Source organism: Amphiprion ocellaris, chromosome 22 (genome assembly GCF_022539595.1).
Source record: "Amphiprion ocellaris isolate individual 3 ecotype Okinawa chromosome 22, ASM2253959v1, whole genome shotgun sequence".
Lineage (NCBI taxonomy): Eukaryota > Metazoa > Chordata > Actinopteri > Pomacentridae > Amphiprion > Amphiprion ocellaris.
Window position 1 is genome coordinate 26610750 of NC_072787.1, and position 144179 is coordinate 26754928.

A 144179-nucleotide genomic window follows, 5' to 3' on the forward strand; every position below is an offset into this window, starting at 1 on the left:
TTATGATGTGTTTTTTATGTTATTTGATTTTTTAAACATATATTTACTGTTACTTTCACAGATTTTTACAGTTTTACAACGTTACAGTATTTTACTGCTTTATGAGGAATTTGTGAAAATCTGAGAAAAAATTCTGGCACCTTTTCAATCACATTTTCACAGTTTTTATTTATTTATTTTTTAAACAAATGATTTAATTCAATTCAGTTTAATTCAATTCAATTTGTTTTTTTAATTGTATGTGTTTTAGTATTTTGTTGTTTATTAAATTAATTTAATGTATTTGTTTATTTATCCATACTTATTCATCTTATTTCTGTTATGCTATTTATTGCTTCATTTATCTATACTTATTTATTTTATGTATTTATTTAGTCCTTCATTTATCTATGCTTACTTATTTATTCACTTTATTTATTTATTTATTCCTTCATTTATCTATACTTATTCAAGTTAATTATTTTATGTTATGTTATGTTATTCATTCATTCATTCATTCATTCATTCATTCATTCATTCATTCATTCCTTTATTTATTTATAAGAAATTTGTCGTCTTCACCAGTCTTGACATTTTTCGTTATTTTCTGGAACTTTTTAAAACAAACAACTAATCGATTAATCCAAAAATCAGGGAACAGAACAATCGTAACATGTTTTTATTATTAATTTTCCAGTTGTTTCTGTGTTTATCAGGAACTTTAATTCTGAAGTTTCTGGTTTCTTTGTGAACTTTGGGATTTTCACCAGAACTTTAACACAGTTTACGTTCACAGTGCTGGTTTATGATGTGGGTTTATGTGGAAGCATGACTTATTTTACATTTAATCATGTCTTTATTATATGTTGTGAGATCTTAGACATAATTTAGAATCAGATTTAAAGGTTTGGTGCCTCTGAAGCTCCAGAGTTGTTGTTTGTGGTCAGTTAAAAGTGAGAGTCTCTGAGCCGAGGATTGGTCCTGAGCTGACCTTCTTCTGGACCATCTGCTGCAGCAGGTTAATCCTCAGTTTTACCTCCAGCTGACATGAAGATCTGAGAAGCTGCACGTCAGAGCTGTGGGCTGTTTCCATGCATCACATCTGTTTAGTGCAGAATGAGCTTTAGTTTTGTAAAAAGAAATGTGCTTGAATCATATTTGTAGTTTCTTTAAATCGGGCTGAAGGTAATGTTGCACAAAATTTCATGTATCTGGTTAAATTTTGGTTCAAAAAGGCCTCTGTAGCTTCAAAAAGATAAGTTTTTTAGACATAATCATGTAGTTAGTGAACTTTACAGTCCTTTTTGTTGTTGCTTTAGTGAATTTTCCAGCACTTATCGATTGTATTTTTGGCTTCCAGTCATAATTTAGGTTTATTTTAACCTGATTTTAAAATTTTGCACAGATTTTCACTTGAATTGGTTAAATTTTGGTCAAAAAAGGTCTGCATGGTTTTAAAAAACACATTTATTAGACACAATTGTGTAGCTAGTGAGATTTACAGTCCTTTTAGTTGTTTTTTTCCCAGCTCTTATCAGTTGTATTTTTGGTTTCCAGACAACAAAAATGTACTTAGAGGATCATTTTGTCTTATTGTAACCTGATTTTAAGAAAAATTCACACAGATTTTCACTTAACCTGGTTGGATTTTGGTCAAAAAAAGGCCCCTGTAGCTTCAAAAACACATTTTTTAGACATAATTGTGTAGCTAGTGAACTTTACTGTAATTTTAAGTGTTGCTTCAGAGCTTTAGTGGCATTCATCATTTTTATTTTTGGATTCCATACAACAAAAATACATCATTTAGGTTTATTTTAACCTGATTTGAAGTAACATTTGCACAGATTGTAACCTGAACTGGTTAGATTTGGTCAAAAAAGGCTGCTTAATGAACTTTACTGTACTTTTAGTCATTGCTTCAGAGCTTTAGTGGATTTTTCAGCATTCATCAGTTGTATATTTGGTTTCAAGCCATAGTTTTGGTTTATTTTAACCTAATTTTAAGAAGATTTTGTGCAGATTTTCTCTTGAATTGGTTCGATTTGGTTAGAAAAAAACATGTTTATGGACATAATTAATTGGTTATTTATGACTAAATATCATACAACAGGATAAAATTATGACTAATGATGTTTTATATCCAAAAAGTTGAAGATAAACGTCACTACAACATCATAATGTTCAGCAAAAACACTTTTCTGTCTATTTTTCACTTTATCCGGTTAGATTTAAGTCAAAAATGTCTCTGTGGCTTCAAAAGACATGTTTGGACACAATTATTTTGTTATTTATGACTAAATTTCAAACAACGGGATAAAATGATGAAGGGGCGATGTTTTATATCCAGAAAAATTGAAGTTAAACTTCACTGTAATGTCATTTTCTCAAAAAATTTGACCCAGATTGTTAGAAATAACAAAAAATTCAAGAATGTGAGCATGGTGGTGGCATCATCATTGTCACCCGAAGAGCCTGAAACTCATTAGGAAATGCTTTTTTCATGTGTTTTGGACGTGTGATCACATCTAGAAATGTCATTTTTAAAAGAAATACTAAATCTGGATTGAAAAAATAACAATTTTCCTACATGTAGACGTGTAAAAATGACAGATATAAGATATAAAACTTCTTCTGTTTGTCTGATTTATTTATCATTATGTTTCTTAGTAAAAATGTATGTATAGGTTTTTTATTTAGAGGTTGGATTTATAGGGCAGTTGTTTGTTGTTCTTGTTTATGGCTGTGTATGTGTGTTTAAAACCCATATAAATAAATAAAACTAACAGAATAACATGAAGAGAATAAAGCTGAATGTAATATTTTGCCTTTCAGCCACAAAGCTTTCACCGTCATCCCACCAAACCCGAAGAGAAGAAGAGAGATCCAGAGAAGTGAGTCTCAGTGTTTGTGTTTCATTATTTCTGTTTTCCTTGTTGTTGTTGTTGTTGACTGTTTTGTGGCGTCTGATTGGCTGAGCAGAGGCGGAGGCGGAGCTGGCAGCTCTAGAGGAGCTCCGGCTGAGCAGAGCGATGTCTTACGTGTCCATCAACCCCAGCAGCGTCGGTGAGACACTCAGGAAAACACACTTAATTACTCATAATGTGTAGTATTTGTTGTGTTTACTGTCTGATGTTTGTGTGTCTGCAGGCGGCTGCATGAGTCTGGAGGAAGTACGACTGAAGCAGCAGCAGGAAATGATGCAGGCAAAGAGGAAACTGAAACCAGTCGGACAAATAGAGGTGTGAAAAATCACACAGTTACTGAAATAGATTTAATCTGAGGTCAGTGAATGTGTCTCAGTGATTATAGAATAAAGACTCCTGGATCTGGAAGGTCCATCCTCTGGTGGATCAGTTCTCCTGGATAGAACTACACCATGAAGACTAAAGAACACTGCAAGAAACTCTGAGAAAAGCATCAGTCAGGACGATACAAGAACATTTCCAAGTTCCCGAAGATCTCCTGGAGTCCAGTTAAATCCATCATTAAGAAATGGAAGAAAGATGGAACATGAATAAATCTGACTAGAGCAGGACGTCCTCAAGACCTGAGAGACTAGAGAGGGAGGCCACCAAGACTCCTATGACTCCTCTGAAGGGGAGAGAGAGACTAGTGAGGTAGGACACCAAGACTCCTATGACTCCTCTGAAGGAGAAAGAGACTAGAGAGGGAGGCCACCAAGACGTGAAGCACGGTGGTGGCAGCATCATGATTGAAGCACAGTGGTGGCAGCATCATGATGTGAAGCATGGTGGTGGAGGCATCATGATATGAAACATGGTGGTGGAGGCATCATGATGTGAAGCATGGTGGTGGAGGCATCATGATATGAAACATGGTGGTGGCGGCATCATGATGAGAAGCATGGTGGTGGCAGCATCATGATTGAAGCACGGTGGTGGCGGCATCATGATGTAAAGCATGGTGGTGGCATCAACATGATGAGGAAAAATAATCTTAAACATTTTCCTCATGAATATTTCTGTTGTGATTCTATCAAATATCAGTTCTTATCTTTGTTTGTGGTCAAAGTAGCACTAAAGAAAGGTTCTTCTCTGCTTCATTTCTTATTTCCTTCAGAATAAAAGCCCCTGGTCCCTCAGTTCCCATCTTTAATTCCCCTCCGTTGTTCTGTTCTGGTTTCAGGTGAAGCAGCAGGTGATGGAGGAAACATCCATCCTGACCAGCTGATCTCAAACACCCAAAACCAGATTTAAACATCAGCTTTAGTCAGACGTGTCCAGAGAAATATCTTCCACGTCCATTTATATTCTGTGTTTTTTTATGGTCGTTTAGCTCGTTGTGTTTTGTTTGTAAATTTGTGGTAACAGACAGAAATCAGAAACCCTTTGCTGTGTCAGGCCTTATCTAAAGAGGTAACCACATTTCACACGGAGCTTTAAATAATAACAAACTTCTTTTTAAATATATAATTCAACTTTCATTGAAACACTTCTGGCTTGGATTTGAGGAGTTTTTCTCTGAGATTTCTGCCTCTACTTCAGCAAAAATGGAGCTAAATGGAGTTCTAGACGTGCAAATCAAAATACAGCAAGCAGGAGAATGAATATTAACAACAATAATGGTGTAAAACTTCTGCTAAATGCTAAATGTTAGAATGGAAACTTGGTGCAGCTTCTGAAAACAGCCAAAGTTTCTGGTCTAAAATGTTTCAGTGCTAAAATTCAAGATGTAATTCTCATCTTTAATCAAGTGTTTTGGGAAAATGAAGCCATAATTAACTTGTAAATGTGATTTATTTTAATTGTAGTGAGTTCGTAAAGGTTCAGTCATCTTTCCAAGTACTTTCCAAGTACATTCCAGTATTAATACTTTACACTGAATATTTATTTAGAGTCTCATGTTTTACTGCGTCCTCTTGTCTTCTGTGTCCCATCTTGTTTTGGGAAGAAAAAATAAACAGCAGTCGGACTTAAAAATCAGTAAATGAAAGAAATACAACAAATAAATTAAAATATATGTATTTTTAATATAAATTTAAATATCATTTGTATTTCTGCATCTTTGGCCTTTAAAATGCTGCAAAACTTTAATCACGGGTTTGAATGTTGATGTAATAATTACTGATGTGGACATTTTGGACCTGTTTTTTAGGGTTAATGTGTAAATTAATACTTTTATTGTGACTTTACTACATATACATACATAACAGTGAACTTTCCCCACTGTGGGATCAATAAAGTTTATCCTTATCCTTATCCTTATATTATCCATATATGTATGTGTGTGTGTGTGTGTATATATATATATATATATATATATATATATATATATATATATATATATATATATATATATATATATATATATATATATATATATATATATATATATATATATATATATATATATATATATATATATATATATATATATATATATATATATATGTATGAATTATGAGGCTTTTGTTCTTAATCATAAATGTACATTTGATAGATTTTTTGCTGTAGATATTGTGAGAAAATGAGGTTTATGTATATAATAGTGTGTGTTTGTGTAGTTGTGTTGATCCACCAGCAGAGGTCGTGTTTGTCTGGGAGGAGAATGTTGAGTTTAAATACAATCAGACGGGATTTTATCAGTCACAGCGGGACAAAACTCCTGAAAACACCTCAGCAGGAACCAGGAACCAGAAACCAGGACCTGGACCAGGACCCAAGAACACATCCAGACACTGAGGGCCTTCAGCCTCTCTGGTGCTGCGTTCAAGGTGTCGGGAATTAAAGGACGCGTCGTGCTTCTGCAGAATTAAAATGTCACATTAGGCGACCGGGGCAGCCCACTGCGCATGCGCCGGAGCTTTTGCACTATCTGTAGTCGAAGCAGCTGTAATTGTTGTTTTGTTTTTTTTTCTCGCGCGGCCATGTTCGTAGTCCATTGCGGGGACGCCATTCTGTGACGCCAGTGCTGCGTCCAGGAGATGCTGGGAAGCTGCGACGTTTCAGCGTTGACAATGTAACAGGCATTACTGTTTATTAATTTATCATATATATGTCGTTATTTTATTATTATTATTATTATTATTATTATTATTATTATTATTATTATTATTATTATTATTATTATTATTATTATTATTATTATTCATAATAATAATAATATTAATGAGAAGTAATTATATTTTTTAATTAAAAATTCAGATAAAATAATGGTGCCTAATGTAATTTTAAAGACCATAAGATCATTTAATATAAAAGAATAATGAAGAGAATACCAGTATTTACAAAATTGTAGCAGACATTAAGTCATTAACCCCTATGTATAAGGGTTTTTATATATAAAAATAGAAGACTAATAATCCAGAAACATGACTCCAGGTCTCCAGGGAGCTTTTTCAGCAGAGTACAGTTATAAACCCAAAAAATTAGGAAATTAGGAAAAAATTAGAAAACAATAAAATAACAAAAAATAATAACAATGATGATGATGATGATAGTATATATATATATATATATATATATATATATATATATATATATATATATATATATATATATACACACACACACATACATACATAATTATTATTTTTATTATTATTATTATCAGGAATTTTTGTTGTATTTATTTATTTTTTGCTATTTTTCCCTATATTTTTAGTTTATACACACACACACACACACACATATATATATGATAGAAAATTATAACAAAAAAATTAACTGATGTATTTTTGCAACAGTGGGTTTTGCACGGTTAAGTCAGAAAAAAATGTATTTTATAATCAGCCTTTGAATAAATGTGAAGTGCCTTTAGTAAATCTTTCAAAACACACACAAAACAATTAATTTGTTTGACTGAGACCCAATATTAAAAATTATATAAATGTAACAGACTAATTTATTACTATTTTCTTATTATTATTACGGTTACTATTACAGTATTACAATATTATTGTACAAATCAATTTATCTGACTAATTTAAATATTAATGTCTGATATTTATATGTTCAGCTTCAGAAAAGTCTTCTGAAATAATTTTTAATTTTAAAAAATATTCTTACTTTATTTAACTTGGATGTGCTAGATTTAGGTGATGCTCCCGAGTCATGAAAGTAACTTTAATAAAACATACACTTAGAAAATAAAATATATATTTTAAAATCTGTTGTTAACTGTAATGAAAGGTTTCCTGTTATTTTACAGATTTCACTGATAGTTTTGTTAAATTACTGATAATAACGCGCTCAGCTTCTGTTCTTCGCCGTAACGTCCGTATTACCCAGCGCGCCTGAACGCGTCGTGATTCTAAGCTGATCTTTGTGCGAACGAAGCAGCAGCAGCAGCAGCAGTGGTCGCAGTTAGCAGCGGACAGCAAACGCACACGGAGCCGCCAAACACGGCACAGGAGACCGGTCCCGGGCCCGAAAATACACCCAGACGGCGACTACACGGTGACAGCGACGGCCTTACGATGGTAAGAAGCCGTTTCGGAGCGGCGGCCGTTGGCTTCTGGCGCTCTTTTTTTATTTTTTTTTTTACCCCCCCCTCCTCCGACAATCAATCCGGCTAAAGGAGCTAGCGGGCTAATGCTAACGGCTAGCGGAGTGTTTTCCTGACTCATTATTGAGCAGCCGGAGAAGCTAAAGGCTGCCATTTTACACCAGGCTGGGGGGCTGCTCCTACCGCCGCGGTCGCCTTGGAGAGCACGGCGTTCGTGTGGAATATACCCGACGAGCTTCTCCCGCACCCGAGCGATTGTTAAATGCGAGCGGATTTAACGGCCGTCCGGACAGCGGGACCGGGCAGCCGAGCTAGCGTCACTGGGGAGCTAAGAGTGGCTAACCGAGCCCCGGGAGCTAACGGCAGCTAGCAGTGTTGCGTAGCAGTGTCTGAGTCCGTTCGTGGCTCCGTGGAGGGCAATCGCAGCAAATATTCCCAAACGAGCTTGACATACAATTAGAGTGTAATTGTTAGATGTTATAATCGAGCTGACTTTAACTGCAAGTCGGCTTTAAAGTGTACAGATCGACCATCTGCCTGCTGATTTGGACCTCACAACACTCCCGGAATACCTGGAAGAACCAGGCAGGCTCGAGATCACTCCTATCCTGGCCTTCCCTTGGTAAAATAGTCCCCAAAACCGACATGTTTTAGGAAGGGGTGTTGTTTATAATTCATGTTTTTAGTCTGATTAATCAGAGCTCGACTTTTTCCACATTAAAATGACTACTTAAAATTAAAAAATCAACACCCTGAACACACATGGTTGTTATTGTTAAAGTCAGAACATCTCGTTGGGAAAGTTTGGAAGTAGACAACACTGATGGGAATCAGCTGCAGCAATTAATGATTACTTGTCAGCTATTTTGATAATCAATCGATGGGTTTGAGCCATTTTTAGAGAAGAGAAATCTCAAATTCCAGCTTCTTAAATAGGAATATTTGCTGGTTTGAGCTGAGAGACACAAGACATTTGACATCTTGCCCACAAGAGCAACAGTTTCTTTCCATTTTATACCAAACATCTAACTGATTAATTAGGAAAACTGGAGTTGACATGAAATGTTAATTTTTGAGCTCAATTGGTTTCAGAAATGTCTCCAAGCTAAACTATTTACAATACATCTTTCTTTTTAAAAAAAAAAAAAAAAAAATCTAGCCAATATTTATGCACTGATATTAACAGATTTCAGTTGGTTTTAATGAAATATTTATGTTTAGAGCTGAATAATATACAAAAAACCTCGACACTGGGGTGTTTTGTTTTTCTTTGATTCCAAAAATACTGGAATTTCCATCAGTTGACTTATTTAAATCCATTTGGAAGCAGTTACACACTGTACAATGACTTTACAGTTGATGGAATCTGCCTTAAAAAAAAAAAAACAGTTTGAAAACAAATAGTTTGGAGTGTTTTGCATGTGATGTAACTGGTAAATAGTTTTTTAGCTTTGGATGACATTCAGCTCTGAGTTAAACGGTCAAACAAATTAAAATAGCTGTTTTTGCTCAGTATTTTTATTTCTGTAGCTGAAATATTTCCAGCATGTAGCTGATGTTTTTTCTTTTTGCAACCAAAAAGTCCCTTTTCTCTCCTGTTCTTTGCTCATGTTGTTAATAAAGTATGACAACAACAATAAATCAGAGTTAATTATGTTCAATCAGGCAGAATTCTCCAGAAGTTTAGACACGGAAAATTAGAGCAGTGAGAATTTTGGAGAATTAATTAGTTATTCAGTAAATAGAATTTACTGAATTTGTTGTCTTGCGTTTCTTCTTTATTTTAAAATGATAAACACTGTTGTGATGCCTGATTGTGAGGATTTGTTGACAATTATTGCTATTTTAAAATCACTAATATGTTAAAGAAAGACCAGGAGAAACGACGAGTTTAATTTGAATTTAACCGTTTTAGTCTGTTTATCGAGGTAAAGCTAAACAGCATCCAAATCAAGTGTAGAATGATGATCAATTTGGCATTTTTTGTTCAAAATATTCAGTTTTTTTTAGTTTTGCATCTTGTTCAGGCCTCGTTGAAGCCAAGTCAGTATTAAATGTCTTTGTACCAATATTAGCTGATGCAAATGGGACTTTTTGGAAGATTATACTGATTTTAAACCTGTTTCACAATCATTACTTTCCAGCCCAGAAGATATTAGGAAATGAGAATGTTTGGAAAAGGCATGTCTCATTCTGGGCGCACAGTTTGGTTGTTTTTTTTTTTTTTTTTTAAATTTTACATCCAGTGTTTATTAATTGATTTATTTAAAAATGATGAGGATGTTGTTTAGCAGAATAAAAATGTTGGCATTTTAGTAAAATATTTTTGTCAGTTGTTTAAAAATGGCAAACTTAGTAGTTTTAAAGTCACTTTTATTATATTTTGTTCTTGAGGTTTTAAATGCTTGGTGTTGTAGGAGCAGAAAGAAAAGAACTGTGGAGCTTTTTCAGCCAGCCAGTTGTAGTTGCTGCTGCAGTGACAAACGCTTTAATGTCGGAGTTATCTTGAGTGTTTTAAAACCTGACGTCCAGGCAGAAATACACAGGAATGTGATTTATAAGTTAACTTGTGTTTTCTTGTGATATTAGTCAACACAGATGCACATTTACGGAGCAGGATTAGTGGACGTGTGAAGCTTTTTTGTATCAGTTTAGAGATTTTAAAGAAAGATAATAATATGGGGAATTATTATAGAGAAATGGTGAATTTTTGGTTCTTCTCGTGATCTTTATTGGGACTAAATGTGAGCTTAGCCCCAACTCAGCGGAGTTTTTCCTCTTTGCAGTGTTACTTTCAGTGTTTATACTGAGCAACCAGCCTTTATTGTACATGTGTAAACACGTCTACAGCCTCAGAATCAACCTGTTGGAGTGGAGGAGACCGTACGGTGGGAGAATGACAGTGTTTACAGCCGTATAGATAGAACGTGTGCTGTAGGATGACGACTCTGTATGTTTACCACCGCGAAACAGTTGCAGACTGATCCGTCCTGGTGGCGGTTCGGAGGAATATGCCCAAAAAGTAAACGTATCCTCCGCTGCATCTGGTCCGTCGTGTCTGGTGGAATTTGTCAGTCTGAGGAGAAGCATGTTTGCTCGGTCAACCCCTGTAGCTTGAAATAACCCAGAAACACGGCCGTGCTGCTCCTCCCTGACAGTTTTACGTCCGTCCGTGTGTCACAAACGCTCATTGTTCTGTCGCCGTGAGAGGAATGTTGTAGATTGCAGTGAGAAATGTGTATTCGAGGCGACTCTGTGTGATGTTTTTGTTGCATGGACCTGATATGCCCTCTTCCTAGCAGCTCCCTCATGCGCTGAGTTCAGTTGACTGGTCCGTCCTCTGCTCAGCATCACGCCAGTGTGTGGAATAGAATATAACAGGGCTGCAGCTATCGATTATTTTAGTAATCGAATATTCTATCGATTATTCTGGCGATTACTTTTGCATTTTGTATTAATACTTGTCTGATGTCCACATTTTCAACATTTTTGGGAAATCTTTGAACATTTTTTTGGTGGAAAAAAAGAAATGTTAAAAATGTTTTTCGAGAACATTCACAAAAAATCGCTGGATTTTGGTTGATTTTTTTGTGAATGTTCTTAAAGAAAATAGAAGTTCTACTGATATATGTAATCACTTCAGATATTTTTAGGATTTTTTTGGAAGATTTTTTTGAAAATATTTACAAGAATTTTCTTGCCAATTTTTTTTTTTTTTTTTTAAATAATATGTTTAAGGGCAACTTTTAAGGAATTATTGGATTTTTCTTCCTGAAGGTTTTGCAAATTTTCAGAAATTTGGGGAATTTTTTTTTGCAGAATTTTTGGATTTTTTACAGACAAGGAAACAATATTTTTTGGTGTCCGTAAATGAAGACAGCAGGAGTGTTAAACAAAGCTTCAAATCAGAGAATTTTGCCTCAAGGAATTTTAGTAATTGAATTACTCGAATAACTCGAGGAATCATTTCAGCCCTAGAATATAATAGAGTTTATTGTCATCACAATACAGGTACGCTGGAATTCTTGTATGTGACTCTGAGTCAAAAAATAATTTAGCAACAATTTTTAAAAAAAACAAACAAGAACCCTGAAATAAATCACACTAAAGCACATTATCAGTGCAAATATTAGCATAAATAGATAAACAACAAACACAACAATCAGTAAAATACTTGTTTGCAAAGCTGCTTATTGCTTATTGCACATTTGTCCATTATAATTAGTGTGATGTTGTGATATTTTGATGTTATGCCGTGTTATAGTACCTCCCCTCCCTGATGTCCAATGCCACTTCTCTGATGGCGGATTGGAAAAAGCTGTTACGAAAACCCAGTCAGCCCAGAATGAACGGAGCGGTGTGTGAGCGGGCTGCTGTTAGTAGAAAGTGGTGTGGAGATGCAGGACGTGACGCCTCCTCTTCACCCCGCGTGACCAGTCCAGGGCCGTGTGCTTAGCGTGTACGAGGTGCGACGAAGTGACGGTGTAAAGTCAAAATCAAAAGCTGCTTACGCTAATGAAATGTCCTCCATCGGCGGCCGATACGCCTCGCAAACGCGTCAGGAAGCAGTTGCTGGGTTCGAGTCGGACGTTTTTGACTTGAGGACGGAGGCCGGAACCTGAAAGTAAAGTTGTTTGTGCGGTGTGGTTGTGATCGCAGGTGTTTGAGTTGTGTTTTTTTTTTAAATGCGGGGTATTAGTCTGACCCAGACTCACAGCGACCGGGCTAATCTCATTTAGCCAGCTGAGCTTTTTTCCCACAAGTCGTCGTAGTTTCTGCTGCGCTGCGAGACTTGGAGTAGAAAACCAGTGAAATGCAGGAGAGATTTGGATGTCAGTTTTTCCGACAGACGCTTTGACAGACACATGATGTCAGAAAAACCCGTTGAGATGATGATATTTACTGCAGTGTTAGAAAAATTCTAGATTTCTCAACAGATTACTTGAATTTGAACTTTTTCTGCCTCGTTGCTTTCAGTAATAGGTCCTCATTTGCCCTTTCAGAATACAGCGTTATGTAGCCAAACCCTTTAGTTTTGAACTGTGTTTTTTAGTTCTTTTTATCAAGGCAATGTCTTAAGACTAGTATTAAAACATGATTATATTTAGAGCTGCACAATATTGAGAGAATGTGTTTTCTTTATTCTATAATTCCAAAAATAGTGTCATTTGTCATTATGATCTTTGGGAAACACAGATCAAAGTTTTTTTGGTTTTTTTTTACTTTTTAATGACATTTTATATCAAACAACTAATTAAATAATTAGGAAAATAATTTGCAGATTAGTCAACAATGAAAATAAAGTGTAAGAGTCCATTTTCTGAATTTTTTTTTTTTTAGCCCCATTAGCTTCAATAACGTCTCCTTATTTATCCAGACAGAGATCCAACACTATTTATTCATATTTTTTCAAGTCTTTGTACTAATATTAACGGGTGCCAATTGGACTTCATGAAAGATTGTATGTACGGCGTCACTATATTAGTAAAACTTATATTGTGTTTTTCTGTGATTTAAAAAAAATACAGGGATACTAAGAAAAGATGAGCAACAAAAATAGTCGTAGCATGATGTTCGATGCTGAAATTCTCTATTGTGCATCCGTGGAAGGTAACGAGGCTTCATCCAGAGCGCCTAATAGGAAAATTAGCTTATTATTAGTTTATTTTTCATCAGCAGTTGTATTTAAAAGTAAAGAAATACACTTGAAACTGATAAATATGTTAGAGGATGTAGAGCTGCAGTGATTAATCGATTAGTTGTTAACTGTTAGATTAATCGTCAACTATTCTGATAACTGATGAATCCATTTGTGTAAGTTTTTGATGAAGAAAAGTCAGAATTCTCTGATTACAGCTTCTTAAATGTGAATTTTTTGTTTTCTTTCCTCTGTGACTGTAAACTGAATATATTTGGGTTGTTGACGAAATAAGACACTTGTGAAACACACTGACATTTTGATCATTTTCTGACGTCTTAGAGCTCAAATAGCAAATCAGTTAATCTAGAAAACAGTCTAGAACTGACAAGATTATTGTGGAGCTAAAACTGGTTGGTGTAATTGACATTAATAGCAAAACTTTTTTCATTTTGGGCTGCTTGGATCGCTGCATAGCTGCCTGGACAGATGTTTTCATCAATGATAAATCTGCTGATTATTGTCTAAATTAGTCTGTTTATCATATTGCTTGTGAAATATCAGAATTGTTAATAATTATATTTTCCCGGAGCCCCAAGTGATAGATTCACATCAATAACTTTGTCAGACTAACAGTTATGAAAACAAAAACACTCTTATTTTGTATTTTATAAGGCAAGAAAAAGTTCTAATCTCAGTATCTGTATGTTCACTGTTTGCCTCAGGAAGTTGTCTAATTAGCTTCAGCTCTAATCCTTAATTGTACTCGTGATTTCCAGATCTTTTAGTTCAGGGGCCACAGACAAGTCAATTTGATCTCAAATGGGCCGATCCAGTAGTATCATCCCATAATATCCTATAAATAACCACAACTCCAAGTATTTCCCTTTGTTTTAGTGCAAAAAGTACATTCTGAAAAATGCTCACACTGAATGAACTTCAAAACATCATGAACAACCTGCAAATTCTTAAGAAAATAAGTTAAATTCCAACAACGTTATGCTTCAGTTTATCATTTAAACAATACAACTTACAGATCAGAGTGTTGACAAAGAAACAAAACATTTAGTCACAGGTATCTGGAACTGAACAATATAGTATTTTACTTTATGATCAAAATGACAAAAATCAGATAGAAAAAGACAAAAAACAGCAAAAAGATAACAAAATATTCCAAAAATGAGACAAAAAAATGGAAGAAAAGAGAAACAAAATGACAAGACAAACGACACAAGTGAGACAAAAACACAAAGCAATACACAAAACAATAAAACAAAACACAAAATGACAAAAGTAAGACAAAAAACCCAAATGAGACAAAAAGGAAACACGAAACGACAAAAGTGAGAAACAAAATGACAAAAAAATTTGACAGATGATAAAAGCAAGACAAAAACAAGACAAAATATTCCAAAAATGAGACACAAAATGGCAAAAGTGACAAACAAAACAACAAAAAAAATGGACAAATGATAAAAGTGAAACAAAAAAATTGAAAACGACAAAAACGATGCTCAAAGCAAGGAATAAAACAAAACACAAAATGACAAAAGTAAGACAAAAACACAAGTGAGACAAAAAGGAAACACGAAATGAGCAAAACGACCAAAAAATTAGACAATAAAAGCAAGACAAAAAAACCCCAACAAAAACAGACAAAATATTACAAAAATGAGACACAAAACAAAAAAAGAACAGTGAACAATCTAGTATTTTACTTTATGATCAAAACAACTTGTCATGGTCCAGAAATGATTTTAAAGTTATAGTTTTAATAATTTACAATTTGCAGTTAATGTCTTCTTTGGAATTTTTACACTTTGTAAAGTGGGCCGGATTGGACCCTCTGGCAGCCCGGTTTCGGCCCGCAGGCCACATGTTTGACACCCCTGGTTTGGATGAAGACGTGTTAATTTGCGACTTCAGGAGCTCCACTGTGTCTCGGCTCAGAGCTTGTTGACACACATAAATTTGTTTGTTGTTCCTCTGAACTTTGCGTCCTGTGAAGGAGGACGGTGGGGAGTTGGATTCCTGTTTCACAACAAGCTTTCAAGAAACCGCCGCCACTCGCCACGCCGCCCGTAAACCTGCCACTCCCGGTCGCACGGCGGTGGAGCTGATTATAGGTCAGATACTGGAGCGTCGTGTATCTAATACCTGCTGCTGGGAATCTGAAATCTGATCCCAGAGCTGCTGTGAAGGCCACCTTTCTTACCGCCGCTGAACACCCAACACTCTACCTGCCGCGGTCCATTGGCAACCCGGAGGTATTGTCTGCCCCAGTTGCCATGGTAACAGCCAGAGCAGCTCAGGTAGGGCTGCCTTCATCTGAGCGTAGCGAGCAGACCGGCCCGCTAACCCGCCGCTAACACACTGAACGGCATCCTGAGCTCCTCAGACATGTGAGAGTTCTTCAGTCGTTCTTTGATTTAACACGTTTACGCTCCAATATTTAGTAAAAATGAAAGAAAACATGACTAGTTTTGTCCGTCACATCAGCGGAAACACACCTTAGGGCTGAACTATGAAACAAGTTCAACATAGTCAGACTTTCTCTGTGTGAAACCTCAGTCACAGTTAACGGGTACGAAGGAGGTTTTCAACTTCTTTGTTAACTCAGACTTTCTGCTTCAAGGAGACTTTTAACGCTCTACTTCTGCACAAAATAAAACAATGATGTTCAGCTGCTTCAGTCAACCGGGTGTTTTAATGGACAACAATGGGGAATATAAAAATGTATGACGGTAAAAAGCTGCTAGTGGAAATAATGCAGGACAGGAATGCTGGTAGAAAACTGGTAAAAGTGTGTTCATGTATTTATTTTACTGATCAATGCAGCTGCACTATAAAATTATTAAACTTTAGACTTCATATATTTAAACATGTTGTATTGAAGTGCATTTACGTCCAACACTGTCCCAGGAAGTCATTTTAATCTGTGACCAAATCAAAGACAAATTAATGTTACTGATTGAATATTCTCTGTAATAAAACCAGTAGAATAATCAGTTTTCTAATGTTCTGCCAGCTACAATACCAGCATGTAAACGGACCAAACATAGAAACATATTTATACAATTTCTCCATCACAAACTAAATACGTGTCGGGTTCCCTTGGCAACGCAGTGCATACAGTGTGTGATAGGAACCAATTTGGTGAAAGGGAGATGCTTCTTACAGCTGATTTAAATCTGAAACTCTGAACAGAACCTGCTCCACAGCATCAGTTACCGTGGAGATCTAGCTCCATAGCGCATGTTAACATGGCGATCTAGCTCCATAGCGTATGTTACGATGGAGATCTAGCTCCACAGCGTACGTTACCATGAAGATGTAGCTCCATAGCGTATGTTAACATGGAGATCTAGCTCCGTAGCGTACGTTACCATGGAGATCTAGCTCCACAGCATACGTTACCATGGAGATCTAGCTCCACAGTGTACGTTACCATGGAGATCTAGCTCCACAGCGTACGTTACCATGGAGATCTAGCTCCACAGCGTACGTTACCATGGAGATCTAGCTCCACAGCGTACGTTACCATGGAGATGTAGTTTATGATGATGCCTCCTCCTAACTTCTCTTCAGTCAGCAAACCCAGCACGTCACAATATTTCCTTTTGTTTACATGAAAAGATTTTGTGCTAACAGGACTTTTTAGATATTTACGTATAAATTATATGAAGATTAACTCCACTTTACTACCAGTCTACGTGTTATGATTTCTTGTTGGTAACCTACTGGAACCATTAATAGCATTTTTTCAAGCTACTGATTCCTGCTCGCTTCTTTGGCATGCTTTTTCTATTTCTTCAGTTGTGATTTTCGTGTGGTAAATATGCAGATTTTGTTGTCAAATTAATAAAAACCATGGTTTAAGGATACAAATACACATGTAGCTTGAGCCTTAGTTTTCCATTAAAAATAATTCTGTGTAGATTAAGTGAAAACGTATTTTCATTATTTATTAATTTGCTGGTAATTTTTCTTTCCCCTTTATCATTTCATCCATCAATAAAAAGATGGTCTTAAATGTCTAAAACACCTACGTGTTCAATTTCTTGGGATTATTTTGCTGTTTTTGGCTCAAAAATACGTTGATTTATTGACTGACCATTCATTTCTGCTCCAGTGTGCTCGTTTCATTTCATTTCATTCCCGGCACAAAAAACCGCTGGTTTTTATCACATCTGCGGGTCTGAGTTAGTCCAAACAGTGGCGGGGTTGTGTTTAGCTGGTAGTTTACAGCAGCAGATTGCAGCTGCAGTGGTCGGTCAGTTTGTGGGAGGAGGGATGCTGGGCGTGGAGAGGACGACGGCGTTTTAGTGACTGATGAAGGCCTTGTCAAGGCCTGGATGTTGCCCGGCACTTGCTGCTGTGTCGAGGCTTTTCCTCCGCCTCGCTGGCCTCGCTGCTGCTCTTTATCATGTTTGCTCAGAGTGTTGCTGGGAGAGCCATGAGTAGAACATGCACTGCAGTGTCTGAACTAAGAGGGCTGCTGGAGAAAATGAACATTACATGCTCCCTTCTTTGATTTTTTTTTTCCTCTGAATGGGGAAAGTTTACCCACGTATATCTGGGTTTAAGGCTGTTTATCAGGAAAAACAATCATGTTTAAGAGGTCACCTTGGGCTGAGGGAAGTGGCGACAGTCATTTGTCACAATTTTCTGACATCTTGTGGACTGCAGAATGAGTTTTCAGGGTAAATCTTTTCATGCATTAGGGTTTCTCCTGACTAAAAATGGGATTTCCCTTTTTTTTTGCTGTCATGCAGCATTTTCACAGCTGCTTTAAGTTAAAAACATTAAATTTATTGTCAACTTCAGTGCAAAATGAGAATTTTGCATGTCAGTTTTTTTATTTTTTTTTACTGGTTTCAGAGGACAGTAGTTTGGTTTTAGAAGACAGTAGTTTGGTTTTATTGGACAGTAGTTTGAATTTTGAGGAACAGAAAATATTCAGTTTTCTGTTCTAACCCTGTCGCCTGCTTGAAGAATTTTCTTTCTTTGTCTGCTTATTTTTGTGAACATGTCGTAGGAACATCTGGATGTAATTAGATGCTGATTGCATTAAAGCGGGTCATGAGTGGCTCGAACAAACACATTTTGTCCTCCAACGCACCGGATCTGCAGCTGTCGCGTCCCCAAATTCGCTCCGACGTCGAGCGTTGGTTCATTGTCGTCGTCGACGCCTTGGACAGGATGTAAACAGAGCGGGTTACTCAGCTTCCTCCCGTCTAAGAGTGACCACGGCGCTGGTGTCACGTCCTGAGTCCATGGCCCTAATAGCAGCGAATGTCCAGAGATGGCTGCACGCCGGCTAAATATAGCAGCGCTGCCTACATGTCCACGGCAGTTCCTACCATCCTCCTCTCGCTTCAGCTGCATTCACACAACAACAGCTTCAGTTTCCTGCTTTGTCCTCCTTCATTTGACTGTCCTCAGACATTCTGGCGTGTTAAACATGAACTCTCAGTAATGGTAAATGCTGCGCAATAACAGCAAAGTTTAATTTTGCGACCGGACAGTGTGTCGTTATCAGCAGCTTTGATTTCATGCAACATTTTCACAAGTCTCAAGCGGGAAAATAAGTAATTTGTTGTTAACTTGAAGTCAAAATGATTCACATGAATTATATCCACATATATTTATAAGTTTTAGAATCTTATTTTTGCAAAACAGTCGAGTTAAACAGATCACCTTGGACTTCTGATGATCGTTTTTCCCAATTTTCTGACTGCAAAATGAGTTTAAAGAGAATTTCCATGTTTCTTTCTTTAATACAGTAAAATGTTATATATCAGGGTTTATTCAGAGATAAGCATCAAACTTTCGTTCATTTTTGTTATCATGAGCATTTCCACAGCTGCTTTAAATGGCATATATTGATTTGATAGCCAACTTAAAGGCTAAATGAGAGATTTTTTTTTCATTCACTTAAAATATATCCACATATATCTGCTTTTTGACCTCTGTAAGAGGCAAAACAATCGAGTTAAACAGGTCACCTTAGACTTGCGATGGTCATTTGTCCCAGTCTTCTGACATGTTATGGACTGCAAAATGAGAATTTTTATGTAAATACTTTTTCTTTCACATAGTTAAATGTTTTTCTGTTATGTATATCGGGGTTTTTCCTGACCTTTTTGTTGTCATGCAGCATGTTCACACTCACTTTAAGTGAAAGAAATGGAATTTATCGTCGATGCGAAGGCAAAATAATGTCAGTTTTTTTCACTCAAACTAAGCGGTCTTTGAAATTGAGCCACAACTACGTTCACAATACTTTTAACAAGTTTGCGTAGTTATTGAAGGGAAAAAAAAGTCTGAATTGCCTAATTCCATTTCCAGCTGTTAAATGTGAATATTTTTTGTGTTGTCTTTACTCCTCTGTGACATGGTTATTCTGTGTATTTTTGTGTCTTTTCTGTGTGTTTTTGTGGTTATTTTAAGTGTTTTTGTGGTCATTCTGTGTGTTTTTGTGATTATTTTGTGTTTTTGTGGTTATTTTGTGTGTGTTTGTAGTTATTTTATGTGAGTTTTTGGTCATTCTGTGTGTTTTTGCGGTCAGTTTGTGTGTTTTTGTGGTTATTTTATATGTTTTTGTAGTCATTCTGTGTATTTTTGTCTCTTCTGTGTATTTTCATGGTTATTTCATGCGTTTTTGTGGTTATTTTATGTGTGTTTGTGGTTATTCTGTATTTTTGTGTTTATTCTGTGTGTTTTTGTGGGTTTTTTGTGTGGTAAACTGAATATCTTCGGGTTGGGAGCAAAACGAGACATTTCTGGACATCATCTTGGAGTTTTGGAAACACTGATCCCATTTTTCACCATCTTATAAACCAAACAACTGATCAGTTGATTAATAATTTATTTGACAGAACGATCTACAATGAAAATAATCACTAGCTGCAGAGGATGTAATCATAATTCCAGGTTAAATGTTGGCCCTGTTAGCTGTGACTAAGTTGTTTCTGAATTATTTATTTAGTTAAAGTTTATTGTTTTAACACTAAACATGAGAAGACAAGTGTTGCACTGTTTGATCAGAGTGTAAAATGACTTGTATTTGTCCAGAAGAAGCTTGGTAAGTGAGGAACTGCTATGGTGAAGGAATTCAAGGAGACGTGGAAGTGGACTAATCTGTCATTAGCCGAGTGACGTCAGGGTCAGGTCAGCGTTGTGTGTTCATGGCTCAGAGCCAGGTGTCTGCAGATCAATCCCTGTAACCTACCTGGATAATTACTGACACACCTCTGTGGAAACTCTCTGGTTGAGTTCTGATTCTGGGAGTTGGAATAAACCCAGAAAAAGTCACTTTTTTGAAGCTAAATCAAAGACGGTTAATCAGAATGTGTTATGTCTCCACTCCATCTCCTTCGCAGGTCATCTGGTGAAGAGCGCCGCAGCTTTTAGGCGGAGGAGTGGCAGACAGCGCCACCCAGGCGTGCAGAGTGGGACTGCATCCCGCCTCGCAACCAAACAACCAGCTTCCCGCCGCTCCGCCGCCAGATGGACCGCAAACTCTGAGAGCAGAGCGAGTCGAGACTGAGAACCAACTGAGGAGAGGAGCCGGGGGGAGCACGCTCGCCAGGGCAGGACAGGGAGGGCATTGGTCGGGAGCAGAGAGGACGAGGGGCTCTACGATGTCGTCGAACAGGACCCAGAACCCTCACGGACTGAAACAGATAGGCCTGGACCAGATATGGGACGACCTGCGGGCTGGAATCCAGCAGGTGTACACGAGGCAAAGCATGGCCAAGTCACGCTACATGGAACTCTACACGTATCCTCTGAGATCAGGGATGGTAGCCATCACTGATAAATCATCCGGTTAAAAATGTAGTACCTAGTGGTGGGACGCCATTTAAACAAAAAAAATCTGATTAACTAGAGGCTTTGTAATTAATTAATTCATCGCATTTTTGTCAAATAGCAATATTTGACACAATAAGCAAAGTTTTTTAATTCATATTAATTTTGGTTGACGACTGAATCAATGAATAGATAGACTATAGATAGATATAGACTATAGATAGATAGACGATAGATAGATGATAGATAGACTAGATAGATGATAGATACTTGATTAATCACGAGGGAAATTCAACTGCAATATGTGTGTTTATAATTCAAAATGTATAAAATTTTAAAGTGGGACATATAGAAAAAAGTGATTTTGATTATTTAAAGTCTGGATTTATTTAGGTTTTCCACTGTATGGCACGTAACAAACACAAGTAGTTCAAGGACCTTCAAAAAGTTTAAAATCCACAGATTCATTCTGTTTTCATAGTTTCTGGGTCTGATAAATGGTGTAATTTTGATGTTTCTTTTTTTAGGAATATACATTTTTATTCATAAAAATTAAATAGATATATTTTATAAACTAAAAGTTAATAATTAAGTTATTAAAAGGCAGACAAACCAATGCCGATCGTCATGTCACTTACACAACAAATATGTTTGTTTCATTTCTATTCATCTGCATTTTTCATCTGTCTGCTACATTCACAGATCACTGCAAACTTAAAGTGCAATTATAGCGACTATATTCAACAATTTAAGACTTTCTGTAAACTCAAGCACTTTCAATGCCTTCTTTAGTTTTCTATTATGGGATGGCTACACCCTTAGCTGTTAGCAGGACTGTCGTAGATAGCATTAGCTCTGGTGCTAACAGCAACATGTTTTGCACTGGGGTGATCAGAAAACTGTTAGTTGCACAATTTGCTACAACCACGCTTTTATCCAAGCTGCCATCGGGAAGATTTTTAAAAGAAAACTTTCCGCCCAACAAGCTTAATACAGTCTCGCCTTCCTTCACTCTTCACCAAACTTTCTTGTGCACTGACATCAGAGCATCCAGGTGCAATTAAACGTGTTATTTTTTCTGCAATTAATTACTCAAAATTAACGCGTTAAAGTCCCAGCTCTAGTAATAAGCAGTAAGACAGAAGATATTTTCTCCGAGTGTCCCTGGTCCCAGAGCTGGATGCTTCAGATGTGTGGTTGTTCTCCCACCTCCAGCTGCCCATTTCCACCAATCTACTCTGCATCACCCTCACTATACTTGATTTGCTCATCTACATATTTTTGTATTTACCACCAGCTATATATGTAGTATATTTAATGCCAGAGCCATACACCATAGCAGTAAACTATAAACTGTAATTAGTTTCCATGTTAGTTGAACTTTGCATGTATCATCTGTCTTATCATGCATGTATTATACTGTGTGTTTTATGGTCTTTGTGTCCCCCCCACTTCTCTACCTCTTCCCCTCTACCTCTATCCCTCTATCTCTACCTCTCTACCTCTTCTGTCCCTCTCAACCCACCCGGCCAGCAGCAGATGGGTCCCCCCACATTAGAGCCGGGTTCTTCTCGAGGTTTTTTTCCCTGTTAAAAGGGTGTTTACCTTGCCACTGTCGCCTTTTGGCTTGCTCTGGGGGTTCAGGCATATGGGTTCTGTAAAGCGTCTCGAGACAATTTGACTGTAATTGGTGCTATATAAATAAAATTGAATTGAATAGAATTAGATATGCATGTCAGAAAATGTATTGCGGGTCAGTTGTAGTACCTGGTTGTCCCACCAGATGGAGCCTCTTACTGTTTAACAGGAGGTGATCGCTGTCAGTTCAGTGATGGTCAGCAGAGAGGATTGTGGGAGTTTGGCTAGAAAAGAGGCACCATGAGGAAGTCTTCTGTGACGCATAACGACTCCATAAGGGCCGGAGGTGACAGAAAGCCCGTTCTGTGTGTTTTTGTGGTTATTTTGTGTGTTTCTGTGGTTATCTGTATGCTTTTGTGGTTATTTTGTGTGTTTTTGTCATCATTCTGAGTGTTTTTGTGGTTATTTTGTTTGTGTGGTTATTTTGTGTGTTTGTGTTTTTTGTGTGCATTTGTGGTTATTTTTCCTATTTTATTCTGTGTGTTTTTGTGGTTATTTTGTGTGTTTTTGTGGTTATATTGTGTGGTAAACGAGACAGGACTAGTGAATCTTTGGTGGACAGGCTGCATGGATGCTAGAGGAAGGGCCTCCATAATCGAGGGATATGATTGGCTGTTTGTGAGCCAGACAGGAAGTGCTGTCTGTTGATGCAACCAGAGTGTCTGTTTTCATTATGAGCTTTATTGGTGGTTCAGATCTGCTGTGTTTAAGTGAATTTTACTTATTAATTTTAGGTTTAGTTTCAACTTCGTCTTTAGAGCTGCAATGTCAATATGTGTGGACTGTTTGGCTGTCTGAATTAGCTCGGACTATTTCCTGACGTCTTATACGCCAAATCAGTTGAAAGACCAAGCCTTAGGAGCATAATATTTTCATTCTCTGACATCTGATTTCTTGCCCTAATAGCAGATTTCACCCTAAAATGATCGGATTTTCATTCAAAAGCTTAAAATTAAGTACAAAGAAGGTAACCAAACAGTGGTGTTGAGCACATATCTACCAGCAGCCGTCCTCTGCGAGTGTTTGTGTGTCAGAATGTACACAATAACACTGGCTTGTTACTTCCTTCTCTTTAAAACCTAAATCTGTTTATAGCTGTTTGCCAAGGTGAACAGGTTTCACTAAAGAGCTTTCAGGAGGCCTGACGACCACAAACGTCAGAATGTGCTTCATTTGATCACTGATCTACTGAAGGAAGTTTTCTGTGTTATTTTAGGTGTTTTCCTTTTTTTTTTTTTTTTTTTTTTTTGTTACATCTATAAAACTATAAATGTGCATGACATGAGAGGCGAGTTTCCCTGAGAGCCAGTTTTGTTGTCCGAGAGCCTCGTTTCCTTTTAACGCACCTTCATTTCCCTGAAGTATGAAACACACCCAGAGCTGTAATCCACAGGAGAACGGCGCTGATTTAAATGAAGCTGGAGAATGGTGGAGAACATTCCTCAAATAGTTTCTCATGACGTTACAGGCAGCCAGCAGCGATCGGGGCTGCTGGGAGAGGCTTCAGTCGGTATCCGCGGCGTTCATTCCTTAACGCTTCCTGCAGACATGTATATAACTACTGTACCAGCGTCCACCAGTCCAGCCAGGGCAGGGGCTCTGCGCCTCCAGCGAAGCCCTCCAAAAAGTCCACCACTCCAGGAGGCGCTCAGTTTGTGGGCCTGGAGCTCTACAAGCGACTCAAGGAGTTCCTGAAGAACTATCTGACCAGCCTGCTGAAGGTGAAACATCTGTTGAGAGTTTAGCAGCACTTTGACACACTCTGAACGTTGCCGGTCCTAATTCTCCCCCCCCCCCAACAGGATGGCGAAGACCTAATGGACGAGTGCGTGTTGAAGTTTTACACCCAGCAGTGGGAGGACTATCGTTTCTCCAGTAAGGTCCTCAACGGGATCTGCGCCTACCTCAACCGCCACTGGGTCAGACGGGAGTGCGACGAGGGACGCAAGGGCATCTACGAGATCTACTCGGTAATTCTGACGTCTTTTTTTCTTGTTTTTAGAAACTAGTTAGTGTGATATTGAGTTGATGCTAAAGGTTTTAGCCCCTGATCCAGATGCTACATGTTTGGGAACAACCGTAGAGTTGTGGTGAACCGAAGAAAATCTGAAATCGTACCGGCACTTTAACTCAGGGGTGACATTCAGCCCAATTTAACCTCAAGTGATCAGTAAAATCACAACATAATAACCTATAAATAACCACACTCCTAATGTTTCTTTGTTTTAGTGCAAAAATGTTCACAGTAAGGAATTATCTTTTTATAAAACATTATGAACTGAAATTTATGAAGAAAAATAAGTTCATTTTCAGCAACATTCAGCCTCAGTTTATCATTTCCACATCGCAACTTCCAGGTCACAGAGTGTCTACAAAGGAACACAACATTTAGTCACAGCTATCTGGAACTTAATGATTTAGTATTTTACTTTATGATCAAAATGACAACAAAAGACAAAAAACTACAAAAACAAGACAAAATATTACAAAATGAGACACAAAATGACAAAAAAATTACACAAACAGCATGAAAAAAGCAAAGAGACAAAAAAATTGACAAAGTTACAAAGTGACAAAAAAATGGACAAATGACAAAAGCGAAAAACAAAACGACAAAAAAATTGACAAAGTTACAAAGTGACAAAAAAATGGACAAATGACAAAAGCGAAAAACAAAACGACAAAAAAATAGACGAGCAACACAAGCGAGACAAAAAAACACGAAAAAGGACAATAGCATGAGACAAACGACTAAAGTCAGACAAAAAACACAAAAACATGACAAAATATTGGAAAAATAAGACACAAAATGAAAAAATTACACAAACAAAACAAAACAAAAAAGATTCAAAAAAATTTGTCCAAAAAACACAAAACGACAAAAACATGAGACAAATGACAAAAGCCAGGCAACAAACAACAAAAACAAGACAAAATGATACAAAAATGTGACAAAACGACAAAAGAACAATCTAGCATTTTACTTTATGATCAAACCAACTTGTCATGGTCTAGAAATAATTTAAAATTTATAGTTTTACTGATTTACAATCTGCAGTTAATGTCTGTAATTTTTGCTCTTTACAAAGTCGGGCCGGGTTGGACCATCTGGACGGCCACTTTTGGCCTGCGGGCCGCATGTTGGACACCCCTGCTTTAACTAATCAGCTCTACTTCAGGTCTGACGCAGCCTCCTCTCTCTGTGGTGTCAGAAATGTTTCTCAAGCACTCAAAGCTGTCGCCACAAACCAGGAAGTGATATTCTCACACAGTGGCTAAGGCTGTGCTAACGGCTAGCGGCTAAGTTAGCAGACAGCCACAGATTAACCTGAAAGAGAGTCTGGAAGACAATATTTAACAATGCTTAAAGATGTGGACCTTAGAGGGTAACAGAAGTGATAGAACAGTGAAACATTCAGAAAATAGAGAAGAACTGCAGGTGACAAACAGGAAAGAATTATAATTTAATCACTCCTGTTTCAATTTTACATGTCCAGTTATTATTAATGAAGAAGTCTAGTTATGAATGTCAGCTTCTCTGCTCTCACGTGTTGTTAAAACATTACATTTAATCTGTATTGGTTACAAATATCGCACTTAATTTGGAGCCTGACAACAGCAGACAAACAAAACATTTCACGGTTTTGGAAACACAGATTGCATTTTTCACCGTTTTTAATATCTTGAACCATTAATCTAAAAAAATATTTGACAAATTTATCGACAGCGTGTCCACTGATGACCCCATTAGATGTTATTTAGTTGTTTCTAATTGACAGAAATAATTTTATTAAAACACTAAATGTGAGTGAAGGTTTACTCAAAAATGTAACTTTAATATCTTGTGCTGAGAGAAACTTTTTATTTGTTTTTAAAAAAATGCACTTAAACATAAGAAATCGGATCCTTTATAGTGAAATAAAATATGTTGTGTTTCTTTCGTTCTCCATGACAATAAACTGAATTTCTTTGGGTTGAGGACGTTTTTTACAGTCCCATGAACCAAGTTTTTAGTTTAGTTTTATGTTTTATTTAATAACTGAGAAGAAAAACACACTAGAACATGAGAAATCTGGCAATCGATAGTAAAAGTTTGAATGTAGTCTGCTTTATTCCCTCCTCTATGACAGTAGACTGATTATATTTGGGTTGTGGACAAAACGAGATGCGTATTTTATAGATCAAACATTCGATTAATAAGTGAAATGTTTGGCAGTATCTTCATGATTCTAGCAGATTGTGCTGCATTTACACTCCCAAGTTAACTGGTGACCTTGTTAGATGTTAGTAAGTTGGTTCTAATTGACAGAAATAATTTTGTTAAGACGTAACTTTCCAGTTATTTCATGATGAAAAGATATAGTGCTTTTTATCAGATTAAAAAAAGTACATTTAAACAAGAGAAATCTGCCCCTTTATTGTGAAATTGTGAATATTTCCTGGTTTGTTTTTCCTCTCTGGCAGTAAACTGAATGTATTTGGGTTGAGGACAAAACAAGACGTGGTAGGGTGTCATTTTCTCACGTTTTATTCACCGAACAACTAATCGATCGGGAAAATATCATTATAGAAAAATGAAAATAGTGGTTAGTCGCAGCCCTGGAGTGAATTATATAGCATTTGTAGATTTCAAAGCACATGAAGGGATGTTCTGAGTCCTTAAACGTCTCATTCTGTTTTTAAATCCCCTCAAAGACAGTGAATGATGGTAGTATAGTTGAATGTTGACCTTCTGTTGACCTTCTGTTAACCTTCTGTTTCTTCCTCCTCACCGCCGTTTCCTCCCAGCTGGCACTTGTGACCTGGAGGGAGTGTTTATTCCGACCCCTCAACAAACAGGTGTGTTTAGTTTTATTTTTATAGAAGCAAGGTGTGAAAACAGCACCAAATGCAGATGTTCTGTGCTCATTGTTTACCTCCATTAGCGCTTTTTAAAAATATTTTATTGTACAATTTTTGTGTCTGTCAGGTAACAAACGCCGTCCTTAAACTGATCGAGCGAGAGAGGAACGGTGAGACCATCAACACCCGGCTGATCAGCGGCGTCGTCCAGTCTTATGGTAAGAAGACACACCACCGTCTGTTAAATCCAGACTCCGTGTGCACACACAGATATGACGCTCAGACTCATATCTTTGTGTGTTTTTGGTTCATGACGCATCTAAATTTGTATTTTTGTTGTTATTGCCGACAGAGTGAGTCACCGCACCGGTTCATCGGAGACAAACATAGGATTTGTTGTTGGTTGCTTGAAATTTTAAACCATCTGTAAACCCCAGCAGAACTATTTTCACTTTGATATCTCATCTAGAGTCCTTTTTTTAAAAAAAAAACTAAGCTGTTTATGAAGATTCAAATTCAGGGGTTTTGTTTATTGCAGAGTGTTTTCAGTCACGTAACGCTATATCCACACTGAGAAAGATTCATAGATAGAAATTCAAGATTTCCAGTAAACCGTGTCCCAAAAGTTGGTTCTACCCACTGGATCACATGTTGGGTTGTTTGTCACCAAAATGGGTTCCAGCTGGTCAGTCAGGTCCTGTTTGGTTGTTTGTCTGGTCAAACTGTTGACCAAAGTGTGTTACACTCACAACCAGATTTTGAAAGTGTTGTCACCATGACCAAGAGCAGCGTTGCCAACTCTTCAGTAAGGAAAGTTGCTATTGGCTATCCTAAAAGACTATTGACGCTTTTCCATTAGCTCCTACTCGGCTCAACTCTACTCGGTTTGTGAGGTTTTCCATCAGGATGTATTACCTGGTACCAGCAGCTAATTTAGTACCTACTCAGCCGGGGTTCCAAGCTAGCTGAGTCGAGCCGATAATGTGACGTCTACAGAGTGCAGGCCACTGATTGAACTGGGAGTGACTCCTTCACGAAACCCGAACTCGGCATTTAGAAAAAAAACTGGCAACAGCGATGGTGCACATTGCTCTTCACGGAACTTGGCAAAATAAAAAAAGCTATAGACCAAGCAGTAGGTATGCCATCGCCTCGGTGTCCCCCATCGTTGTGTTGCGTTTGTGTCGCACACAAATGTCATTAAGGGACTTCCGGGCCGCCGTGCTGTGACGACTCCACTTTCTTGTCTGCTTCTGTACACAATCTGTGCAGTAATGGAACTCTCAGCATCTCTATTCATCAAGAATCCGTGCAGCACCACTAATATGTGCAGTAATGTAATTTTTTAGGTTAGAAGTTGTTTATTTTGGTTAATCTTATTTTTTTATGCTTAATTCCTTTAATGTTTGCTGCTATAACACTGCAAATTTCCCCACTGTGGGTTCAATAAAGGCTTATCTTATAACACGTAACTTTTTGTTTCTGTTGTTCAGAACCTCTACAACGGAGACTTTTGGAAATGCTTCAGGTTTCGTTTTAGCCTCAAAACCCAGCGGTTGCTTTTTGTTGATCTAGACACTCGTGTTTTCTCGTTGGCTTCTTAACCGCCCTTACGTGTTGTTTTGTGATTCGCCACGCTCCTTTCACGTGACCTTTTCCTCCCAAAAGAAAACGACGGTGAATGACGGGTATTGCTGAGCTTGTCTTCTCTGTTAGCAGCTGCTGCACAGTTAAGCTAATCTGTGGTGTTACTTTCCTCCTTTGCTGATATTGCTCTGCAGATTAAGGCAGAAACGGTGCTAAAACACTCATCTAGATGGACATTTCTGTTGCTTTAAAACACGTTTTTGAAATGAAAACATTAGTGTGGATGTAGCCTTTAGCACTGCTCTCTGTAGCTGTGATCAGACATTAGATTCATGAGATATTGACTTGATTTGTGTCTTTCGTGTTCTAACGATAGTGAAGGAAACCGAACAGTCGGTTGGAGTAAATACATTTTGAAGGATGGTTGTTTTTACTGAAAATAGAGCAAAAAAGCAACCTGAAATAAGTGAAGATCAGTAGGGCTGCAACTACCAATTTATTTCACTCTTAATTAGTCTGTTGGTTATTTTCTTTGCGAGAAAATAGTGTGAAATATCGGCCAGTGTTTGCTAAACTGAAATTTGAAGCTAAATTTCCTGTCATAGAAGAGTAAAAGAACAGAAAATACTGAGAATCTACATGTTTTTCTTTCCAGAAATACTCAATTTGATTATCCTGTTATCAAAACAGTTGCAGAAATAAAGTCACCAGGGATTCACATGTTCTAGTGTTGTCATTAATTAATGTTTTTCTTTTAATCCATCCTGAAACAAGTGGAAAACGATCAGTAGGGCTGCAAGTAGTGATTAATTTCACTGTTCATTAGTCCTTTAGTCGATTGTTGCAGCTTTAATTGTCACAAAAACAAAAATGAAATAAAGCTAACATAGATTCTCGTGTGCTGTCATTAATTCGTGTTTTTCTTCATTGTGTCCTCCAGTCGAGTTGGGCCTGAACGAGGAGGACGCCTTCGCCAAAGGCCCAACGCTGTCTGTCTACAAAGAGTACTTTGAATGTCAGTTCCTCACTGACACAGAACGTTTCTACACTCGTGAGAGCACAGAGTTCCTGCAGCAGAACCCTGTCACAGAGTACATGAAGAAGGTAGGCGGCGTTTCCACGACCCCCAAAGATGGATAAACGAGTCTAACTGCAGTTTTTGTCCTTTAGAGCTTGAAGTTAAACTGAGAATGAAGGCTCGTGTGTTTGTTTTGTGGTGGTCTTGTGGTTAGCACAGGATTTCTGGAGAATTTAATGCAGTCAGCACGAGATATCTGGAGAATGTAGAACGTATGGTTAGTAAAGGATATCTGGACAATTTAAAACTACTTCTGGTTAGCACTGAATTTCTGGAGAATTTGGAACTTATGCATAGGATTTCTGGAGAATTTAGAACTTATGGTGGTTAGCATGTGATATCTTGATAATTTAGGCCTTCTGGTTAGCACGAGATTTCTAGAAAATTTAGAACTTATTGTGGTTAGCATGGAATATCTGGAGAATTAAGAACTTATATGATTAGCACAAGATTTCTGGAGAATTAAGAACTTCTTGTGGTTAGCACAGGATATTTGGAGAATTTGGAACTTCTAATGCTTAGAAGGGGATTTCTGCAGAATTTAGAACTTCTTATGGTTAACACAGCATATCTGGAGACTTGAGAACTTCTAATGCTTAGCACTGGATATCTGGAGAAGTTAGAGCTTCTTGTAGTTAGCGCAGACATTCTGGACAATTTAGAACTACTTATGGCTAGCATGGGATTTCTGGAGAATTAAGAATTTCAGTTGATCTCACCTAGGTTTGTTTTATTTATCCTTAGAGCTAAAGCTAAACTGAGAATGAAGACTCGTGTGTTTGTCTTTGCTCATCCTGTGTTTGCGTTTCGTCAGGCGGAGGCTCGTCTCCTGGAGGAGCAGCGGCGTGTCCAGGTTTACCTCCACGAATCCACCCAGGATGAGCTGGCCAGGAAGTGTGAGCAGGTCCTCATTGAGAAACACCTGGAGATCTTCCACACCGAGTTTCAGAACCTCCTGGATGCAGACAAGAATGAAGGTAAAGATGCCGTTTAATTCCATGTATGTCTGGGATTAGACTCCCTCCTTCTCCCATACTGTTGTGCAGAACAGTCTGACTGTAATTCTACTGCTGGTGTTTCTTAAGCCGACAGTAACTATGGTGGGTTGAGAGAAGCTAACGGTGGAACTTCGACTTTCCTCAGAATGGGGACGAAGGGAATTGTTTTGATAGAGAGTTATGTTCAAATATGTTTCAATATGCACATAAGGCTTTATCTAATTATTCCGCCAAGGAATGGCGGAGTTATGTGTTGATTGGCGTACATTTGTCCTTCTGTTTATCTGTTAGCAACATTACTCAAAAACAGATGAACGGATTTGTATGAAATTTTCAGGGAAGATCAGAAATGACACAAGAAACAGTTGATTAGATTTTGGCAGTGATGCGGCTTATAGTCTGGATCCATGGATTTGTTAAAGATTTCTGTATTATTGAGAGATAGCGACACCGCGTCACTGTAACCATGACAACAAGTGAACACTAACTCAGCTGCCTGCTGATGATCACATGATTGTGATCCTACTACAAATCCACCACTGAGGACTTATCGGGACTTATCCAGCGGAAATCACATGAGGAACAACTGATTAAATTGTGGGAGTGTTTCAGAGTCTCATCAATTCCTGTCGCCTGCTACATATTTAGGTCACGCGATTTGGTGTCTGTACATAACGTACACATGCATAACACACACCTGTGCTCAGCGCAAGGTCATTTTGTTTGTATGTACATCTATATTAAATGGCCACATTCTATAGTGCAATGATTTCTGATCATCAATAGCTAATAAACAAACGCTGCATTTCTGACCATGCCATATGGGGGAATGGACAGCCTTGGAGGAGTACTGCGCTGTCTGACTGCTTTTCTAGTTATGTGAATCAACTGGTTTAAAAATTAATTCTGCTTTACTTTTGATGGTAAATGTAATTTTGGCTTCTTTTCCAGACCTGGGCCGGATGTACAACCTGGTGTCGCGCATCACAGACGGTCTCGGCGAACTGAAGAAGCTTCTAGAGACTCACATCCACAACCAGGGCCTGGCCGCCATTGAGAAGTGTGGGGAGGCGGCGCTCAACGTATGAACCACTTTTACACCCCTGACACCAAATTCTGACTAGTTTACTGCAACGATCTCAAACTTCACAAGTGCATGAAAAATGTTTGTTTTAAAATGAAGCCGGATGAGCTCAGTCATTGTGTTTCTCCACCAGGACCCCAAAGTCTACGTCCAGACCACCCTGGACGTCCACAAGAAGTACAACGCCTTGGTCATGTCCGCCTTCAACAATGACGCCGGCTTTGTGGCAGCACTCGACAAGGTCAGTAACCCTCAGAGACGTAGGAAGCATCTGTCCGTCCACATCTGTCAGCTGGAGCACCAGGCAAGCGAGAATATCTTTCTGCTTTTTATAGGCATGCGGTCGGTTCATCAACAACAATGCCGTCACCAGGATGGCTCAGTCATCCAGCAAATCTCCCGAGCTGCTGGCCAGATACTGTGACTCTTTACTGAAGAAGAGGTAGGAGACGCCAGAACACGACGTCAGCTTTCATAGCCATTGAGAGCTCTTTGTTTTAAGCTCAGGGTTGAATTAAATGTGAAAGCAGAGGGCTGTACTTTGAAACAAGTTTGACACAACCAGACTTTCTTTGTGTGAGTCGGCTTGAAAAAATACTAAAAACTCAGTCGGAGATATTGGGTATCCGAAGATGGTTTTCAACTTTCTTTGTTTACTGATTGGTAACACAGAGATTTCTGGAGAATTTAGAAGATCTTGTGGTTAGCACAGGATTTCTGGAAAATTTAGAAGTTATTGTGGTTAGCATGGAATATCTGGAGAACTAAGAACTTCTTGTGGTTAGGATGGGATATCTGGAGAATTTAGAACTTCTTGTATTTAACACAGGATTTCTGGAGAATTTTAAACTTCCAATGGTTAGCATGGGATATCTGGAGAATTTAGAACTTCTTCGACAAAAACTAAAACCTCTGTCGGAGATATCAGGTATCCGAAGGTGGTTTTGAACTTTCTTAAACTCTGCATTCACATAAAAGGACGCATTTTAGCGTGTTTACTAAGGTACGCAGGTAATAATTTTAATGTTTTCACAGCACACAAATGATTAAAATCACGCTTGTAAATAAAGATAAATGAAGATAAACAAATCACCTCACCTTTGTACACATAAAATATTGCCTGTTTTCACGTGGATTCACATCTGATGCATTTAAGTGAAAATATTAAACGGTTTTTAGCCAAAAGCTATAGAATAATCAATGAAGTGGACCTCGAGAGGAGACTCTGATCATCCACAGCATCTCATGAAGTTCTGTTAGTAGAATTACTTACGTCCTCCGTTTGTGTTTCCTCTTCAGCTCCAAAAACCCAGAGGAGGCAGAGCTGGAGGACACACTCAACCAAGTGGTGAGTAGTTCATTCTGACCCACTTCACCTAGTACTATGTCAGGAAGTTTGCATCAAGGAATACGTGATTTGGTTTCCAATAGATATTTACAGTAATTTCAATGAAGTAAATATCAAATCATCGTACATGAAATTAAAAAATTCCACGATTAATGCGACTGTACATTGTTCTACTTGTGGTGCAGGTTTTTAGGTGTTATTTGTATTAGTTTTCCTTTGTAAAGTGCAATTAAAATTCACCAATGTTCTGAAAAATCTATAACAATAAAATAATACGATAGGATAAGCCTTTTTTAATCCCACAGTGGAGCAAATTGTCATCATTAGAGCAGCAAAAGGGATAGTGCAATCATTTTAGAAATATCAGTAGAAAGAGAAAAAATTATAATATGCAGAAGTACTTGTTCTTCCACATGTTGATATTCAGATTGTCCAAATTCCTCTAAATTAAGAAGTAACAATATTGCGCATATCAGTGGTGATAGCACTAGTCGATAGCAGAACATAGCACACGAACACTGTGTCGTCACGCTTGTTTTGTCGACTGCGCTAGCATTGCATTGTTTCCTTTTCCAGATGGTTGTGTTCAAGTACATCGAGGACAAAGACGTTTTCCAGAAGTTTTACGCAAAGATGCTAGCCAAACGTCTGGTCCACCAGAACAGCGCCAGCGACGACGCCGAGGCCAGCATGATCTCCAAACTCAAAGTCCGAATCTTTAAACACCAAATGCGCTCACAGAACTTAGAGCTTATTGTAGTTAGCATGGGATATCTGGAGAATTTAGAACTTATTGTGGTTAGCACGACATTTACAGAGAATTTCTGACTTCTTTTGGTTAGCAGGAGATTTCTGGAGAATTTAGAACTTCTGGTTAGCACAGGATTTCCGGAAAATTGAGAACTTATTGAGGTCAGCATGGAATATCTGGAGACTTAAAAACTTCCTAAGGCTAGCAAGAGGATATCTGGAGAATTTGGAACTTCTCATGGTTAGCATAAAATATCTGGAGATTTTAGAGCTTCTTGTAGTTAGCACAGGATTTCTGCAGAATTTAGAACTTATGGTGAGCATGGAAGATCTGGAGAATTAAGAACTTCTAATGCTTAGCACAGGATATCTGGAGAAGTTAGAATTTCTTGTAGTTAGCACAGACTTTCTGGAGAATTTAGAACTACTTATGGCTAGCACGGAATTTCTGGAGAATTAAGAATTTCTACTAAGTCAATCTGACTTACATTTGTTTTATTGTTCTACAGCAAGCCTGTGGGTTCGAGTACACGTCCAAACTACAGCGGATGTTCCAGGACATCGGAGTCAGTAAAGACCTGAACGAGCAGTTTAAGAAACACCTGACCAACTCTGAGCCTCTGGACTGTACGTGAAAAAACATTAAATACATTTACCACAGAATCCTAGAAAGTATCTGCTGATTTCTGATGATCTGATCAATAATTTAGATCCAGTCAAGTTTCTACGCGCACACATTCACACTTAAAAACACTCGAATTAAACACACAAAAAGAAAAAACTGCTTGTTCAAAGATAAACCTTGAATTTGTAGAATTTTCATCTATATAATTTAGTAGGTTGCAGGTTAATTTAGGTTAATCTCCATAATTAATAATGCTGTAGTGTCTTTTTGTTTTTGTTTGTTTTTTTTCCGGAAAACACTTTTTTGTTTTAAATTATATGTGTGTGTGTGTGTGTGTGTGTGTGTGTGTGTGTGTGTGTGTGTGTGTGTGTGTGTGTGTGTGTGTGTGTGTGTGTGCGCGCGCGCGCGCGTGTGTGTTGAAATACATTTTTAATGACTGTGGAATTAAAAGCAGAACCAGGTAAATATAATTCACTTGTAGAAACTTTAAAAAACACACCAGACCTTTTACTGTGAAAGTATAGAGATGGATTAAGAGGCTGGTTGTGTCTTTAAGGACGTGCAGCCAGTAAATTGAATTTTCTGTCTCTTCTTGCCTGACGAACTGCAGCTGATTAATTAGATTTCTTTTACAGTGGACTTCAGTATCCAGGTCCTGAGCTCCGGGTCTTGGCCTTTCCAGCAGTCCTGCACCTTCGCTCTGCCTTCAGAGGTAAGACAACGTCTGGACAACTCAGTTTTACAACCCTGTGAAGAGCAGATTTAATGATTGAGTGAAACAAAATGCATGACTTAAAAGCTGCAAAAGGTTTCATTCTTTTGCTGCTGTGGGGGGAAAAATGTGTTTTTGCAGAGTTTTTAGTTTTGCGGGTACACAATTGGGCCTTCTTCAACGAGGAAAACTAACATAGTCATAAACCTGCAACTTTAAAATTTCAGTCTTATTGGTTTGCTTGTTCCAGGATATCTGGAGAATTTAGAACTACTTCTGGCTAGCATGGGATTTCTGGAGAATTTAGAACTTTTTCTGATTAGCACAAAATTTCTGGGGAATTTGGGATTTCTTATGGTTAGCACGGGATATCTGGAGATTTTAGAACTTCTTATGGTTACCATGGGATTTCTGAAAGTTTCTGGAAGAAGTAAACAGGTTGATTTTCTCTAGAAATTTAACTTACAGGCATAAAAATGCAACTATTAAGGCTCACAGTCTTGTTGGATTGTTTGTTCCAGCATCTGAACTCCATTCAAAGCTAAAAAAAAAAACAGCTTTTCCCGTCTTTTAATCTCTTTTTACTCAAGGCTACAGAGATGTTTTCAGTTCTGGAGACCTTCAGAGGCTTTAGAGAGGCCACCTAGTGCCTCAGTTTGAGAACCACAGCTCTGAATCCTCCTCTTTTATCTGTTCTTATGCAGCTGGAGCGGAGCTATCAGCGCTTCACAGCGTTCTACGCCAGCAGACACAGCGGCAGGAAGCTCACCTGGCTGTACCACCTGTCCAAAGGAGAGCTGGTCACCAACTGCTTCAAGAACAGGTGGGCAGGGGGCGCCAAAACCCAGAAACATTGAAGTCTCTGTGCTTGAAAGTTGTACTGAGCCTTTTGTTATTGTTGTTGGCAGGTACACACTGCAGGCCTCCACCTTCCAGATGGCCATCCTACTGCAGTACAACACGGAGGACAGCTACACCGTGCAGCAGCTCACTGACAGCACACAGATCAAAACTGTACGAAGAAACAAACACTCGTTTTACACCTTAAACCACTTCTAACTCATCTATTTGTTTGCTTACCGACGGTTTCTTCGTTTTGTTTTCAGGACATTTTGGTTCAAGTTCTGCAGATCTTGTTAAAGTCGAAGCTGCTGGTGAGTAAAATTTACACAAATGTCTGGATCATCTCTAGAGCCGTGCGGTAGATCAGAGACCCTGCAGGAAAATAGTCCTTAAAAAGTGTATTCGGGGTAAACTTTCAAAACACAAAAATTATTGATGAAAAGGTAAAACTCAGCATGGATTCATTAAATCTACTGAATTAAAATTCCTCTGATTCTGAGGAGATTTGATCACATTTTCTTTGAATCTTTTCTCAGTGAAGCACTAGGTGGCGCCAGACAGGTTTTAAACTCAGATTTCAGTGGTTTTCATGTTTTTAATCATTATTTAACGATTTCTAGACTCAGCTCTGACCTTCAATCCAAACCCTTAGGTTCTGGAGGACGAGAACGCCAACGTGGACGAGGTGGAGTTCAAACCCGACACTGTCATCAAGCTCTTCCTCGGATACAAGAAGTGAGAAACTTTGCTTTTTTTTTTTTTTTTTTTAATCACAACGATAAAAAGACGAAGCCGTTGCTGAACATCGACTGTTTGTTTCTGCAGTAAGAAGCTGAGGGTGAACATCAACGTCCCGATGAAGACGGAGCAGAAACAGGAGCAGGAGACAACTCACAAGAACATCGAGGAGGACCGGAAGCTCCTCATCCAGGTCAGAGCGGCCCGCTCATGTTTACATTTATATATATTAGATATATATTTAATAAACAACAAAACACAGGCTTTTATTGTGATGTTCAGATCAAAAGAATAAAAAAACAAAACAACTGGACAACAACATGGCACTAAAACTTTAATTGACTTTAATATTTTCACTTAAACTCTGGTTTACTTAAAAAAAATCTGATTATACACTAAAAGTCTAGTTAATTGAAATATAATAATTTTACACTAAAGCTGTATTTAATTTTAATTGAATAATTTTGCACTAAATCTGGTTTACTTTGTTTTTGATTTTACACTAAAACTGTATTTAATTTTAATTGAATAATTTTACACTAAAACTGTAATTTTAATTGAATAATTTTACACTAAAACTGTTTAACTTTAATTGAATAATTTTGCACTAAAACGTTCAGTTTAATGTAAAATCTAACACTAAAACTGGTTTACTTTTATTTTCTTATTTTACACTAAAACTCTGGTTAATTTTAATTTAATAATTTTGCACTAAAACTTTAATTCACTTGAATATTTTGACTACAATTCTAGTTAAATTTATTAATTTTGCTTTAAAGCTGTGGTTAATTTTAATATTTTCACACTAAAACTCTAGTTCAATTTTATTTTCTTAAGATTTTTCACTAAAACGCTGGTTAATGTTAATCAAATTTTTTAAAAAATGCTCTAAAACTTTTTCACAAAAATCGTTCATTTTTGTTGAATCATTCTGCTCTGAAACTCTGCTTTAATTTATTATTTTCACACTAAAAATCTGATCAATTTTTTATTTTTTGTTTTATTTTTTACACTAAAGCTTTGGTTCACTTTTAGAAAAAAAATGCACTAAAACTGGTTTACTTGAATATTTACATACTTCAAGGCTCATTTTCCTTCTGCAGCTTGTGATTTAAATATTGTTTTTTTTTTTTTTTTTTAATTTTGTTCACAGAAAAGAGTTGAATTAAATGTTTTTGCGTTTTTGTGACTCTGAGGACGAAGATAAACGGTTGTGTTTTGGTTGTTTTTGGATTTCAGGCCGCCATCGTGAGGATCATGAAGATGAGGAAGGTCCTGAAGCACCAGCAGCTCCTGGCTGAAGTCCTGAACCAGCTGTCGTCCCGGTTCAAGCCCAGAGTCCCCGTCATCAAGGTGAGAGCTTCAGGACGCACTTTAAAATCCTCAATCTTTGTTAAATTCCTGAATTCTTAGAGTTTTTTTCTAACTTTTCTAACCAGCTTGAAATTCTAACAGCTGTCAAAATGAGAAGTTAAACAACATTCTGTTCAGGAAAAGTTTTGAGGAAATCATCTGAAAGTTCGATCAAGAAATCCTAAAATTCCAACTTTAACCTCCTGAAAAGTTACGTTTTTGAGACATTTTGGACGACGTACTAAATTGACTATGCCGTTTTTGAGACATTTCGGACGACATAGTTTAGTTTGTCGTCTCGTCTTGAACTTGGCAAACTTCAAAATTAGCATTAAAATGTGTCTAAATGAGTGTTTTTATGGATCTCTGTGGACGTATGAACCAGACTGTGCTTGTCTAGTCTGTATATACTGACGGCATTTTGTCTCCCTCTTGTGGCCAGAAATGCATCGACATCCTCATAGAGAAGGAGTATCTGGAGCGAGTGGACGGGGAGAAGGACACCTACAGCTACCTGGCCTGAGCTCCTCCCAGCTGTCCGCCGGCTCTCCTCCCTTTTATTTGTTCTCTTTTCTTTGGTTTTTTTAATTTTTAATTTTATGTCTGAGTAATAAAGTGTGGATCCCTCCGAGCAGCGGCCATGTTGTGAGCGTGTCGCTGGGCAGAACTCTGGTCCCGCCTCCCTGTCGTCACGTTGTAAATACAGACTGTGAGGAGTTAAGCCCCGCCTCCCGTCTTTACATAGCGCAAAAAAAACATAATGAATTAGCCAATCAGAGGAGAGCCGCCGCTGCATCCAAAGGTTTCTGCATGCTACTGCCTACCTGCACCATGGCGACCACCTGAAAAGAGTTAACGAGTAAAATTAAAGAGTCAGTGGGCCAATCAGAGCGGCTTCGTCATCTGCTCCGGTTGCTTTGGTTCACGCAGGATTCATCACTGAACGGTGGACATTTGTATAGTGTGGTTCATTTTCTAAATGTGTGATAAATAAAAACAAGGAAAGATTTCTCTAAACACGCCTCATTTGTTTGTCTTCAAGAGCAAACTGTCGAATATTTACACTTTACGATACGTTAAAGTCCAACATCAGGTCAACAACATCCACGTAAAGTATAAAGTTCACTCGTTCTGCAGTAAAATGAAGTTTGAGCCACTTTCAGAGTTTCAGCATCTTTTGAAAGCTTAAAGTCATTTAATCTGAAAAAAAGTCTTTAACATGAATGTAAAGAAACAGGAAGTAGAATTTTAATGATGCTTCCTGCTGCTTATATTCATGCAAGGTCAAATTTGGATCAAAATTTGTGGCCATCCATCGACTACAACCTGTAAAAGTACGTCATTAAAACTAGGTTTTTCATGGCCTCTTTACATTATTTCATCATATGGCACGTTTTTACATGCTGAAAAATCGCATTTTTTTCCCCGACAGTATAGTAAGGCGTTTTTTTTTGCGCCAAAATTCTTTTTTTTTTTTTTTCCAACGAAAACCTTTCTGGAGTGTTTTTCACGGCCTCCTTTACATTATTTCATCATATGGCACGTTTTTACAACATGTTTGAAAAATCGCATTTTTTTTCGACATAGTATAGTAAGGCGTTTTTTTTTGCGCCAAAATTCATGATGATTTTTTTTTCAAAGAAAACCTTTCTGGAGTGTTTTTCACAGCCTCCTTTACATTATTTCATCATATGGCACGTTTTTACAACATGTTGAAAAATCGCATTTTTTTTCGACATAGTATAGTAAGGCGTTTTTTTTGCGCCAAAATTCATGATGATTTTTTTTTTCAAAGAAAACCTTTCTGGAGTGTTTTTCACGGCCTCCTTTACATTATTTCATCATATGGCACGTTTTTACAACATGTTTGAAAAATCGCATTTTTTTTCGACATAGTATAGTAAGGCGTTTTTTTTGCGCCAAAATTCATGATTTTTTTTTTCAACGAAAACCTTTCTGGAGTGTTTTTCACGGCCTCCTTTACATTATTTCATCATATGGCACGTTTTTACAACATGTTTGAAAAATCGCATTTTTTTTCGACATAGTATAGTAAGGCGTTTTTTTTGCACCAAAATTCATGATGATTTTTTTTTTCAACGAAAACCTTTCTGGAGTGTTTTTCACAGCCTCCTTTACATTATTTCATCATATGGCACGTTTTGACAACATGTTTGAAAAATCGCATTTTTTTTCGACATAGTATAGTAAGGCGTATTTTTGCGCCAAAATTCTTTTTTTTTTTTTTTCCAATGAAAACCTTTCTGGAGTGTTTTTCACAGCCTCCTTTACATTATTTCATCATATGGCACGTTTTGACAACATGTTTGAAAAATCGCATTTTTTTTCGACATAGTACAGTAAGGCGTATTTTTGCGCCAAAATTCTTTTTTTTTTTTTTTCCAACGAAAACCTTTCTGGAGTGTTTTTCACGGCCTCCTTTACATTATTTCATCATATGGCACGTTTTTACAATATGTTTGAAAAATCGCATTTTTTTTCGACATAGTATAGTAAGGCGTTTTTTTTGCACCAAAATTCATGATGATTTTTTTTTTCAACGAAAACCTTTCTGGAGTGTTTTTCACAGCCTCCTTTACATTATTTCATCATATGGCACGTTTTGACAACATGTTTGAAAAATCGCATTTTTTTTCGACATAGTATAGTAAGGCGTATTTTTGCGCCAAAATTCTTTTTTTTTTTTTCCAACGAAAACCTTTCTGGAGTGTTTTTCACGGCCTCCTTTACATTATTTCATCATATGGCACGTTTTTACAATATGTTTGAAAAATCGCATTTTTTTTCGACATAGTATAGTAAGGCGTTTTTTTTGCACCAAAATTCATGATGATTTTTTTTTTCAACGAAAACCTTTCTGGAGTGTTTTTCACAGCCTCCTTTACATTATTTCATCATATGGCACGTTTTTACAACATGTTTGAAAAATCGCATTTTTTTTCGACATAGTATAGTAAGGCGTATTTTTGCGCCAAAATTTTTTTTTTTTTTTTCCAACGAAAACCTTTCTGGAGTGTTTTTCACGGCCTCCTTTACATTATTTCATCATATGGCACGTTTTTACAATATGTTTGAAAAATCGCATTTTTTTTCGACATAGTATAGTAAGGCGTTTTTTTTGCACCAAAATTCATGATGATTTTTTTTTTCAACGAAAACCTTTCTGGAGTGTTTTTCACAGCCTCCTTTACATTATTTCATCATATGGCACGTTTTTACAACATGTTGAAAAATCGCATTTTTTTTCGACATAGTATAGTAAGGCGTTTTTTTTGCGCCAAAATTCTTTTTTTTTTTCTCAACGGAAACCTTTCTGGAGTGTTTTTCATGGCCTCCTTTACATTATTTCATCATATGGCACGTTTTTACAATATGTTTGAAAAATCGCATTTTTTTTCTACATAGTATAGTAAGGCGTTTTTTTTGCACCAAAATTCATGATGATTTTTTTTTTCAACGAAAACCTTTCTGGAGTGTTTTTCACAGCCTCCTTTACATTATTTCATCATATGGCACGTTTTTACAACATGTTGAAAAATTGCATTTTTTTTTGCGCCAAAATTCATGATGAGTTTTTTTCAAATAAAACCTTTCTGGAGTGTTTTTCAAGGTAAAATGTCACAAAAATGTCATAGTTTAGTATGTCGTCCAAAATTTCACAAAACTACAAACAGGTTTGGAATCCTGTGGTAATCTGGAGACATCTGGTCAAATACTTCATCCAAAAGTCCCAGATTTACTGAAAGATCCTGTTCTGAAGATGTATCACTCATTCATGGCAAAATGATGTAGAGAGATGTAGATAACAGTGTGTGACGGTTCTACTATGGAACCAGTTTGACATGTTCAGGTGTTCTTTGTGTGAAAACTCAGAGATTTCAGGGATCAGAAGGTGGTTTTCAACTTTCTTTGTTAACTTTCTGCTTCAACTTTAAATTAAATTTCCTTGACTAAGCCAGCCCTCTGGATTTCCAGGAAGCTGTGTTCCTATTGGCTGTCCATGTGGCTGTGTTCCTATTGGCTGTCCAGGTGGCTGCTTGGTGTTGTCAGGAACACCTGAGCAGCTCAGTGTCTTCCTGCTTCATGTGGCTGCAGCCAAACATTTCCTCTGTTTCTCTTCACCACTGAACCGGGTTTGGCTCCATTGCTTCAGTTTGTTCTTTAGGCGTTGGCTTGCAGCTTCCAGCAGTAAAATCATCTTTAATGTGTTTCTTGGTGTGTTTTAGGGCTTTGTACTGGATAGTTGTCTTGGTAAATGTGGTTCTTTAGTCACAGTTAGCACATGGTGCTAATGTGTGCAGTGATTAGTGGATTTGGTGCAGCTGAGTTGTGTCTTTATCTTGGCTGTAGTGAGTCTTCAGAGGTTTTTGGTCAGACACATTCTGTATTCTTGTTTGAGAACCAGCGTTGGTTGTCCAGAAGGTAAGAGTTCCTGTCCTGATTCTCTGTTCTCAGAGGTTCTCTGGTAGGCTGCAGGAGACTTTAGCGTTTGGGTTGTACTAGTTTGGTTTTTGTATGGTTTCATTTGGACGACTATCTTGAGGCTCCTCCATGTGGTTTAGTGAGGTTTTCTGGAACAGTTCTACAAAGCAACCTGCAGCAGAAGAGACTTTGAGAGTTTTTAGGAAGTTCTGGAGACCAGACTTTAGAGCAGCAGAAACATTTGTCAGCAGTTTGAGCAGGAGAAGGTGAGCTTCAGAGTAGAAATGAGACAGAAACCTTCTTGACCCGTGTGGTGAGGTCCTGTACCAAGAGTTTGAGCAGGTTGTGAAGAGTCTGTAGTTCTTTGGTCTGAAAGCACAAGAAGAGTCGACTCATTAAAGGAGAAAACAGGAGATATTGTTGGTTCTTCTGTCACTCTGCAGTTTCCTTAGAGTGAATATCAAGTTTATATTTTAAATGATTTCCCATGTGAGCCCAAGAAGACTTCAATAAACTCCCTCCATCCCCTGAACACAACATATTTTATTACCATGTTAAATCTTTTTTTAAAAAATGTTTTTGAGTTGTAATCATAGTTTTAGTAGTTTTTTCTGTTTGCTTGTTTAGTTTTGTCATCTGTGTGAAAGGTGCTAAACAAATAAAGTTGAATTGATAAAGTGAATAATTGACTAACTCATGATTGTGACAACAGAAGTATTTTCATTGAGATTTAAGGGTTTGTTTCATTTTTAAGGTTGGGGTTAAAATCTTGACAGAAAAAAAGATTGAAGAAATAAACTACATTAAAAAAGCAATTAAATCAAAGGAAAAAAGCATTTAATACAATAAACTTTGAAAAAGAAAATTAAACATTAAATACAATTAAATAATACATGTAATTATGAAATTAAACAAAGTTTTTTGAACAAAAATATTAAACATTAAAGATGAAATATTTTAGATAATTAAAAATTTAAAAAATACAAAACATTTAATTAGATTATTAAACCTTTAAAAGGACAAAACATTTAATTAAAAAATTAAATGTTTAATTAGTAAATTAAATCTTAAAGACAATAAAACTTTAAACAGGAATTAAACAGAAAATACAATGAAGCATTTAAAAAGAAAATTAAACATTGAAAGGTGGTAAAACATTTAAAAAGAAAAACCTTAAAGATTTAATCGAAAAATTAAACATTGGAAAAAAAAAGGAAATTTTTCAAACAAGCAGATAAAACATTTGAAAAAACAATTAAACATTAAAAAGACAAAACATTTGGAAATCAAATCAGACATTAGAAAAGAATAAAAGGCGAGAAAAGAGCAAAATTAAACATTTAAGAAGAATCAAACTAAAGACAAAACATTTGAAAAGACACCAGTTAGACTTTAGAAGATCAAATTAAACAGAAGAGACAATAAAACGATGAAAAAGAGCAAAAACAGATCAAGTCTTAAAGCGTTTTCTAGTCTGAAATGAAAACATCAAGTTGTTTCTTCAAACATTTCCTCTTTCTATGTTCTTGGTTTGATTGTGGACAGATTTACTAAGAACTCATTTCAGAAAACTGCTTTCCAGATAAAGTCTACTAGTAGTTGAAGGCATTGATCAAACTAATGTTACCTTCTGATCTCCACAAACTTTACTGTTCAGTGAAGAGAATCAAAGTTTGTTCAGTATTTCTAAAAAACCCACAGGTGAAGGTCTGAGAAGAACTCAGATGGATGGTCTAAATGTGAAATCAAGACTCATGGTCACAAGTTTTAAGGCTTCTGTTAACCAGAAAGTTCAAACTAACAGAGAAGTACTGAGAAACTTTTAAAATTTCAGTCCGCAGACTGTCTAAAGGTTCAAACTAACAGAGAAGTACTGAGAAACTTTTCAAACTTCAGCCCTGAGACTGTCTGAAGGTTCAAACTAACAGAGAACTACTCAGGAACTTAGAAGATATCAGTCCTTGGACTGTCTGAAGGTTCAATCTAACAGAGAACTACTGTGAGACTTAGAAAATTTCAGCCCTCAGACTGTGTGAAAGCTCAGGTCCTGAGGACTCGGGAGGTGTGGAGGCTTTGGAAAGTCTTGGAACTGAGGGTTCCACCCTCCAGCACAAAGGCTGAAGTCCAACCTCCTGAGAAAAACGGTTGAGTCAAGACTCGAGTTAAAAAAAAAACTCGAAAACGAGAAAAAATAGATGATAAATGCGCAAAAAAAAGAAGAATTAGTATCTGAGTGAGTAGCTCAGGGGGATAAGAAGAGGACTACAGAGTGGAGGGTCGCAGGTTCGAGACCCGCCACCGGCAGTTTTCTTTCTTTGTCTTTGTCAGGATTTTGAGAAAATTTAAGAAGTGTCTGGTCTTGAACCAGCGACCTGCAGCTCCATAGGCAAATCCTTAACTCACTGAGCTACAGATCAGATACAAAGAAATAAATTCGTCGTCCCTTTGGCATCGTAGTTCCTCAAGTGACCACATGGGTGGAGCCAAGGCGGAGTCTGGGTGGAGTCAGGGCGGAGAGTAGGTGGGGAGGTGGGTGGCGGCCTCCCCCCTCTACTCCCCCACCTCCCCACACCGCCCACCACACCTTCCCCCGCCCGACGAGTTCTTCGAGTCTCCACGAGTTCTTCGAGTCTCAACAGGTTTTCCCGAGTTTCTGGAGTTTCTACCAGGTCAGAGGCAGAACAAGTTGTCATGAAGAGGTGTTGAAGTCGGCCAGGATGGACTGACTTTTTACAGCGACTAGAAGGAAGACCACTAGAAGAGCAGGTCTTTAACCACCATCCATAAAATCCATGGAGTTGCTCCAGAGAAATGAAGGAAGGTCAACTTTTATCAACCTCCATCCAGATGTTCAACTTGATATCTTTACTTTGACATTTTTAGCACCACAAACCTTTAGTATCACACTTTATTATCATTTATTAGGACTTTCATGGAATCCACCAGCAGATTTACTTTTTGTTGACAAACTTTATTCTTGTCATCGTGGGACAGCAGTATTTAAAACTGTTCCTTCTATTTGACCTCATGTTTATTAGTTTTAGTTTAGAAAGTTATTTTAATTGTCGATTAGTCTCTTAAAAACCAAATAATAAATTGGATTAGTCACGAAATTTTAATTTCTTACTTTGTCATATTTTAGATATGACAAAAAATATAAAAATAAAGCATCTTGAGACAGTTTGACCTGTAATTGGCGTTATATAAATAAAATTGAATTAAAATTGTATATATCTTGTAATGTTGGAGTAATTCAGCCATATATGTTGGAAAACACATTTTCTTTGTCCATTAATCTGTTGATTGTTTTCTCCACTAATTCATGTTTTGGTTTATAAAATGTCAAACCCAAATATATTCAGTTTACTGTCATAAAAACCAAAAAGATTTACATTCATGATGCAGGAATCAGGCATTTTTTCACTTTTTATCTTAGTTTAGTCAGAAAGATAGTTGATAATGTGTGAATTGTTGCAGCTTGTGAGCCGTAAAAGGTTTTAATCTTTGGGGCCGAGTGTCAGAAAACATTTAGAAACCAACATCAACAAAACACTCAACAAAGATTTGAACACCATTAAAGGGAAATCCAACTTTTGCATGACAATGTCAAATTAAAGGACATTTATTTCCAACGTAAATGTGTGATATTCATCCTCTGGAGCTTTCTCTTCACATCGTCTTCCACCTGGACTGGTTTGGTCGGGAGCATGTGCAACAAACATTTGAAAAACTGCACTTTAACATCAATGAATGACACTGAAGTTTAATCTCTACATAAATGAGACTGAGTCTGGATGTGCTGCTCTGTCATTAACTCCTAAGTTTAGGTAAAGTTCAAACAAAAGAGGACAGTTCAGATCAGATTTGAGAATGAGCTTATTTTGAACAAACATCTCAGACTTTCTGAGCTTCAGCACCTCCAGCAAGATATTTTAACAACAAGCAACTCAAGAGATCCACAAGTTGGAGAGAGTTAGCTTTAGCTGAGCCAAAGAACATGTGGGACGCTAACCTAGCAAACATTTCAGACTTTTCTCTGTGAATTCTGAGAAATAATTTCCTATTTAATGACAGAGCTACACATCTTAACTCAGTCTCATTAAAACAGACTCTAATTCAGTGTCATCCATCCATATTAAAGTGCAATTACCCAAAATGTTTGTTGCATGAGCTCCAACAAAACCTGTCCAGGTAGAAGGCCACTTTGACAAACAGGAAGTGGAAGATTCCAAGCAGATTTATAGAAGGGGGAACCGGACTGTACTAAGTGTGGTCCAGTATAGAGGGGTGTTTTGTGGGTTTTTAAGGCTGATAATGATTATTAGTGAGACCTTTGGAGTAGATATTCATTTGCAGTAAATGAAAGTATTTAAAATCTTGGAGTTAAACTTAGAAGAACACAAACTCTAACAGAAAACTTTGTTGATATGTTTTTGTTTTGTTTACAGATGTTAAGTTAAAGGAGTTTTAATCGTGACGTATAACCAATCAAATCACTCCAGAAGACAGAGCGACCACAGGTAGATAAAGGTTCAGAGCCAAAGTAGCACCATTTTTAAATTGATTTATTACCGTAAATCAGTAAAAAATAAAATACTGATAATCAGTAAATCAGTCAGCCCACAATTACTACAATTCTACAATGTATGTCTCTTTCCTTTGACTTGTTATTTGTACAATATACGATGTATATGATGGTGTTTTTTCATCCCAAAGGCTATACTATGATGTTTTCTAAGAGACATACCATGCTACTCTGGTTGTTCTGGCTCTGGGCTGCTGCACTCCTCCTCTGTTGTTTTCTGGATTGTACTCAGCTGCATGTCTTCATCCACCCGGCCTCCATTGACTCGTCCCGCCTGCCGTCTCTGGAGCTGAAGCTGGATTGGAACAGACCAAAGTACAGTCCAATCACGATGCCAGCTGCCTCTCAAAAGGCTCCTTCATCTGGCAGGTGGCAGCACTTCTTCTGAGGGGAAGCTGAGCTGGTCCAGCAGAACTTTGGAGATGTGTTCCAGTGGTTGGTGGATATGTGGGGAGATAGAGAGGGACCTTTGAATTGTTCACAAAGGAAAACAGGGAACCCATTGGTAGCTTTAGTTTAGGCTGCTACTGCGGTGTGTTTTTGGGTTTTAAGAGGTGAACAGGAAGAGTTTTTTTTCGTATTGATTATCTTTTACTTTGTTCCTGGTTGGAATGCCCATCAATGTCAACATGAAGTTCACTTTAGTTCTGTTTATTTATTTTTATTTTACTAACACCCATTTGCTTTTAACCCCCTCAGATGTTGATTTGTTGTAAACTTACTCTTTCAAATAAATACTCGTTTAACCCTCTGGAAACCAGCGTTTGGACTGTTTTTGTGTTGCTCCTCACCTACTGACAGCTGTGGACTAAAGGCTATACTGTGACGTTTTTAGAGCAACATGCTAAACTATAGGCATTTTTAATTGACATATTACTATGACCTTTTTTTTGTTTTAGGTTTTTTGTTTTAGTTTTTTTTTTGTTTTTTAGCAACATATAAGAATTTGAACAGTTTTAAAAATTACTATACTTTTACTTGTGCAATGAAATATTATTCTAAGGCATTTTTTAGATGACATATTATACTCTGATGTTTTCTTGAATAACATACTATTTTGACAATATCCTGCACTATGACATTTTTGAACCACATATCATACATGATAATTTTAGGCAACATCCCATCATTTTGTGCTTTTTGAACCACATAATAATCTATGGGTTTTTTTTGCCGACATGCTGTACTATGAACTACAGGCCATACTATGTTATTCTTGAGTAAAGCATACTATACTTTGACATTTTCTGAACTACATCCTATACTATGGCGTTATACACAGAGTGCTTTGGTTACATGTTGATTTATAATCTAGATTTTTTTCTGTTTTGTTTTTTGATGGGATTACCACAGACCTGACTGAACACCGTTGACACCCACCTGAGGGAGACGCTGCCTAAGATCTCAAGGCTGCTTGGTCGTGGTCTTTCTGGTCCTGCTCCAGAACGTCTTCATCAACTACGTCTTCTTTTGAAGAGGCCCTCAGATGCTGCAATCTCTGACCTTCAGGAGGAACTGCTACTTTCACTCTGTAACGAGACGGCGGTTATTTTAAAGACCCAGCTCCTGGTAGCTTTGAATGAAAGTTTAACACCCATCAAAACAGAACTACAGACAGTTAAATCTGAGCTGTCGGTCAGTATTTCAAACATCAAGTCCAACCCAGCTGTCCTAAAGCACACTGTGGGTGAAACGGAAACTTCACTCTCCACATCACTGACGACATCATCACACTCCAAAGCAGAGCACCTGTCTGCTGAACTTTTAAAAGTGGACTATAAATGTGAAGAATGTGAGCAGCAGCAGCCTGTGAGCAGCGGAACAGATGTGATCAGAAAGAAGTCATTTTCTTTTTTCTTTTCTTTCTGGTTGACTTGATGCTGTCAGATGCAGATGTTGGAGCTGATTCTGATCTTTCAGGATAAAAAGCTGCTTTTTCAAATTCATGAAACTGATGTCATTTAAAACTATCAGAGTCTGTTTTAGTGTCAAATTAAAGCTGATTACTGACAACTAGAACATTAACGTTACTGTTTTAATCACATTTAAGTTTCCTGAACGTTACATTAACATCAACCAGCCACAGTTTTATGAACTTAATGAACCACATTACAGGAACACAACACACTTCAGCTGCTGACAGGAAACAACACAAACATCGTTAGCTTGATGCTACATTTAGCTGCTAATCAGGACTGGTCAGCTAGCTCGGTCAGCATCGCTGATTCACATTAAAGCTAATATTCACTGGATGCTAACTCTCTTCTCTGGTCAACACACACAAATAAACTCCACCAACTCCTGGGGTTCACTGCTCACATTATATCTGACTCTGAAGTTGAACATAAGGTTCATTAAAACCGGCACCGATCAGTAAATTATCATTTAGTACCAACCAGCTGTCAGAGTCCTTCAGTGTCTGTTGGTCGAATCAGCCGAAGGACTGAATTACTGAACTGAAAACTCATTAAAACAAGACAACGGACAGTAAAACTGTCTGTGGAAAATGTGCTGCTGCTCCACCGATAAATACCAACAAACTAAAACAAACTTGGTGGAAGTGTTGCTTTTAGTGATTTATTTAACAAATAGCAAATATGAGGCTTTTGTTTTTCTGGAAGTAAAAGGAAACGTTGCTTAGCCGTAGTTTCCTAACTTAACTTTAGCTGCACTTTCACCATGTTCTGATAGATCAGTTTTTTTATATTAAAATAGCTGCACTTCCTTTGTATATTTGGTCGTTTCTTATGTTGCTGCTGTTTCATTGCAATTATATTTTAATAATATCACTTTAAATACAGATAATTGAAAAGAAAAAACTGGCTCTGAAATACTCAATGAACTGATACATCATCTAGTGTTAAACTAAATAAGAATTCTTAATAATATAAAATGGAACTGACTGAGCTGGATTAATTAAATCCAGATATTTCAAATTGAAAGAAACACAACAAGATTTCAGTCAATTAAACCTTAAATTAATTTACCTGAGAAAACCATCCTTTAATGTCTTACTTTAAAATGACCTACATTTTTAAAAAATAAGGTGCAAAGTAAAAGTTTCACATTACAGATTAATCACTGATGAACATTTAATTGCATTAACTAAATTATTATGAGGAAACAGAAATCAATTTCTAATATTTCTATCAAATATGTTTATGTCTATAAAATGTACTGGACGGCAATAAAAATGTCTGCATAGTGAAATATATGAAGTCCATCTGCATTTATGCATCGTATTCATGTTTAAATAACAGGAACTGCAGCCCACGTTCAGTCAAGTTAGCAGAATTACGGATAAACAAAGTTTCCAGGTATCTCTTTCAAAATAAAAGCCGTGATTTGTTTTACGGAAAAATTACGTGATTTCAAACGTGATTTTGAAAATGTAAACAAACTGTAATCAGCGTTAGCTTGCTGCTCCACTTGCTCTGAATATTTTTGTTCTCGTCTTTGTCAAGCCCAAAGGAAAAATGAATCCATATTCTGGCTACATTACCGACAACAGCGTCCCTGGAGTGACCGGAAAGGTTAGCCGACCTAGCGGAAGTGCTAATGAGGTCTGCTCTGGCGCGGATTATCACCGTCACACATGTAGCTTTGAAAATAAATCTTCTACAAGACACAGAGCTGTAGCTCCGTTTCAGTGTGAGCTCTAATGTTTCTCTGTGTCTGACTTCCTCTAATAAAATCCTCCTGTTCACTGGGAGCTGCAGCTACCAGAGATATGAATATCTGTGTATGGTCAGACTGAGAGCCGGAGAGCAGTGATTGGTCAGACTGAGAGCCGGAGAGCAGCGATTGGTCAGACTGACTGAGAGTCGAGGCCTCTCTGTCCCGCCCACATTTACAGCTTCTGCTGTTTACCTGCTGCTGCTAACAACGTTAGCGTCCAAAAATGAAGATAAACTCTACAGGTAAGTCATTTTTGTAACTAGTTGTACTCTTCTCCACATCTGGACAACATCACATATAAAGCAGTAAAGTTACTGTAAGTTAACATCAGACTATAACCTCTGATATAAACATGTTCTAACGTCATGTTTTACAATTGTTCTGTAAATCTGAGATTACGTTTCCTCATTTAGTGCTAACGCTGATGCTACATCAGGTTAGTCAGTGTCATAAACTAGTTAACTGTTAGCTGTAGCTAAGTTTCCTGCAGATCACAGCTTACCAATCATAACGAATTGATAACTGCTGTTTTAATGATCAGCAGATATAAATAAATCTACGTTGATGTTCCTCCACAGAACTGTTACTGATGAATGTTAATCTCTCAGTTCAGTTCTGAGTTAATATCTCTGTTCTTTGCTTCAGTTTTTTTTTCTCTACACCAGTGTATGGTCAGATAACTGTGGAGCTCATGCTAATGCTAGTGATTCATTAGAATAAAATAGAATAAACTTTATTGTCCATCTAAGGCAGTAAAATGGTCTTTAGCCTCAGCCAGGAAAACTAACATTTCCATAAGATTAAAAAATAGAACAAAAACAGAACACTCTGTTGTGTTCCATTCATATGCTGATGTGTTCACTCTGATATTTAACATTCCAGCAGTTGGACTGAAAGAACCTTGTAGATCTTTTCCACACTGTTAGTCTTTTCCTTCCAGTCTTGGTCTGGATCATTGGGAACATCTAGTCTGATGGACTGAGAGCTCCAGAGAACATGAACATCCAGCTGTGGTTGTCTGAAGAGTCTTTTGTCCTTCATCATTGTGAGGAAGAGCAGCACTGATGTCCTCCTCATCCTTCCAGTAATAACAATAGTGCTGCAGATTCAGCTCCTCTCTTCAGAATACAACTTGTCTTGTGACTGTTCAGTATTTACACTTCACTGTCAGCAACACGTTGTTTATTTCATCCATTTATTACATGTGTTTACACATCTTTACAGTTCACAATTGTTAAATAATGTAGTTTTTAAATGTGCAATAAAGGTAATAATGAAGCTCCTGCCCTGAATGTGTTGATGTTTTAATGCTGCATATCTGCTATAAATAACATGGACTTTTTATATTGTATTTCTGCTCCAACAGCAGAGATGCAGTTAAAGGTGATAAATAGAACCTGTGAACACTAAGAACAGAGAATAATAAGCTGCTGAGAGTTGGTCTGTCCTTCTGTAAGTGAAAGTTAAACAGGAAGTGGTTCACTGAGGATGTCGTCCATTCAGTCTCCTTCTTCACAACCAGATGAGGTTTTCCTTCTGCTGGCTTCACTCAGAAGATCCTCACAGTGAACATGAGACACCTGAGATGAAGACAGACAACACAGTATCAGCATCAACAGCAGAGGTTCGTCATTACTTTGATCATATTCTGGGAGTTTATTTTTCCAGTCTACACTGCAGGAATACGTACTACAACATGTGAATCAGTCATTAAACAATGTTAACGACTAGACAGCAGATTTACTGTTTTCTCCAGTTTAACTTCAGAGACTCAGCAGATATTCAGGACTACTGACAACACAGAATCTTAACCTTACTGTTTTAATTACATTTAGGTTTTCTAAACGTTACATTAATGTGAACCAGCGTCTCCAAGAACAGTTTTATTAACTAAATGCACCACATTACATGAATACAACACACTTCAGCTGTTTACATGAAACACAACACAAACATCGTTAGCTTAATGCTACGTTAGCTTTAACCAGGCTATGACTGAGCAGCTAGCTCGGTTAGCATCGCTAACATTAAAGCTAATATTTACTGGATGACAACTTTCTTCTCTGGTCAACACACACAGAAATAAACTCCACCAACATCTGGAGTGCATGGCACACATTATATCTGACACTAAAGCTGCATATAAAGTGCATTAAAGCGGCACCGATACGAAAATAAACATTAACTTACCGAACTATCAGAGTCCTTTCAGTGTCTGCTGGTAGAATCAGCCGAAGGTAGAAAACTGGTTAAAACAAGCCAACGGGCAGGAAAACTGTCTGTGGAAAATGTTCTGCTGCTCCACCGATAAATAAACCAACAGTTATTATATCAGAATTAATCCAAACGAGGAGAGCAGTCTCTGCTGCCTCCTCCATAGGACCTGTCAATCATTCCAGACCAGACTGTCAATCAAGTAGTCCCGCCCCCTGGCTTCGTAAAACTTTAACGCTCTATAAAAAATTCAATATTGATTTATTTTAAGATCGGCCACCTGATCTCTCATTTTGACCATGAAAACTAATGGAAAAAAATTATATCCAGTCTATGCACCGTCCTCTGTTTGGCTCCACACTTGCTGATGACCACTTCCGGTCTCAGAAAATGAAAAAACGGACCTTTTTTCGTTTCTGTCTCTTACCGATTTTACTTTTTTTGTTATTCCAAATATAAAATGAAGATCAACGCATTTTAAAAATGTATATCCCTTTTTGATCATGAAAAGGAAAAACGCCTTGTATTTCAATTTTAATTTTTGTATTTTATAACGAAAATCAAATAACCCCGTTTTTTTGTTTTTCAATACCCGTTTCAGAACGGAAAATCCAATTGCCAGATAAATACACGGACCAATAACACACAGGGCTTACTAATAATCATACAGGAGTTCAAAAGTAAATCTACAGAGGAATTGGAATTCACTAGAGAAGTAACAACACTTACACGAGCTCTAGAAAAAACGATCTACATGAAACCAGAATCCACTCACTAGTCTGGAATGCTCGTGCTGAGGTTCAGCGTGAATGGACTGAAAGGGGACCAGGTGTAGACCTAGATGAGGGGGAGTTGGACGCTGGGAAGCTCTGGGTGGCATGCAGCTGTTCTGGAGGCTGCGGCGTCCAGGAAACGGGGGAGACTGACCAGGTGAGTTGTTGCAGCCAGGGTTCTTTGATCCAAGAACAGCGGGAGCAGGTGGACACGAACGGCCGGGATCCAGACTAGGAGGAAGCAAAGACAACAGTTACCAGTTTACACAGTTTGGAGGCTGGAGTGAACGGTGCAAAGACTGACTGTAGATCCTTCACGGTCTGGCACAGAATGATGAGTAGAGTCAGGCTTTATTGTAGAGGATGGCTTCTGATTGGCCCTGCTCCACCTGCTCCACCTGCTCCACCTGCTCCACCTGCTCCACCGCAGCCTCTATGCCAAGCACACCTATAGAAAAAACAGAAGGGGAGGGGAAGTGGGAGAACCCTGTCTAGAGCCTGCTTGGAGCAGGCCTAACATAGTTTAGTATGTCGTCCAAAATGCTGTCGTTTCATCTTTAAAAAAAACGTTAAACACGAAGTAGTAATGTGACGAAACAGGGAGTAGAATTTTAGGACTCTTACTGTAGTTTTTCTGTCTACAAAGTTAAATTCAGATATTAAATATTGAGATCTCTAGAATTTGGATCAATTTGTGGCTGTCCAGTGACTACAACCTATAAAGGTACATACGTATTATCAACAAAATCTTTTGAGGTACAAAAAAACGCTCGTTTGGCCGTAAAATGAAGTTTCAGGCACTTTGAGTTTCAAAACTCATTTAAAGAAACAGTAGAATTTTATGGCTCTTTTACTGCAGTCTCCATTCCTATAAGGTGAAATCCTGATATTAAATGTTGAGATCTTTTAAATTCAGATCAAAATTTGTGCCCATCCATCAACAACAACCTGCTAAAGCACATAAATATTTATATTTATCACTTGTTCTGCAGTAAAATGATGAAGGTTTAGCCACTAAATATCTTCTTAAATATCCACATTTTATGCCACAAACGTTTCAGAGCAGAAGTTGTTCTAAAAACGTGAAGTTGTGGAGCTCCTGTTTGGACCAGAGTCGATCAGAACAAACTGAAAGACGACAAAGACGTTCCACCATTTAGAATATTTTAATCTGCATCACTTTGAAACAACAAAATCCCTGTAAACATTACAAAAACAGCACCTGTGTCGTTGGAGGAAAGAGTGGACCTGGTCTGACAGGAAGGAAGAGGAGATGATGAATGAGGAGGAGAAGCAATAATAGAAGAAGAAGCAGGTAGAAGAAGTAGAAGAAGACGTTAGAAGTAGTAGCAGAAGAAGTAGTGGACGAAAAGATGTAGTAGCAGACAGAAGGAGAAGATGTAGGAGAAGTAGAACAAGATGTTAGAAAAAGAACAAGGAAAAGTTAGAAAGAGTAGAAGTTAGAAGTTGTAGAACAAGAAGAATTAGAAGAATATGTAGGAGAAGAAGATGAAGTCGTAGAAGATGAAGTAGAAGAGAAAGTAGTAGAAGAAGAGCAGCAGGCGGACATGAAACCATAAATAAGCTGCAGTTTGAGGTGATGGAGGACCAGGTAACTCCTTAAATCTCCTCCTGAGAGTTCTTGAAGCACATTTGAAGGTTTGTTTTTATTTTTTTGTTCCTCAGTCCTCAACCTGCAGCAGCATCCAGGAATAAAAAGCTGCTTCAGGCTTCATGAGAAGGCTCCAGTGGGTTTGCTGTGTTCAACCAGAAGAACCCTAAAGGTTCCTGAAGGAACCCTGCAGAGACCGAAGCACCTGAAGTTTCATCCATCGACGGTGAGACAAACATCCAGGTGGAGGAGAAGCGAGTATTGCTTAAAGTGAGGCAGACTCTGGGCACCAGGATGGGAAGGAAGGTGATTGTTGCTCTGGAATCTGATTGGACGTCACGAGGACGAGGCAGTGCAGCGAGCCGAGCTTCAACAACGTCGTGCAGGAGGTTAGAAACGCCTCGAATCCAACAAAGACGCTGATTTGTTCTGTTCTGTTCAGGACTCAAGGCACAGCAGGAGGTTCAAACTAAATCCACCAAAGTTTCCCCATCAGATCCTCACAGAAGAGCTTCTCTGAAATTTAGACGCAAACTGGAATAACTGCACAGCTTCAGGTCCTGAATGACTAAGATTTGCTGTTTGGTCAATAAAATAGAAGAAATGGAGAAAAATGTTGATTGTTTTTAAAAACATTAGGTTTTCTGTCATAAAAGCAGAAAAAAACTGAATATATTCAACTTTAAGAAGCTGGAGTCAGAGAATTTAGACCTTTTGTCCTTAAAAAAAACATAAAATCTATGATCAGAACAGCTGCAGATGTCACCACAGTTGACAAATAATTGATTATAAAGGAAACTAACTGCAGAGCTTCAATAATTAACTGAGAAAATGATCATTTTCTTAGTTAATCGAGGTGTTATTTGACATTTTTCACCATTTCTGACTTTTTATAGACCGATTTATCATGCCTTGCTTTGCATAAAACCTCAAAATGCTCAGTGTTATGTCATAAAGACAGAAAAAAATATTCAAATTTAAGACACTGGAATGAGAGAATTTAGACATTTTTTTGATTGACAGATTTAAACTTATAGTTTGGTCTCTAAAATGGATGAAAATGGTGAAAAATCTCAATTGTTTTCAAAAAATATTCAGTTTTCTGTCATAAAAGCAGAAAAAAACCTGAAAATATTCAACTTTAGGAAGGTGGAATCAAGGAATTTAGACTTTTTCCATTTAAAAAAACAACCTAAAATCAAAGATCAGAACAGCTGCTGGATGATTCCATAGTTGACAATTAATTGATTTTAAGGACAGTGACTGTAGAGCTGCAATAATTAACTGATAAACTGATTATTTTCTCGGTTAGTCGAGGTGTTTGACATTTTTCACCATTTTCTGACTTTTTATAGACCAATTTATTGTGTCTTGCTTTGTCTTAAACCCCAAAATATTAAGTTTTATGTCATAAAGACAGAAAAAATCTTCAAATATAAGAAGCTGGAATCAGAGAGTTTAGACATTTTTCTGATTGATTATAAAGGAAACTGCAACAATTAACTGAAATTATTTTCTCAGTTATATTAATAGTTTGGTCAATAAAATAGAAGAAAATGGAGAAAAACGCTGGTTGTTTTCAAAAATATTCAGTTTTCTGTCATAAAAGCAGAAAAAAACTGAAAATATTCAACTTTAAGAAGCTGAAATCAGAGAATTTAGAATTTTTCCTTTAAAAAAAAAAAAAAAATTTAAAATTAAAGCTCAAAACAGCTGCTGGTTAATTCCATAGTTGACAACTGACTGATTAAAAAGGAAACTAACTGTGCAGCTATAATAATTAACTGATAAATGCATTATTTTTGCAGTTATAGTAATAGTTTGGTCAATAAAATGAAGAAAATGGTGAAAAATGTGGATTGTGTAGTCCACAAACCCAGAAATATCCAGTTTATGGTCATAAAAGCAGAAAAAATTGAAAATATTCAACTTATAGATGCTGGAATCAGAGAATTTCGGCAAAAAAAAAAATCAATCCAACTAACAGCAGCTCTTCCACACATGAGCTGATTTTATGGTTTTGGACATAAATTCCAACAAAACTAATCTTAATCTGAGCTCAGATTCTTCAGAAATTCGATTAAAAATACAAACTAGGGCTCTGAAAACGAAGCTGGATCCAAAATAAAACGTTAAATAGAAGCTGCTGCTGAGGGATTCTGGGAAAACTTTGGTTCTAGTTTGTACTGAAGGATCCGAGAGTTTGTGCTGGTTTTTGTGTTGGTTCACGTTTAGCACCTGAAGCAGGAGCAACGAAGCAGCGTCAACAACAACAACAACAACATGTCCGCTGGTGATTTCTTCTGGTTTTCTGAGAGAATGTTTGCAGTTTTGTTGGAGGATTGTGAAACTTGGAGGCCTGAAATTAGTTTTCTGACGACCAGAAAACGAAAAATGCATCAATTTCACATTAACGTGGAAAGTTTCAGGTTTTAACGAGATATTTTCATGTTTTTCTTTCCTGAGCCGTAAATAAACGTCTGTACAAGTCGTCGTCTCGTGTCACACTAAATTCGTATGTAAAAACAAAAATTTTGTTTCAATTTTGAGCAAAAATTAAACCAGAAATTATTTTTTTGACAATCAGAAAAGTAAAAAAACGCATCAATTTTACATCATTAATGTGGAAAGTTTCAGGTTTTAAGGAGATATTTTCACATTTCAAAAGATCAAGTTGAGCAAGAAACTTCTCCAATCAAAATAAAATCTTATTCATCTCCTTTAAATGCGACTCCTTTTCACGTTATGACACAATAATTTATACAGTTCAAGGCAGAGATCTGAAAAAGTGAGCCCTAACTAAACATCCAAACGTGTCGTTTCGTGTCGCATTAAATTCGGACGTGCAAACTAAAGTTTCACTGCAATTTTGAGCAAAAACAAAGCCTAAAATGAAGTTTTCTGACAGGCAGAAAAAGTAACACATGCATCAGTTTCACATTTTAACCTGCAAAGTTTTGGTTAAACTTCAATTAAATGCAGAAAACACATATTTACTGAGTTGAACTGAAACAGATTCTGTTGTTTTTTGAACATAACGTATGTTATTGTGATAAATCATGAAAAAAAACCTGGTTTTAACGAGAAATTTTTCACATTTTAACAGGTTTTTCTTTCCTGAGGCCTAAATAAACGTCTGTACGCGTCATCATCTTGTTTTGCATTAAATTCGGACATAAAAACTAAAATTTCGCTGCAATTTTGAGCAAAAATGAGGTTTGAAATCAGTTTTCTGGAGCCATTTTGACAAACTGAAAAAGGAAACTGAATCAGTTTCAGATTATTAAAGTGGAAAGTTTCATATTTTAACGAGATATTTTCACGTTACGACAAACAAACTGATCCGGTTGAAGCAAGAAACTCCTGTTCTGACAAAATCTTATTTATCTCATTTAAATGTGACTCGTTTCACGTTATAGTAAATTTTATTGGATTTAACAATAAACTTTTCACATTTTGATGTGAAAACAAGTTTTTCTTTTCAGTCGTAAATAAACATCAGTAAATTCAGTTTTCTGTAATAAAGACAGAAAAAAATGAAAATATTCAAATTTAAGTGGCTAAAAATCACAAAATTGAGATTTTTTTCACTAAAAAATGAGTCTATGTTTAAAATAGCTGCTGGTTAATTAAACCGTTGACAACTAACAGCCAGATGTTCTTCTTATTTTGTGTGTTTTCTGTTCATGCGGCCTTTAATCCAGAATAAATCCAGATAAATTCAACGTATCGCAGAGATAAACTCATCGGAGGAGCTGCATCTGGAGGATTTCCAGGTTGTTGTTGTTGTCATAACGCTGTTTCGTCCTCGTGTTGTACAGACTGACAGTGACGTGGCACTCTGAGGAGTTTGTGTCTAGTCAAAACAAACAAAAAACAACACAACACGACAACCACGGCGGAGGAGGAGCACAAACAGCAGCTGCTGGAGGATTTTTGGTCCCTGAAGCTTCGAACCGAGACGCCGGTTTGTTGTCTCCTGTCGCTGCAGGACACTTCATGTGGAGATATTTAAAAAAAAAAACACACACAGAAGTCAGTTTGTAGGTGATCCGCGCCTTCAGCAGAGGGAAGATTTATGAATCCCGAACTCCCGACAGAAGAGGAAGAAGAGAAATTTAAAAAACAGATATGAAAGGTATCAAAAAAAAGAGAAAAAGAAGGCGACAAAAAACTCAAATATTCCCAGTTTTCCTGAAGCTTTCTAGCGATTCGACAAGTCGTCTGGATTTCCTGAAGTGAAGGTGTGTTTTTTTTGTTTGTGTTGGTGTGTAAGGCCTTTGTGTCGTCGGTCAGCAGGAGGTAAAGTCCGGATCAGGCGATCTCCATCTCCCGCTCGATCCCAACGTACTTCAGAGCGTCCGCCTGGCTGTACCTGAAAATAAACGGGAAAAACACCAAGATTCAAGTGAGTTTGGATTCGTTCACTCGCTTCATGGATTAATCCATTACTCTCAGCAGGAGAAGGAACAAACTACCGGTGAACACCCCCACGTTTTCACAACTTTGGACCGGTCCAAAAGAACTGATTTAAATAATCGTCTACTGAACGTTTACTCTGAGACAAACGCACCAACATCATGTAAAATGAAGATAAAACAGAAGCAAAGAGACACAAAATTACCCAAAACAACTACTAGGAGCCAAAAAATAGCGACAAAAAGATACGCAACAACCACAAACAGACCCAAACTAAGAAAAAATAGATGGAAAATGAACACAAATGAACGCAAAATGACTAAACTAAGTAAAAGGAGATGGAAAATGAGATGCTAATTTAATGCAAACAGAGATAAAAACCATTATTAGATCCAAAAAGGCTGCAAACAGACAAAACAATCACAAATGGACCTGAACTAAGACAAAAACAACGCAAAATCAACACAAAATGACCAAAAACTAGAATGTAACTGATTAAAGTGATGCAAAATTAACGCAAACAGATGTTAACTTAATGTAAACAGAGATATATCCACTACTAGATGCATAAAATAGCCCATAATAGATGCAAAACAACCACAAATGGAACCAAACCAAGAAACAAAAAACCCTAAATGATCTTTCTGGTTGCTTTGTGCGTCTTTGTGGTGTTTCTCTTGTTTTCCCCTCTGACTGACCTGTAGTCGAAGAAGAGCTCCTCTCCGGTCTGGATGGCTCTCTTGGCGAAGATCCCTATCCTGTGGTCGCCGTTCACCATCATCACTGCAGAGAAAACACTCGTCAGCCGCCTGCTAAAGAACCACAAACACCCTGAAACTGTTTCTCACCTTTTGCATAGCAGTTGGGGTTGACGGAGTGGTTGGCAAAACGGATCTTGTTGCCTTTCCTCGTGGCGTCGACGACGAAGTCTGCGGAGAAACGAAAACAGCGGGCGTTTTATTAGCAGCTCGGCCTTCGTTTCACGTTAAAATTCAGGCACGGAAGACGTAAAATCGGCAGCCGAGACGGGAAACGTGTGCAGGTTTTTACCATTGTTGAGATTGAAGAGGAAGCTGCACATGTATTTGTCGTAAACCTTCCCTCTGCGGTCGGCTTCGTCCTGGGAGATAATCTGCAAACACACGTCAGATTTTACTCATTTTAATACTTTCACAGCTAAATTTGTGCACTTTTTAAAAAATTATTTCATCAAAGTGTTGCAGAGCATCAAATGGGCCTCAAAAAAATCAGATTTACAGCCAAAAATAGTGTTTCCTGCCCCTTTAGATTTGTTAATATATATAAAACAGCAGCAAAGACACTTAAAACAAACACTAAGAGCCAAAAAAACAGCAACAAACTGATAAAAAAACACTATAAGAGCAGAAAGACGCAAATTGATGACTGAGAGGCCGAATCAAGTAAAGAGACTCAAAATGAACACAAAAAGATGCTAAGCTTGCTAAACAGAGACAAACCAACCACTATTAGACACAAAACAATCACAAAAACACCCAAACCAAGAAAAAAAAAGATGTTAAATAAACACAAATAAATGCAAAATGACCACATAGACACTCAAAATGACTTAAACGAAACACCAAGACCCACAGAACGACAACGAAGACACACAAAAACAGAAGATATGAAAATTTACCACAGCAAGGCAGAACCAAGTAAAAAGGGACACAAAATGTACACAAATAGATGCTCTGATTTAATGTAAACTGAAATAAAACCACCTCCAAGATGTACAAAATGACCATTACTAGATGCAGCATGACCACAAAGACACACAAAATGATCAGAAAGTGAATAAAACAGACACAAAACCACCACAAAAAGAAGCAAAATTACTCAAAAACAACTATTAAAATCCCCAAAACAGCGACAAAGACGCACAAAAAGAGCAGAAAGATAAGAAAATTTACCAGAGATTCAAAAAGAACACAAACAGATGCAAAACGACCACAAAGACACACAAAAAAGACCAAAAGTGAGAATGTAACTGACTAAAAGTGATGCAAAATCAAACTTAATACAAACAGATACAAAACCACTGCCAGATGCAAAAATGGATGCAAACAGGCACAAAAAAACCCACAAAATGGACGCAAACCAAGTACAAAGAGACGCTAAATTAACAAATAGATCCAAAATGACTGAAACTAATCAAAAAGAGATATAAAATTAGCATAAATAGATGCTAATTGTAATGCAAACCATGATAAAGCCACTTGCAACATGGCTGCAAATAGACACAAAACCATAAACAGACCCAAACTAAGACTAAAAAGAGACACAAAATTAACACAACTAGATGCAAAATGACAGAAGTAAGTAAAAAGAGATGGAAAACAAACATAAATAAGTGTAAAAGGACCCCAGAGACACAAAAAATGACCAGAAAGAGAATGTAACTGACAAAAGGAGAGGATAAAACCACCTCTTAGATGCAAAATGGCTGCAAATAGACACAATACAACCACAAATGGATCCAAAAAAAATAAACATGAAAACCAAAATATTACACATTACATTGAAATATTGTACCAGAAAATGTAACAATCAGTAATAGTAATCCTTATTAATTCACAATTAAATGATCTTTCTGGTTGTTTTGTGTCTCCTCCTTGAGTAATTTCATCTCTTTGCTGCTGTTATATGTTTGTTTTGTTGGTTCTCACCTCTCCACAGTATTCAGAGATGAACTCGTTCTTCTGGACCGGTTCTTTGATGAAGATTCCCCAACCGGCCACGTCTGACGGAGCCAGCAGCAGGTGCTGAGAGGAAAAATACCGGATTTAAATTATCAACAATACACTTATCTGCTGTTATTCTTGGTAAAAAAAAATGGAATTACAGAAAGCCTCTAGTAAAATCACAGGAAAATTATTCATTTACATGTTGACAGACGAATAACAAACAAACCAATGCTGTAAATAAACATCAGAAATCCATATTTTTTCAAGAAATATAAATTTGTTCTTTTTAACCTTTTCAAAAAAAATTGTAATTTTTCTTTTTACTGTATTTAAATCAGGAAAAAAAGTCAAATTATTTTACAGATTTTTTTGTAAGACAAAGTGTAAATTAATACTTTTTTCCTGAGATTTTAATCAATTAAATTAGATAAAAGTACAATTATTTACAGATATTTGCCGTTATTTAAAGAAAATGTTCGTATATTTAGGAATATTAAACAAAAAATATTAAGAATTTTCCCCTAATGATAGCAATTTTAGTAAATAACTTTGTCCTGTTTTGTTAAATTATAGAAAATTGTAAAATTTTAAAAAGTATTAATTTATACACTGACTTATAACATAATTTTTAATGGCAAATAAGTAAATTACTTTTCTTAACAAATGTATTTGTTAAAGACCAAAAATTACTGTATTTTTACTGTATCTAAATTAACTAAAAATATAATTATTTTACAAATATTTGCCGTTATTTTAAAGACAATTTATCTATATCTAGACCTGAAAACCAAACAAACAAAAAAATATATACAGATATATTTTTTAAATAATATATTTTTTTTACTGTATTTAATATTTTCACCCTTTTGCTAAATTACAGACAATATCTAGTAAAATCATGGAAAAAAGTATTAATTGACACGCTTCCTTCTAACATCAAAAACATTTATTTTAAATAACAAATAAATAAATGTATTTGTTAAAAGACTAAAAATTAGTGATTTTTTTTACTGTATTTAAATGATCTAAAAGTCCTATTATTACAAGGATATTTGTCGTTATTTTAAAGAAAATATTTGTACATTTAGGCCTGAAAAATATTTTTTTAAATAATAATTTGTATTCTTATATTTAATAATTTTCCCATTTTGTTAAAATCACAGAAAAAGTATTAATTTACATGCTTACTTCTAACATTTTTTTTCAATGGCATATAAATCACCTTTGTAAATAAAGTTTTAAAATTACTTTATTTTATATTGTATTTAAATTAGCTAAAAAATAATTTTGTAGATATTTGTAGTTATTTTAAAGAAAATTTATGTATATTTATGCCTAAATAATGACTAACAATATTTTTTATAAGTTTTATTCTTATATTTAATAATTTCCCGTTTTATTAAAATCACAGAAAAAAGCATTAATTGACACATTTCCTTCTAACATCCAGAAACTATTCTTTAAAATTGCAACTAAATAAGTATTTTTCTTTGTTAAAAGCCCCAGAGGCTCCAGCTGCAGGTTCTAAAGGTCCGTCACCTTCTTGGCTCCTCTCTGGATGGAGCAGTTCTTGCAGGACACGTTCTTACTGTCCCAGTGATCTGCAGCGCCGCAGGTCAGACACAGATCCGGGTCGCATTCTCGGACCGCCAGGTAGCACGGACACTGTTTGGTGTTGCACTGGGCTTTGCACCGGCAACCCGGGAAACGGTTCTGACCTGCAGGAAGACAGTCCAGATGTTAGTGGAGCCGTGGTTCTGTCTGATGAAACATCTGGACAATGATGTCAGTCAAATCTGCAGAACTTTTCTCAGTAGCTTGACTTATCGCCAACGCAAGGTTTCATTTTCACCACTAATGATTCAATTTCATGTGCAATATTTAAATTTCAGATGGTATAATTCAGTATATTAAGCAATATTTAAATTTCTACTATTTTAATTTAGTCATATTTAAATTCTAATTAGAAATATTTCAATTTAATGTGCAATATTGTATTTCAAGGAAAATATTTTGATTAAATGTGCAATATGTTAATTTAATATTTAATTTTTGTGTGTAATGTTTTAATTTATTGTACAGTATTTCAGTAAAATTTGCAATATTTCCTTTAATGTGCATTTTTTTTTCAAATGAATTAATTCAATTTAATGTGTAATTTTTTAATTTCATGAGCAACACTTCAATTTATTGTGCAGTATTTTTCATGGGCAGTATTTTAAGTCCACGTGGAATAATTCAGTATAATATGCAATATTTAAATTTCTACCATTTTCATTTAGTTAGTAATATTTCAATTTAATGCGCAATATTTTATTTTCAGGTAAAATATTTCAATTAAATGTGCAATATCTGAATTTAATATTTAAATTTTGTGTGTAATGTTTTAATTTATTGTGCAATATTTCAATAAAATGTGCAATATTTCCTTTAATGTGCATTTTTAAAGTGTATTAATTCAATTTAATGTGCAATTTTTTCAATTTATTATTCAATTTTTATTTTTCAAGTGCAATATTTTAATTCCACATAGTATATTTCAGCATAAGTTATTTATCATTTAAATTTGTACTGTTAATTTAGTTAATAATATTTAAATTTTAATTACAAATATTTGAATTTAATGTGCAATATTTTATTTTCAGGTAAAATATTTTGATTAAATGTGTTATATTTCAATTTAATGTGCAATATTTAGTTTAATAAATATAAATATACAAATATTCATTTTGTGCAACATTTCCTTTTCATTTGTAATATTTTATTTTAATTTGAAATATTTCAATTTACTGTGTAATATTTGAATTAAATGTACAATATTTCAATTTCAAATGCAATAATTAAATCTGACTTGAAATATTTCATTTTCATGTGCGATTTTTAATTTTTAGATGCAATATTTCAGTATATTCATAAGTTGTATTTCAGCAACATGTGCAATATTTCAATGTAATGTGCAATGTTTAATTTTCAAATGCAAAATATCATCTTCAGGTACAATATTTTTGTAAATATTATAATATGTGAATTTATTCTGCAGTATTTCAACACACTGTGTAAAATATTCACTTTCAAGTGAAATATTAAAATTTTTGTTTATATGCAAAATTTAAGTTTAACGTGTAAATCTGAGTTTTAAGTGCAATATTTTAATATTGTCTTCATCGTATAAACTTCTTACACTCAGAGCTGCACTGGCAAAACTTCTCGCAGAAGTTCTGAGCGGTGACGCAGGGACACGAGGAGTCGCACGGCTGCCGCGGGTGGTCACATGGCTGGTAGTTATAGACGTGATTGGACGAGCCGTCTGCAGGAGGAAAAACATGCAGAGGAGTGATTAACGGTTCAACGTACGAGCTTCCTGCAGCTAAAAACAGGGATGGAAGTGCAAAAATTTAGTGTAATAATAGTCGGCAGGGTGTTAAAAACCAAAAACTAAATGGATCAGGATGAGAAATTGTTTGGAAAAATTAGATCAACTTTTCTTTTGCAGCTTTAAGTCATTTTTTCCCCAAACAATTTACTATTATTTTACAGATTTTGCCTGTTTTGTTAAAATTACAGGAAAAAATGTGTTAAATTAAATGTTGACCGTTAATTCTAAATAAAGTCCAGGTGACAGGACTGCAAAAATTACAGTTTTTTTTCATTTTACTGTATTTAAATTGGCAGAACATGTAGTTATTTTAAAGCTGTACCAGAAAGAAACAATTTTGGTCAATTATTGTAAACTGACAGAAAAAAGCACCTACCATTTTAGAAAAAATTGATAAATTGAGTTTGTATGTTTATTGTTTTACAACATTGGACAATACACAAAGTTTTTAGTTTTACTGTATTTTAACCAGCTAGAACTAAAGTTATTTTACAGATATTTGCTGTTATTTTCACAGTTTTTTTTAGATTTTAGTTCCAGATTTCAACGTTAAATACTTTAAGACCAGATACTGTGGATCAAACATCAGTTTCATCCTCCGATTGTCTCCGTTTTCATTAATTAGCACGTTTCTGGGTTCTTTTCTAGACTTTCTGTGGGTTTTCTGACCTTTCTTCAGCTGGATCTTCCTGCAGTGAGTGGCCCACAGTCTGTGTTTCCTCTTCTTCTTCCTGGGGGGCGTGTCCTCATCTTCGGTTGGAGCTCGAGCGATGATGCTCGACTCTTTCACCCTGAACTCGTAGACCTGCGGCGGAGACAAAACGTGGATGAAGGAAGCTCGTTTGTGAAGCTTGTTTCACACGCAGAGATGCTTTAAGGTGCTATAAAACTGAGCGTAGACGCGTTTGTACAGGAAAATATTTTGTTTGGTACGAACTTTTAAAGACAGCTTAGTGTAACTGATGTTTAAAGTCCTGCAAAAAATACGTAAATGTGTCGTTTCAGTTAATAAATACAAGGTGCATGACGCTGTACACGCAGATTTTTATAGATATTGCAAATTTAACAGGGAGTAAATTATATTAACCTGCTAGTTTAGTGTGTTCTCACTTGGAATATTTTAGGTTTTAAAGTTTAAACCTGAGATATTTGTGTGCTATTATGTTTATACTGTACTGAAATGTTTGAAAAGGCAGTTAAAAGTGCATAAATTCACTCAAACCGATTTCAATCTTAGTGAGCTTAGTTTTTAAAAAGATGCATTTTTTATGTTCTTAAGGAGCTTCTGGGTTGTTTTTGCAGCTGATTTTAAAAATATAATAAATTTGAGCGACAATATTTCACTTTTATGTATTTTAAATTCCAAAATCAACACTGTTGTTTTTCTGATCTCTAAAACCTAAAAGTCTAATTGAAACCAAATATTGCAATTTACATGATTAATTTTATTATTCTACCTTTTTAAGATATCGATTTCAATTTAAATATTTTTTTCATTTTATTTGTGTATTAGTGGGTTACAGCAGTACTGACTGATTTCTAAGACAGTCTGATTAGTAAATCAGTCTTTAATTTAAAAAAAGTTTTTTTTTAAAAATTTGTAGTTTTTATTGGTTTATATTTCTAGTTATTTACATACTGAATTGAGATTTTTGTGTTATACTCGTACTTAGATGTTTAAATATGTAGAAATAACTGCATAAAAGCACTCAAATTAGATTTAAAAATAAATTAAAAGTACAGAAAAGTTTAAACCAGAATTTACTGAACATCTAACAGTCTTGGTTCTGTCTAAAATTTTAGTGAGTTTTAAATAAGTGTTTTTTTGTTTTTTTTTTAAATTTTTGCAGCTGATTTTAACTAGTAGCTCAAGAAATTAACAAATTTGAGCGACAACATTCCTGTTAAATGTATTTTAAATTCACAAATGGATGCCTTTGTTTTCTGTTTCTGGTCTCTAACTAGAATCAGATTAAACTACGTGGGTGTAATCGCCCACCTGTCTGCAGCTCTTGGTGCCGATGAGTCTGGCGATGGCGCAGTAGTTGTCGTAGTACGTCCCGATGAGAACCCTAAAGAGAGAGGCCTCGGCGCCGCTCCAGTCCGCCGCTTCGGCTTCACCGCTGAGCTTCATCTTCACCGGGGTCTGACACCGAGAGTTCCCCTCTGCAAACATCGAATCTCCGGGTTTCTATTGGTTCGGTTCTTCAGATTAAAGGAGGAAACCGTTGGTTCTGTACCTGAGCTGCTGGTCGTCTCGTCCTTCTTGTCCTCGTCGTCCTTGTCGTTGTCCCGCTCGTCCTCCTTGCTGCCCTCACGGTCGCTGTCCGTGTCTTTGGTTTCCGAGGAGACGGTGGGGGTGCTGGGCCGGCTGTTGCTGTTGGGCAGTCGTCCGCGGCGACGGCCCACCGTGCGTTTGGAGGGCGTCTTGGCGCGTTCGGCCACCACGCCGGCCGGATATTCCCTCACCATCCCATCCTGAGGGACGCAGACGAGGGTTTATGAAAGTAATATAACATTAAAGTTTAATTAAACAGGAGAAAAAATAACAGAGAAACTCTCTGGTGCAGCATCGACACATTCAAAGACACATTATGAAGATTTAAAAACATTTAAAAACTACATTTACAAAAATCTCTGCACTGCCAGTATTTCTAACCTAAAGAAGAATCTAAATCTGAAAAATTAAGTCTGTAATATACAGACAAAATATCCAGCATCAGTGCTGTCAATTCAAGGAAAAAGATCTGAGCAATATCCGTAATATTTGAATGTAGATACAAATCTGTGAAATATCAATATTCTTTTACTGAAGTCTGAACATCCGATTTCCTTCCTATTAAAGAATCTGTAAAGTATAACAGTATTTATGAGCTTTTCTTGTTTATTTTTAGTCGTGTTTTTTCTAATCTTATCCTAAAAGGCAGACGTCTGTGTAAATATTAAACTAGAAGAAGAACCAAAGGTTACTGTGACAGTATTAGATGAATGTTTAGTGACTCACCTGCACCAGGTACATGTAGCAGTCGATGCCACAGGGTTTACTGTCCACCAGGTTCTCCAGGTTCTTACGCTTGTAGGTGTTTGGAGTCGCATGGAAAGCTGAGACGAGAGAAAAAACACGTTATTTTATCATATTTAAACCAATTTAAACTCTCTGTAACCCGGTGCGTAGATCTGATTGAGAGTTTTTCCCTCTTTGCACGTGCAGAAAACACTAAATATGTGTGTGTGGAGCGTCTCTGTAGTACCACAATGTTTAATTTCTAACGCTATGCAGTGACAAATACTGACCTTTAATAAAGAATAACTTTTTTTAAAATCATATTTCCCTTGATTGTTAATTATTAAGCAGGGATCTGGATGTCAGACACTGAACTTCTTGCATTCTGATGAATATTGACACAACAATTTGTGCATTTTTTGCATTATTTGTGGTGGAAATGTGTATTTATGTACAGAAAAACAACATTCTAGCACCAGGTGACAATTCAAAACATAATATATAATATGATGTTATTTTAGTATATTTATAAACTTTAAAAGCGCAGATGTATTTCGATTAGTCCACATTTGAGTTTACAGCCTGCAAATGTTCTAACTAAACGTCTTCAGTTGGCTCATTTGAGTGGATTTCTACGTTTTGTTGGTGTCTGCGTGGACTCACGGTGGAGGAAGCAGTCGTATTTGAAGCAGCGTCTGCAGAACAGAGTGTGGAAGGAATGAAGACTCTGCTCACGCTGCACCGAGCGAGCGTTCGGACCGTCGATGTTCGGTGTGCATTCAGGCGGCAGCGCTCCGGGCAGCTGCTGCTCCGTCAACTCCTTGTACCTGAAACACAAGAAAGGCCGAGTTTAGATGCAAAACCCGTGCAAACAGAGATATTAAACTTTTTCATTAGAAGATGCAAAAAGTGATTTCTATCAAAGATTCAAATTCATATGATGAGGAAAAGCTTTCAGAGAAGTGTGCTTGTATTTATGCAACTCTGTAATGACTTAAATAAGATAGGAGTGATGTTTAACCCTCCTGTTGTCCTCATTTACGAGCACCAAAAAATATTTTCCTTGTCTGAAAAAAAATCCAAAAATTCAGCAAAAAAAAATTTCCCCAAATGTCTGAAAATTTGCAAAACTTTCAGGAAGAAAATTCCAATAAAAATCCCCTAAATTTGGCAAGAAAATTCTTGTAAATATTTTCAAAAAAATGAGTAAAAATCTTCCAAAAAAAAATCCTAAAAAAATCTAAAGTGATTCCATATATATCAGTAAAACTTCTAATATTTTCTTTAAGAACATTCACAAAAAAAAATCAACCAAAATCCAGGGAAATTTGCTGGATTTTGGTTGATTTTTTTGTGAATGTTCTTAAAGAAACATTTTAACACTTCTTTTTTTCCACGGAAATTTTTTTTTAAATTTCCCAAAAAATGTTGAAAATGTGGACATTAGAAGTTTCACTGTGAAAATGCCCCCGCCCCCACACACATTTTCAAACTTTAAAACAGGTCAATCTGACCCACAGGACGACATGAGGGTTAAAAGTATTATTTTAAAAAAATTACCCAAATTTGGCAAGAAAAGTCTTGTAAATATTTTCAAAAAATGAGTAAAAATCTTCTAAAAAAAAATCCTAAAAATATCTAAAGTGATTACATATATATCAGTAAAACTCCTAATATTTTCTTTAAGAACATTCACAAAAAAAAATTCAACCAAAATCCAGCGAATTTTTTTTTCACACACAAACATCCTACTGACTTCTCTTTGAGCTCCTCGGTGGAGCCTTTGTCGGGGAACATGGAGGAGATGGCTTCAAAGATCTTGTCGGAGGGAAACTTCTTGCTGGCGTCGCTGTTGGTTCGGCCTGGAGATGAAACAAATGTTTTCCGTCAGCGAACAAAACTATTTTCACAATTCTACGTTCCCGTGTTACTAAAACTCATGGGGGGAAGAATTACAAGCTGGAGAAACCAACACATTTCTTTTTGGTGAGGCATCGACACATTCAAATCTGAGCATCAAGTAGAACTCGCACATTTAATGACGACATGTTTCTACATTTACAAATATACATGCAGTGGTAGCATTTTAGTTGACAGAAGAATCTGTGGAATATCAGTATCTTGTTTTACCTACAGAACAATGTAAACTATTATTATTTCTTCTAATGGAATAATCTTTGAAATGGTGCTAAATGCTGCTCACTGGGTACAACAAAACTCACCGTCGCTGTTGGCCAGCCCATCCTTGCGGGGGTCTTCTGAATGGTCCTTGCCATCACAGAGGTCCATCTTGTCCACCTTGAAGTCCTGCTCTTCCTCCTCCTCGTCATCCTCGTTGTCGCTGTACTGTGCCAGAGCGCTGACCAGCTCCACGAAGATCTCGTCGTTGATGAAGCCGCACTCTGCAGAAACACGACGACGGCGAGTTGCCTCATTATTTGAGAGCAATAAAAAGAAACAGCCATCGCTTTTTCAGCTTTCCCTCAGTCCTTGAACAAACCATGAGTAGCTCGATTTAGCTACACCAAATCTAAGCTTTAATCCAAAGCGATTTACATATGTGAAGTCAACAACTAGGAATTCATTAATATAATTAATGTATTACTACAACATTTGCCCGATATGACTGAAAAGTGATACAAAATGACTTGAAATTTGCACAAAATCTCTCAAAATTTGTCCAATATGAAACAAAAAATTGCCCAAAATTTCTTGAAACTCGTATCATAATCAAAATTTGTATTTGTTTTTTTTTTTTTATAAAAACTGCAATATTTCATCAAAATCACATTTAAACATTTGCAAAAAATGAACAGTTCACGTTAACTAGATTCTGTAAAATAATAAAAAAAAATCTGCAGCCTTCAGCTCGTTTGAGAAGCAACGACTGACTCGATACGACCAACAGTCACGGGGCAAAAATTCAGGGACTTCTCGACTGAACTGCAGACAGTGTTCACACTTGTTTCTCTGTGGGTAGTTGTAAAAATGTTGTACATGTGGACTCCACGTTTTGTCCATTTTGTAAAAGAAACTATCCAATATTTTTGTCATTTTGCTTACTATTTCAGTATAAAACAACCAGGTTCAAATGATTCACATTGTGTTTTAGGGGATTAAACAAAACCTCGATTCAGAGAATTTTAGTAATCGAATTACTTGATTAACTCCAGGAATCGTTTCAGCCTTAACTCAAAGTCTCACCTCTGTCTCCATGGACTTTGCCGTCGTAGTTCTTGATGAGCTCTTCTATAAAAGTGCCGTCCTGGTCCAGGATCTCGTCCCCCATGTAGGGAATGTTATGAAGCACCGTCTCGTCCTCCACCTGAAGCCAGACAGAGTTCAAACATCTGCAAAAAGACACAAAAACACTCCAAAGCTCCGGTTCCAGCTGTTAAAGCTCAAACACACCATGAAGTTCTGCTGCAGTGGGGACCACGAGTACATGACGGGGACCGAGGCCACGGCGTTCAGAGTCTTCAGAGGGATGACCTGCTTGGAGAACTCGGAGAAGCCGCTGTCCACGGTGCACTGCAGCGGAGAAACAGTCAAAGAGCGCGTTCAGAGCAGCGTCCACAGCTTTATCCTACACATGTCAGCGTGGCGTTAGCGCTCTCACCTCTCGGGTTCCTCTCAAGGAGCTGACGGACGTCATGATGTGAACCGGCTGGATCCGCCTGGTCTTCCACTCCTGGTTCAGGATGTCAGTTCGCTCCATGATTTTCTGGCGGTTGGTGTTGAACATGCTCTAACAGACACGAGCCAAAGTGGGAAATAAGTTGACTTTAAGCCATGTTAGGCAGCTATAATGTTACTGAACAATTAGACATTTACAAGCAGAGATTTCTGAATAAATGGATCAATTTTAGATTCCTCTCAGAAGAAAAAACAAAAAATACAATTCCCACTAAAATTGTGACTCACAGTGCAACATTTTTCAGTTTGTTTTAGTTTCTCTGCGTCTGCCACTACTTGGTTTTCAGGGTAGTAATAAATCGGCTTCAAAATCACAGTTTAAAACAACGCAATTAACAAATGCCAGCAGCTGCAGTGTAGGATATATTTTTGTTTGGCGCAGTTGCAGCAAAAATCAACATTTTTATTTTTGTTTCAGTAGAAAATAATTTTTTACATTAAAAAAAAAAAAAAAAAATCACTATTTCTATAAAATATCTGGCCTATATTTCAGTGTGGAGTTTTTTCCCCCTCATATAATTCAGTCCATAGCAGTTGGCAGCAAAATTCACATTATTGTTAGCTTTATTTCAGTAGAAAAGAATTTTTAAAAATCACTATTTCTACCAAAAATGTGACTTGTATTGCTATGTGCCTTGGGGTGAATTATATGGAGGAAAAACTAACAAAAAACCCCATATTGCAATATAAGTAACAATTTTTGTAGAAAGCGATTTTTTAATGAAAATTTCTTTTGAAAAAATTAGATTTTTTTTTTGTTGCTGTAAGTGGACCAAACAAAATATATCTGCAGTCTTCGCTAATTCTGTTGTCGTTTTATTGTCTTAAATTGTGATTTTGAACTTGTTAATTGTTCAGCTCTAATAAAACGAAGGCAATCCGAGTCAGAATTTACAAGCAAATATAAAAATTAGGTGATTTTTTTTGCTGCCGAGTGCAAAACAATAATGAAAATGTTGGAATTTCAGCTAAAAAAAAAATGTGCACATGTCAGGTTCAGATCATTGCTACAACGTCTGCACAGATTCTGAGATTGTCAAGCGACCCCCGTAGCTGAATATAATTTTTTATCTCATCTTCAATTAAAAACAAACCAACAGTTGCAATATAAACCCGACTTCCTCGGCTTTCTGAAGGTCTGACTGGACAAACCTTGACCTCGTCAGCTCGTCTGAAGCGCTTCAGCTGCCGGAGCCTCATGTACTCGGACTTCACCCTCCTCTTCCAGCAGGCCGGACCCTTCTCTGAGCGCTTCCCTGTCAGCACCATGACGAACCTGTGGGGAACGCAGAGACGACAGCGGTCAGAACTGAAGCTGCACGTGGACGTGAACAAACAAACAAACTGTGTCCTGGCAGGTATTGTGTTTGGGGTCATTTTATGCCAATTCACCCAGATTTCTGACAGTTCACGTCATGTATTTGTTTGAAAAATACCAAATAAATATGCAAAAACTTCTACCTAAACCACAGAACTGTGCAATTGTTTGTTTCCTAAAGTAATGACAAAATAGTTCAACGGGTACTTTACAGACAAAATCCACTTTTTAGGACATTTTATCAGTATTTTCTTTTATTAGAATCTTTTTGAAGGGAAAGTCTTCATATCCATTGAAAACATATAATAAAAAATAAAGATGTTATATTACTCCTTCATTATTTAAAGATTTTATGAAAATGACACATTTTTCTAGCTTTAATATCACATTTGGTGGCTTTAATTGTCAGGTAACGAACTGTAATATGTTGATTTCAAGTCAAATCCTGTGAGCTTTGTGCTGGAAAATCCACTTTTTAGGACATTTTATCAGTATTTTCTATTTTCTAAGATCTGTTTTGATTTCTTTGAATCTTTTTGAAGGGAAAGCCTTCATATTCATTGAAAACATATATAAAAAAATAAAGATGTTATATTACGCTTTCATTATTTAATTAATTTATGAAAATGACTTTTTTTTGGTAGTTTTCAGTGGCTTTAATATCACATTTGGTGGCTTTAATTGTCAGATAAATAATTGCATTATGTTGATTTCAAGCCAAATTCATGCAATCGGTGAGGTTTCAAAGTTTAAATAATGAAGGAGTAATCAAACATTTTCAACAGCTTTAAAGATGCTTCAAGTTATAAAGTCTTCTTAAAATTACCTTTGTGCTGCTAAATCCACTTTTTAAGTCATTTTAACAGAAATTTTCTTTTGTCCAAGAAGGATTGTTTTGATGTCTTTGAAACTTTTTGAAGGGAAAGTCTTCATATTCATTGAAAACATGCATATAAAAAATATATAAAAATCTAGCTTTAATGTCACATTTGGTGGCTTTAATTGTCATGTAAATTACATTATGTTGATTTTAAGGCTTCATATGTCTGTAAGGTACCTGTGGAACTATTTTGTCATTAATTATTAACATGATTACAACTTTTTCTTGATGTTTCTTGGATATTCACGCAAAACATTTAAAAAAAAAACAAAACAGCCAAATGCTGTGAAAAATAAGCAACTGAGAGTTCAGAGTTTAAATAATGAAGGAGTAATATATTATCTTTATTTTTAATATGTTTAACCTAATGAAAAGATGAAAAAATGAACACAATCAATCTATAGTCTCCTTTAACTTCGATGCACTTTGTCCCCTGATGTTCAAACTTTGTGAAGAAGGTCACATCTTCAGCCTCCAGATTCTCCCCAGCAGCATGAAGGACTTCTACCATTCAAGTGGGCTTTCAGTTTGTAATCGAGGTCAGAAGTGCAGGTTGGATGAACATGTTTATGATGCAACAGTTCAAAGCCACGTTTGGCTGCTTCTGCCGTCTGCACTGTGTGGACGGACGCATTGTTTTGGAGCAACAGCAGCCAGACTGAAGCTTTCCTGGGATTTCAACGCGTTAATTTTGATTAATCAATTACAGAAAAAAATAACGCATTTAATTTCACTTCTCTCAGTTCCCTAATTTCTGTCATATCGGTAACACTGATGAACACTCCAGCCCAGCAGGTGGCGGTAATGAACCTAAAGTCTCTTTGCAGCCATAAAGAAGATGCACAGGATACACTTGGTACAAATGTCAGACCTGTTCAGCAAGAAGCATCTTAAAGCATCATTTTGTGTTTTTTCGTCTGGCTTGTGTTATTTGTCTATTTTTTGGCTGCTTTGCTTCTCGCTTTTGTCATTTTTTGTCTCGTGTTTGTCCATTGTTTTGTCCCTTTGTAACTTTTTTGAGTAATTTTTTGTCTCGTTTTGTGTCGTTTGTCTCATTTGTGCCTCGTTTTGTCGTTCTGTGTCTCGCTTTAGTAATATTTTATATTGTTTTTTCTCTGACTAGACAAGAGTAGAAATTACAGAGAAGTCATTAACGGCAGACTGTGTGTAGTTGTGTAACACCACTGATAAGAGCCGAAGCAACCAGTTTTCAGGGTGAGCTGCCTACAAACAACAACCAGGCTAACGATAGCTGGCCAAGTTTGTATCCCCTCAAAATGTGCTAAAAAACCCGGCTCTACAAGGTCCAAAACACTGGGGAGGGTGGCTCCTTCAGCAGCATTGGTTTCTACTCTGTTACAAATGTCTACTTCTTAAACACTTATCCACAAAAAAGTTAGTTTTTATAAAGGGGAATCGATTCTGACAGGAGTACAACATTTGGCACGACAGCCCGGCGAGCTAGCTAACAAAGATTGATGTTCCCACAAAGCATTGAGAGCAAACCAGGGCGGCAAAAAGCGTCGTAAACACGGACACGGGCCGTGACAGTTTCCCTCACCTGTGCAGGAGGCTCCGTCCTCATTCAACGGGGCGATTCGGGATGGACACGGCGAACACCGGCAAAGTCGTCCTTTGTTTGTTGGGGATTAGCCGCGGCTAGCTAGGACGTTAGCTCGGCGGCTAGTTAGCGGTTAGCTCGGGAGGAGGGAGCCGCTCCACTTTCAGCCGGCTTCACGCAGCCAGAGTCGGAAAACAGTCAGGAAAAACCTCCCGTTCTCACTCTTTGGGTCCGAAACGCCTCGTTTGTGGACGGAGCGGCTCTATTTCGCGCTGTCCACAAACAAATTTCAATATTTCCGCCTCAGCTCGGTTCAAACCGCTCACCGTCTCGCTCTCACCGCCCACCGCGGCTGCAGCACATTCAAGAGGCGCCAAACCTCTTGGGCCAATCACAGGCGCCGATGTTGGGCTTTGCCAGTGTGGTGGCGCCCGATTGGTCAGATCGCGTAGCAGCGCCAGCCAATGCGAATGGGATCCTGCAGCGAGGACATGTGGACGGCTTCCCTTTGTTCTCTCACATGTCGGCGGAGTAAAAGCGAAAAATCAGCCGTTTGAGTGTTAAAATAGCAACGTTTGTGTTTTATTTGTACATTTCCACCCGTGTTTCTCGACACATTCTGCTGCCACCTTGATACTGATGAGCTGGGACGACGTGAACGTGTTTTTATCAATGTTTTATCCACCACTACGAGCGGGTTTGGTTAAATGAATGAGATTCTGTGGCCCCAGTCAGCAGGGGAAGGGGTCGGCAAGTTTATTAAACCCCGCCCCCTCCGGACAGCGATTGGTTGACTGCCCGGAATCGTCACCGTGCTGCGTTCAAGTCCACTATATTATCATGCGGTATCTTAAGTAAATTTGTGTAACAGATAACATGGTAGACTCTACAGGGGTGCCAAACATGCGGCCCGCGGGCCAAAAGCGGCCCTCTAGAGGGTCCAATCCGGCCCGACTTTGTAAAGAGTAAAAGTTACAGAGAAGACATTAACTGCAGATTGTAAATTTGTAAAATTATAAATTTCTAGACCATGACAAATTGTTTTGATCATAAAGTAGAATACTAGATTGTTCTTTTGCTTTTTGTGTCTGATTTTTGTAATGTTTTTATTTGTCCATTTTTTTGTTGCTTTGTAATTACGGAGAGACGGTGGGAGGAGAAGGAGGACTAAAACATGGAGCCGCTTTTTGGAGGAGAAACTAAGGAGGCTGAGGTGAGGAAGATGGTGTTTTATTCCAGGAAGGTTCAGTAAAGTTTGACTGAGACAACCTGGACTCATTCAGGAGGCTTCATGACGAGCTAGCTAGCTAACGGCCGGAAATAACCGTTAGCTCCGTTAGCTAGGTTAGCATCCTGTTAGCTAACGTGTTTTCAGTGAATTGGACTGTGCAGCTGTTTGTGGAGCTGAATGATGGATTTTAGGACACAGTCAACTGTTAGTTAACTGAAGTCACAGTAAACTTATTTAGACGTAGTTAGCTGTTAGCAGGTTTACAATGTGGAGGACTCAGGACAAACCTGGTGGTAGCATCTTTTTATCAACCCTGGTTAAAGTACATGTAAAGTAAATAGTTAAAACATTTTCATTTAGAAAGTTAGAAAGGTGATGTTTAATCTCCCATTATTAAATTGATAGTAATATTCTACAATCATCTGTATCAGTTGATGTTTGGATCTGCACGCAGTGGAGGTTCAGTACAGAAATCTGTTGCTTTTAATTTGAACCATATTCAAGCTGCTTTAAAGTAAAATAAGTTAAAAGTGTGCAACACTATGTTGACTGCAATCATCAACCTGCTTTGTTTCTGTGCTCAGTTCATGACCCACATTAATATGACAGAGAGCAGGACAGCTGGACCAGTGGCTCTCCAACTATGGATCAGTCTGATTTATTAAGATTTCCTGCTATAATCATGTAGAAAGTTGCCTTGAAGACACTTGTTTTCATCAGTGTTGTATACTGTCAGTTTGGGTAAGCGAGATTTTAAGAATGTTTCTATCGATCTAGAGACTGCATCAGATGAAACTCTGGACTCGGGGCAGGAAAGAGCAGTTACCCATGAAGGGGTTGACCTCCAGAGCATGTAAGTAATTGAACTGTTCACTGTTCAGTTTGATTTAACACATACTAAACTACAGATATAATAAATTTCTATCTGTAAAATTTAAAATTTGAACCCATGTTACTCTTCCAACACTCTCACAGCTTCATGACTGTCTCTAGAAACATGTTTCAGTCATTGTTGTTCAGCAGCAAACAGTGTCGTGTCCATGTCAGCCTACCGTAGTGACACGCTGCAGCAAACACGACACGTTTTTGGTCCCATTATTAGTCGTTTTCAACAAGCCAATGTTAGATGTGTGTCTCTGAAATACAAATTTCCTGCAGGTAAGTACGAGACAAACAACAGCAGCAAACAGTGTCGCGTTCACATCGATGAAGTGTCGGAACACACCGAAAGACGAATTTGCTTAGTCCCTTTTAGAGACTGTTTAAATTAGCTACCTATTACAAACCCATTTCCTTCTAAAGCATGTTGGGCAGCTCTACACTGAGGCGACATGACTGCTCATCATTAACGTGAACACAAAGATTATGTGTTAGAAAATAACAGAAAAATGTTACAGCAATGAGAAAACACTCTGAAATCACAGACTGACAGCATATTTAAACTCTCTGAATCTGATTTGATGTTACACAAAGAAAAGCGGAACAGTTTTGTGGAGTGAATATTTGTAAATCAGACCATTAAAACAGATGTGTAGTGAAGTGAAGGTTCTGAACACTGATACCAGTTAGTTTCATTCACACACATACAGACTGAGGTCCAGTTTCATAGCTCTGCTCAAACATTTTCACATCATAATACTTCACTAACACACACGTACGGTCACATTACTCTGAATATGGTCTCGTTTTATTCCCTGCTGCTGACTGACACATTCAAGCAGGTATTTCCTCCTTCCGTTTGACATCTGTCCCACTTCATGCTTCAGCTCTGATGAACATAAACACTTTTTAAAGAGGTGACAAAACTCTTTTTCTATTCATAACTTGCTCTGTATGACTTACCACATCACATCCTGTTTCCTTTTGAATCATCTCTCTCTCTCTCTCTCTTTATTAGGAAACTTTATTTACAACAGTCACATCATATTTTCTTCATAATGAAAAATAACAACATGGAACATTTGTCATTTGTAGTATTAAAACGTAACAACACATGGTGGAAATGTATAAAAAAAAGATAACACAAGGGCAGAAAGAGAAACAAATGAAACCAAAGGAGATTCTGTTGTGATGATGCAGTTTTGTGCTGTTTGCTTTATTGTTTTTAGCTGTTAGAAACATTATAATTTTGTGAGAAACCTTCAAGCCTTCATTCAAACATAAAAACAATAAACCAACAACAAAGCTGTACTATAAAAAGCTGATCATTTTTATGGTTTGTCGCCACCATATTACACAATTTAGTCCAGAGCAGTTGTATGAAACGAAGCTGTGACCTTTAGTTTCAGGGTCATTACTGCAGATTATACCAGTGTTGTCCTCTGGGTGTTCGGGGCCATGCGGTGTGTTTTTTCAGGACAAATATCAAGTATTATCAAGGAGACAGATAACTTGAATTGAACTGATAATATTTGGAGAGAAAAAGTAGACAAAGTATTTTACAGAACTTAGTTTTGGATACCAGATAACAAATAAGTAAACTGAAGAAAATCTGAGATGCTGGCTGGTATCTAAAATGACATATACTGACCAATATTATAGAGAACTGTTCACAGCAGTTTTTGGCACCTACGTCACCATTTTGTGTGAAAAAAGCCAAAAGAAAATAGAACCTTGCCTTGCCATATGCTATACTTACATTTTATTGATGTTAGAGGGCTAAAAGGTTTGTGAAATGTTGACCAAATACTGTATTTTTAGTGGATAATATCGATATATCCCTATATATACATTTCCAGGAACTTTCTGGGACTTAAACACCACCCTTGTTTGAAAATTGTGCACCTTTTTTTTCCCAATTTTTTACCCCTATTGGAGGCGTTTGTTAATAGTGATCTGCTGCAGTCCTTTTAGTCCTCACTAAATTTTGTGGCTGTAAGAGTTACATTTCTAGAGATATTGAACCCTTCGTACGTTTCATCACAATTTGTGAAAACTGCAAAAGGTGTCCCACAAGGCTCACTCCTGGGGCCTGTGCTCTTCAGTCTTTACGTAGATAACACTGTCTCATCTTTATCTAGTGGTGATATACATTTTTATGCTGAAGACGCAATTTTGTACTATAGTGGGATACTGTTCATTCTGCTGTTTAATGTTGAACCTTTAAAATGCACGTTATTGTGTTGTTCCATTTCTTCATTTTGGTTCACATCAAGTCCAGATGTTCACAGAGGAAGGGATCAAGCTCACAGAAAAACTCCATCATCTCTGAACTGGCAGCGTCGCCTTTCTTCCTCACCGTGTCGATAACAAAACGAGCTTTGTCTCTCCTGTTTTTCACCTCGTCTGCTGACTCCCTCTCAGAGTCGGTCAACACCTTTTTCTCCAGCAGCTTGTCCAGAAGACTATTGAGAACCGGTCCTGATGTGCCGTCGATGAAGCAGCTCCGTACGTCCAGCAGCTTCTGATTTGGAGGGTTTGATCCACTGGACTTTATTTGTCCAGCAGAGGAAAGACAGACTTGTCTTTCCCAGACACTTTGGGAGCTGCTGTCTCTCAGAAACAGCTTCATACGTTTCATTGTTGTTTCCAGAAACACCTGGAACATTGGGAAGTAGTTGTCGTAGGAGTCCTCCTCAAATTCAGCTTCTGTTGGCTGAACTAGAACTGAGTCATCTTCAGGTGCAGTGGACAGAGTGTAGACCTGATCTGGGAGCAGTTTACAGTGTGGGGACGTCTCGATGTACCTCTCATCTCCAACTAACTTCCTCCTGGTGCGCTGCACGTCCCGCAGGGAAACGTTTTTAGGCAGCATCAAGACATTGAGGACAGATGTGACGTCTGGATCATCTGGTGGCCTGTAGAACAGCAGAACCAATGCTCGGACTGGGTCAGGGGGAGAGTCTTCGTCCTTCACAATACCGAAACCAGAAAAGCCCATGATGTTGATAACAAGGTGAGTTTCTGTGATCTTATGAGGGGTGATGAACTCCACGCCGTCATCTTTCACATGAGCAACTGCCAGGAATCCAGCTGTGGGGAGGATCTGGCAGTGTGGGAGGTGAAGCTGATGCACAGACTGCTGCTGACACTTGATGTCAAACAGAGGTCCTGCAGGCCTCTTGTGATGTTGGACCAGGAGCCTCCTGTTCCAAGGGACCGTCCTGTAAGCCACGTCTCCTTCTCCCTCCATGTCAAACACCAGGCCGGTCACGCTGCACTGGTACAGGCCTGGACAGGAGCACTGGAACCTGTAGCCTTCATCGTCTTCACTCAGATCAGGGGTGAACTCCTCAAAGCTGCTCTGCAGTTTCATGTCAGGTAAACTTGCTGCTCGTGTTGGCTTGTTGTTTCCTGCAGAGGTGATGTGACTCAGTGAAGGCATGCTGACAGAACCAGGAACAATGCTGGAGCCTCTTGGACTCCCACCAGGACCTGAGGAGGAGAAGTGGAGCTGATGGGTTGGAAGGATGCTGGTGACTGGATAGTTCACAGCTCCAACAGATTCCTCAATTTCCACAAGATCTTCAGTCTGCAGCTCTACATGACCAGCAACAACTTGGGCTTCTGACGGAGACAACATAGAACTGGGACTGTAAATGTCAGCAACAGCATCTTCTTTTACTGATATTGCTGAAAATATAGTAGATGAATTTCTGCTGTCAGCGTTGTTTGTCTTAGAATGAGCCATACGATTTTGATCAGGCAACTTGTTGAAGCCTGACTGTATGGTGAAGAGTGGTGTCCGGGCAGGAGGACAAGTTGGTGCACAACTCATATAATCCTTACTGGCTCCTGACTCATTCATTGCCCTCCTTGGAAAGTTCAAAGATGCATATTCTGAATAATTAAAACGTCTATGATTTTGACTGTAAGGCAACTTGTTGAAGCCTGACTGCCTGGTGAAGTGTGTAATGGTACGAGGACAAGTTGGTGCAAGACTCATATAATCCTCACTGGCTCCTGACTCATTCATTCTCCCCCTTGAAAAGCTCAAAGGTGCATACTCTGCATAATTATTACATCTATGTCCTTCACGTATATCACCACGACCAGTTCTATGTCGGTCTGTCATTGCATATGTCAAGGGTTCAGAGCTGTGAGAAGTAACTGTAAGCCTGGAGCTTTCCTCTAGACAGCGAGGAGGAGAATTAGGTCTTTGAACTCTGGACAGACGTCTCCTGATCCTCCCAGCTGTCCTGCTGAACCAGAACGTCTCTCTTTCTGTTCGTTCACGTTCCGGCTTTGCTTCTCTGCGTTCGTAAGTTTCTGAGACAGAACATCTGGAGCTGAAGGAGCAACAGAAGCATCGAGATGATCCGCAGTCGCCGCTGTTCGTCATCCTGAGACTCACGTCAGACTTTCTGAATACGTCTGTGTTTTCTTAAATCTTGCTTTGACTCTTCAGCCCCAGTCCAGGATTTGTATTTGTCTCTTATATGCTTCTTCTGCTCTGACCCCCTGAAATAAAACACATGATGATGATCATGACAATTTTTTATACCCAACATTAACACCTTCTACCCCAGAGTGATCAGAGAAACTAAATTGAAATAAACATGTAATAATCAGTTATATCATAAATCACAAAACAACAGAACTCTGTCAAACACTAACTGTTCAATATTTAACATTCTCTTTTTAATACTTATTTTACAGTAATTAAAAAAAGCTTGAATCAACATGAACAACAGTTTTTGAAGTTCCCACAAATGTTACAGACAGTGAAAAATTAAATGGTGACTCTGCATGCTGCAGATATTTTACTGCTTAACCAAAATGCTAGTGGGTGTAAATAAAATGTTAGTTTATTGTAGTCGGTGGTTCTGGGAGGTTAGTTTGAAAAGACATGTTCAGATGTGTTGTCAACCAGGAAGAGCAAAGCGATTCAAATAAATCCACCTGACAGAATGAAAGTTACAAAATTTCACGTTAAAGCTACATCTGAAAAGTATTTAATGCTAAATTGTTCACACGTTCATTTTTACGTGTCATCAGAGCCACTTCATTAGAAATTCAGCACAGTGTTGTCCAGTCACTTCACTCATCTCCTGTGTGAATAACCAACGACAAATGCACTTCCTGTTCCAACAACGTCCAAAACACACATTTAATTATTACAGCTAAGGTGTTCCAGCATCAGTTTTTGTTTCTGACTTACCGCCAATCAGCACAGGATGAGTTCAGACTTCACAGATGTAAGAAAAACAACATCAAATGTCAGAGAAGGGTAAGGGTAATGGAGAATTGCCACTTCCTGTCTTTTCTATTGTAGCTTTATTTCAGATCGCTTATTTCTATTTCTTCTCTGGAAAGGTTTTTTTCCTGTAATTTCTTTTCAAGAATGAATTATGGACTTTTAATTTGGCTACTTTGAGGAGAATTTACAAAAGAAAAGATTATTTCAGATTGAAAACAGATTTCTGTAATAATGTCAGTTAATTAAAAATGTCAAACCTAAAATAAATGCTTGTGTAAGTTTTCACTGTTCTCCAGTCAATATTTCTTACATACAAATTGTTGCATTTCAAGTGTTTAGTCTGTATTGATCTAAACCAGATTGAACATCTGGACGCTGCAGTTTCACCCCATTTTCTTTGTATAAACTGTTCAAACTCTGTCAGGTTCTACAGAGATCACGAGTGAACAGAAGTTTTCTGGTCTGGACACTAGTTCTTAGTTGGATTGAGGTCTTGACTTCCAGAACTTTCACCTCGTTGTCTTCAAACCATTTCTGTAGTTTTGGTTGTTTGCTTTGACTCATTGTTTTGATGGAAAATAAATCTTCTCCCAAGTCTCAGGTGTCTTTCAGGTTGTCCTCCAGGATTTCTCTATGTTCTGCTGCATTTATTTACCCTCTACCTTTACAAGCCTTCCAGGACCTGCCGCTGAGGAACATCCCTTCATGATGATGCTGCCACCACCATGCTTCACAGTGGGCATGGTGTGTTTGTGATGGTGTGTAGTTTTCAGCATCCACCAAACAGAACCAAAGAACCTTCTTCCAGGTGACTTCAGAGTCTTCTCCTGCCTTCTGGTAAGTTCTTGGTAACTCGGGTAAGATGGGTTACTCTACAATAGTTTTTGTTGGCCATCAAACAGAAAGCCTGCTCTGTTCTTATTGGACAGTTTAGCTGTCAGTCCAAGTTAATAAGCCAGTGGTAGCACACCTTGGCCCCGCCCTACACCTGTGCAGCTGAATCAGACAGGCCAAGCCCTGGAAGAGCACACAGCCAAGATGAAACCCTCAACAAACAATCGTATTATTTTTGCCAACCTGGAAAAGACTGGAACCTGGACTGACTTCACTCAGGATGTTCTGCTCAGGACATCCTCTATGTTCAAGCTGCTGTATGGATGGTGAGAAATAAAACAGTGCGGCTGGAAGTGGGAATGACAGATTAGTAAATTAAAACCCTGTTGCAGTTACCGATTTTTCTTTACATGTTTACCTGAACAGGTCAGGTTTTTTGTTGGATTGAACTCATCAGATGACAAAAAACCCTGTCAGACCTGATTTGGTGCAGGCCTTGGTCCTGGCCTGGTGGAGACCTCAGTCCTGGTTCGGTGCAGATCTCAGTCTTGGTTCGGTGCTGGCCTTGGTCCTTGGCCCCGGTTCAGCACAGATCTCGTTCCTGGTTTGGTGCAGATCTCGGTCCCAGTTTGGTGTGGGCCTCGGTCCTGGTTCGGTTCAGGCCTCGCTCCTGGTTTGGTGCAGGCCTCGGTCTTGGTTCAGTGCAGACCTAGGTCCACGGTCCCGGTCCAGTGCAGGCCTCGGTCGTGGTTCGGTGGAAATCTCGGTCCTGGTTTGATGCAAATCTCAGTCCTGGTTCGGTGGATGCCTTGGTCCTTGTTGGGTGCAGATCTCGGTCCTGGTCCTCGGATGTTTGTGAACTTGGAACAGTTGAAACTTATTAAACTTCATCATTTAGGGTGCTTTCACACCTACGTCTTTTAGTCTGCTTAAAGCGGACTGGAGTCCGCAACACCTGCAAGTACGGTTCGTTTGGGCTGATGTGAAAGCATACCAGATTTTTTTTTGGTTCGGACTAACGAACCGCACCGAGACCACTTTCGGGAGGTGGTCTCGGTCCGCTTCTATGTGAACTCCAGTTCGGTTCGCTCCTGGTGAGAACACAAACCTGTCTCCATTCGGACCGGCTTGATGGCGCAGCAGACTTTTTGGTCTACGGGAGCTTCCGTAGCAACCTGCACAGGGAATTTTGGGAGGCGCAAAAAAACTCGCGCTAGCTAAACCACATTCTCGCCCGCTTTCTCCGATAACGTCTTGCAATGCGTCTTCTCCGTGCCAAAAACGACTGTATAATGTTCTCGTACCGAATGCGAGCTTCATGCTGAAACAACAGCAGTATTTGTGCTTGCTGCATAAAGCAATAACACGAATATATGGCAACAAGAACGAACAGGAGAGCATAGTTCATTGTTTACGAATAAACCGCGGTCCATGAAATAAACACAGCCTGTTGTTTTCTTCCAGGATTTTTCCCTCTTCACATGCTGCGCCAATCAGCGTACACCTACGTCATCGTAAACGCCTTGTTTTGTAAACAGCGCCGCCAAACGACTGGGGGGAGATATAACATTAATTGGAGTAGGTTCAACTGCGAAAACACTGGTGTGAATTTGAACCGAACCAGTTGAAAATAGCAACATTGTAACAACTTTTGGGTCCAAACGCACCACTCTAGCGGACTAACAGGTGTGAAAGCACCCTTAGATGCTTCCTGAGGCTTTGTTGTAATCTTTCCATTCAGTTTATTATATTTGCTGTTTTCCTTGATTACATCAAGTGTTTTGTTTTAATACAGGTAATATACATTTAATATCATATGTGTTACATCTAGTCAAGCTTGTTTCACTTTTCACCACTGACCATGATTCAATGGTGAAAAGTGATAACATAACTTTCAAAGGGGGGAACAGTTTTCATGGGCACAGTAAAGTTCTGTCTTGTCTTATCCCAACATTAGATCTAATAACATGAAGTGTCTGGATAGGTCCTCTCCAGATTTAAGCCGACTCGTCACAGACCACAGATGTGTGGATGACTGAGTGGTTTCCCATCCACTGGCAGTTTGAGTAGCAGACAACAAGGAATTTCAATAGAAATCATAACAAAAAGATCATTACAATCACAAGAGATGGCTCAAATCCAGGATTGTGATGGTCAGATCCTCACAATATTTTAATCCTTTAGCGCTTCAGAGGTCAAGGATCTCAGAAATGAAAAGCAGTGGAAGATTGTAGGTGACTGGGTGTTATTTAATAATTACAGCATCCCAAGTTCACTTTGTTTTTGACTCTGGTTGGAGTGAAACAACTTTTCATCCTGGTATAAAACTCATCTGTAAAGGTGTGTAATTTCCACCTTGGATTAATAAAGTTAACTTTATTGTACTGTAGATGACATCATCCTACCTTCATGTGTCCTGAACTAACTCTGTGATGTAGTGTGTACCTCCATGAGCCAGCAGGGGGAGGCATTAGCTAGTTAATGGTCAGAGCTGGTGGTTGTGGTTCATGACGTTCATGTTTAACATCACTGGGTATAAAAGTAGAGAGTCAGGATGAAGAACAACAATCATCTGTGGTTATATTTTAAAGAAACGGTTTAGGAGAAATTCAACAGAGAATATGATGTTGGTGGAGTTTATAGTGGAGATTAGTGAAAACTGGTTCTATCTGGTGTTCATAAGGAAATGCTAATCATGTTATTAGTAATATTGACAAACAACATTTTTGTGAACAAAACATGTACTTAATTATTAGGAAATAGAATTTTTAATGTTCAGTTAAACGACAATTACAACAACTACTACTACAATTACAACTACTACTAAAATTACAACAACTACTACTACAATTACAATTACTACTACTATTACAATTATTTTTACTACTGCTACTACTAGTATTATTACTGCTGCTATTACTTATAATGTTATCATTTCTACAATTATTACTACTGTTGCTACTATTTCTACTACTACTGTTATTATTACTGCTCGTACTACTGTTACTACTACTGGTATTACTACTATTGCAACTACTACTACTACTTTTACTATGACTATTACTACTATTACCAATACTACTGTTATTATTACTGCTACTACTAATACTACTATTACTGATACCACTACTATTGCTACTACTATTATTATTATTATTATTATTGCTACTATTACTACTCGTATTTTGACAACTATTACTACTAATACTATTATGATTACTATTACCACTACTATTATTATGACTATTGGTATTTCTACTACTACTATGATGATTACTACTACTACTATTATTGTTACTACTATTGCTACGAGTATTTCTGCAACTAGTACTACTATTACTATTACTACTACTACTATTACTACTACTGCTATTTTTACTACCGCTACTACTGTTATTACTACCATTACTACTACTATTTTACTACTACTACAGCTATTACAGTTATTACTACTCCTATTATTACTCCTATTTTTACTATTACTACTACTATTACTACAATTATTACTACTGGTACTACTACAACTACTACAGTTATTACTACTACTTCAACTATTACTACTACCACTTTTATTATTACTACCAATATTACTACTGCTATTTTTTACTACAACTACTACTGCTAATATTATTACTACTACTACTATTACCACTGTTCTTACTAGTACTACTATTGTTACGACTGTTAGTACTACTATTTTTACTACTACTACTATTACTAGTATTTATCAATCTATACTAATGTATTTTGTCTTGATCTATGCCTTATTATTATTATTATCGGTCTCTATATATGACCACTCTGGAGCGGTCCCTCCGGAGCTTCCTGTCCTCCGGCTCTCACTGCTGCCATCTTGCCGTCGCCGCTGGACTCTGCTCGGCTGCAGCTCCAGCCTCCAGACCGGACGGAGCTCCGCGGAGTGAAGCAGCACAACCGGCGGCTCTTTTTTCGGCTCCTTCGCGCAGTGTTTTCCTTCTTTTCTTTCCGGCGTCGCGGGCGGAAGCTTGCCCCGGTGCGTAGCTCCGGAGCTGCTCTTTCCCCGCTCACAGCGTCACGTCTCCGGCGAAGAGCTCCGAGCAGGACCGGAGGATGAACCCGCCGTGTGCCCGCTGTGGAAAGATCGTCTACCCGACGGAGAAAGTCAGCTGTCTGGACAAGGTGCGCACTTTACCGGACACAACAACACAACAACAACACATAAATAACACTGAAAAACAACAAGTCTTCTTTTACTGCATCATATTCAGTAGCTCAGGTTAAAGTGTAACCAGGTGTGAGCGACAGAAAAAAAACAGAAAACGCTAATATGTATAATATATTAAATAACACAAAATACAGTTTAATCAGTTCATACTTTTATCAGGTGTTTATCAGGAGAATTAAGCTATTTAATAAATACACTGTAAAAAGTATTTACTGTCTTTTCTTTCACAGTTTTATTTATTGTTTTCTAACTTGGCTTAAGCTTCATGTAATTAAACAAAATGCAATTAAGCACAAGAAATATAATCTTATTCAAATATAATATATTATACTTGAGAAATGCAACAATAATAAGAAAAAACTAATTAAAGGCTGTATTTACTGTATTACTGTATTTTCTTTGACGGTTCTTTTACAGTTTTTTATTAGACATGTAATTTAAAAAAATAAAAATTGCAATCTAGCACAGTGAAAATAATCTAATTCTAATATATTACACGTGAGAAATGCATTAATAAGAAAAAATAACTATAATAAATATAAAATAGCCTGGATACTGTAAAAAAGCTGCTGTTAAAGTATTTACTGTATTTCCATTAATAGTTGTATTTACTGTCACAGGTGTCTTGGTGGCCTCCCTCACTACACTGGAAAAAATGCCCCTCTCAAAAGAAGAAAAAAAAACTTATTTCAAGGAACTTTTACCTTGAAATAAGTGAAAAAATCTGCCAATAGAACAAGTGAAAAATGGCTTGGTAAGATTTCTTGAAATAAGATATGATATTTAGAATATTGAGATCTTAAAATTAGCTGGGAAAACTTATTTTAAGCTCTATTTTACCAGGATTGTCAAGCTTAGGTGTCTTAAAATAAGCCAGACATGCTAAAAAAAAAAAGCAGTTTTTCACTCAGAATAGATTTTTGCTTTCATTTAACCTCCTAATTTGAGATGTATTAACCCTCCTGCTGTCTTCATTTACAGGCACCAAAAAATATTGTTTCCTTGTCCGAAAAAAATCCAAAAAATCAGAAAATAATTCTACAAATTTCTGAAAATTTGCAAAAAACTTCAGGAAGAAAATTCCAATAACTCTTTAAAAGTTTCCCTTCAAAGTTTTTATTTTTTATTTTTTAAAAATCCCCCAAATTTGGCAAGAAAATTCTTGTAAATATTTTCAAAAAATGAGTAAAAATTGTCCAAAAAATCTTTAAAATATCTAAAGTGATTCCATATATATCAGTAAAACTTCTGATATTTTCTTTAAGAACATTCACATAAAAATCAACCAAAATCCAGCAAAATTCGCTGGATTTTGGTTGATTTTTTTGTGAATTTTCTTAAGAAATGTTTTTAACATTTCTTTTTTTTCACCAAAAAATGTTCAAAGATTTCCCAAAAATGTTCACAATGTGGACATCAGAAGTTTCACTGTGAAAATATTTTTTCCACGTTTTCAAACTTTAAAACGGGTCAATTTTGACCCGCAGGACGACACGAGGCTTATTTCAAGTTTTCTTGTAAAATTCAACTCAAAATAAGATAGTTTCAAGATCGTTTGACTTAACAAGATATATAAGATGCATTGTTTTAACCCTGTGATGCATAACCTGGGTCAAAAGTGACCCAAATCCAATGGAAAATGGGTATCTCCTGATGTGGTCTACGCATCAAAGGGTTAAAACAAGTCCCTCCATCTGCTGAAATTTCTCTTGTTTAGTGAATTTATCTTAAATCAAGTGGGATGAGAGATTTTGACTAAAAATAAGACAAATAGACTTGGTAAGATTTTGAGTTCTTGCAGTGTTGTCTTTGTCTTGTAACTCCTTCAGAGGAGTCATAGGTGTCTTGGTGGCCTCTCTCACTAATCTCTTTCCTGTAACTTCTTTTTTATGCTACTCTACTAGTGACATTTCTTTCAGTAAAACAGAATCACTGTGAAACATCAACACACCTGTCTGGTGTTAAAATTGTCTATAATAATCCCTGATGTCATAAATGTTGGGTGAAACAGGAGCATCTTTGTCTTTAAATGCTGGTTTGCAAAGAGAGGGTTGATTTCTCTGTTTGCGTGGTAACACCTCCGTAACGGTCGCTTGCATAATGCTGATAAATTATTAATTTATCTTCAGCAGTCTCATGCGTTCGCTGTCTGTCCTGTGAAGCATCAGATGACACAACAGCATGTCGGCTCTGCACACGATATTAGCTGCCATCTCCCACCATTAAAGTTTTACAGGGCGGTGGCAAATGTGATACATTGCTTTCTGTTCAAAGTGAGCTAAAAACATCCCGCTTCATGGTCTAACGTCATCACCAGTGTGGGTCAGAAACGTGTTAGCAGGACTATGAACAGTGGCAGGGATTTGGACGAGGAAGATGCCAGAAAGCAGACATGAGGAAAGTAATGAAGAGTGTGAGGATGACAGAAAGAAAGAAATCGTTTTGCCATCCAAGGACTTCCCTGCTGTCCTTTACAACAGCCCATTCAGTGAGACCTTTTGCAAAACTAGGCATCGCTTCTTTCCCATCTCAGCTACAATGGCTGAAAATAAAAGCTAGAAACAAAGAAGTTCTAAGTTTGAAGAATTTTGCTTTGAAATGTTTTATTTTTGCTTGAAAATTCCTGCAGGATCTGCTGTGAAAATGACACTGAGTCAATGAGAGGCTGGAGAGAGAATGGTGTGGGAGGAGAAACATTTTATCAGAGTTGCCGTGGTTCATTTACTGCCCTGAAAAGGTTGCGGGAACAAGTTGTGAAAACGTGTTAACATCTGAGGGCTGCATTATGAAGCTAGATTAACATGTTAGCAGGTAGATTTAGCTAAAGGTTGGTGCTAAAAGTCCCACAGTTCGTGAAATAAAGATGATCTGAGGTCAGTGAATGAGTCTCAGTGACTGTAGTCTAAAGACTCCCGGATCTAGAAGATCCAGTCTGGTGGATCAGTGCTCCTGGATAGAACTACACCATGAAGAGGAACCTTCTTTGTAAAACTGTTTAAAGATTGTACAGAGATCACGAGTGAACGTTCCTGTTTATGCTACCACCGTGCTTCACATCATGATGCTGCCACCACCATGCTTCACGTCATGATGCTGCCACCACCATGCTTCACGTCATGATGATGCCACCTCCGTGCTTCACATCATGATGCTGCCACCACCATGCTTCACGTCATGATGCTGCCACCACCATGCTTCACGTCATGATGCTGCCACCACCATACTTCACATCATGATGCTGCCACCACCATGCTTCACGTCATGATGCTGCCACCACCATGCTTCACGTCATGATGCTGCCACCACCATACTTCACATCATGATGCTGCCACCACCATACTTCACGTCATGATGCTGCCACCACCATGCTTCACGTCATGATGCTGCCACCACCATGCTTCACGTCATGATGCTGCCACCACCATACTTCACATCATGATGCTGCCACCACCATGCTTCACGTCATGATGCTGCCACCACCATGCTTCACATCATGATGCTGCCACCATCATGCTTCACGTCATGATGCTGCCACCACCATGCTTCACGTCATGATGCTGCCACCACCATGCTTCACATCATGATGCTGCCACCATCATGCTTCACATCATGATGCTGCCACCACCATGCTTCACGTCATGATGCTGCCACCACCATGCTTCACATCATGATGCTGCCGCCGTCATGCTTAACATCATGATGCTGCCACCATCATGCTTCACATCATGATGCTGCCACCACCATGCTTCATAATGGGGATATGTTTTTGTGATGATTTTCAGTGTTTGGTATCAACCAAACATAGTCTGATGGTCATAAAGCTCCATCCTGGTCTTGTCAGACCAAAGAACCTTCTTCCAGGTGTCTTCAGAGTCTCCACATGTCTTCTGGTGAACTGTAGTCCAGATTTAATTTGAATTTTTTCGAACAGAGTCTTTCTCTTTGTCTCCATGAAGCTTTGACTGGTGAAGAACAGACAACAGTTGTTGTATAAACAGTCTCTAACATCTCAGCTGCTGAAGCTGGAACTCCTTCAGAGGAGTCATAGGTGTCTTGGTGGCCTCCCTCTCTAGTCTCTTTCTTGTTATTCCTCCAGAGGAGTCAGAGGAGAACTCCTTTAAGTAGAAGCTTTCCCAAACCTTTAGTCTGTGTCATCAAGAATCCATTATCTGAATAATATTCCAACTTCACTGTGGTTCTGCATTTTCACACATTGTAGTCTTTCACTGCAATTAAGTAGAGGATTAATATAGAAGCCACATGATCATGCAGACACATAATTTAGTCACTTTCTAAGGATTTGAATAATCCTAATTCGGAACAGATGGAGGAAGATCTGAACTGGATTTTGAATCAGCAAATAGTTCTGACTTGTGTCATATTTTCATCTCAACAAATGTCAGTTTACATGCATGAATTTATATCACAGTCTATAGCAGATCCTAAAGGTCCTTTATTCATGTGGGAAAATGTGTTTTTGACCTAAAATTCACATAAATGGTTTTTCATGAAGCTTTAAATTCCATCTGATCACTTCCTGTAGCTGTAGATGGACTTTTTGGTTGTCATGGGGGTGGTTTAGTTGGTGTCATGTGATGTAGGTATGTGAGGTAATGGTCATGTGACAAAAAGTGGGACAACAAGGTAAAGCATCCAGTTGGGACTCTCGTATGTTGGAACATCTACCCTCATACCAGACATGATTCGTCAGTGATGCCAGAGAGGAACCCGTCCTAGTTCCACATAGATCCTTTTAGGGAAGGTTCTTTAAGGAACTGTTTCTGCCAACAAACCCCTAAAGTTGTCTCAAAGGACATCGTAAATATGGTGCTCTGAAGAACTTTTAAGATTGTTGTCAGGATAGTACTCTGTGGATCCAGTTTGTTCCAGTTTCAAGAACCACAAGTACTTTTTCAAAATAAAGGCTTCTTTGAGCCTTTTAAATCTAATTATTATGTGTTGGTATCATTGATGAGTCGGATATTAAGGATGTCTGCTTCAGAGATGCACCAAACACAAAAAATAAATCTCTTTGATGGAGAAGCAAACCTGAAACCTCAAATTAACTTGTTGGATAAAACACTGAAAATCAATGAAACTGAAGGCATTTGACAACTAGAGACATATTGATTGAAAAAAATAACTGTGTCTTGGAAATGAAGCTAAAAATATTGTTTTTTCAGCACCAAACTGCAGTAAACAATGTTCTACGAGACTTCTCTTGTAGTTTAGTCATGGGAACCGTGAAAGTGTTATTTTCGTATCAAGCAGCAAAGAAAAGTTGTTTGAGCCTCGGTCGAACTAGAAAATATGTTTAAAACTGAATTTATGTTCACTTCAAAATGTAAATGAGGATGCATTTTAGTTGCATAGGAATATAAGTTTCTAGGAGAGGTGGTTGCTTATAACACAACCGAATCTCAACACTTGTGTCGTTGAATAACAACCGAGCCTTCTCCATGAGGACTCAAAAGCTCAATCTGCTGAAGAAAACAATAAGATGTAGTCCACAGTTTGAGAATAGTTTTTCATAAACATGCCTCAGGCCTAATGTGGCCTAATACCTGCATATGACTGTGTGTTTGTTCAGAACTGGCACAAAGGATGCTTCCACTGCGAGGTTTGCAAGATGACCCTGAACATGAAGAACTACAAAGGCTATGACAAGAAGCCCTACTGCAACGCGTGAGTCACCAATCTTTTATTCTCTTAAAGGTCCCGTGTGGTGAAAATCCATTTTTATTGTGTTTGTGGTGCAAAACAAAAGCGAAAAGATGTAAAGACATTTACTTTCTCAATACCCCCCAACAACTAGAGAGACTAGTCGAGAATTTGAGCTCTGTGCTAACTAAGCAGTAGTCGTCTAGTTTAACGTTTGTATAGCTCCGACCCCTGAATGAGTAGCTGGATCTCAGTCCTCCAGGTTTATTTACTTTCTAGAGCTGCTTATGCTAACTTTAAAATGCCTCAAAGTTCACCAAAAGTTCTGCTGTTGGCTGCACGACTGAACACAAGAGTCTTCATGTACCGCTAGCATCTGAAGAACTGAACACCCAGTGGATTGTGTTTGTTATTGATGGAAATGTCCTCAGAACAATAGGAAAATCCTCAGTGATAAAATGTTGCGCAGCCAATGTGGCTAACATCAGTTTTGTAGTAGTAGTAGTAGTAATAATAGTAGTATTAGTCATTGAAGTAGTAGTTGTGGTAGTAGTAGGAGTTGTAATAGTTGCTGAAGCTGATGTGGTAGTGATAGTTGTAGCAGTAGTAGTAGCAATTGCAGCACCAGTAATGGGGCTAACATTAGCTTTGATTGTAGTAGCAGCAGTGGTAATAGTAACAGTTGCAGTAGTAGTAGCTGTAGTTCGAGTAGTAATAGCCATAGTAGTAGTTGAAGAAGTAGTTATAACTGTAGTAGTATTAAATGAAGTAGTCATAGTAGCAGCACCAGCAATGTGGCTAACATTAGCTTTGATGGTAGCAGTAGTATTAGTAGCAGTAATAGTTGTATTAGTAGTAGTTGTAGTAGAAGTTGTAGTAAGGACCGCAGCAGTAATGTGGCCAACATTAGTTTTGATAGTGGCAGGAGTAGTGGTAGTAGTAATAGTTGTAGTAGTAGTAGCTGTGGTGGGAGTAGTAATAGTCATCATAGTAGTTGAAGTAGTAGTAGTAGTAACTGTAGTTGTAATAGCTGTAGTAGTAATAGTGGCAGCACCAGTAATGTGGCTAACATTAGCTTTGATTGTAGTAGCAGTAACAGTAGTTGTGGTAGTAGTAATTGTAGTGGGAGTAGTAATAGTTATAATAGTAGCTGAAGTAGTAGTGGTAACTGTAGTATCAATAGATGAAGTAGTAATAGTAGTAGCTCTGGTAATGTGGCTAACATTAGTTTTGATAGTGGTAGCAACAGTGGTAGTAGTAATAGTTGCAGTAGCTGTAGTCTGAGTAGTAATAGTCATAGTAATAGTTGAAATAGTAGTAGTAACTGTTAGTAACTAGTAGTAATAGTTGAAGTAGTAATAGTAGCAGGACCAGAAATGTGGCTAACATTAGTTTTGATAGTGGTAGGAGCAGTGGTAGTAGTAATAGTTGTAGTAGTAGTTGAAGTAGTAGTGGTAATAGTAGTAGCAACAGCAATAATGTGGCTAACATGAGCTTTGATGCTAGTAGCAGTAGTAATAGTAGCAACAGTAGCAGTGGTAGTAATAGTTGTAGTAGGTAAAATAGTAGTGGTACTAGTTGTACTAGTTGTAGTAGTTGTTGAAGTAGGAGTAGCAGCAGCAGTAATGTGCAATGTTAGCTTTGATTTGTGCTAGCCATACTTAAAGTAGTAGTTGTAGTAGTATTAGTAGTTGAAGTGGCAGTGGTAGTAATAGTAGAAGCAGGAAAGTAGTACAAAGTTGGAAATGATAGAAGGTCCAGGTCTTGTGGTGTCGGCAGATGTCCAGTCAGCCATTTTTGTCCAAGCTGTCAATCAATGACGCAGAGAGAATTTTCTTCCTGAAGGACATGGGGACATCAGTTAAACAGTATGTGTGGAACAGGACTACAACCAGGAGGTCAAAGAGGTGAAATGGACCGTCTTTGTGGTGTTTTTGAGCAGAAAAATATTTTAAAAAGACCACTGACACGACACGTAATTAATTTACTGTAAACGTGCACAATGAAGGACCTTTAACGTAACTCTATAAATAACGTCTTGTACCTTGTGATGTTATACTGTGTTATGCTGTCATAATTGCAGTGTGATTATTGTTTGTTTGTTCCATCTATGGAAGTGTTTTTACATTTCTGAAGCATCTCTGAGTGTAAACACCCTCCGCCGGCTATAGCTGCTGAGTTATTTTGTGCCTCTGCTCCTATCTTTAAGGTTTTTATAGCAGCGGTGGTTTTGGTGTCGGTCGGTTTTGGTGGTTTTGGTTTCGAGCCCGGCCCTGCTGGCTCTGCTGAATCTGTCACATTGCTGCTAACACGCTCTGCTTGTTATTATCTGCACAGCTCGATGCACCACGCTGCCGTTTACTGCCTGGAGAAGATGTTTAGTTTGCATGTTCAGACCTTCACAGACACGGAATGAAAAACCCTCCAAGGAGGCAGAACTTTAAAGCGACAAGTAAATTACAGCCTGTGATGGAAACCTCAGAATGGTTCTTAAAGGGATGGCCCTGACCCCTGACCATGTTACTGATTATAATGGTGGCAGTCTGAGAGCTTGTAGTAACCTGCAAGATCCATGTTAGAGTTTACTCGTGTTCCCTAAATGCCTCACATCCATCTGTTGACGCTACACTTTGCAGATATTCGAGAAACTTTTCATGTCCATTGATAGATGCTACAGTTTACTGGTGCTCCTAAAGCGCCTCACATCCATCTGTTGATGCTAAATGTAGATGTTCTCGAAATGCTTCATTTCCAACAGGAGGCGCTGCAATTTACCGATGTTTCTTAAACACCTCACAACCACCTGGTGATGCTACACTTTACAGATGTTCTATGAACTTTTCATGTCCACTGATAGATTCTACAATTTACAGATATTCCTTATATTTTTCATTTTCACTGGTAGATACTACAATTTAATCATGTTCCATAAACGCCTCACATCCATCTGTTGACGCTACAATTTACAGATGTTCTATAAATGCCTCACATTCATCATTAGGCGCTACAATTTGCTGATGATCCGTAAAAGCCTCAGATGTTCTTTTAACTTTTCATGTTAATTGATAGATGCTACAATTTACCAATGTTCCATAAATACCTAATTTTCATTGGTAGATGCTACAATTTACTCATGTTCCGTAAACACCTCACATCCATCTAGTGATACTTCGATTTCCAGATGTTCCATAAATACCTCATTTTCATTGGTAGATGTTACAGTTTATTCATGTTCCATGAACGCCTCACATTGATCTGTTGACGCTACATTTTACAGATGTTCTAGAAACTTTTCATATCCATCCATAGACACTACAGTTCACAGAAGTTTCACAAATACCCCACACCATCGGTATATGCTACAACTTGCCATTGTTTCCTAAACGCCCCATAACTATTTGTAGATGTTTACAGAAATTTCCTAAACATCCCACACCCATCGGTAGAGTTACTGTCTACAGAAATTCCCTGAGCGCCCCTCATCCACCAGTAGATACTACTCTCTACAGAAGTTCCCTGAACGCCTCTAGATACTACTGGTCAGCTCTGCACAGAGAAACTTTTAGTCTGCATCAGTAGCTGCAACTCAGATGGCTGTGAGATTAAAAATTAGTTAGAAAGTCATGAAAAAAAGACTTTTGATGTCAGATTTAGACAAGTACTTTGGAGTTTCCTTCTAACTATGTCTGTCTGTTCCTTGAATGACAGGGGAACTGAACAGTTGATTTCTTGTAGTTTTATCACAGAAAAGGTCTTCTGAATCACAGCACTTTAGAGAACAAAGTCTCACTTTGTCCACCTCGACTTCATGCCTCTAGAAACACACAGACAGAAACACAAACTCACAACAGTGGACATAATGGCAGAGGTTGGAGCAACCTGTGACCCTGTGAGGTTGAAAAGGTGTTTCCTTCGAGCTCGTCGAACACTTTGGCTTTGTCTGCTCCTGTAAACAAACAGCACTTACAACCTGAACGCCAGCTGCAGCTGCTGGCATTTCCACTCAAAGGTCTCGCTGTGAAGGGCTCTAATAGCACAGTCCTGTAATTCACACTCGCAATCAGGGACTATTTCTGTGTCTGTGGGTTTGTGGGCCGCGAGTCCTGAAAAAACAATCCTCAGAGACGACAACAAGCACCGTTTCTTCTGTCCTCTCCATGTTCTTCAACTTTAAATTCACTATGTTGACTAACAGAGCAAACCTTAATAGTTTAATTTCCTACGAGCTCATAGATCTGCAGTTATGACCACCAGCTACAATTTACTGATGTCCCTTAAACGCCTCATATCCATCAGTAAACGCTACATTTTAGAGATATTAAGGAACCCTTCTCATCAATTGATGTTCCTTAAATACCTAATTTTCAGAGGTAGATGCTACCGTTTACGGAAGTTCCCTAAATGCCTCACATTGATTGATAGAGGCTACAGTTTGCTTAAATTCCCTTCCCTTTCCTTGTATCCCTTTCCTTCCCTTTGCAAATTTTCCTTTCTTTTTATTCTTTCCTTTCCTTTCCTTTCCTTTGTGAGTTTTCCTTTCCTTTTATGCGTTCCTTGTTTTCCTTTCCTTCCTTCCTTGAAAAGAGCAGCAGAGAGGAAGTCTGCTGAAGCTCATTTCTGTTTAATTAAGTTATCTTTTATGCAGATTAGTAATAATCAAAGCCGGTTACATAACGCTGCTCACCAGCTGCTCCCATGAAGACACATGAAGTCTGAAGGAGGTTGCTGGTTCCTGGCCTCTGTCGGTACATCAGTGTGAGTCTACATGTGTTGATTGTGCTCGTTGTCTGCATGTTAATGAGAGTTTACCGGCTCGGATCGCTGCGACGATCAAGACATGCGCTTACATAACTGCTGCCCACATAACCCAGATTACTCCGGTCGCTTTGTGCACAGATTCAGCAGCAGACGGAGAGAAAACTCTGCTGGTTTGTGCCTCCGAACAGAAGCAGATCTGCAGGATATTTTCAGCAGACTGAGTGACTGCACAGGACGAGAGTTTAAAAAGCACAGATCAGTCACAGAAGGAAAAACTTCAAGCACTAAATATCACTGGTGGCCTATTTTTACAGCAAGACTGAAACAAAATAAAAATCTAAGTGTCAAAACAGGGAGTATACTGAAATGTTCTACTGTTTTCTAGCTGATCATGTTGAGTTATATATATATTTTTTCTAATATTTTTTAAACTGGTATTTTACAGGTTTTCTTTCCTTTCATCCCTTCTCATCCTTTCATTTCCTTTGTGAGTTTTCCTTTCCTCTTCTTTCCTTTCCTTTGTTTCCTTTCTTTTTATTTCCTTTCCTTCCCATTTTCATTTTCTTTCCCTTTGCAAATTTTTCCTTTCCTTTTCTAAGTACTCGCTTTTCCTTTCCTTTCTTTCTCCGTTTCCTTTTTATGTTCTTTCCTTTCCTTTTCTCTTGTCCTTTCCTTCCCTTTGCAAGTTTTCCTTTCCTGTCCTTTGTGATTTTTCCTTTCCGTTTCATTTCCTTTCTTTGTTTCATTTCCTTTCCTTGTTTTGCTTTACCTCCCTTTGCAAATTTTCTTCTCTTTTTTATTCTGTCCTTTCTCCTTGTTTCCTTTCCTTTGCGTTGCATTTTGCTTCATCAATTTTAAACTTTCCCAAACTTTTTGCATAATTTTTTTATTCTTTCCTTCCCTTTTTGAGTTTTCCTTTCATTTTTTCTCTTTCCTTTCCTTTCCTTTGCAAGTTTTTCTTTCTTTTTTGTTCTTTCCTTTCCTTTGTTTCCTTTCCTTTATCTTTGTTTCCTTTCTTTTGCAAGTTTTCCTTTCATTTTAATCTTTCCATTCCTTTCTTTTCCTTTCCTTTCCTTCCCTTTGTAAGTTTTCCTTTCTTTTTTATTCTTTACTTTCTCCGTTTCCTTTGCGTTGCATTTTGCTTCATCAGTTTTAAACTTTCCCAAACTTTTTTGTGTAATTTTTTTCCTTTCTTATTTCCTTTCTTTCCCTTTGCTAGTTTTCCGTTCTTTTTTATTCTTTCATTTCCTTACCTGTCCTTTCTCCTTGTTTCCTTTGCGTTGCATTCTGCTTCATCAGTTTTAAACTTTTCCCAACTTTTCGTGGTTTTTCTGTATAATTTTGGTGTTTTGATGGTCAGTTTGATGCTCGGATTGAGGATAGAAACCGGTGGCCAGTCACTTCTATGACACAAACAAACATATTTATCTTCCATGGAGAGAAACCGAACGGAGAGAGGAGAGAACGGGGATAAATCCTGGAGACAAAGAGAGACGAGAAACTTACGTAACCCTCTGTCTAATCTTTCACGCTTCCAGTCGGGAATCTGCTGAACGGAGTCGAGCAGCAGAAACCGAGACAAAGACCAAGTTAAAGACGGTTTTTAAAAAATCAAACAAGTAGAGAGGAGAAGAGGATGGAGGGATGATTGAAGAGGTTACGCATGATCGAGTGAAGAGAAAGACGAGGACAGAAACAGTCGTCAGTATTCAGAAACACTCAGCAGGCCGAGCTTCATTTCTTCTGTTTCCATCCTCCTTCTCCTTTCTCTTCTCTAACTCTCCTTCCTCTACTATTAATCTTCCTCCTCCACTGTATTTGTCTTCCTTTTCATTTCATCATTTCTCCTGACTGTTCTTTCCTTTCATTTCTTTTTTATATCCTTGTCTTTCCTTTTTCCTTGGTTCCTTTCCTTTTCTTGTTTTCCTTCCCCTTCCCTTTGTTAGTTTTCCATTCTTTTTTATTCTTTCATTTCCATTCCTTGTTTTCATTTTCTTTCCCTTTGCAAGTTTTGCCGGTGGGTTTTGGTGTTCAGAGCGTTGACGTACAAAAAGCTGAGTTTGGTTTCTTGACTGGAGAAATGGAAGGAAAACGTGGAAATGGTCGGTCGAAGCCGTGTGTCCTGAATTAAAGGAGAAAACCGTCAGACTGAGAGACAAAAGGAAGAGATTGTGTTTGATAAAGAGGAAGGACTGACAGGCCTGATTACAGCCACACGTCTGTTTATCTTATTTTGGGAATATTGAGGGTGATTACATAACAGACAGATCTATTTCCTACCGAGGACTCAGTGTGACGCCACTTTAACAACCTTTTAAAGAGTCTTTTTTGAAATTATGGCATCTGTTAACTTAAACGTGTTAACTCCTGTTCGAGGAATCTAAAATCTTGCGTCACTTCTTTCTGTTCTTTATGAGTTCTCAACCTGCCGTTAAATCCTCTTCATGATAATATCTCTTCCTTAAATAATCACAGCCTGAATTAACTCCCCTCATTTGTCACAGCCTTTTATCAGCGCTGCCACCAGCAGAAAACCACGACGAAGCGTTCAGGAGCTTTAAACGTTTTACAGCCAAAGTGAAGAAATCAAACACCAGAACTTTTTCTGTTTCAGGTCTTTTCATTTTTGAGCTTTTGAGGAACATAGTTGGAAAGAATTTAATGATTTTATTTGAGCCTTATTTTATTGTACATTACATAATAATAAAAAATGCTTAAGATTCAGTTCAGTTTTATTTATTTCAAGCCAAAACATAAGTCATAAAGTCATCATTTCTGTGAAATATTAGTCCTTCTCTGTTGATTTTTCTACTCATGAAGGAATATTTTCTGTGCAGAACCTTTTTTATTTGCAATATTGATCCACATCCAGAGAATGTGGACAATCTTAATATCTAATAGCATATTGTAGCGTGTCGTATTGAGTCATATTGTATCGTAGCATAGAATATTGTAGCACGTTGTAACGTATCATAGCATATCGTAGCGTATTGTAGCGTTTCATAGTGTATTGTAGCATGTTGTAGCGTATCGTATTGGATCAAATTGTATCGTAGTGTATCTTAGCGTATTGTAGCACATTGTAACGCATCGTAGTATATCATAGTGTATCATAACGTATCATAGCATGTTGTAACGTATCGTAGTGTATCATAGCATGTTCTACCATGTCGTAGCGTATCGTATTGTAGCGTATCATAGCATGTTGTACCGTATCATATCGTACTGTAAGCGTAGCATATTGTAGCGTATTCTAGCATGTTGTAACGTATCATAGGGTATCGTAGCATGTTGTATCGTATCGTATTCTATCGTAGCGTATCTTAGCGTATTGTAGCATGTTGTCACGCATCGTAGCATATCATAGCGTATCATAACATATCGTAGCATGTTGTACCGTATCGGATTGAATCAAATTTTATCGTAGCGTATAGTAGTGTTTTGTAACAAAATGTATCATATCATAAAGTCTCGTAACGTATCATAGCGTATCGTAGCATATTGTAACGAATCGTAACGTGTGGTATTGTATGAAATTTTATCGTATCTTTTCCGAACGTATCATATCGTATCAAATCGTATCAAATGTATTGTATCAAATTGTGTCATTATGCATCGTATTGTATCATATTTGATGAAATTGTGTGGTATCGTATCGTAGCATATTGTAAAGTAGCGTAACATATGGTATTGTATCAAATCGCATTGTATTTCATTGTATTTACATTTTATTTTTGTGGTCATTGTCTGTTTTAGTGTTCATTTTCTCTATTTTGTGGGTCTATCTTTGTGTTGATTTTATCTCTCTTTGTGTTCATTTTTTCTATTTTTGTGGTTATTTTGTCTATTTTGTGGTCATTCGGTGTATCTAGTTATTTTGTGTCCATTTTTCTCTGTGACCATTTTGTCTATTGTTGGGTCATTTTGTTTTGTTTTTTTTGGCCAGTTTGTCTAGTTTTGTGTTCATTTTGTCTATTTTTATAATCATTTTGTCTACTTTTGTTGTCAATTTGTCTATTTGTTTTCATTTTGCCTATTTTTATGGTGATTTTATCTATTCTGGTGGTGATTTTGTGTTATCCTCTGGTAATTTTGTGTCTTTTTTTCTCTTCGTGGTCATGTTGTCTCTCTGAAACACCACTGCAGGTTGTCTCCAGCATTTCTCTCCTTTTATTTTTACACCTTGAGTTGTGTGTTTAACGTTGTGGTTCTTCCACCACATCGAATGTTTAATGTGGTCACAGCCTCACCTGTTAGGTTGATGTAGAAGGTGAGACGTCTCGTGGGTTTATAAAGACAGTCTGACTGAGTCCGGCCTGGAGGAGTTCCATGCTACACTGTGTCGAATGTCAAACTAGGCCACCGGTTGAAGAGCTCAGACTGCAGAGATCACAGCGTTCAGCCGTTTCCCTGTTTCTGTGGTTTCCTCACACCAGTGTTCACGCAATGACACCAAAACTGTCGAATTTCTGTGCTCATTTTTTGCTTTTTAAAAAAAATTAAGTATAGCTCGCATTGAAATGTGAAGAGTGAAGATTTGTTGCTCATCTCTGCCTTATATCACAGTGAACTGAATAGTTTTGGGTTTTCGGATGTTGGATGGACAAAACGAGGCTTCTGGGAAACTGATGGACGTTTTTTCACCATTCTAAAGTCTAAACATTTCGACTGTAGTCAGCAGTCGAGTGGTCGCGGAAAAATTAATAACTTCAGGTTGAACTGCAGGCAATGTTTCCACAGAGAGATTAAGAGGAAAATCAAAGCTACTGGATCAGTAAAATAAAAGTAACATGACTCAGAAACAGTGAACAGAGGAGCATGTTGTTGGAGATACATTCAGTATGGTGAACAGAGACTCAAAACTGGACTGAAATTCGTTCAGAATGACAAATCTTCTCAAGAATGTCTCAAATTGTCCTAGTTTAAAGTTATTTTGGAAAATTCTTAAGTCAGGTTGGACATTTTTTCGTTGCTTTGGACAAATTTTGGATCAATTTGGATGTATATAGTTAAATATCTATAGTAAAAATGTAAATCCAAACATCTGTGGTATGTGATGGCTCCATTTTTAAAATATCGATACTAAATGTTGATGTTCCTGTTGACTGCAGGCTTTTTTTCTTGTAAAATAACTAATCAGCTGATTTTTTTTTTTTTGACGATTAATGGCACCACGGTCTGGGTTTTTTAAATGAGATCAGTGAAGCTGTGATAAATAAAGCAGTGAACTGGTCCTTTCCTGGTTTATTACCAAACAGTGCAGAGGAGTAGTAAAGCTGTGATTCAGGTTTGTGGAGGTTGGTGCTGCTGAACTGGGATCTAATGAGGAGGTGTGTGTCGGTGTTTGATCTCCCTTTCTGCTGCCAAGTTTGACATTTTTTTATCAGTTTAGCCCAACTGTGGTTTGAAATCATCATTGTGGTTATCTTTTGCCTCTGTCATTTTGTCTATAATAGGGTTATTTAGCCTCTTTTAGTGGTAAATTTGTCTATTGTGGAGGTCATTTTGGGGTATTTTTTTCTATTGTAGGGGTCACTGTCAGTTTTGTGGTCATTTTGTGATTTTAGTGGTCATGATGTCTCTTTTTGTGGATATTTTGTCTATTTTGTGGTTCATTTTGTCTATTTTTGTGGTCATTTTGTCTATTGCAGAGTCATTCTATCTGTTGTGGGGGTCATTTTGTTTTTTTGGTGGACATTTTGTCTATTGAGGTCATCAGTCAGTCTTTTTTGTGGTCATTTTGTCTTTTTTGTGGTCATTTAGTCTCTTTTAGTGGTCATTCAGTCTCTTTGTGTGGACACTTTTGTCTATGTTATGGGTCATTTTGTCAATGTCTGTGGACATTTTCTTTGTTTTTTGGGTCATTATGTCCATTTTGTGGGCATTTTGTCTCTTTTTGTGGTCAATTTGTCTCTTTTAGTGGCCGTTTTGTCCACTTTGTGGTCATTTTTTCTGTTTTAATTTCTTTTTGTGGATATTTTGTCTCTTTTTTTGGTTATGTAGTCTATTTTGTGGGTCATTTTGTCTTTTTTGTGGTGATTTTGTCTAGTGTTAGAGTAATTTTGTCTATTTTTGTGGTCATTTTGACAATTTTGGGCACATTTTGTCTCTTTTTATGATTATTTTGCCTGTTTTGAGCGTCATTTAGTCTCTTTTTGTGGATATTTTGTCTGTTTTTTTGTAAAAAATTTGTCAAATAGCAGTAAATTGTTTTTAAAAATGACAGTTAAAATGTTGCAGCTGCAGCAGCCTTTAAAACTGGGTGTTTATGCACATTTCCATGCAGTTTTTAGCATGCAAACAAATGCTGCATGCTTAGTTGTGACAGCAGATGCAGGTTTGTGCCTTCCTGCAATGCTGTTGGACTGTGACGAAGTCCGACGGCAGCCAAGTGTGTCCTGAAGCCACACTGAGATTTTCATCAACACCTAAGCAGGAAGATGGAGGGAAGCCAGACTTTCCAACACACTTCATCTGCCTCCCTGTCGGTGATTCACCAGAAGAGCGGCAGCCATGTTGGCTCATGTCAGCGGGATGGTGAAGAAGCTCGTCTTCTGTCCATGTGTTGTTTGTGTTGTTGTTGCTTCTCGCTATAGCTACTGTGACAGCTGACAGGATAGGGCCTGAAACGTGCATGTATGAGGGTCATTCAAAAAGTTCTCTGCCTCACCTGGAAACAAGAGGATTAACCGTGTCCTATGAAGCCTTATATCCCAAAAACTCAAATATTTGAGGTCATTTCTTTGCAGATGATGCCCTTTAGTTACTGTGACAGCTGACATGATAGGGACTGAAATGTGGATGTATGAAGGTCTTTTCAAAAGTTCTTGTTCTCACTTTGAAGCAAAGCTGTGTCCTATGAACCCTTTAGTTACTGTGACATGATACCTGGTGGCAGGGCCTGAAATGGTGATGTACGGGAGTCATTTAAAAAGTTTTTGGCTTCACCTGGAAACAAGAGCTGTGTCCTGTGAAGCCTTGTATCGCAAAACTCAAATGTTTGACGTCATTTCTTTGCAGATGACGTCCTTTAGTTACTGTGACAGCTGACATGATACCTGCTAGCGGGGACTGAAATGTGGATATATGAGAGTCATTTAAAAAGTTCTCTGCCTCACTTGGAGACAAGAGCTGTGTCCTATGACCCTTTATATCACAAAAACTCAAATGTTTGACATCATTTCTTTGCCGATGACGCCCTTCTTAACAGCAGTTTTGATTGACGTCTTGAGGATGGAGGACAATTCAATCATCCTCAAGATGTCAATAAAACAGAGTGAATCGAGCCCACAAATGACCACAAACTCTGAATTTTAGTCATGTGACTGTTGGTCACAGCTGAATCACTAATGAATTCACAGTTCTGCTGATTAATGCAGAATTTTTTGCTTTTTACAGAATCTCCTTGATGGAAACTATGTATTTTTGGCATATTTTCAAATGGGACAAATAGAATGTTGATGATTTTTTCCATATTTCCTATCCGCTCTGTGTGAACACTGCCTGCAGATCACCTGAAAACTCAGATTTTTTGTGACATGACTGTTGTTTGCAGTGAAGTCACTAACAGCTTCACATTTTTGCCAAAGAGCACAGAATTTTTTGTTCTTTACAGAATCTTTTTGGTGTAAACGGTATATTTTTGATGAATTTTTAAATGAGACATGTAGAATAAAGTGATTTTAATAACCTGTATGGAGTCAACACAACTTGTCTCCTCGTTATTTGACTTTATTGACACTGCCTGCAGTTCAGCTGAAGTGTCTCAATTTTAGTCACATGACTGTTGGTTGCAGCTGAGTCACAAATGGCTTTATGGTTTCGCCAAGAAGCGCAGATTTTTTTGTTTTTTATAGAATCTTTTCAATGCAAATGGCATATTTTTGGTGAATTTTTAAATGAGACACAGAATAAAGTGATTTTGATAACCTCTATGGAATCAACACAACTTTCCTCGTCTTTGTTTAAACACTGCCTGCAGTTCACCTGAAAAGTGTCTGAATTTTAGTCACATGACTGTTGGTCACAATTAAAACAGTCATAACTTCATAGTTCCGGTGATGAATGCAGAATTTTTTGTTTTTTGCAGAATATTTTTTGTGCAAATGGTTTATTTTTAGCAATTTTTAAAATGTAGAATAAAGTGAATCTGATGGAATATCACAATTTTAAGCTTCAATTTGGCTGAAAATCTGATGATTCATTCTGTTTTACAGTTTCTGTCTGTGATTAACGGTGTAGTTTTGTCTGTTATTTTATGATATTTCTTGGCTTCGGGGTGAATTTTGCACTTTAATGACTGTAAATGTTATTCTGACGCCTCGATGAGCAACATGCTGCTCAAAGTTTTACACTTTTTTAGCTGTAAAGACCTGAATTTGAAAGTTTTCATCCTGGTGGGAAAGTTTAAACAAAAGCTGAACTTTACTAAAACTCTTTTAGTCTGGTGACGCTGGAATTAGACATTAGATCCCAAAATGAGCCTGGAATAACGGCTGAGTGTTTGTCGCTGAGGTGCAGAGATGACGCAGCTGATCTTTGTGTGTCTGGACGCTGAGTTTGTGTGTCTGGATGCTAATTGTGCGTCACAAATACCACAGTGACGTTCCAGACAATAGTAAGTCTAAATCCGTCTCCACGTTCCGCCCCTGAATGCATCGTGTCGTAAATGTGTGAATCAGAGAAAAGCAGGAAGTGTGTTCGGGTTTCACTAGCAGCGCTTTAAAGGACGTTGTGTGTTCGTGTTGCGACGCTGCTTTGTGCTCCGGTGTGTTCCTCTGGTGTGTGTTTGAGATTATATTTAGCTGAAAGAGGGTCATTCGTGTTTGTTAAACAGCCGCTTTAATTAGTGTTTGTCTGACAGATTGTGATTTAAATGAACCTGATCTTCTGTGGCGACTGAGAAGAAACACTGTAAAACCAGAAAAATCAATTAAAAAACTGTGAAAATCTGGCACAAAAGGAGCCAAAAACACATTTTAAAAATGCTGGAATGTTGTCACACTTGAAAAACTGTAGAAACTGAAGAAAAGAGCAACTATCTATAAAATTAAATAGTCCAATTTTACAGCCACACATTATAAAAGAAATAATTATCATTTATAATAACACAGATTTTTAAACATTATTTACAGTTTTTAATTTTTTAAATATTTGACGTATAATTAATTTTTTTTATCTGTAATTTAACAAAAACAGTTAAATAACGGTATATATCTGTACAATAATTATATTATTTGCAGATTTAAATCCAATATGTAATGGTGTAATTTTACAGGCAAAAGTGGTGAAAATAACTGCAGCTGTCTGTAAAATATTATTATTTTTTGATGATTAAAATTAAAACATTATGAGAAGAAATTACCTGATTTTTGACGTAGATGTTATTTATTTATTTATTTGTTTATTTGTTTGTTTTTGTAATTGTATGTTCAGAAATTCTAGAAAAATATGATCTGCAACAGCAATAAAATATAATAATTTTTGACCGTTTTTTAGTCGTTGACAAACATAATTTGTCTTTTGAATAACACAAAATTTCTGTAAAATTATATGACAATGTAATTTTACAAACATTGTAAAAGAACAAATATTTTTGTTTGCAACAGAAACAGTAAATGTGTGTAAAATAATCTATAAATACAGTATAAAATAATTAAAATGTATGAATGTGTTTTAAAATTGGTAGAAATACAAATTTTTGATGTGGATTTTAAAAAATCTGTCAAATAACAGTTTTAATAAATGATTCATCGTTTTTCAGTCCTTCATATGCAAATTTTTCTTTAAAATATCAGCAAATATTTATGAAATATCTTTTTTACACATTGAAATACAGTTATAAAATGTAATAAAAAATAAAGAAAAGAATTTGTAAAATACCAGTTTAAAACCATTTTTCAACCCTTAATATACACAATCTTTCTTTTCAAATATCTGGTATTTTTTGTGTTTTTTTTGCAGATTTAAATACAGTATAAAGTCTCATTTTACACAGTAAAAATGTCAATTATTATTTGTGAAAATACAGTTTTTTTAACTTTATTTGCAGTTTTGTCCTGTTTTTTCTTTTTACAGTCAACATGTAAATTATTATTTTTTAATTATTCTAGTTTCCTGCAGTTTAACAAAAACCTTCGTCTTCTGTTTTATTGAATGAATTAATGGAATTAACAGAAGTTTCAGGTTCGTGCAGCTTTACAGTGAAAACTGTAGAGTGTGTGTGTGTGTGTGTGTGTGTGTGTGTGTGTGTGTGTGTGTGTGTGTGTGTGTGTGTGTGTGTGTGTGTTAAACGTCCCACAGAGCAGCTCTTTGTCTCTGAGGATCGAGTTGCAGCTAACGAACAAAGCATCGCTGGTTGCCGTTGGCGACGGCAGCAGGTGAACTGAAGCTTTGGGCCCAAATTAGTTTCTGAGTTTGTGTGAAAAAAAACTGAAGTAAAGGACGGCGACGGTTTCTCTAACGGACCGCAGTGTTTCTGTTTGACCACTAATGACCTAATCCTAACCTTAAACTAACATTAGACCAAGTCTGCACCCAAACAAACGCACAAATTGTCCAAAAAAGAAAAGAAAAATCAGTATAAAACCTTGTTAAAATCTAATAAAAATGCTTTAACTGATTTAAATACAGTAAAAATGTGTAATTTTATGGTCGCATTGTAAAAGGACAAATATTTATAAACAGACTGATTTTTTACTTTTTTCTTTTTTCTTTTTTTTTACAATTAAAATGTACATTAAATAGTAAATAGTCCTCTATGATGATAATAATAATAATAATAATAATAATAATAATAATAATAATAATAATAATAATAATAATAATAATAATAATCATAATAATAATAATCATAATCATAATAGTATTATTGAAAATAATAATAGTAAAATTGTATTATTATTATTATTGTTATTAGTGTTTTGTATAATAATAATAGTGATTATGTTTTTATTATTTAAAAATTATAGAATTTTGTGATGATGATGATGATGATTATTATTATTATTATTATTATTATTATTATTATTATTATTATTATTATTATTATTATTATTATTATTATTATTATTATTATGCAGTGTATAGAGATTGGGTAGATATATCTAATCTATCCCATACATACAAAATTACCCCAATAAGATGCACAAAACAATATACTAAATAAACTACAAAATTGGACAAAACCACCACGTTAAATGCTGACAACCACAAAAATATGCACAAAGCTACAAAAAGATTTACAAAAAGACCACAACAGATGTAAATACAACCCTCAATAAGATATAAAAAACATACCACAGTATGATGTAAAACACACAAAAATTTCCAGAGAAAGAACCCACACAAGATATAAACCACCACAAACAGATTGGTGAACTTTCAGCAACAATCCCTGAAGATGTCAGAGAGTTTTTTCTTCTCGTGTAACAAAAATAGAAGCAGACTGAAGAGGAAGTGGAGCTGAATAGATCTTTGTTCACCTTTAGAGACTAAAGGTTGGCTGAGATCAGGAGAGTTAATGTTTATTTCAGACTTTTCAATGGTTCATTGTTTCAGAAAACACTCAGACATTTCTCAGCTTTCACTGTTAGAAAGGACTGAACGTTGATTTAAAACTTTCATCCTCAGTCTACCTGTCACCTGTAAACCTGGAACTCCTCCCTGAAGCCACACAGGTTTGAAAGTTCTAAAGTTCTAATCTGTTTTTGTCTGCAGACATTACCCCAAGACGTCGTTCACCATCGTGGCCGACACTCCTGAGAACCTGAGACTGAGGCAGCAGAGCGAGCTGCAGAGCCAGGTGAGACACAGACACACACCTGGGAGATGATGTCATCTCTGATATCATCATGAAAAACCACCACAATAAGATACAAAAGAACCCACAAAAATATTTAGAAAGAAAACTATGACAAGATGCAAAATGGTGCTAAAATGTCACAAAAAATGTCCAAAATCACCACAGAAGATTTCAAATTTCAATAAGATGCAAAACCAGCACAAAAAATATTTTTACAAAACTATAAAAAGAAAAAGTCATCACAGTAAGATGCAAAAATGCCACAAAAATGTACAGAACCACCACAATAAGATCCCAAAAAACACAAAAATATTTTTCAGAGGAACTACAGAAGGATACAAAACCACCACAATTGGGAAAAAACACAACACGAAGCAAAAAAGTCAATTAAAAAAAACAAAAATGTCACAAAAATATACAAAATCACCACAAAAGATGCAAGAAACCAAAGAAGATGCAAGAAAACACACAAAAAATGCAAAAACCAAAAAAAATTCAAAAAAGCTATAAAAAGATACCAAACCACCACAATAAGATGCAAAAAAACCCCTACAAAATTACACAAAAATGTTGCAAAATATACAAAACCACCACAAAGGATGCAAAAAAACACAAAAATATAAAACAACCCACGCAGATAGAAAACCACCAAAAAATATACAATAAAACTTACAAAAATATGCAAAAAACAAATCTCAAAAGATGCAAACACTACAAAAATATTTAAAATAAACTACACAAAGACACCAAACCACCACAGTAAAATGTGGGTGTCCTGTCTCCGTCCCTGTGGCAGCTCGTGGTGATGAAAACAAACGCTTCTCCTGCTGCCATATGTCCTCATCAGAAGCACAGATGTCCACTCAGCGGTGTCCCACTTCGTTCACACCTTCATCCAGTCTGTCTTCTCCTAGAAGATCTGAGCTTCTCGTGTCCTAATCATCTTTTACCCGTTGCAGCTGATTCATTTTAGACGTCTGGAGTCCACAAACCCACCAGGAAAGAAAAATAAAACGTCTGATTTTCAGCTTTCTGGTGATCCTTGAATGCATCGCATGTGGTTTTGTCAGGAAAAATACCCCGAAATGAGCTGAAAATCAGGATGTTTGATGAAAAATGACTTTGTTCTGCAATCAGAAATTCACCAAAAATAAAATATGTTTCACGACAAAACTAAGAACCTGGTTAGATATTAAAATATTAATAATATTAAGATTAACAGCCAATACAATGTTATTTATTGCCTACATTTACTAGACTAATTTAAATATTAAGACCTACAATATTATTTATTAAGATCATTCATTTGATTAATTTTAGAGGGTAACAATATTTTATTGTCTTTAAATTTACACAGCGAGTTTAAATATTAATATAAAGAACCTGCAATACATTATGTAATACAATTAACCTGACCAAATTAAATATTTAGGCTAAGACTTTATAATATTATTTATTATACACATTTATTTGTGCCTTTTGGTTGCTTTGTGTCATTTTAGCATCTTTGTGTCATTTTAATATCTTTTTGTGTCATTTTGTGTCATTTTAGCATCTTTTTGTGTCGTTTTTGTCCCTTTGTGTCTTTCTGTGTCATACTACCAGAAGTCATTTCAGTCATTGTTCTGTTTCCATGGAGGTGCAGGACTTTATACTGCAGTGAAAATGAGCTAACAGTGAGGAAAAACATCCAGAAACCGGATTAATGAACCAGGAAGGCTAATTTTCCTCCCCTAAATACTCATCACTTCATCAGTACACCTGTAAATATGTAGATTTTCTGAGCATTAAGAGACGTTTTCTCTCTTTCTATCTTGATTTGCTGTCATTCTGCCGCTGACCTCTGAGATGTGAAGCAAACCTCCCGGCCTCTGACGTCTCTTTGTGTTAGCTGATTAGAACACAATGACGGAGCGAGTGGACGTCCACTGCACTCTGTGGGAAAAGCCCCATATGTTAGCGCTGACCTAGATGTGTCCACGGTGGATGTGACCTTAGCTAGCATCAGCCCCACAGCCAAACAAACCAAAGCTAGATATTTAGCTAGCATCAGCCTCACAGCCAAACCAAAGCTAGATATTTAGCTAGCATCAGCCTCACAGCCAAACAAACCAAAGCTAGATATTTAGCTAGCATCAGCCTCACAGCCAAACAAACCAAAGCTAGATATTTAGCTAGCATCAGCCCCACAGCCAAACAAACCAAAGCTAGATATTTAACTAGCATCAGCCTCACAGCCAAACCAAAGCTAGATATTTAGCTAGCATCAGCCTCACAGCCAAACAAACCAAAGCTAGATATTTAGCTAGCATCAGCCTCACAGCCAAACCAACCAAAGCTAGATATTTAGCTAGCATCAGCCTCACAGCCAAACCAAAGCTAGATATTTAGCTAGCATCAGCCTCACAGCCAAACAAACCAAAGCTAGATATTTAGCTAGCATCAGCCTCACAGCCAAACAAACCAAAGCTAGATATTTAGCTAGCATCAGCCTCACAGCCAAACAAACCAAAGCTACATATTTAGCTAGCATCAGCCCCACAGCCAAACAAACCAAAGCTAGATATTTAGCTAGCATCAGCCTCACAGCCAAACAAACCAAAGCTAGATATTTAGCTAGCATCAGCCTCACAGCCAAACAAACCAAAGCTACATATTTAGCTAGCATCAGCCTCACCACCAAACCAAAGCTAGATATTTAGCTACCATCCGCCTCACAGCCAAACAAACCAAAGCTAGATATTTAGCTAGCATCAGCCTCACCACTAAACCAAAGCTAGATATTTAGCTAAAATTTACCTTCACACTGTGAATATTTCACTAATTAGAGGCCCTTGAAGTTCAAAGAGGTGGATCTGAATCTTTAATATCCCTTTTTTTATTACATTTTAATGGATTAATATCCAGATTTTTAACACTTTAGAGCATTAATATCCATGTTTTTTACACTTTAAAGCATTAATATTCAGATTTTTAACACTTTAGAACATTAATATCCAGGTTTTTTAGCTAGCATCAGCCTCACAGCCAAACAAACCAAAGCTAGATATTTAGCTAGCATCAGCCTCACAGCCAAACAAACCAAAGCTACATATTTAGCTAGCATCAGCCCCACAGCCAAACAAACCAAAGCTAGATATTTAGCTAGCATCAGCCTCACAGCCAAACAAACCAAAGCTAGATATTTAGCTAGCATCAGCCTCACAGCCAAACAAACCAAAGCTACATATTTAGCTAGCATCAGCCTCACCACCAAACCAAAGCTAGATATTTAGCTACCATCCGCCTCACAGCCAAACAAACCAAAGCTAGATATTTAGCTAGCATCAGCCTCACCACTAAACCAAAGCTAGATATTTAGCTAAAATTTACCTTCACACTGTGAATATTTCACTAATTAGAGGCCCTTGAAGTTCAAAGAGGTGGATCTGAATCTTTAATATCCCTTTTTTTATTACATTTTAATGGATTAATATCCAGATTTTTAACACTTTAGAGCATTAATATCCATGTTTTTTACACTTTAAAGCATTAATATTCAGATTTTTAACACTTTAGAACATTAATATCCAGGTTTTTTAAGGTTTAAAGCATGATCCAGAAATAATTCCAAATGACGGGGACAGGATCACTGGGGTGCAGCCTGGGCAGCTGGAGGAGCCGAGGACGCTGTCTGCGGGACCCGCACGGACCAGAGACTACTTGAAGCTTCGCCTATTGGGCATGTGCGCTGTCATGTTCCTTTTTAGAACAGCGCCATTTATTTTTTGTTTTGTTTTTTCTCTTGAGAGCGTTCAATGTGAGGTACTAATTTTGTTTATATTTTGGTTCACATTAAGCTGTCGGTGTATGTTTAATTATTTCAGACAGGGAGGTACAGAGCGTTTAAATGTGGAGTAATGGGTAGCACAGGAATAAATATAGTTTCATGGAACATAAATGGCTGCAGCACACCAATTAAACGTAAGAAAATACTGAATTATCTTAAGTCTCATGACACTGACGTTGCTTACATTCAAGAAACTCACTTTGAAAATGAAAATGAAGCAGTGAAATTAAAGAGAGATTGGGTGGGCAAAATTTTTCATAATTCGGTTTCAAGCAAAAGTCGTGGTGTTATGATACTTATACATAAAAAGTTACATTTTGTTCTACTGCAACAATTTAAGGATGAAGATGGGCGACTTTTGTGTCTCCAAGCACTTATTAATGGTGTAAAAGTAGTATTGTGTAATGTTTATGCCCCAAATAGAGATGAACCTAAATTTATTTACAAAATCAATGAGATGTTGGGGAACATAGAGGGACATATCTTGCTAGGTGGAGACTTTAACAATGTGTTAGATGAATATATAGACAGAAGCACCATCAATACAACCTTAACAACTAAAACAGGATTGGCTTTGAAATCTCTAAGAGAAGATATTGGCCTGGAAGATATTTGGAGACTTGTTCATCCCTTGGAAAAGGAGTACACATTTTATTCTCATTCACACAAAACATACTCCCGAATAGATTATTTTTTGATCTCCAATGCATGTGTTGATCTAGTAGTGAACAGTAAAATAGGTGTCATTGCCTTAACCGATCATGCTCCTGTAGAATTACGTATAAACTTGCAAACGGAGAGAGTCAATAGAGGTAGATGGAGACTAAATACAAGTGTACTGCAGGATGAACAATTTGTGCTATCTCTACAAAAAGATATAGAATATTTTTTACAGGTGAATGTTGGGTCTACTGATAGATTAGCCACAGTGTGGGATGCTCTCAAGGCATTTGTCCGGGGAAAATGTTTGGGTTATTGCTCAAAGAAAATTAAAGAAAATAAGAACAAGATTAAAACTTTGGAGGAAAAAATATGTATTTTTGAAAAACAATTAGCTGAAAAATTCAACGAAACTAAATTTAAAGAAATCTGTAAACTTAAATATAATCTTCATGACATATATAACAAGAAAGCAGAGTATGCACTTTTCCGGCTTAAAACACATTTCTATGAAAATGGTGAAAAAACAGGGAAACTATTAGCAAGACAACTTAAAAAAATAGATAGCCAAAATGTTATTACAGCAATTAAAAAAGATGATAAGTTAGTTACATCGTCATCTGATATTAACACAGTTTTTAAAACATTCTACCAAAACCTTTATACATCTGAAAATAAGACTAACACGAAACAACTAGATGAATTTTTTGATAAAATAACAATACCAAAGATTTCACAAGAAGAAAAGGACAAATTGGAAACCCCCTTAACAGAGGAAGAAGTAAAGAAGGCAATTAATGCAATGAAAACTGGAAAGTCACCGGGGATTGATGGCTTTCCGGCTGAATTTTACAGGAGATTTACAGACACACTCTGCCCATTTTTAACAAGAGTATTTCATGAAGCTTTTGAACATGGGCTGCTTCCTCCAAGTTTTAATCAGGCAATAATATCACTTATCCCGAAGACTGACAAAGACGTAACGGACCCAGCCAATTATAGACCAATAAGTTTAATAAATGTTGACTGTAAAATATTATCTAAAATACTAGCAACAAGATTAGAAACTGGGTTACCACAAATTATACATAAAGACCAAGTTGGGTTTATCAAGGGCAGATCTGCATCTGATAATATGAGAAGGTTGTTACATCTCTTATGGTTGAACAAAAACAACGTTGATCCTGTGTTAGCCATATCTTTAGACGCCCAAAAAGCGTTCGACAGGGTAGAATGGTCTTTTTTATTTACTGCTCTGAAAAGGTTTGGTTTGGGTGACAATTTTTGTCACTGGATTAAGATTCTGTATTCCAAGCCACAGGCAGCTGTTTTTACTAACGGGGTACTCTCCCATTTTTTCGATATTTCCAGATCGACCCGTCAAGGGTGCAGTTTAAGCCCTCTTTTATTTACCATCTTTCTAGAGCCCTTGGCTATTCAAATTAGAGAAAATTCACTAATCAGAGGTGTGTTGGGGGGAGGAAGGGAACACAAATTGTTTTTATACGCAGACGACATTTTGGTTTTAAGTAAAGACCCTGCTAACTCTATTACAACTCTGCTAGAGGTTATTGATGAATACTCAATGTACTCTGGGTATAAAATTAATTGGCAAAAATCTGAAGCCATGCCAGTCTCTCAATCTTGCAGTCACGGCTCTGTGTCTGGTTTCAATTTCAGGTGGATGCATAAAGGGATGAAGTATCTAGGAATTGAGTTGGACCCAGACATTGAGGATATTTTGGCTGACAGCATGGGCAAATTGATAAACAAAATTAAGACAAATTTGGATAAATGGAGTAAATTAAATTTGACATTATGGGGGAAGGTAAATGCAGTGAAAATGGTCATAACCCCACTTATTAATTACTATACCGGAATGTTACCAATATGTATCCCCCAGCCACTATTATTAAATTACAATAACATGATAAAACACTTTCTCTGGGATGGTCGTAAACCACGCATTAACCTAAGTCGACTCTGTCAGCCGAAAAAGGAAGGGGGCTTAGCCCTGCCCAATGTGGAACACTACAGTATATCCTTCGAAATGTCTAGACTAGCCAAACATTGGGCGGGGAAAGTTGACCTGGATTGGATTTTAATTGAACAGGAACTTACTTCTCCATTTACGCCAATCGAAACTTTATCTCAAAAGTTGAACAAAGACAAGTTTGAAAATCCAATCTTAAAATTTTCCAAAATGGTATGGCTGGAGGTACATAGAAAATACAAGCTTGATCCGTATGTCATGAGGTACTCGTCTTTATGGAACAACCCCAAAATTAAGATTGGTAAACAGTCTATCTACTGGGCACAATGGCTACGAAAAGGTATAAGAACTGTTGGTGACTTATTTGAGGGCGATGTCTTTATGACATTTAATGAAATCAAGCAGAAATTCAAATTAGAGGGTCATGGCCACTTTTGGAAGTATTTACAGATACGGGATTGTTTAAAAGGAAAATATAAATCACAGGAGAGAACCCCAGTAGAGACATTTCTGCTATTACCTCCATTACTGTGTAAAGCCTCTAAATGGTATAACGTTTGCCCTTGGGCAAATAATAACACAATTAAAAGTCTAAAAGCAATATGGGAAAAAGATTTACATTGTTTTATAGATGACGATATTTGGGATTCAATTATGTCAAATTGTGGATTATATGTTAGAGAAGCCAAGGGAAAATTCATTCAATATAAAATTCTCAATAGATATTACTATACCCCCTCTCGACTTTATAAAATGGGTATTAGCAGAAATGATCTGTGTTGGAAATGTCAGAAAGCTCAGGGTACTTTGATGCATGCTCTGTGGGAGTGCCCTTTGGTTTTTCCGATTTGGAACAATGTTTTAAGTTATATGCAGAGTTGGTTATCTTGTAATGTACCCAAATCACCTAGACTATGTTTATTAGGAGATAGAACAGAGGTGCCCTTGTTAAACAGACATAGTTTTAGAGTTTTAAATACTGCTTTTGTGACATGTGCATGTCTGATCCTAAAGTTATGGAAGGATCCTCATTCCCCAACTCTGAAAATGTGGAAAGAAAAAATGACTGAGAATGTGGCCTGTGAGAAGATGTTAGGACGACTAACCTCTAGGAATGAAGACGCGATGGAACAATGGGACAATTTTTGCACCTTCCTGTCTACAAACTGAATACAAACTTAATGCATCACGACAGCTGGTTTTGTACTGAACCTCACATTTTGTTGTTTGGGTGTTTTTGTCTGTGTTCTGTGGTTAAAATGTAAAAACATGGAATAAAAACTTCAATTACAAAAAAAAAAGGTTTAAAGCATGAATATCCATGTTTTTGAAACTTTAAAGTGTTAATATCCATGTTTTTTTTTGACATTTTGGAGCATTAATATCTATGTTTTGGAGACTTTAAAGCATTAATATCCAGGTTTTTAACACTTTGGAGCATTAATATCCAGGTTTGTGACCCTCTAGTGCGTTATTATCCAGGTTTGTGACCCTCTAGTGCGTTATTATCCAGGTTTTGGAGACTTTTCTGTGCTAATACCCATTTTATTACACTTTGGTGCATTAATATCCTGGTTTTTAACAGTTAAATTCTTTAATATCCAGATTTTTGACAGTTTGTAATTTTGATATCCATTTTTATTACATTATTGTATATTAATATCCAGGTTTTTGAAACTTTTGTGCATTAATTTCAAGGGTTGTGACACTTAGTGGCATTAATATCCATGTTATCACACTTTGGTTTGTTTATGTCCAGGTTTTTGACAGTTTTGGTGCATTCATATCAAGATGTTTGACACTTTAGAGCATTAATATCCAGATTTTTTTGATACTTTGGTGTATTAATTTCCAGGTATTTGACATTTTTCTATGTTAATATCTAGGTTTTTAATAGGATAATAAATCACATATGTGTCAACAACCTGGATAATAATGTAAAAAAAGGCCAGTAACCTAGATTTTAATGCACAAAGTGTAAAAACATGGATTTTAAAGCAAAAGCTATATAATCGACATTCCAAATGTCAATAAAGTGGATGTTAACCTCCAAAAGCGTCAAAAATCTTTTTATTGACACACAAAACTGCCTAAAAACCTGAGATATTTAAGCACAAAAGTGGAACATTAGTGTACAGGAGAGTCAAAACCTTGAGATGAACACTGAGGAGAGAGTTAAAACATGTACGGGTTTAAACGTTATCAGTCAAGATAACCCAAATACATCCTTCCTCAGGAAGTACTGTTGAATTCCCAGCTACACTTACAATGAGCAAATAACTATTAATCAGTCTGATAGATTCTATTATAAGTGCACCTGGGGTTTGACACAACCTTTTCCAATCACATCTCTGTGGGATGCTGGAATAAAAGAGGCAGACATCCAATTCTACAGCAGAACTATCCTGCAGATCGCTGCTCAAACTGCATAGAGCAATTAGAGTATGTTTAACGTGGGCTTCACACGGTGGGAAGCTGATTGTAGCTGAGTGCTGTAATTATTTCTACATTCAAAGGTAAAATCCACCTTCAGATATCTTTAGACACCGTCACGTTCCACCAGCCTGTAGCTGAGTTCTCCAGTTAATGAGTTCATGAATGCAGCCTCTAACCTCTTTATGCGCTGCAATGCATTCTGGTCCGTCTTCTCCTCCTCTGGGTGGAATCTGTTCCACAAACTGTGGCTCCAGAGAGAAGCTTGTGCTTTGATTTTGAAGTAGTGAAACTAAAATCTGGAGTTCAGCTCTTTAGTAAACACACCAAATATAGAAGGAGTCACTCTGAGTGGAGCTGTGGATGTTGGTTGATCCGACTGATTGGTGGCAAGAAAAAAAACTGCACATTATCTGTAGTTCACTCAACCTGCAGTCTTAGCCTAAATATCCAGTTGATTACAGTTTGGCTGGTTTATATCCAGGTTTTTGACAGTTTTGTACTTTAATATCAATGTTTTTGATGTTTTGATGCATTCATATCAAGATTGTTGACACTTTAGACCATTAACATCCAGGTTTTTGAAACTTTAAACCATTAACTTCCAGGTTTTTGAAACTTTAAACCATTAACATCCAGGTTTTTGAAACTTTAAACCATTAACATCCAGGTTTTTGAAACTTTAAACCATTAACATCCAGGTGTTTGACCCTCTGCGTTATTATCCAGGTTTTGGAGACTTTTGTCTGCTAATACCCATTTTATTACACTTTGGTGTGGAAATATCCAGATTTTTGACAGTTTTCCATGTTAATATACAGGTTTTTGATACTTTAGCGTAAAAATATCCAGATTTCTGACACTTTTGTGCATTAATTTCAAGGGTTGTGACACTTAGGGGTGTTAATATCCACGTTATTACACTTTGATTGGTTTATAGCCAGGTTGTTGACAGTTTTGTGCATTATTATCAATGTTTTTGACATTTTGGTGCATTCATGTCAAGATTTTTGTAACTTTAGAGCATTAATGTCCAGGTTTTTGACTCTCTAGTGTGTTATTATCCAGATTTTTGACATTTTTCCTGTTAATAGCCAGGTTTCTGATACTTTTATGCATTAATATCCAGTTTTTGACACTTTTGGGCATTAAGTTCAAGGGTTTTGATACTTTCAGGCGTTAAATGTCCGTGTTATTACACTTTGGTTTGTTAATATCTAGGTTTTTGACCCTCTTATGTGTTATTATCAAGGTTTTGGAGACTTTGTGTGCTAACACCCATTTAATTACACGTTGATGTGTTAATATCCAGGTTTTTAATAGTTTACTGAGTAAAAATCAATTTTTTTCACACTATTGTGCATTAATACCAAGACTTGTGACACTTATGGACATTAATATCCATGTTATTACAGTTTGGCTTGTTTATTTCCGGGTTTTTGACCTCTTTAGCACATTCTTGTCCAGGTTTTGACACTTTAGAGCAATAATATCCAGATCTCTCATTTAGAGATTAAACTCTAAATGAATCCTAAATCAACATAGAAATCTTGTGTTAGCAGCATATGAAGTCATTTGAAGCTAGTTATTTTACACTGACTGGGATCAGAGCAGCTGCACATGTTCATATGATTTCTGAAAATGGACGTAGCCAAGGACTCTACTGTCTGCTTCGTTTTTTCCAAACAGCAGCACTGAAACGTTTCTTATAATGAACTGAAACATTTTAGAAAAACTGTTGAAGACATGCATTGGTTTAAGACATGGATCGATTATATCATCTAATGCCGTCTCTAATCGGTGACTTTAATGATGAATGTTCTTTTATTATCACACATTTCTCTCCCTGTCGCTGTCCTGCAGGTGAAGTACAAGAAGGATTTTGAGGAGAGTAAAGGTCGAGGGTTCAGCATCGTCTCCGACACTCCGGAGATGCAAAGACTCAGAAAGACTCAGGAGCAGATCAGCAACGTACGTACACTAGGACATCCACTGTGTTGTGTGTTTGTGTGAAGTATGAAAGTGGTGTATGTGAGGGTGCACTTTGGTCAGCGAGCGCACACACAAACACAAACAAACAAACACACCAAATGTCTGCATCATGGAGCCTCCAGCGTTGATGCCGACGGTGCTTTGAAGAGGAGCTTCTTCTACATCCATGAGTGTAAGTGACCAACAGTTATTATTTATTGAGTACTAGACAAAGCAGGTAATCTGATTAGAAAGAATGCTCATTTTAGAACGACAACGGAGAGAAGAAATGTGAATAAAAAAAGGTGGAGGTCAACATCCCCGTAATGTAAAAACAGAGTGAACTTCCTCCTGCAGAAGTCAGTCTTTGTTGTATTTAAGCACTTCTCTACTCTACTGTTCAACTCCTATTTAAGTGTTTCTGTTGTATATAAACTACATCTAAAATTCCTCCAGTGGAAAAAAATTGAATCCATTTCATCAGTTTAAGGTAGAAATTGCTCAATAAAGAGCAAAATACTCAGTTTTTGTTACAGTAAATGAGCAGATTCAGACACAGCACATGTTTGGGATGAGCTGCCAACCAATCAGAAAGCAGATTTTAAAACCATGTCACTAATTTAATTATTTGTGGTTTTATGTATGTGTGTGTTTGAGAGTGTGTGAGTGTGTACAGATGCTCTAGTGACCCAGTGACCTTCAGCAGATGATGCCAAGGTAGAGTGTTCATCTTTATCTGTTTTCCTTCTCCATGCAGTTCTTTTCTGGCTCTCTGTTTTTAGGCTGTTCTCAGTGAAATTTGAGCTCTTTGAAAGAAACTGTCAGCCTTGTCTCATGGAAATTAGGTTCACATTCAACTAAAATGGAACAGTGAAATATTTCTTGTGGTGTTTTCTGTGTTTCGTTTTTCCCTGCCCATCCATCTCCTGCTCGCCGTTTTCTTGTCTGTTTACCTGACCGAGTAATCACATTATTCCGCCGTGTTGATACACCACAAATTCTCTCCGCTCGTTTGCTCCGCTTTAATTAAGACCCGCACATCGCCTCCCTCTCAAATGGTGTGACATTCAGTAGCCCACACACTTTTATTTTATTACTCACCTCTTTTCACGGTTGACCTGCCAGTGTGAGGAAGAGGAGGGCAGTAGGAGGAAGATGTGAGGAGGAGGAGGACTCAGGGAGACAATAGTGGGAGGGATTTGTGCTTAATTTGGGCTGAATAAAATGCGTTGCTGCTGTTGAGTTCATTTGGCTTTATGGTAATTTTGGAGGTGATTATTGGAAAATGTTGTAACGCTGATTCTCCAGTTGTTCCCAGCATGATGAATCATAAGGAATCTTTGGTTCTGTTGGGTTTTCCATTATTTTCTGCCACAATATTTTTTTTATTTACACTTTCTCATTGTTTATCTCATTTCTGTACACATCTTTCAAACAGCTGTAGTCTCTCAACACATAATGCTGCATCAGCTGCATAATGTAGCATCCAGACTCAAATAAAGTAAGACATGTACAGAAATAAAATAAATAATGAGAAACTGTGAATAAATGAATGATTTTGAGAGGAAACAAGAGAAAACAGAAATGGAAAACCCAACAAAACCAAAGATTCCTTTTGAGCCATCATATTGGTGGCAACTGGAGAATCAGCATTACAACATCTTCCAATAATCACTTCCAAAATTACCATGAAGCTGAATCAACATTTTTCCAACAGATTTAATATAAACTGAACATTAAAACCTGCATGAAGGGAGGATTTAGTGCAGGATGTTTCAATTAGACTGAATCAGTTTTAGGTACTGAGTCTTACAAACGCAAAAAGAACGAGTTCCACGCAGTCAAAACCATCCAAAATCACAACCAAGCTCACTGCATTTGTCTTGTCCAGTTGCAACAACACAACACTTTCCTCCCACAGTAAGTTTCACATTTATAAACTTACAGATGCATCAGTTACCATGACAACTATCACATGACTGGACAAGGTTGGCGAGCAGATGCACTGCTGACGCTTGCCTGTGTTGTAGGCCGGCGTGCTTTCTTAACATTAGCTGGAAGGCATTTTCTCAGCCGAGTGCAGAAACTCTCTCATCATATTTCGCGGACCAGTTCTCACTGATAAGTAATCGTGTCTTTAAACACATCGTTGGTGGGTTTGGAGTCCTGCATCCCCATCTCAACCCACAATCACAGTAAACAAGACTCTCAGGGGAGGAACTGCTTTGGTAAACATCTGCCTCTCCTTGACGCTTAAGTGGGAGACAGTTTTTATAGGTGGTAAAAAAAAGAAAGAAAAAAGGAAGAAAGCCGCCTCACTGACCGGGAGCTCTCGCTGTCTCTCCCCTCAGATCTTGTTAATGAATTCTGAAACACAAAGCTTTTCCTGGGAGAAATCCCTGTGATCTCGTCCTGATGTGAACCAGCTTTACTGCCAGCTACAGCTCAGCAGAATAACACACTTTTCTTCATGGACCTCAGGTTTTTACCGAAACACTGAGCTTCACTGCAAGTAAATCCAAATCTAGATCTCACATCAGGACAGTTAAAAATTATATTACATTTATTAAATGGCCATCATCACAGCTCATTCACAAACTACTGCTGTCTTTCTTTTACTTTTCAAAATCCACTTTGGAACAACAGCAACAACCTCCCAATAGCAACATACATGATGAAAAGCCTGCAGGGAATTTTTGCTTTGAGGTTTTCCTGGTGAATTTTCCATTTTAATCACAGTTCTCATCTCCTTGCATGCAAATATCCCACTACAACAAGTCCACCCATCACTATTTTGAATGAAAACTGAAGCCTCATCTTTCACCAAAGATGTCTGTGATTGGTGTAAAGAAATACAAACAAGCCACAGCATTTTATTCCCCCTGTAGCAGAATGATAACAAGGTGTAACCAGACCATTCTGTACTAAAGAATGGATTGGCTAAATGGGACTACCAGGCTAGCAAACTAGCAAATTCTTCCGAGGATTTTTCATTAGGGTTGTTAATCATTAATGGATAATGGATTCATTGATGTTAATAATTTAAGCAAATAAAAAATAAGTTACTGATAAGGCTGAAGAAGGAGGTCATGCACATCATTTATTGTAGATTATCTGTAGTACCTGGTAGAGCCACCAGGTGAAGCCTCTAGATTTTTTTTTTTTTTTTTTTTTTTTTTTTAAAGTTTGTTAGATAGGTGCAGTGGAGACAGACAGGAAAGGAGGGAGAAGAGTTGGGGGAAGACATGCAGCAAAGGGCCATGAGCAGGAATCGAACCCAGGACCAGCCCCTGGATGTGAGTCGCCCACTTAACCCGTTGAGCTATACGGGCACCTGTAGCCTCTAACTATTAAGAGATGATAAAGAAGACTGATGTTTGTTTGTAATACTGTAGTGACAAGAGGAGGTGATTTACTGCGGTTAATAATTTAATCAGCTAAACTTTTAGTTACTGATAAGGCTGAAGAAGAAGGTCATGAATGTAATTTAGCATAGATTAATTGTAGTACCTGGTAGTGCCACCAGGTGGAGCCTCTTACTGTTAAGTCATGAGCTGGAAGCCAGCTGTTTGTCTGTAGTACTGTACCACCATGAGGAAGCCATTACCAGCATTAATAAATTAATCAACTACAAATTTAGTTACCAATAAGGCAGAAGAAGAAGGTCATGTGCATAATTTATAGATCAGCGTAGTACCTGGTAGTACCACCAGGTGGAGCCTCTTACCGCTGAGGTTTGAGATGTTTGCAATACTGTAGCGACATGAAGAGGGGATGACCGTTGTTAATAAAGTATTCAGATAAGAATTAAGTAACATTATCGTTAAGGCAGAAAAAAAAGGTCATACATTTCAGGACACATAGTAGATTATCTGTAGAACGTCATTTGTCTGCCAACTGCTATAAAAACTCTAATAAGAGGAGGAAACAAACAGATTTTGTCCATCTAACAGAGAGAAAAAGAAAAGAAGTCTTCAGAAAACTTGTAATTATTCTTTTATGACAGCTGGTATGTCAGTTTTAAAACTTCACTATATCAGAACTTACACATGAAAGATGCGTTGATCTAACATGAAGCTCTTGAACTCATTTTGAAAAAATCCTCAAGTAAAAATTTTTACTAAACTTATTCAAATGCAATGATTCAAAAATGTGTATAAATGTGAATGAACCTCAGTTCTTTCACCATCGTCCAACTCAACTACTATTTGTTAGCAGTAAGAGCACAGAGAGACCCTGTTTTACAAACCGACTGAACTCTGTTGTGACAGTTTCAACAAGCACTAGAGCTCATTTTGATTCCCGCAGCAAAGCAAAGACACTGCAACCAAGAACCAGCTCAAAGACAGACAACAGCCCAGTTACATTTAAAATGTGCTGCAGAAACATTAAAAAGCAACAGGTAGATAACTGTTTAACCCAACAATCAACAGCAGCAACGCATTTTATTCAGCCCAAATCGAACAGAAATCCCTCCCAATATTGTCTCCCAGCATAAAAAACGAAGAAATCTCACCACTTCTGAGGCAAGTTTCATGAGTTTCGTTCACCTTTAGTCTCTCAAAAGTGCAATTTGTGTGGAAGAAGATATATATAATGATCTCCAAAACGACCATAAGGCTGAATCAACCTTTTCACAACAGATTTAATACAAACTGAAGATTAAAACCTGCATGAAGGGAGGATTTAGTGTAGAATCTTTCAGTTAGACTGAAGCAAAAACAAAAATTTTGATTATAACAAATAACGCTGCATCATCTGCATTATTAGTCACAGCAGCTTCAAATTAGCTTGGTGTCATTTTAATACCAATGTGGTGCAAAGTCATTAAAATTGTGACATTGCATCGAACGACATAGTGGTAAATTTTAATGTTTCTCCATGAAATTGGAAGATAATGTAACGCTGATTCTCCAGTTGTTAACACGATGGCTCATGAGGAATCTTTGGTTTTGTTGGGTTTTCCATTGTTTTCTATCATAGTCATTTATTTATTTGCACTTTGTCATTATTTATTTCATTTCTGTAGAGGTTTTAATTTATTTGGGTCTGGATGCTACATTATGCAGATGATGCAGCATTATTTGTTGTAAGCAAAGTCTTTGTTTTTGTGTTGGGCTATGATTTGTTAGCAGCAGATGGTCTTTGGCTCCGTCAGATTTGCTCTTTATCAGGTCAGTGTCCTGTTTACCACAACAGCCATCTGACACCCAGATCTCAGTGCCAGAATACCTGCTGCCTTCCATCCTCACCAGTCATTCATGTTCACACTGATGGAAGATTTCACTGAAGTGATCAAATACACAGCGAAGGCAAAGAAATAAATCATAAATGTTGATCTTTAACCTTATATCATCTTTCTAACACCCCTTATAATAAACAGTGTTCAAGATATAATTAGGAAGTGATCAAAATATCTAAATTTTAGTCTAAGCTGGTATTTTGAAGAGAACCCATTGATAACATTAGGCTTCTGTTGTGCACTGAAAAACATAAACAGCAAAAAGATACCAAAAACAGTGAAATCTGACAGCAAGAGTGACAGGAAATATATGTTAAAGAAAGAGCAAAATACTTAAATATTCAAAAACTGTAAAGCTGGTGAAAGTAACAGCAAATATTGGTAAAATAATAACACTTTTAGCTGATTTTAAAACAGTAATTTTAAGGTTTTTGTTTGTTTTTACTTATTTTCTTTAGTTGTTTTTTTTTTTAACATTTTTTTCTGAGATTTTACTAGATATTATCAGTTTTTTTCTCTCAAATAATGACAAATATCTCTAAAGTAATGATCTTTTAGCTGATTTAGATACAGTACAACTGAGTAGTTGTATGGTCACAAATTGTAAAAAATATATTTTTTGAATACAGATTTTTACTGTGAACATTATTTACAGATTTGGCCTGTTTTTAGTTTTTTTTCTGCAGTCAAAATGTTAATTAATCCTTTTTTTCTTGGAGTTTTACTAGATATCTGTAATAAAGATCATTTAAATAATATTTTTTCAACTCTTAATATACATTTTTTTTATACAAGGCAAATATCTGTAAAAATAATGCCCTGCGTAACTGATTTAAATACAATAAAAATAATTACTGTTCATAGAAATACTGATTTTGTTGAAGGCAATATTTCCAGTTTTCAGACCTGATTTTTTTGTATTTTTTATACAGTTGACATGCAAATTAATATTTTTTTATGATTTCACTCAATATCATCTGCACTTCAACAAAACAGCAAAATATAATTACTTTATAATATAATTATTTTTAAATCAAATTTAACACAAAGAATCTTTCAAATATCTTTAAAAATACAGTTAAATATACAGTTAAAATAGTGTTATTTGATGATCAGATCTTGTAAAATTATTATTTGTAAATTATTTACAGCACTGTTTTTTAACATGCAAATCAAATTGATTGTTTTTCTGTGGTTTTGCGAGTTATTATCTGCAATTTAACAAAGCATGGAAAATCTGTAAACTAACAGCAAATTGTACATTAAACTAAAATTAAAAACTGTTAAAAAAAACATTTTTTCTTGATTGTGAGACACAAAATTTGAGCATCACATTTATATTAAAAGTATGAAAGTCTGTTATAATTCAGTCCTTAATACATACGTTTACACAATGTGAAATAAGAGTTCAGGCTCTGGGGAAATCTCTTTGTATTTTGCAATATATCAAGTTTTAAACCGAATACTTGTAGCTATTTTTCCACACTGGTGCAGCAGCAGTAAAATGTTCTAAATGAGTTATTCTTAAAGTGAACTAAGTAAGAAGGAACCAGTGAAGGACTCTGTGTTCTGTGTTTGACCCTGCAGCTCATTGCGTCATGTGAACATGTCAGCGGTCGTTCAGCGTGTCACAAAGCAACACGTCAACATGACAGGATGTTACTTCCACCCGAACACACCAGCACGCAGGCCGATGTAAATATGTCCTGTACCACCTTATTTTATTCTCCTAAACGTGTGACGGCTGCACAGAACGACGCTGATCAGAAATCAAATTCCGAAGCTCAAACTGTGAAAAACACAGAAAAATACTTTCCGTCTTTCCCTTTACTTCAAATTATATGGTGGAAATCTGCAACTAGCTGATAATCTGGTTCATTTGTTAGCTTTATGATTACATATTTTTGATATATAATACAGTAAAATAACAAAAAAAGGTCTTTCTGTGTGACATTCATGGGGGGTTTGACTAAACTGGCCCAAATAGTACTTTCTGTCCAAGTTCTCATAATTATAAAGGTTAATTCCACAAAAATAGTACTTTCTAACCAATAGCTTATGGTTTTAAAGATTTATTTCACCCAAAATACTACTTTCTGCATTGCAGTTTAACTTGGCTGCAGCATAATTAGGTAATTCTCAGGTAAAATAATGTTGCATTCGTATGCTGTGGTCTTTATAGGCTTGATATCTTTAAAACATATTTAAAGGTTGGAAAGGCTGTTCAGGACTTTGCTGGCTACTAAAGATTAGAACTGATTTTAATTTGAAACAAATAAAACTTGATTCACATTCAGTATTTGTGCAAAGACTGTCGTCCATCTTGACCAGAAACCCAGTCCTTGCTTTAGATAGATGGATGGATGGATGGATGGATGGATGGATGGATGGATGGATGGACAGACACTTTATTATTCTTGAGGGAAATTCAAGAAAAAATATTGTCAAGCCGGAACTGGTTACGGGGAACTAGTTGGCGAGTGGAACAGACGAATACGTCGTCACGCAGCGCTATCAGACAGCTTTGTTTACATTCTCTGGTTGGACGCCACCTTGGATTGTGCTACATTCACTAACTTTTTGCCCTTCATTATGACTGCCAAGCGTAAGTCTGACTCTTCTGATAGCAGTGCTTGCAAGTGAAATTAGGTATCATAAAACGCTCGAAACATGACTTTCCCAAAGAATTGATCGATATTGTGATGCACGTATCAGCTTTGTTTACATTTTCGCCGGAGTTCCGACTTACGGCAAAAATTGACTTACTCTGATCCGTAGGAACGGAACTCTGACATAAGTGGAGGACCTCCTGTACATGCTTCAAGTATTGTAGATTAGCCGTAGTACCTGGTTGTTCCACCAGGTGGAGCCTCTTACTGTTTTCCATTGTCACTACCAGAAGAAGTCGCCACTCAAGCCATGTTCCTTTTATTTCGTTGGTCCAATGGTTTTATTTTCCTCTTAACCTCTCCGATTTGTTTCCACACTTGTCTTCTATCTGTTCAGTGAATACACCGCCTGCAGTTCAGCTGGAAATATTTCATATAATTCTTTTTTTTTTTTTTTTAAATGATCTGTTTAGTGTTAGTGGTCAATTTTTTTCCCCATATTTTTAGATGGAACATGTAGAATAGAAAAATAAAATATCACAATTTTGTGCTTAGATTTGTTAATTTTTCCCGGCAGGACCAAATCTTACGCGTGAATAGTTTGAGAGCTGTTGGAAACAAGAACGTCCAAAGATTTTTTTCTGCTTTGACGGTTTCTGGCTCTGATAAATGACGTGATTTTGGTGATATTTTCAATAACATACCTTCTAAATTTAGCAGTTGATATTTGTAATGTTGTGCTCTTAGTTTGTTTTTGTTGCCCTCGAGTGGCCGAATCAGGTAGTACAGCTGAGGTTTCCAAGTGACATCACTCCCTCTGAACTCACCTTCAACCGTTCAAGCTACACACACTCCAACACACATAGACAACAGTGTTACGGACATGCTGTACCCAGATGAAGGGCTTGGTGGTGATAAGGTCTTGAGTAGGGGGCTAAATGTAGAAGTTCAGCGTGATAAGAGGAGCCCGATGAAACAGCAGACAGCCGAAGACCAGACGAGGCAGTCGAATCGCTCGCAGGTTTATGATCTGAGTTAAAGACGTCCAAGAAACTGTCCAAGACGTCCAGAGGCAGAAAAGCTGGCAAAGAGTAGAATAAGTAGCGACGACATTCAGAGAGATACAAGGAAGCACAGTTCTTAGAGCTGAGAGTCAGACCAGGACATGGAGAGAGAACCACATATCGAAGGTGAGTTTAACGATGATCAGAGATCTTTGGAGAAAAGTTGACGAATCTACTAACAGAACTGACAAAACATTTAGAATCCATGACTGATGCCTCGAAGAACCTGGAAAACTTTAAGAGTGGTGAAGCTGAGAAGGTGACCTTGATGACACGGCGACCTTCAAGGAAGCCGTTAGCAGCTAATTAAAGGCAAGATGGAGGATTGAAGCAGGAAAGTTGCTGTTTCTGTAACCTTGAACAGACAATATACATAAGCTCCAGTTCAAAAGTCTGGGATCACTTAGAAATATCCTTATTTTGAAAGAAATAGTTTTTGTTCAACGAATCCTAAATCCAGTCTAGACATTGTTAATGTGGTAAATGACTATTCTAGCAGGAAACGGCTGATTTTTAATGGAATATCTCCATAGAGGTACAGAGGAACATTTCCAGCAACCATCACTCCTGTGTTCTAACGCTACATTGTGTTAGCTAATGCTGTTGAAAGGCTAATTGATGATTAGAAAACCCTTGTGCAGTTCTGTTAGCACATGAATAAAAGTGTGCGTTGTCATGGAAAACATAAAATTGTCTGGGTGACCCCAAACTTTTGGACAGTGGTGTAGGTCAACTTTAACTCGTTAAGAGCAACTTTAGCTAATATAGAGCAACATTGACTAATGCAGAGCAACTTTCACTAGTACAGCAGGTCCTCGGTTTACGACGTACTCGACCTACGGCGTTTCGTGGTAACGTTGCCATCTCGTATAAATGTATTAACCCTTTGATGCGCAAAAAGTGACCCAAAACCAATGGAAAATGGGTATCTCCTGATACACACTGCATCAAAGGGTTACAAAAGTTTTGTTCTATCATTTCGATCATTTTGTACGGCGTTTGCGACATTAAAACAAATTTGGCGCAGGAACTAGTTGTCGAGCAGAGCAAATGAATATGTCATCACACAGTGCTGTATGAGGAAGACAGCTTTGTTTACATTCACTGGTTGTACGCCACTTTGGATTGTGCTACATTCGCTTTCTTTCTTTTGTGTTTTTTTTAAAAAACTTTTTCCCCTTCATTATGGCTCTCAAGTGTAAGTCAGACTCTTCTGATGGCAGTTACCACTGTGTTAGCGTAGGTGAGTGACATAGGTACTTATGTACATACGTATGTGATTTCGACTTAAAGCGAAAATTGTGTTACATCGCACTGTAGGAACGGAATTCCAACATAAGTCCTGTATATAGAGCAACCTTAACTAATTTAGAACAACTTTAACTAGTATAGAGCTCATTTAGAGCATTGTTTTGTCAACCTGCAGAGGTCGTCTTTATGTCAACCATCTCTTCTGGTCTCGTAATCTCATTAAAAGTCAGTCAATAAAACGGTTGCTTAAACCATCTCAGTCATGAGTAACGCAAATTTTTAAAGCAATCTACGGTTTCAGCTTCACAAATTAAAGAATTCACCGCTTTTCTTTGCAATTTCTCTTGGATTTTGGACTGTATGTCAGACAAAACAAGTAATGTGCAATGATTCTGTGAGAAAACAAGCTGAAAAAATCCTAAAATATGAAGCCTTTGTTTGCACACTTTGATGCTTTTATTTTTAATTTACAGTATTGTTATTGTTATATTATTTAAAGGGCAATTTTGAATAATTTGAAGCAACTTTAACTGATTTGTGGCAACTTTAATATAGAGCAACTTTAACAATAGCAATTTAAGCTAATATAGAACAACTTTAGTTAATATAGAGCATCTTTAATAATAGCAACTTTAATATAGAGCAACTTTAGCTCATATACAGTACTGTTCAAAAGTTTGGAGTCACTTAGAAATGTCTTCTAATTACGGCATTTAGTATCCAGTAAAAATAATGGAATTTTACAAACCTGTAAATATTGTGCTATGGTGTTAACATAAAAATTTAAGCTTTTCTTGCTGTGATTTTACTACATTTTATCTGTAATTTAAAATCTGCAAAATAACAGTTAAAATTTACAGTTGAAACAGTTTTAAAACATTAATTTTTACCGGTTTACAGTTGTTTTTGTTCTTCTCTAATCTTTGATTTTTGCTGAGATGTTGGATTAATGGTAACTTCTGTGTTGTTTTTACCTCAGAGGTGAGCGGCGTGGAGGAAGAGGAGGCCTCAGCTGCTCCGGAGTTGGATGAAGAGATGGAAAAAGTTGTGGAAGGAGAGAAAGAAGAAACTTTGGAGGAGACGACTGTGACCACGACTGTTTACACCACTACAAGACGGACGGGTGTGGAGGAGGAAGCTGAACCGACAGAGGAGGATGAGGAGCTAAAAACGGAGGAAGATGATGATGAAGAGACGGAGGGAGGAGATGAAGAGGGTGATGGGGATGAGGAGACCAAAGCTAAGAGGCTGCTGGAAGCCTGGAAGTCGGAGGTGAGACGAAGCAAGTTAAATATTCAGAACTGTCGCATATAATGAGCTAAACACAAGAAATATCACAACTAAGATCTTAATTAAACCATGGAACCACCCTTGTTCTCATAAAGAACCAGATAATTAATTTGCCATCTGTTAGATTAGATTTGATTGTTTTTTTAATCGTACTTTTTGGAATCTCAAGAGACAAATTTTAGCAATTTAAAGATCCTTGTCTCGGCTCTTTTTAAACCATCTGAAGACCTTTTATTTGTCACTGTTCTCTATTGTCAAATGTCCTTGGTGATGAGTCAGATCTCCTCCTTTTTCTGTATTAATGGTCTTTAAGAGGCCATATTCTGCACAGTTACAGGTTAGTAATTCTATTTTTGGGGGTTTTAGAATATGTTTACATGCCTTAAATTTTAAAAACACATTTTTCTCGTACTGGACTGGTTTTAGCTGTTCTCACCTCCTAAAACGCCCCACTCCAGATCTCCAAGTTTAGTCAGAAGGATGCTGCTGTAGCATCTTAGCGTGTTAGCATGCTAACCTTTGTTAGTCCAGCTCAGATTGAGAGTGATGCTAGTAGTTTGGCGGCTACATGCTAACAAAAAAAGAGGAAAAAGACCCGAGTAGAAAAACATCAACTTGCTAAAACAGCTGAACTATTAGAATCCAAAATCGCCATTACTTTCATCACTGTTATTTCTTACGTTTGCTCACTGACTTGAGGCACAAAATATAATCTTTGGAGTTACTTAAAAATGTCCTTATTTTTGAAAGACAAACAGTTTTTTTTTCAATGAAGATGACATTAAATGAATCGTAAGTCGAGTCTAGACATTGTTAATGTGGTAAATGACTATTGTAGCTGAAAACTGCTGATTTTTAATGGAATATCTCAATAGGGGTACAGAGGAACATTTCCAGCAACCATCACTCCTGTGTTCTAACGCTACATTGTGTTAGCTAATGGTGTTGAAAGGCTAATTGATGATTAGAAAACCCTTGTGCAGTTCTGTTAGCACATGAATAAAAGTGTGCGTTGTCATGGAAAACATAAAATTGTCTGGGTGACCCCAAACGTTTGGACTGTAGTGTATATTAGTTCTGTATGGAGGTCATTAAGCATTACACGAGTCTTCATCATGGTGCTCTTTTGCCAGCTAAGCCACCTCAATGCTCTTTGTTTGCAGACGTGGAACTACCCATAATCCAAGTGGTCACCTCCTTTAACATTTTACTGCAGTATCATTACGCTAAAGTAGTAAATAGTAAGAGGCTCCACCTGGTGGCGCAACCAGGTACTACAGTTAATCTGCAATACTTTACGTCTGTATCATTCAGAAAAATGGTGTTTGATTGGTTAAGTGGATACTCAATATTAAATTATTCAGATTGGAGGTAATTAAAAACATCCTTAACAGTAACTGCTGCTGTTGTTGTTGTTTTGGCACACTGAGAGTTAACATCATGGTTGAAGGTTTTAAATCATACACCACAATGGAAACAAAAAGGCGGAAATTGTTGGGCCGATCAGGCATCTGAACCGACTTCCTGCAGTGAAAAGCCGCCTAATAACTCTCTCGGCTTTGGATTTGGGGCTTTGTAAGTTTGCAGACCTTTTACATCCACAAAAATCAGCTTACTGAGGGAAAGGAACTGGAAGCTGGCTATGGGCCCTTTACCAGACACCAGGAGGCCAGTAAAGTATTGGTTATTTTATTGTTAACTGTGTTCTGCTAAATTTCTTTGAGGATTTGGCCGTTTTGTTGATGAAGGCTGCTGAAAGACGTCTTTCTACTGACCTTGGCGTGGGGCATCACCTGGCACCGCAGGTTTTTGTAAGGGCTTAGAGAGGATTAGTGAAACTACAAATGAAAACGTGCCATTATTAGCCTTTGATAGTGGGATTTTTGAGGACTGAATCCGGCCTGTAAAGAGAGGCGAGGGGATTAGCAGCGCATGAATTAGGGAAGTTCCCCCGGTTGACTCACAGCTTTCTCTGTTTCAGTGTTGTTAGAAACGTCTGATGAGGATTCAGCTTCTTGATGCTGCCATTTAATTTCTGTTACTAGCTTGAGGAGCCACAGAAACATGCAGGTAGAAGATCTAATGTGGTTAAATGGTCAATAACCCGGCTAAAATCTTTTGGGAGCACTGGATGCTCACCTTTATGGCATGAAATTCAATAACTTAATGTAAATATTCAGAATACCAACACATACAAAGCCTATAAGAAGCATTCAGCATTATGGTATAAAGGCTCCTGTATCTGGAAGGTCCAGTCTCTGGTGGATCAGTCCTCCTGGATAGAACTACACCATGAAGACTAAAGAACACTCCAAGAAACTCTGAGAAAAGGTTGTTGAAAAGCACCAGTCAGGACGATACAAGAACATTTCCAAGTTCCTGAAGATCTCCTGGAGTTCAGTTAAATCCATCATTAAGAAATGGAAGTAGGATGGAACATGAATAAATCTGACTAGAGCAGGACGTCCTCAAGACCTGAGAGACCGAGGCAGGCCACCAAGACTCCTATGACTCCTCTGAAGGAGTTCCAGCTTCAGCAGCTGAAATGTTAGAGACTGTTCATCCAACAACTGTTGTCTGTTCTTCACCAGTCAAAGCTTTATGGAGACAAAGAGAAAGACTCTGTTGGAAAAAGATCAAATTAAATCTGGACTAGAGTTCACCAGAAGACATGTGGAGACTCTGAAGACACCTGGAAGAAGGTTCTTTGGTCTGACAAGACCAGGATGGAGCTTTTAGACCTCAGACTAGAAACTATCATCATCATCACAAACCTCTCCATCTCCACTGTGAAGCATGTTGGTGGCAGTATCATGACTGAAGCATGGTGGTGGCAGTATCATGACTGAAGCATGTTGGTGGCAGTATCATGACTGAAGCATGGTGGTGGCAGTATCGTGACTGAAGCATGTTGGTGGCAGCATCATGACTGAAGCATGGTGGTGGCAGTATCATGATGCTTCTCAGCAGCAGGTCCTGGAAGGCTTGTAAAGGTAGAGGGTAGAATAATCCTGGAGGAGAACCCGGTGCAGTCTGGAAAGAACTGAGACTTGGAGAAGAACGTCCAAAACTACAAAGAAAAATGATTAAGACAAGTCCTGTAGCGGCCGAGTCATGACCATGTTTCAATGTCGAAAAGCAATAAATGAGGAAATCAGTAACAGCTGTTTTAGCTTCCTTCTGTCTGAATAACATCAGTATTATTACTATAAAAGTCCTCTAACGCTCATTTACACTTCTGTGTTTTCAGGCCTCCTCTGATGCAAAGCCTCCACTACCAGACCCGGCATTTAACAGGAGATGCAGTTTGCTCGCCAGCGATGTGAGTTCACTTAGTTCACTTCTTTATTTTATTCATTTTCACTCTGGTTTGTGTCTACAGAGGTACTAGCAGTTCCACGATGCTGTAATATGAGCGACATGCTAACAAGCTGAGGTTTAGGAGGTATAATGTTGTCATCCTTCTTTCATCTTAGCATGCTAACATTCGCTAGCCCAGCTCAGACAAGTGGTAATGCTAGTAGTTTTTCAGCTATCTGAAAGAAAAATGCTCAAAAATGACGTGCTCGTGTCACTTTTTCACTCACTGTGCATTCATCCTTCACTGCAATATAAAGTCCTGCAACTCTACAGAAACAGCCAAGTTGAATTTCTTCTATTTCTTGATTTAGAAAAAAATTAAAGCTGGAACCACCATGCACACATTTTTCCAAGTGTCTAGAGGTTGTTCCTAAAATAAACTGTAGCTCTAAACACTACAAATATTTAACTATTTACACTCATCGTTTTCCACCAGACTCTGCTCATCATCTGTAGAAAGATGTTTCACCATGCTGAATGTATCTCCAACAGCTTGCTCCTCTGTTCACTGTTTCTGAGCCACACTGCATTTATTTTAGTAATCCAATAGCTTTGATTTTCCTCTCAGTCTCTCTAAACCATTTGAAATTTCTCCAAAGTAAAATTGTCCAAATAGACCTAAAATATGTCCAAAGCTATGAAAAAAATGTCCAAACTGACTCCAGAATTGTCCCAAATAACTCAAAACCTGCTCCAAAACCACTTTAAACTAGTTCAAAATGACCATTTTTGAGTCATTTTGATAAACCTTTTGTCATTTTGGATGAGTTTTAGTCCAGTTTTGAGTCTTTACTCATCATCAGTAGAGAGATGTTTCCCCATGCTGAATGTATCTCCAACAAGTTGCTGCTCTGTTCACTGTTTCTGAGCCATGCTGCATTTATTGTATTGATCCGTAGGTTTTATTTTCCTCTGAGTCTCAAATTTTTCAAAATGATTTTAAACTCGTCCAGAGTAACCTATATATCATATTCATGGCTGCTGATCTGATGGTTGTGGGCACATTTCTCCACATTAAACCAAAGATCAGGACCAAACAGATGCTATCTCGGCTAAATCCATGAGCCAAAATGGCAGCAAGTCAAAAACAGAACATCAGTTTCTGCAACATGTAAGGTGTAATCATCGTCTTTTTCTTCCAACATGCGCCGAATGCAGCGTTGCCATTGGTAACGCCCTTTTATTCAGCACAATTAAAGGTGCTTTTTCTGACTTCTGCAACTAGCTTTTGGAGCGAATATGTGCCGGTGAAACACTGAATGAGGGCGAGTGTTGTTGTAGGATGTGGGAGGGTGAGATATCGATTCCCTGGTGTGAGTCAAATTTGGCAGCTCTGGCAGCAGAATGACTCATCAGCTACAGTGGAAGCAAGTCAACCCACTTTATAAGATCGTCTTCACTTGTACCTCCAGCTGCCGTCGCTCTGACAACACCTGCCTTCAGACCGTTCATCGTCAGATACAGGACCAGACTTCTGTGAGTCGACGTCTTCAGAAACCTTCGAGACAGTAGGCGGGGGGATTTTTTTTTTTTGTTGTCATTCCCAAAATTTCTGTGGGAGCTCTGAACTCACTACAATCCCGAAGGCGGATCAAACAAGAGATGCTGCTGTTACCATGGAGACGTTCATTACTTTAAAGTTCATGGCAGCCCGAGCGGAAGAACCAGCTTTAGTGTATAAAACAAGAAGTTACGCAATGCAGTGTTATCTTTAATTTAGAGAGCTGCTTTGAAACCAACACACAAGATGCTACAATGACACAAAAAACACAAAAGTGAAACGAAAAGATGGTAAAATGACAAAAAAAGATGCTAAATTGCCACTTTAAGTTGCTAAAATGATATAGAAATGGCACAAAAGGCCCAAAAATGACACAAAAATACATAAAACTATTGCTAAAGATGCTGAAATGGCACAGAAAGATGCAAAAATGACGTAAAAAATATAGTGGACTGACACAAAATATGCTAAAATGACAAAAATACTTGAAATCGACACAAAAAGTTGCTAAAATTATATGAAAACTACACACAAGACAGAAAACTCAAACAAAAGATTCTAAAATGACAAAAAATACATGAAATTGACATAAAAAGACAGAAAACTGACACAAAATACGTACAACTATTGCAAAAGATGCTGAAATGACACAAAAAGATGCAAAAATTACACTAAAAGACACAAAACTGATAGAAAAAATGCTAAAATGACATAAAAAGACACTGAATTGACAAAAAAATTGCTGAAATAAATCAAAAAGACAGAAAGCTAACACAAAAGATACTAAAATAAAATAAATGTCACGAAAAAGCACAAAACTGATACAAAAAAATGCTAATATGACACAAAAATACACTAAACTGATACAAAATATGATAAAATGACAAAAAAGACACAAAAAAATTGACACAAAAAATCCTAAAATGATATGAAAATGACACAAAACTACAGAAAACTGACACAAAAGATGCTAAAATTAAACAAAGATGACACAAAAAGCATAAAACTGATACAAAACAGCCTAAAATGACACAATAAGACTGAAAAATTACACTGAAAGACACAAAACTGATAAAAAAAATCGTAAAATGACAAAAAGACACTAAATTGACAACAAGTTGCTATAATGATATGAAAATGACACAAAAAGATGGAAAACTGACACAAAAGATGCTAAAATGAAACAAAAAAAGCAGAAAACTACTTGGTTCCATGAAGCACCTTTTGCTTTCCTGCTCCCAGATTTTGCTGCGACAGCTTGTCGTCTGCGGATTAATTCCACTTTCCTCTCGGGTCTCTGCAGAAAATCTGCTGCTCTGCTGGTCTCAGGGTGGAGTTCAGTCCATCATCACGATATGTCCGGTGTTAGATTCAATGGAAGAGCATTTTATGTTCAGTTCACCAGAAAATAAATACTTTTCTACTCATATGTGTGTCTTATATTCCTATACTGATTATAGGAGTTTGAATGGGACCAACAGTAGATATAAAACATGCTAACATACATGCTAACTGTCACGTCTTCTCCTCCCTGCAGGTCAAATATAAGGAGGACTTTGCGAAAATGAAGGGTCAGAGTCTGTTTGTTCCTGGAGCTGAACTCATCCACTCCAAGAACATCAGCGCTGTCATATCTGAGGTCTGAACACATTTATGTTTACGTAATATGTGGTTAACTCTCCGAGCCTCAAGCAGTTTCTGGGCAGCTTTACTCACTATGGGCTCATTTTCTTATTACACATGATGCCATGGGAGAAAAATGACACAAAAATCTAACAGTTTCTAAATTGGATGGATGGATGAATGGATACATGGATGGATACATCATTCCATGGATGGATGGATGGATGGATGGATGGAACGATACTTTCTGTTCCAACGATACAGAAAGTATCATTTGAACTTTCCAACAGTCCTTGAACCACTCATCTGTTTCCACTTCCATCATCCATCCATCCATCCATCCATCCATCCATCCATCCATCCATCCATCCATCCATATATTCATCCATCCATCCATCTAAAAATCATCCATCATCCATCCATCCATCCATCCATCCATCCATCCATTGATCATCCATCCATCCATCCATCCATCCATCCATCCATCTAAAAATCCTCCATCCATCATCCATCCATCCATCCATTGATCATCCATCCATCCATTCATCCATCCATTCATTCATCCATCCATTCATCCATCCATCCATCCATCCATCATCCATCGATCATCAATCCATCCATCATCCATCCATCTAAAAATCCTCCATCCATCATCCATCCATCCATTGATCATCCATCCAAAAACCCTCCATCCATCCATCTATCTAAAAATCATCCATCCATCCATCTGTCCATCCATCCATTGATCATCCATCCGTCCATCCATCCATCAATCCATCTATTGATCATCCATCCATCCATTGATCATCCATCCATCCATCCATCCATCCATTGATCATTCATCCATCCATCCATTGATCGTCCATCCATGCATCTATCCATGCATCCATCCATTGATCATCCATCCATCCATCCATCCATCCTGCAGGATTTTACAGTAGATCCTGCTCTGACTAAAGGTATATTTTGGGCTGTTCTGGGGCTCAGACGATGAACCTAAGTGGCTGTTTGAAGACCAAATAGTAATTATGCTAACATGTGCTATTGTTTCAGTCCAAGTACAAGGAGGACGGGAAGAAGGAGGCGTCGATTTCTTTGTACTCCATCCTGCCTGAGACTCCGGAGACTCAACGGGCCAGAGAGGCTTCAGAGCTGCAGAGTGACGTTAGTAGAACCTCAGAAACACCTGAACTGTAGATCATCAGTTTATAGCTTCCTCTGGAAATATGGTTGCAAATGTAAAGACCAGGGAGTAAAAAAACAAATATTTAGCCAGAAGAGCTTGAGGAGGATGGTTGGTGTTAGCCTCTTAAGTCTGTCCCTGTGGAGGTTTCCTTCTTTTTATGAGTTTTCTGGGTCTGACAGAGTCTGTTTGTTTTCCAGGTTAAATATAAAGGAAACGTGAAGATGGAGATTTCATCCTCACTTTATTCTCTGCTGCCTGAAACCACGGAGACACAGTTTGTCAAAGAGCTGACGGAGATACTGAGTGAGGTACGGATGGATGGATGGATGACGGATGGATGGATGGATGGATGGATGAATATATGGATGGTTGGATGGATGGACGGATAGACGGATGGAAGGATGGATGGATGGACGGTGGGACGGATGGATGGATGGATGGATGGATGGATGGACGGACGAATGGATGGACGGATGGATGGATGGATGGATGAATATATGGATGGATGGATGGATGGTTGGATGGATGGACGGATGGATGAATATATGGATGGATGGATGATGGATGGATGGATGGATGGATGGATGATTTTTGGATAGTGGACGGGAAAAAATGTTCACTGACGCCATTTTAAATATTAATATTTGTTCCAATTCCCCACCTGTAGATTAGAAGACTATCAGTTCTATTTGAGTTCTTGTTGAGCTTCCTGTCCAGGGTTCCTCAGACGTTGTTAAAGTGTTCTGGACGTCTCAGTGAAACTCTCTGTGCTCCTCAGAACAAGTACAAGGAGGAAGGAAAGAAGGAGATGAGCAGCAGTTTATACTCTACCCTTCCTGAAACCTCTGAGATGCAGCTGGCCAAGAGCGTCCACGAGTTCCAGAGCGAGGTGCTCCTCCATGACTTGAGTCTTTTGTCTCATTTTAGCATCTTTTTGTCTCATTTTAGCATCTTTTGTCTCATTGTTGTGTCTTTGTGTGTCATTCTAGTATCTTTTTTGTGTTGTTTTTGTGCCTTTATTTCATTTTTGACTCTTTTTGTTGTCTTTTTGAGTAATTTTTATGTCTTTTATGTCATTTCAGCATTTTTTGTTGTCATTTTGTATCTTTTTGGTGTCTTTGTCATTTTAGCATCTTTTTGTGTCATTTTTGTGTCTTTTTATGTCATTCTAATATCTTTTTGTGTTATTTCTGGGCATTTTTGTCATTTTTGTGTCATTTTAGGATCTTGTTGTTTTTTGTGTGATTATTGTGTGTTTTTGTTATTTTAGAATCTTTTTGTGTCATTGTTGTGTCTTTTTATGTTATTTGAAAATATTTTTGTTGTCTTTTTGTGTTATTTTTGTGTCTTTTTGTCATTTAAGAATCTTTGTGTCATTGTGGTTTCTTTTTTTTGTCATTTTAGCATCTTTTTGTGTAAGTTTTGTGTCTTTTTATGTCATTTTAGTATATTTTTGTTGTCTTTTTGTGTTATTGTCTTTTTATGTCATTTTTGCACATTTTGTTGTTTTTTGTGTCTTTTTAAGTCCTTCCAGCATTTATTCTTGCCATTTTGCATCGTTCTTGTTGTCTTTTTGTTATTTTAGTCATTTTTGTGTATTTTGCGTCATTTCAGCAACCTTTTCTGCTATTTATGTGCCATTTATGCCATTTTACCGTCTTTTTGTGTCCTTTTTGTACAATTTTAACAAGCTTTTATGTAATTTCTGTGTCTTTTTATGTCATTTTAACATCTTTTTGTGTCATTTTAGTGTTGTATTTATTTAACGCAGCAGCTGCAGGGCTGATTAAACTGAGATTCAAACAGAATTATTAAGAATATTAAGTTTAGCTGTCAGGATGAATCTGGCTCACATTGCTGTCATTTAAACACTGGATGTGGGTTTACAGCAGTAGAATCCGTCTGTCAGAACCACTGGAGTTTAATGTTTGAGCTAAAAATGAGGAGCTGATCTTGTTTTTTAAATTGTTTTGTTTCAGAAAAAGTACAAAGAAGACGGGAGGAGAAAGACGTCCATCTCGCTGTACTCGCAGCTTCCAGACACTCCAGAAATACAACACGCTCTGGAGGTGTCGCAGCTGCAGAGCGAGGTAGAAACACAAGCTAACACTGTAAATCTGGATTATTTCAGGCCTCATGATCCAACTGAAGGTAGCTGTGGGGTGTCTGTTTGTGTCACTTTAGCATATTTTTGTGTCATTTGAGCATCTGTTTGTGTCACTTTAGCATATTTTTGTCATTTTTGTGTAATTTTAGCAACTTTTTTTGTCATTTTAGAATCTTTTTGCGTCATTTTTGTGTCTTTTGGTGTCATTTTAGCATCTTTTGTGTCATTTTTGAGCATTTTTGTGTCACTACCATCTTTTTGTGTCATTTTAGCATCTTTTTTGTATCTTTTGCTGTCATTTTAGCATCTTTTAGTATAAATTTTGATCTTTCATTCTTACCTTGTCTCATTTTTGTGTCTTTTTGTTGAATTTTTGAAATCTTTTTTGTGCCATTTTAAAAATTTTTTGTGTAATTTTTGCATCATTTTTTTTCCATTTTTGTGTGTTTTGTGTCATTTTTGCCTCTTTTTGTGTCATTTCTGTCAATTTGTCTCATTTTAAAAAATATTTTTGTGTCATTTTTGAGCATTTTTGTTTAATTTTACAAATTATTTTGTGTCATTTTAGCATCTTTTTCTTCACATGATCATTTTGAACATTCTTCGAGTCATTTGGAATGTTCTCCACATCCTCTGTATTTTTAATTGTAACTCAGAAAAGATGTTTCACC

At 37.3% G+C, this 144179-nt stretch overlaps 6 protein-coding genes and 1 long non-coding RNA gene across 15 annotated transcripts in view; 4 read left to right on the forward strand and 3 right to left on the reverse strand.

Annotated features, from left to right (window-relative positions):
• The window catches only part of zgc:194621 (uncharacterized protein LOC795037 homolog), a 6971-nt gene extending 1773 nt beyond the window's left edge, over window positions 1-5198 (forward strand). The window contains exons 2-5 of one of the 2 annotated variants that reach the window (XR_008600328.1): window positions 2812-2870; window positions 2959-3042; window positions 3127-3596; window positions 4126-5198. Coding sequence is in view for 1 of the 2 variants with exons in the window: in XM_023274368.3 (XP_023130136.1) it covers window positions 2812-2870; window positions 2959-3042; window positions 3127-3218; window positions 4126-4170 (280 nt within the window). In the remaining variant the exon portion in view is untranslated. The remainder of the gene's footprint in view (window positions 1-2811; window positions 2871-2958; window positions 3043-3126; window positions 3597-4125) is intronic. The other variant, XM_023274368.3, reaches the window with a different exon arrangement.
• Window positions 5199-7260: 2062 nt separating this feature from the next.
• Window positions 7261-39512, forward strand: LOC111571338 (cullin-1). Of its 2 annotated transcripts, none has more exons than XM_055007111.1 (22): window positions 7261-7420; window positions 20470-20870; window positions 24084-24258; window positions 24340-24507; window positions 27326-27376; window positions 27507-27597; window positions 29907-30070; window positions 30859-31021; window positions 31994-32124; window positions 32260-32367; window positions 32462-32568; window positions 33426-33474; window positions 34051-34182; window positions 34734-34851; window positions 35485-35561; window positions 36266-36384; window positions 36470-36575; window positions 36668-36715; window positions 37057-37139; window positions 37230-37335; window positions 38382-38495; window positions 38938-39512. In XM_055007111.1, exons 2-22 carry the CDS (start codon window positions 20731-20733, stop codon window positions 39016-39018), a joined length of 2331 nt encoding a protein of 776 aa, XP_054863086.1. In that variant the 5' UTR covers window positions 7261-7420; window positions 20470-20730; the 3' UTR covers window positions 39019-39512. The 2 variants fall into 2 exon arrangements, with proteins under 2 accessions (XP_054863086.1, XP_054863087.1); XM_055007112.1 differs by lacking the exon at window positions 7261-7420 and adding an exon at window positions 7645-8068.
• LOC129348000 (uncharacterized) lies at window positions 35172-54526 on the reverse strand. Its single transcript, XR_008600391.1, has 4 exons — window positions 54191-54526; window positions 48904-49052; window positions 47686-47990; window positions 35172-43307 (listed from the first exon to the last, which is right to left on the reverse strand). It is a non-coding gene; the product is annotated as an uncharacterized LOC129348000 (long non-coding RNA).
• An 809-nt stretch (window positions 54527-55335) lies between these two features.
• On the reverse strand, window positions 55336-77140 carry ezh2 (enhancer of zeste 2 polycomb repressive complex 2 subunit). The gene is made up of 19 exons (XM_023273525.3): window positions 76760-77140; window positions 74153-74276; window positions 72924-73052; window positions 72716-72835; window positions 72509-72629; window positions 71527-71706; window positions 71061-71166; window positions 69968-70131; window positions 69305-69402; window positions 68541-68778; window positions 68300-68466; window positions 66970-67105; window positions 66106-66231; window positions 64464-64642; window positions 62907-63002; window positions 61270-61351; window positions 61068-61148; window positions 60918-61002; window positions 55336-60175 (listed from the first exon to the last, which is right to left on the reverse strand). Exons 2-19 carry the CDS (start codon window positions 74267-74269, stop codon window positions 60115-60117), a joined length of 2286 nt encoding a protein of 761 aa, XP_023129293.1. The 5' UTR covers window positions 74270-74276; window positions 76760-77140; the 3' UTR covers window positions 55336-60114.
• A 2475-nt stretch (window positions 77141-79615) lies between these two features.
• LOC111570642 (uncharacterized) lies at window positions 79616-86439 on the reverse strand. The gene is made up of 2 exons (XM_055007092.1): window positions 85443-86439; window positions 79616-83390 (listed from the first exon to the last, which is right to left on the reverse strand). The coding sequence occupies exon 2, from the start codon at window positions 83269-83271 to the stop codon at window positions 81136-81138; it is 2136 nt and encodes a 711-aa protein (XP_054863067.1). The 5' UTR covers window positions 83272-83390; window positions 85443-86439; the 3' UTR covers window positions 79616-81135.
• A 108-nt stretch (window positions 86440-86547) lies between these two features.
• LOC129347267 (LIM zinc-binding domain-containing Nebulette-like) lies at window positions 86548-122318 on the forward strand. Its single transcript, XM_055007094.1, has 4 exons — window positions 86548-89121; window positions 94758-94852; window positions 111305-111389; window positions 122168-122318. Exons 1-4 carry the CDS (start codon window positions 89053-89055, stop codon window positions 122315-122317), a joined length of 399 nt encoding a protein of 132 aa, XP_054863069.1. The 5' UTR covers window positions 86548-89052; the 3' UTR covers window position 122318.
• Window positions 122319-122850: 532 nt separating this feature from the next.
• Window positions 122851-144179, forward strand: part of LOC111570644 (nebulin-like) — a 74317-nt gene continuing 52988 nt past the window's right edge. For 3 of the 7 annotated variants that reach the window (XR_008600378.1, XR_008600379.1, XR_008600380.1), the window contains exons 1-8: window positions 131102-131316; window positions 133421-133713; window positions 136982-137053; window positions 140130-140231; window positions 141269-141379; window positions 141599-141709; window positions 142180-142290; window positions 143381-143491. Coding sequence is in view for 4 of the 7 variants with exons in the window: in XM_055007089.1 (XP_054863064.1) it covers window positions 131292-131316; window positions 133421-133713; window positions 136982-137053; window positions 140130-140231; window positions 141269-141379; window positions 141599-141709; window positions 142180-142290; window positions 143381-143491 (936 nt within the window). In the remaining 3 variants the exon portion in view is untranslated. Of the gene's footprint in view, window positions 122993-131101; window positions 131317-133420; window positions 133714-136981; window positions 137054-140129; window positions 140232-141268; window positions 141380-141598; window positions 141710-142179; window positions 142291-143380; window positions 143492-144179 lie in introns of those variants that run through there. The other 4 variants (XM_023273515.3, XM_055007089.1, XM_023273513.2 and 1 more) reach the window with 4 other exon arrangements.

Bases quoted from the DNA above. Each gene is read 5' to 3' on its own strand.
- LOC111571338 (XM_055007111.1), top strand. From the start codon at position 20,731: ATGTCGTCGAACAGGACCCAGAACCCTCACGGACTGAAACAGATAGGC. The intron at 36,385-36,469 runs GTGGGCAGGGGG...TGTTGTTGGCAG, and splicing joins ACCAACTGCTTCAAGAACAG to GTACACACTGCAGGCCTCCA. The intron at 36,716-37,056 runs GTGAGTAAAATT...CCAAACCCTTAG, and splicing joins TGTTAAAGTCGAAGCTGCTG to GTTCTGGAGGACGAGAACGC.
- ezh2 (XM_023273525.3), bottom strand. From the start codon at position 74,269: ATGGTGCTGACAGGGAAGCGCTCAGAGAAGGGTCCGGCCTGCTGGAAG. The intron at 64,643-66,105 runs GTAAGAAGTTTA...GTCTTCCTGCAG, and splicing joins TTGCCAGTGCAGCTCTGAGT to GTCAGAACCGTTTCCCGGGT. The intron at 61,003-61,067 runs GTGAGAAACAGT...TTTTCTCTGCAG, and splicing joins CCCCAACTGCTATGCAAAAG to TGATGATGGTGAACGGCGAC.
- LOC111570642 (XM_055007092.1), bottom strand. From the start codon at position 83,271: ATGACGAACAGCGGCGACTGCGGATCATCTCGATGCTTCTGTTGCTCC.
- LOC129347267 (XM_055007094.1), top strand. From the start codon at position 89,053: ATGAACCCGCCGTGTGCCCGCTGTGGAAAGATCGTCTACCCGACGGAG. The intron at 89,122-94,757 runs GTGCGCACTTTA...GTGTTTGTTCAG, and splicing joins AAGTCAGCTGTCTGGACAAG to AACTGGCACAAAGGATGCTT. The intron at 111,390-122,167 runs GTGAGACACAGA...GCTGTCCTGCAG, and splicing joins AGAGCGAGCTGCAGAGCCAG to GTGAAGTACAAGAAGGATTT.